The sequence below is a fragment of the Phocoena sinus genome, chromosome 3, assembly GCF_008692025.1.
Source record: "Phocoena sinus isolate mPhoSin1 chromosome 3, mPhoSin1.pri, whole genome shotgun sequence".
Lineage (NCBI taxonomy): Eukaryota > Metazoa > Chordata > Mammalia > Artiodactyla > Phocoenidae > Phocoena > Phocoena sinus.
In genome coordinates, this window is record NC_045765.1 from 142,003,478 (window position 1) to 142,125,373 (window position 121,896).

General features: G+C 40.2%; 1 protein-coding gene across 1 annotated transcript; it reads left to right on the forward strand.

Annotated features, from left to right (window-relative positions):
• The first annotated feature begins 25,466 nt into the window (after window positions 1-25,466).
• On the forward strand, window positions 25,467-117,139 carry LIFR (LIF receptor subunit alpha). Its single transcript, XM_032628478.1, has 20 exons — window positions 25,467-25,603; window positions 58,559-58,719; window positions 60,383-60,497; window positions 62,929-63,065; window positions 69,115-69,278; window positions 74,116-74,290; window positions 76,499-76,753; window positions 80,155-80,284; window positions 80,729-80,898; window positions 82,866-83,011; window positions 84,187-84,349; window positions 86,491-86,561; window positions 96,864-97,077; window positions 99,316-99,495; window positions 101,510-101,611; window positions 102,189-102,356; window positions 106,365-106,526; window positions 107,686-107,779; window positions 109,455-109,533; window positions 109,915-117,139. The coding sequence occupies exons 2-20, from the start codon at window positions 58,578-58,580 to the stop codon at window positions 110,533-110,535; spliced, it is 3,288 nt and encodes a 1,095-aa protein (XP_032484369.1). The 5' UTR covers window positions 25,467-25,603; window positions 58,559-58,577; the 3' UTR covers window positions 110,536-117,139.
• Window positions 117,140-121,896: the final 4,757 nt, after the last annotated feature.

A 121,896-nucleotide genomic window follows, 5' to 3' on the forward strand; every position in this document is an offset into this window, starting at 1 on the left:
ATTCGTGAGCTAAATTAGGTAAATGTAATTTGCACTTGGCTTCCTTTCTCTCAGAAGATCTGGTCAAATTAACATGTTGTACTGTTTTTCTAAGACACACATAGCTTAAATTCTCTTTCTGTAGTTTTTACGTCTCAGTAAAAATTTCATTTTTGTTTTTGGTGGCAAGGATAATAAAGAGACAGTGTATCTTCTAAATTTCTGTAGCCATACAGTGTCCTATGAAGAATATTTTTTAAAGACTTTTTTCTTAGGATACTAATAAATTCTCATAAGAATTGGTTCATTTCCAAAAAGTTTTCCACAGAGCTTATATATAAAAGTTAAAATTCATATTAATTAAATCAAAACATAAGAAACACTACATTCTTCATGAATCATGAAAATATTATCACACATTAAAACACCAGATCAAAAAAGTGTTTTCAATTGTACTGTATTACTTAGCACAAAATGTGTAAGCCATAATTTTTGCCTTCAGTTCAACAGCAACTCAGTGTAACAAACATTAATTGAGCGCCTTATGTATGTGCAAGGGCACTCTGCTCTGATTAAGAACTGGACACCACAATACCTGCTGTCAAAAGACTCACTCCCTTAAGAGGAAACAGATGCATAAACAAATAATTACAATGCGATGTGATAAAACACAATGATAAAAAGATATACAGGGACAGGGTTTAACCCTGTTGGTGGATGCTAAAGAGAGGACATTGGAGAGAGTTCAGAAGGAAGATGATGCCTGATACAAAGGCATCTTTCATCAATCAAGGCATTCTTGATTGCAGGAGAGTGTTCTGGGCAGAGGGAAACCAAGTAGGACTCTGTAGTAAAAGTGCAGGTGAGGAGAACCCAAACTAAGACAGTGCTGGAGGGGAGAGATGACGGGGGAAGATACTTGCAATACTTAGGAGGTTAAACTGAATATCTTAGCAATTTGATTTAGTATCTTCCCAGAAGGTTACCAAAGATGATACTTATTGATGGTTCATCAAGATGGTTTTTACTGGTATAGTCTTTTCAATAGATAACTGGATTTGAAACAAAGTTTTGACAAATACTATATAGGCATAATCTGTTTTCATTTGAATATTACATGTATATAAATTTCTAAGACTATATGCAGAAATAGTATCCTTCCAAGGCATTTTTTCTTGGTACATAGCAATGGACTAAGAGCAAAATAAGAAAATGACATAATATTTGGTGGGCATAGAGGAGAAAAAACACACTGGCTTCTCACTGGTCAAGTCTTGTTTCTGCGTGCATGAAGGAGTTCCTTAGTTACTTGGCCATTTACCACTGCATATTAGCAGAAAAGCTTAACCAAACTTGCCTATAAATGGCCAAGCAACAAACCGCCTCATTCATTCATTCCGTTGACATGTTCTGAGTCCTAGGAGGCTTAGAGGCAGGGATAGAGAAATCAAGAAGTTGTAGCCTTTGCCCATGAGAGAAAGGGGGATGTAAACCGATACTCTTAGTATAGTCTGACAAGCACTTTATTAAAAGTGGGAGTGGAGTCCTGAGAGGATGCTGGGAAGTGAACTAACTTCCTGGTGCAGGGACATGTGATGGCATTTCAAATATAGGGAACGACGGGAGACTATATTATTGTTTCTAATTATTTGTTTCATGTCTCTAGTATAGGGAAAGATATACAGGGACAGGAGACGTTTATACTTCCCCGCCCCATTAAGGTCACACTTGGCCAGGTGACTTACTTTGGCCAATAAAATTTGAGTAGAAGTGTGTTGTGCCACTTCTGAGCAAACCTTTAAAATCCATCATGACATTCCAAAGTCACTCTTTTCTCTTTGCCACACGATAAAACCATTTCCAGAAAGGGACTGCTCATTTAGCGTGGATCTCAGAGTAAAGAAGACTCCTGGAGTAGAGCTGAAGCTACCCTGCAGACAATATGTAATGTAAGTAAGAAATAAACCTGTGTCGTTGAAAAACCTCTGAGACCTGGGGATGGTTGTTATAGCATCATAACTTAGGAGAGCTGACTAACACAGAAGTAGAACATGCAAAGGTGCAGAATTATCCCTGGGTATGGAGTGTTTGAGGAATGGTGAGAAGTTTAGTGTAGACTCAGCGTTTAAAGCCTAGGTGGCCAGAAATAAACCCAAAATGGTAGTTAGGAAGAGATTTTTGAAGGGTCTTACAGGTCCTGCTAAGAAAGTTGAATGCTATTCTTTAAATGGTGGAAAGCCAGTAGAAGTTAAGGAGTGACATGATAAGATTTGCCTCTTAGGAAGATGAGTCTAATGAGAGTGGAAAAATACTGTTACCAGTGAAATTAGCTAAAAAGTTGTTATGATACTAGAAACTAACATTTATTGCGTATTTACTCTGTGCCAGGCATTTTGTATGTATTTACCAAAGCAATCTTCACAACAGCCCCACTTGGTAGGTACTGCAATGATCCTTCCCTGTAGAAGAGGAAATTGAAGCACGGAGAGGTTAAATAACTTGGCTTGGTCAGTCTACAAGAAGCAGTTAGAGTCAGAGTTCCATCCCAAGCTGTCCGGGTGCCAGAATCCATACTCTTCACCGTGACACCACACACTCAGAATCCAGGCAGATGGGGGCCAGCATCTGAACCAAGGAAGTACTTGGAGACAGAGAGGAGGTCTCAAGTCTCATACTTCTGAGATTGCACAGAATGTGGGCATGAGTTGGAGCTCTGGGTAGAAGAAATGGGGAGGCCAGAGATAACGTCCCATTTTATACTCAGGAGACTAAATAGGTAGTGAAACAATGAATGGAAACAGGGAATACAAGAACAAGTTTGGGAGGAAAATGAAAAGTTTTGTTTGGGATACATTCATTGTGAGGCCGATATGCAGCAACAGGTAGAGATGATTCGTCAGCACTTAGAATATGGTACCAAAGCAGAGGAGCAAGGTGGAGACAGATCCCGGTGGGGCAGAAGGCCAAGAGAGTGGGCTCATTCATCTTGGCAGGTGTAGAGTGAGTTGAGGGAAGGCCAAGGGAAGAATCAGAAGAACCCAATAATTTAAGGAGTAGATAGGAGGAAGAGCCAGGGGAAGACTGAGAGGCAGTGATACAGGAGAGAAAAGCATCAGAGAACAGAGGATGGGTTTTCATAAAGGTGTTCACCACCAGTGAACACCGTAAAAGTGTTAACACTGGAAAAATTGGGAGATGGCCACAACCACCTCTGCTTGTGACATATGCTCCAGCCACGCAATGACTAAGAAACAAGAACCTCCACTTACACAGCAGCAAAAACCTCATACATCACCAGCATCCCAGTGGAGGTGCAAGGATGCATTGGGTGGAGGTAGAGAAAAAGCAGGAAATGATCTCCCCCATCATGACACTCATAGAATTGAGTACTTTTATGCTTATTAATAACTGCAGAAATGCTTATGATCTTTTAAAATGACAGGTTCCCGCAAATGGAAAAAAAGTGCATTGCTTCAATTTACAGGAATTGCCTAATTCCAAACATGGTAATGAGAAAGATTTAAAAGTAAAATCTTTTCTGGAACACTCTCATCATACCTGGAAGAACCGGCTTATTAGATTCACTCCTTAAGTGCTCTCCAGTAACGCTACTAAATTTCAACAGCCTGTAACTAGTTGGAATAACATGAAGGATATTTGCATAGACTTAGTAAAATACTAAGGTTTTTTGATGACTTAGTAAAATACCAGAATTTTTTAAACGCACGAATAGCTTGAAGCTACACAGAAGTTATTACACAATATTTGGCTAGGAACATCCCACATGCATGCTTTGTAGTAGAGGACGAAGAAAATGTTATTTTTTCTACCACACAAATGACGTCTTTGTCCAGTGAACTTCAGATTGTTGAGGTGTGTTGAGATGGTGTTCAAAAAGGCATCCATGGAAACAAAGCTTGGAAACATGGGGTTAAATGATCTTAACTTTTTTTTTCCATTGCAGGACTTCTGAGCGTCTTTAGCAGCTCCAGGGAGGGCTAGAGTAAGCAGCAGTCCCCAGACTTACCTGACCATAGATCCCCCCATTAATTTTTTCAAGAACACATGAAATTCTTTATCAAATGTCCTATGTGGTGGATTATATTTCTGTTCAAAATGTTTGCTGTTCCTCCCTTTAGTATCCTCTTCTATAGGATTATCCTTCCCTACTCCACTGAACACAGGAATGGTGATGTGACCTGCTTTGGTCAATGGAATATGGCTGCAAGTAACGTGTGTCGCTTCCAAGCAGAGACTTTAAAAGCCAGCCTGCAGTCACCCTCTTCTCTTTACCTTCCGTTACAAGACCGACTCAACTATGTCCTAGAGAAAGGTTGTTCCAATAGCCCTGAGTTCTGGAATGTCCTGTGTTGGAAATGGAAATGCATAAGAAATAAACCCTACAAGTTGTAAGCCGTTAATATTTTAGGTTATTTGTTACCACAGTGATGTTAGCCTGAGCTGACTACATCTGGCCTCTAAGCATTTATAAATTACCTGAACCTTACTGTTTTTATAGGTGCGCCCATTCAGTTTCAGTCTTATCAATGATGAGATGTTCTTTGAATTATTCTTTAGGTTCAGACAGTAACACTTGAAGGTTTATTAAATATTATATATATATATATATATATATATGCAATAAAACTTAAAGCAAATGGTGCTCAAACTCTTGTATGCCTAGAAAATTACCTGGAATTTCATCCAAAATGAACATTCTGAGACCTAATTCCCAGAGATTGTGATTCAGTGGCCCTGGAATGTGTCCAGGGAATCTGAATTTTAAACCAGTCTCCCAAGATATTACCAGTGCAGGTGGTCTGTCAGCCACAGTTGAGTGTGTTGCTCTAAAGCCACTCATTTAATTACGAGTTGTATGATAACATGTATTTAAAGAAATGCCATTTCAATTTAAAGAGGCACCATAGAGACTCCTCTTTTGTATTACTAGATGCATGTATAATTAGTTTCATCACATTTTAGTTTATATGCATTATATTTCATTATATTTTACTGAAAAATATTTTTTGCACAAAATGCTACTCTGTGCTTGAATGCCTGTATTATTCAAAAAGCCTGACTCTAGGTAACCCTTGACTCTTCCAAAGACATCAATCTGCTCGAAAAAGTTAAGTTCTGTTACCTATGAAGATCAAGCACTTTCAAGTTGCAAGTGACACAAACCGAATTCAAACCGCCTGAAGCGAACCAAATTTATTGGTTACAGAACTAAAATGTTCATGGTTTTGAGGGAATGAAGTTTAGTTGCTGGTTGAGCATGGTGGACATGTTGGAACTGGAGACCAGACCTGCCTTTGGGAAGGTGTTGGGAGTGGGAGATGTTGCAGGTAAGAGGGCAAAATGAGGGTAGTGTGTAGGTCTTCATGGGAGGAAGACCCACCAGGCAGGGCACTACCTGGAGGGTCTGGGGACGGGGGCAGGGGGGAGTCTAGGCAGGTGATTTGCACCAGAGAAGTTTGGCAGGATGTGATCAGGTAGAAGTCCTGGAAGTTGGACAGGGAATGACCAGCAGGTAAGGAATAGGGAGGTAGACAGTGTAAAGAATGTCAGCCAGAATCAGGGTTTCACTTATAGTTCGATCTAGATGCTCAAAAGATAGCTTCAAGTACCTGGGGGTTTTTTTTGGGTTCTTCTTGTTTTTTTTCCATCTCTCAGCTCTGCTTTCCTCTGTGTTAGCTCCTCTCTCAGGCAGATTCTCTCATGAGGAACAGGATGGTGGCCACCAATTTAGTAATCCCCAAACTGGGTCTCATTGGTCTGGCTTGGGTCAAGGCCAATCTTTGACCCAGTCATTGTGGCCAGAAATGCCCTATTGGGCCATGTGTTCATCTCTGGAGACAGGAATGGGTTACAGCTATTGAATCACAAATGTTCCCCAAAAGAAAAAAGTTCCTGCTATTCCCAGCAGGAAGGGGATAATGAAAACCGGGCAGGGAAAATTCAACCTGTCTACCATAGACTTGATGATACTTCTCCTGCTCTGGATCAGCAGTCTGACAGGGAAGGGAACTCACACACTGGATTTTCCTTTCCCCCAAAGGGGATTATTTTTTTCTAAAATGAATAAAGCAAGCAATTTTATCCCAAAGTGTTTGAATTAAGCAACCTGTGCCTATTTCTTCTTGGGAAACTATCAGAAAGGAACCCGATGTTACAGACTGCAGTTAGGTCTAAGTGCAGTCATAGGAACCTGTGTTTTCTACTTCAAGGTTGCATGTTAATGAATTGTTTCCACTAGATATGTTGAGCCTACATACCTGATTAATTTTGCTTGAAATTCACAATTATTTAGTTTGATGGAGGCCAGATTTTCTATAGATGCATAAAGTTTAAGGGGAAAAAAATGCTGGCAACCTCTTGTCCCTTTAAGTCAATTACCAAAGGCTGAGATCAGAGCTGTTTGCTACAGAGTTCTCAAAATATCACAGAGAAAAGCAGTTCAGTCTTTATTATGACCTTTACTGACTCACTTATGAGTATTAACCAAGATGCTCTGCATCAAATCTCTTGACAAAAACAGGTTTTGGACTTTGCTGTGTCTTTCTATTTATAGCTTGTATTTTCACTTATTCGTTATCAGGGAACAACGCTAACGTAAGGAAGTTTATAAGTAAAGTCGTTTCTCCATTACCCAGGATCAACATGTTTTGCATTATGCCACCATTCACTGAAGCACTGTGGAGACATTTCTGAGGCAATTTGGAACTCTGCCAAGATCTAGATATTTGGGCACTTTACCAGAGACTTGGGAAATCCCAAACATGAGATTTTTAAAAAAAAATATCGCTTCCTTTTTTTAAGAAATCAAAACATAACACTTTTATTTGTTAATGCTCAAAACATAAAGGGAGCACAATTAATAAAATGAGATGTATTTAGGAAGACTATTAAACTCTATCTAGATGTTGACAACCTTAGCACTCAAGATTTCAACATCTGACTGCAGAGAAGTAGCTCCAATGTGTATAATCCATACATAACTTGTGTGATCACAGAGATTGAGCCGTTTCTGCCCTTTCTCACATCACATTTCCTCCTCTGCAGGCCTGATAAAGTAACAAGGGTATTTATCATTTTCAGATCAGTGTAGAAAACAGAGAACCAGCCAGAAAAGCAGACTCTTGTCCTGCCCCCACAGCCTCCTGGCCATTGCGAGGGGGATAGATGGCTGTCCTCCCGCATAGCACTCAAGCACTGAAAAGTTCAAGGGCGTGGAGGGCTTATGTCTGTCAGCTCCTTCCTTTGGTAGCTTGTAGGAAAACTGTTAGAAGTCATCATGGGAAGAGAGAGGAGGGAGGAGGGAGAGTGGGTTGGCGGGATCTCATGGCCAGATGTCCAGAAACCAAATCATAATCATCTTTTCAACTAGTGTCCTTGAATTCCTTGAGCTATTCATGATTCTTATAACCTCGAGTATCTGTTTATGTCATCAGTGTCAGTTCAAATCATGGATTCCATGGACAGTTTGATAAATGATCTTCAATTTTATCACAGGCAAACGCATTATGGTTCCAGCAATGGTTTTGTTTGTGTGAGCACTTAGGGAATGTGTCCACAGATCTATTTCTAGGTAAAAATTTAGTTTTAAGAGTGTTGCCTTGCCAAGTTTTACAGGTTTCTACTTTGGGTATATCTGGATTTTTGCCCCAAATGCCTCCCCCCAACAGGCATGCAAGTGAACCTGAGGTAGAAATATTATGTGTCTGGTTACTTGATTCTTGCTTACCACAGGCAACTAACTACTAACACCAATACCTAACTAGCACCCAGATCAAGAAACAGAACGTCATCGGTGTCATGAAAACCATCACCATTTCCTCCAATCTCCAATCATTACTCTTCCAAGAGTAGCCACCATCCTGACTTGTAATACTATAAATTAGTTTGCCAGTTTTTGAACATTTTATAAATAGAATCATATAATACGTACTTGACTTTTTTCCTTCAACATTATGTTTGTAAGATTCACCCATACTGTCACGTAAAGTTGAAGTCCCTGCTAACATTATTGTGATGTCTGCCAAGGAAACTGTCTATTGTCACGTTAACGCAACAAAGATGATGACCAACCTTGACTCCAAGCTCTCCTTCACTTGAGGCATCTTGACTCTTGGCATTTACAGTTGTTTGATTACTGAACGGTATCAGATTTCTATGGCTCTGAGTGCTGGCCCGCATTACAGTTAAGTGGAAGCAAGAAAACTCCGGCAGCCTTTCATGGAAAGAAAGGCCTGCCACAATTTCAGGTTTTGTGGTAAACAAACAGAGAAACGAGAGATGCCATCTCTTGAGTTTTCCAAGATTTTGACAGAAGGAAGTTGTGGAGTTGGGGACATCGGTAGGTCATGTCAGAACTGGGGATCAGACCCATCTCTACCTCTGGGAAGGTGGTGGGTGAGGGTGTTGCTGAGAGAAGAGGAGGGATGAGGACAGTGTGCAGGTTCAGGGCAGGGAAGGAGAGGCAACAGAGGGTCCCAACACCCAGAGAATCCAGGGACAGGAAGGTGGTGATCCAGACAGGTAGCCTGCACTAGGAAGGTGGATGTGAGGGATGAGGAGGTGAATATCCTGGCAGGTGGGCTAAGCATGACCAGAGGTGGTGGGAAGGAAGGAAGTAGTCACAATCAAGAGTGCTAGTCAACCAAAGTCATGGTGCCATCTGGAGTTAAGGGGTAGACCCTAATCTTGGGGGATGGGGGTTACAAGAAGAATAGTAAGATAGAAGAAGCACAGTGATTAAATCCTAAAGCATTCCGGATGTCATTTGAATGTCAGACACTGAACTGGGCTCTAGATTGTATTCATTTATTTATTTATTCATACACTTATTCAACAAGTTTTAATTGAGCATCTACTATGTGTCGGGCACTGTTCGAGGCATGGGATAGAGCAGTGAAGAAAACAAAATTCTTGCCCCTTTGGATCTTATATTTTCATAAGGGAGGCAGGCATCAAACAAAATAAATAAACTTTTTGCTAGGTTATCAGGCAATAAGTGCTCTGGAGAAAGACAAACCCAGGTGGAGAGACAGGGAGTATGGAGGATTCAAATTTTAAATAAAGACGCCAGGGCAAGCCTCACTGAGAAGGTGACCTTTGGGCATATCCTTGAAGGAGGTGAGGGGGTGAGCCCACAGATACCTGGAGGGGACCATTACAGGCAGAGGAAACAGCTGGTGCAGAAGTGAGTGAGAGCGTGTCTGGTGCATTCAGAGGACAGCAAGGAGGCCAGATGGCTGGATTTGTACAAGTGAGGGGCAGAAAGGAAGTTGAGAGAGAAAGCCGGTGAGGGATGTAGGTGAGGAAATCATCTAAGCCATTTTAAGCCGGTCGTTCTCAACTGGGGTCAGTTTGTTTCCCAGGGGCCATTTGGGAATGTCTGGAGACATTTTGGGTTGACACCACTGGGGGCTTTTTTTTTTTTTTTCCAAGTGAGACTTTAAACAATTCAAAGTGAGCTCTTTATATGCACAGGAAGCTCCCATCTGGGCAAATAGTGGCCAGCAGGTCGGACACTAGCATTAGATTTCAAAACAGTCTCTGTAAATTGAAGTAGTCAGAAACAAACAAATATGAAGTTGTTTCATAAAACCTGTTATTGAAGTCTATTATACATAAAGAACAGTGTACACATTATAAATGCACATACTGATGCATTTCCACAAGCAAAACACCAATACCTAACTAGCACCCAGATCAAGAAACAGAACGGCATTGGTGTCATGAAAACCTTCACCATTTCCTCCAATCTCCAATCATTACTCTTCCAAGAGTAGCCACCATCCTGATTTGTAATACTCTAAATTAGTTTGCCAGTTTTTGAACATTTTATAAATAGAATCATATAATACGTACTTGACTTTTTCCCCTCAACATTACGTTTGTAAGATTCACCCATACTGTCACGTAAAGTTGAAGATTGTTCATTCTCATTGTCATATAGTATGCCATTGTGTGAAGATAAAATAGTCTATTCTACTTGGATGGGCATTTGGATAGTTTCCAGTTTCAGGTTATTACGAGTAATGCTCTATGAAAATTCCAGTACATGCCTTTTAGTGAACACATGTACACACCTCTGGTGGGTATACATCTGGGAGTGGAATTGCAGGGTTGTAGGAGAGAAAAGATGTCTTAATAAGATGAAATGTGGCATATTATAGCTAGACCAGTAAACAAGTTGTATAAATATGATAGGGATTAGTTCAAGAATGAAAGAAAAAGCCCAGAGCCCAGGATAGAAAACACTGCGACAGCAAGGATGCAAAGTAGAGTGTAGTTGAAGCTACAGAGAACAATGTCTGTAGATAGGCATGTAACTTGCAGAAATCAAGTGGCAGCCATGTGGGGTAGTAAGGGGCTTGGGTAGGAGTCAGAAAGACTTGAGTGTGAACCTTGCTCTACCAAATATGACTGTGTGACTTGGGTGCCTCACTTGACAGCTCGAAGCTTTGACTTTTCCATTGCAGGAAATACAGGCTGTTGAGAAGATTAAATTCACTCATTCAATACCTATTGAGTGAATACTTACCTATGTGCAGGGTACTGGGGACTCAGCAATGAACAAAAAAGAAGGGTCCTTGTCCTCATCGATTTTACTGGGAATAATACACTGAACGATGATCAGTTAATTACAATTATGGTAAGTTCAATGAAGGGATCAAACCTAGTCTGGGGGTCAGGGAGGCTTCTCTGAGGCCAAGCAGACATGAGCCAGGACAAGGGTTGGGGTGAGAATTGCAGGCAGGTGAAACAGCACAAGGGAAATCTGAGGAGGGAAGAAGCTTGGCAGGTGTGAGGAAAAGAGCCAGTGAGTGTGCAGACAGAAGGCACACGGAGGAGCAGGGAGAGATGAGATGGGGGGCAGGCAGACTTTTTAAGTGATGAAATTTATAACAATTGATTTTTTTTTTTTTTTTTTTTTCGGTACGCGGGCCTCTCACTGCTGTGGCCTCTCCCGTTGCGGAGCACAGGCTCCGGACGCGCAGGCTCAGCGGCCATGGCTCACGGGCCCAGGCACGCCGCGGCACGTGGGATCTTCCCGGACGGAGGCACGAGCCCGTGTCGCCTGCATCGGCAGGCGGACTCTCAACCGCTGCGCCACCAGGGAAGCCCAAGAATTGATTTTTAAAGGTTTTAAACTGAAAGTAAGGAGAAGGCTGGGAAATTGACAAAATCGGATAAGTGCAAAGATACAGATTGATTTGTGCATTTCCATATTTATCCATGAATTCATTTACATTTATAGGATATGGGACTACAAAGTGAATCTCATAGTGTATGAAATTATTTGAGTATCCATAACTATTAAATGGATGAATACATAAATAGTAATTTATGAAGTTAACACAACTTGAAAAAAATCTGTTTAATATTGTTTAATTCTTTTTGCGCTGATATTAACTTAGTTTGAGTAGATCTCCACTCTAGTAAGAGTAGCTAATATTTATTGCGTTACTGTGTACCAACTTTCATTCTAAGCAGGACGTAACAAGTATATATTCTCATTTAATCCTCATCCAACAATCCAGGGAGGTATGTTTTATTACTATCCGCGTTTTACTGATGGGGAAGTAGACACTGAAAGGAACACTGACCCACTTGCCTGAAATCACCCAGTTAGTAAGCACAGAGGCAGGATTCACACTCAGGCAGTCTGATTCCAGCCCCAAAACTCTCAATGACTACTCTTTATAGCTTCCAGAAAGAGGTCACAAACATGCCAACACGAACATCTGGTCGGTTGGATTGCTCCACTTCTCATTGTAAATTAATAAATTAACATTGTGCAGTACACATTCATCTCTGGCGAGCTGATTAGCATGACTCGATTCCCTAGGGCTTCATCCCCTCATAGTGGACTGAGAAGGCTGAGCTTTCAGACTCGCCGATCCAGCTGTGGATCCATGACTGCACCTCAGGAGGGTGAGAGGTGTAGAGATTGGGGAGGGTCCAAATCCTGCTGGCCTTGGAGACCATGGAAGTGTTTCACATTGTTCTCTTAGTGCAGAAGGAAGCAATATGATTGGTTAGGAGGTGACTGAAATAGTCTGGGTGAGAGATGCTGGCCAGTGTGATGGCAGTCAAAATGGAGATGAAGTGAGGGATTCTAAGTAAAAGGACTCACAAAATGCTTGGCACGTAGTAGGCACAGTGTAAGGGGTGGATATTGTTAACAATGAAGGCAAGATCATTTCAATCTAGCAGGCCAAATTTCACGGATTGGAAATTGTTTTCTAAAGCCTGGCATTGAGAAAGATTTCGTACCTCTTTCAGATCTGCATGGAAAGAGTTCTTCGATGGATTGGAGATGTCTGCCATGAGAGCTGGATCAGCAGCTGGTAGCACATATGCAGAGGAGTGCTTTAATAACGATCTTCAAGTACAGATAAGATTCCTACACTGATGATTTTGAGTCATTTTTCTCTATAAAAATAATATTAAAATATAACATGAAATATTATATGATATGAAAGGTAGGCTTAAACTATAAAAGGATTTCTTTTTAATTAAAAAAAAAGCAGTACCTAATGGACGGTGGATTATAGAGGCTTACAGAATTGACCTTAGGTTCAGAAATATTCACGGACAATGCACTGCAAACAGAGGGTTCCAGAGGCAAATTAATTTGACTTAGGTCGAATACTTTATCCCCTCGTAGAGATCCATGATGCATATCAGCAAGTTAAAGGTTCAGGAAATGAAGCACACTGCAAGGAACCTCTTTAATGCTCTTGCACCAGAATTTTCCAAATTGATGTGACCGTGGAAATTTTTTTTCATCTAACACTTATTAACATATCAGAGAAACATGATAACATCTGCACTGATATTGTGTTATAATAACATAATGCTGTGCTACAAAAAATTTGGAATGCCATCTTTTTTGGTCCTGGATTTTGTGGAGCTCAATCAGTGGGAGAAAGAGAGAGAGGGAGGAAGAGACCAGTCTGTAGCATTTGCTTGTTTTTAGAGAACCATTCTCACTTAATAAGAATTGGTTGTATATATGGTCGTATGTTGATTGTATATTGGTTGTATATGTATGGCTTTGCGACTGACAATATTTAACCTATGCTGATAAAGGTCAATTCCTAGCCTGAACCCATGTTCTGAAGTCCCTTGAATTTGAATGACCCAGCAGACACACAGATTCCACAGATGTGGGCCAGTCTCAGAACACTAGGGCTGATTCATTTTAAAAGTTTCCAACTTTCAGTTCACTGCTTGGTACATAAAAGGCACTCCACAAATATCTTTTTTTTTTTTTTTTTTAATTTATTATTTATTTTTGGCTGCATTGCGTCCCCGTTGCTGCGCGCGGGCTTTCTCCAGCTGCGGCTCGTGGGCTGTAGGCACGCGGGCTTCAGTAGTTGTGGCGCACGGGCTCCGCTGCTCCGTGGCATGTGGGATCCTCCCGGACCAGGGCTCGAACCCGTGTCCCCCGCATTGGCAGGCGGACTCCCAACCACTGCGCCACCAGGGAAGCCCCACAAATATCTTTTGAGTAAATGAATGAATACGTAACTGAATAATAATGGACACTATTTGTTCTCACAAGAAAAGCTAAGTATGAAACTACTAGGTATTGTACCGAATCAAGGCGAAATTTTCAATTAAACAGTAAGTCTGAGAAATAAACAACGTTTCTTTTTTTGTTCTATGGAGAATTAGCAAGTTAGATCTACTTTTGTTTGAGTTATACATACTGAAGAAACTAGTGTCTTTGGGTAAAAACTGGTTAATGTTATTGAGTAACTTTGTCCTTTAATAACTGGGATATGTTTATATTATCAATTAGACAAGTCACATAATCTCCTTGTTTTCTTGTCTCCTGGACTAGGTGATCTCTAAAGATCTTTCCAGTTCAAAAGTGTCTGTGAATCTGTTCACTTAAAAATGTTATGCTTTGCGCTTGCGACATTGGAAAAGTGCATAATATTCATTATAAAACCAGGTCTGAGTCCAGATTGAAAGAGCCCCAGGAAAGCAGAGAATTCCAGGACATTTTGCAAGAATATCCTCACTCATTAAAGGAATGTTCATAAGAGGAAAACAAGAGCTCTGTTAACAGATTGCCCTGCAGAAGAGCTGTGTGAAGGCCCCTTCACTAAATATATCATGCTTAGAGAGGGCAACGGTCTCCTCTGTGGCTGTCTTGATGAGCACGGGTAAGTACAGGTCAACAGGGCACTGGTGTGACACGGACCCTATTATGAGCTAACACTTACAGGTGCTTATTAAGTAGCAGCCCCTGTTCTAAATGCTCTAGTTATACTAATTCGTTTAATCCTGACAACAGCCCTATGAAGTAGGCGTAATGATTATGAAAATGAGGATTTTACAGATGGGTAAACTGGGGCATAAAAGGTTAAATTTGCCCAGGATTATGGACCTAGTAAGTGATGGAGCCATCTTTGAACCCAGGTAGTAGAGATCTAGAAGTCCTGCTTGACCGCTCTGTTCTACTGCCATCTCAGGATATTGTCTAGCCTTTGATGAAAGCTGAAATAGTCCAAGTCACCCCACATTTATGGAGAGCCCACTCTGCTAAATGCTGCTGGGGACTGAGGGGGGTGAAATGATGAGGACTTCATTACTGTGCTTACCCAGCTAAGAAATAAGCAACTCTGTCCCGGCTGAATGGAATGAATTACTAGAATAGAAATTCTGGGGAAAGAAGAAGGTAGAATTTGAGCGAGCCCTGAAGGATGTAATTTTGATAGATAAAGCGGGAGGAGAACATTTCAGGTTCAAGCAACAGCATGGATTATACGGTGTGCCAAATAGGCTTGTCTGCATAGATTGTGAGACGGGCAGTAGGGAGATGATGGGTGGCTTTTAGAAGGTTCTGAACACTGTGCTAAGGAGACAATATAATTCTATAGGCAACAAGGAGCAATTTGGCTTTTCCTTGGAGTATAATTCTGGAGATAACATGGTGGGCTACAGCCTAAGCAGGAGGAATGAGAAATTAAATCAGGGCAGTTTCAGTAACAAATGTAAAAAGGGATGGTGTAGTGGATATTGTGATATAGTGCCCAGACCCCTCTTCAGGAACAAAGGTCTTACTCTCTAAGTCACCGGGAATGCTGCCATCAGAGAGCCCTCAGCTGTCAAGACCCTTTATCCAAGGTCATGCCCTCTTGCCGGGATGACCGGCATCCAGTGACTGATTGCTGCAGGGGTATAAAGGCCCCTACCCCTCACTCCAGCTGGGGACAGCTCTGAAGGATCATCCCAGCTTCAGAACTCCTTGCATTGCAGTTGAACTTTTTTCTCTGCCCAATCCTGCCTCCTTCCTTTTCTCTTCGAAAGGCTGTTATCCCAAGAGCACTCCCTAATCAACCTCCTCCTTCCTGCCTTAAGTCTTCATCCTGGGAAACTCAACCTGCTTCCAATGGCTGCATGGTGCTTTGCAGGAACAAAACCCACAGTTGGGCATCTCTGCGGGTATGAAGCAAGTGAAAGAGAAGGCAAGTCAAAGATGCCCAACCAAGGTAGCTAGAAGAATCACGGTCTAAGCTATCATGGTGTCTCTACTGGACAACTGTAAAAGGCCCATTAATGACCTCCCTGTTTCTCTTCTTGACCATCACAGGGATGATCCACTCTTCACACATATGCCAGAGGGATCACATACAGAAGAAAATAAAAAGTCCTTATCCTCCCTACAATGCACCCCCTAACCTGGCCCCCGATGCCTCTCCAACCTCTCCATGCTTCCCACGCTACCCACGTTCCAGTCACCCTGGCCTCTTTGCATTTCTGGAACATTCCGCCATGCACATATTGGTCCCCAGATATTCCCTAGGTTCCATCTCTCATTTAATTTATACCTCTTTGTTCAAAAACTCCTTCTCTGGGAAGCCTCCCCAGTTACCCCATTTAGAATAGCAACCTCTGTCATTTTCTATCCCTCAAATCCACTTTATTTTTTTTTGCAAAGTACTTATTTCAAGTTGACATTGACATTGTATTATTTACCTATTTGATGGTGTGTTTTTCCCTCTAGAATGAGAGCTCCATGAGGACAAGAATTGTGTCCTTCTCTGTTATATCTCTGGCCAGGAACATAATTTGTGTATAAGTTAATGAAAACCAGGGACATAGGAGGAGTGTACTTTCAGTAGAAAGAAAAATGAGTTTCATTTTGAATATGTTGAATCTGAACAGTCTTTAGAATAGTCACATCAGAAGTTTAGAAGACAGTTACCAATTCAGGTTTCTAGGTAAAGACAGAGAAGTGGAAGTTCCTCAGAGTGTCCAGTACCCCGTAAAGTGAATGGGGGAGAATAAGCTAGAACAACAGTTCCCAAGTTGCTCTGGGGAATATTAGTCTCATGAGAGGCTCTTTGAAAAAAAGAATAGCATGGCCATATTCTTTCAATGGAACAGAGCCCAATCCAAACAGATGTAATAAAAGAAAAATAAATAAATAAGCAAAGAAAGAGACAGAGACAGAGAGAGACAGAGAAAAGAAGGAAGGGGAAGGGGACTTAATGGCCCATGTAACTGCAGAGTCCAGAGGCTCAGGCTGGTCCAGATCCAGGGACTCAAAGAGCGATACCAGAACTTGGTCTCTCTTCACCTCTCAGCTCTGTCCTTCTCTTCTCTGAGTTACTGTACTCTCAGCCAGCCTCCTTTGAAATTGACCAAATGGCAAGTAGATCACCAGAATTGGTTCCAATTCCTTCAATCAGCAAACCCAGCTAAACACACTGCCTCTTCCACAACAGTTTCCCCCCACCAAAAAAAAAAATTCAGGGAATCAGACCTAAGGAGCTGGTCTGCCTTGAGTCATGCACCCAGAGGGATGTGTTCTGATTCTGAGTCTGGGATGTATCTGATATGGTGTGCTAGAGGCCCGTACAGCTCAACTCTGCACATCTCTTCCCAACTCCACATTCAGTAATTTCACTTGGTAGCTTGAAACTGGCCACGGTGATATTTACACCATGGAAATTGGCAAATGCTATAAATCAAGGGCTTTTTTTCTGTGGAGAATTGGTTGTTAAATACTTACCAGCACATCACTCATCTTATGACCATTTCTAAAGCAAGGCAATGGGAAATGGACCCCCAGAACTGAAGGACTAAGAATGGGGCAGGGGTGGCTCTCTAATGGGAAATCAGGATATTGTTACAGAAAGATGGGAGAATGAATATTGGGCGGTGTCCTCTACACCATATATTATGTTATATTGTATTATCACATTGCATCACATCACATTATATTATAATTGGAGATCTGTAATGAACTAATGGCTCTACAATGGCCTATAATCTAAAAAGCTGTTTGACTTATTTAACCCATTGTCACCCAAACTTCTCTGATTAGGGAGTCCCTTTTTTCATAAAACTCAGATTAACTTCTTAACATCTTTGGAAACTAGTGAGCCAGAGTATAGAGACAGCAGATAAGGGAACTAAGAATAAAAATAATATTAATATGTAGATCTATTGCTGTGTTAGTGGCTGGGAAAAAAAAACCAATTCTTTTGTTTCCCTCTCCCTTGAATAGCAATTAGAAAATACCTAAAGTAAAGAAAGAGTTGATTTAAAGCCAACTAAGGTGTATGCATATTTTATTTTGACTTTTAGCCAATAAAAAAGGTTTAAAATCAAAGGAACAACAAATTTCCTATGTATTTTAGGCTGGATAGTACATGTTAATTTCTAATACTTTTGTGAGCTGTAATTAACCTTGGGTCTTTGAGAAATCAGATGTTAAGGTTTTAAGCATTTAAGCATGAAACTTAATCTAGTGATATGATAGGAACAAAAAATGAAAAACAGAGAGCAATAGAAAACTATTTTTACTTAACTAATAGGAAATTGATTACCCTCTGACTATGTTCTGAAAGGGTCTTACAATGCAAACTTCATGAGGGTAAGGGCTCTGTTTGTTTTGCTCACTGTGTATCCTTAGCACTTGTATGTAGTAAGCGGCTCAATGAATAGGTATTGAATATTGAATTTAAAAACCTAAAATTGATGACAGGAATGTTTTTATCCCATCTTATGTTTCCTCATAAACCTGCCCATCACGCATCCCTTCATTTAGGATTGATCTTCCTTCCACAGACCCGATCACAAATCTCCACGGTCATCTAAAAGATTTTATGTTTTTTCATGCTCTCTCCCCAACCCTTTTTTTGCCCTGCATTGCAAACTTAGTAAGGGTTGCATTTCTACCATGTGCAGGAAAGGAATCGTCATTGATCAATCTTCACTCATGTTTATTATACTGAAAACTGTATTTGTGAATTATTGATATTCTTTGTTCTTTAACTGAAATTTCTTATTTCCTAAAGATGGACAACTGTATTGAAAATCCAGGGCTCAATAAATATAATTCTTGTGTAATTCTAAGAAGCTCCTAGGAAAACTGCTGTGTGTAAAGATGTTGTCGTACGGCAGAAGCAAAACCTACACTCTCTTTAAATCCGTTGGAAGCATCTGGGGATGCTCCTGGCTGTTGGGGTTTTGAATAGAGACACTTTCATTTGGAGGGAAGCAGTAACCCCACAGAGGTAAACGGTAGTGTGAAAATCTGATCGTGGGGTCTCAGTGCAGAGGGGAGAAGCTTGGGGACAGTGGGATGGGCCAGGCGCTGCAGACACAGTCCTGTACGAGATGGCAGAATGCAAATAATACCCAGAAGAAATAGCACATCATCTATCTCACTGAGTAATAAAATCCGAAACAGGGATGTAACGAGAGAAAGAGTTAGATTCATGCCGACAGAGGCAAAGGAGAGGAGCAAATTGCACTAAGGAGAGACTGGAGAACATTCAGACCATGCCTTCAGGTTGAGAAGGGCTCTGTATAGCACTCGGTCAAAGCTCAACTTTGTCAGAACCTCACCTACAGCAGCAACAAATTGTAGGTGAGATCCTAGTGAAGCTCCTGAAACTAGAAGCGGCAAAGGGTTAGCAGTCAGACTGGCACTGATAGTGGAACACAGCGTCCAGTAATCAGGAGTGCAGGTTTTGGAGGCAGACTGCGGGGGCTTGAATTACACCGTTGTCAACGTCCGTGTGGCCTCCTTTGTAAATGGGGGTGACAATCCTCCCTGCAACTCACAGGGTTGCAGAGAGGATGGAGTGAGTTGGTACACGGTACCTGGCACTCTGTAAGTGCTCAATAAATGTTCATTGCTGGTATCTAGCAAGTAAGTGTTCTGAACCTTACTTTTAGCCAGTGTCTTCTAAATCACTATAATGACTTTCGAATTAGACTGGAATTCAAATCTTTGTTATTTTACTTCTTTGAGCTTCGGTCTCTTCACCTGTAAGTGGCACTAATACCTAGAACACAAAGAAAGTGCCCAGAGCTGAGACTATTCATGTTAATCACCAATCAATACTCATCTCTCAACTTGAGGGTCACAGGTACACCTGTTTCTCTTTCCTAGCGTTAAGAAAAAAATCTAGCGAGCTTAGATTAATCGACGTAGTCCAGGTTAGGCCTATCTAGGTGGGTAGAATGAGATTCTATGAGCACTCGGGTTTGAATTGGATGGTATCTTAATTTAGGTAGTGTTAAGGTTTCTGGCAGCTCTTTCAGTGTAAGATTCTGTGATTAAACAACCAGAAAACCCAGATTTCTTGGGCAGGTCACAGAAAAGAATCTCAGAGCTGCAGACTTCTTTGAGAGTGGTATCCTCAGTTACCTTAAGTTCCAGCAGGGAAATCATAAATAGCAATGTCGCTGTTGGCCGGAGCAGCCACAGGGATGGCCACTTCTGTTTTCCAATATGAGACCCAGGCGGTATACCAGATTAGGTGCCCAAAGGAAACTCCAGGGACATTGCAGTTATTAAAATTAATTATTTAACTGACTTGTTATTTTTCAGCTACCCGATGTTAGAGACCTTCAGTTAATTCTGCTGGCAAATGTGTAACCATTGAAAAGTCTCCACAGTCAGAAACTGGAAGCAAAAACTCACTCTCTTTCGGTTTTAGATTTTTTGGTCTTGTACAGTACATTGAAGGCTGTGGATTAAGTGCACTAGTTAGAATAATACATTCAAGGATTTAAGGAATCTGGGTCTGATTTCGAACCACTCCACTACCTCTGGCTTGACCGCAGCTCAATTCCTTAATCTTTTGGCTTCTTTTTCCATCTGTGCAAGATGCCTCTGGCAACACACTGAGTGCAGTAGCTGTAGGAACAAATTAAATAATGGGCTTAATATCGCCACCGAGATTGGAGTAAATAGCTCTTTTGTGGGATCCATTAGCTCAACTGAGAATATGAGCACAGGATTCTGGGTCTATGATGGACTATAAGGAATAATGTAGCATCAATTTGAATGTCTTGTGTTGCCCCTCAGTGACTCTAGACAACACATAAAGAATATAGGGAAAGAAAGAGAAAAGCAAGGACAGAGGAGAGAGCTTGGTAAGTCAAAAGGAAGAGATAAAATTTGAAGCGATGGAGGACCGAAAGATAAGACGTGTGATGTGAGTGGACACATATGCAGAAAAGAGAAGATGGGAGAGGCAGGAAGAGAAACAGGAAAGTGACTGAGTGAGAGGACGGCAAGGATTTGAAATGAAGTTTCAATCAGACAGCAGTTCATTGGGACCTAAAGGGAGGGATGGAGAAGGGGGCAGAGCAGAGGGGACAGGCAGGGTTTATTCCAGAAAGAGAGGATTTGCTAGTGGTGTCCTCTCCTGCCTTCAGTGGCTCTCTCCACACTCTTGGTACTCCCTCCCCAACCCTAGGCTCTGGCTCTGGAAGTTAGCCTTAACAGCTTAAGACTTTTAACCTCTCAGAAGTATGAGAATTTTAACAGGATTCTTGAGGTGACAGGTCTTAGGACCCAGGGAGTTAACTAAATGTTAGTCTCTCTGGGGAAAGGACGCCCCCTTACTCAGTGCTTCTCAAATCAAACAATTTCTAATTCCTAAGCTTTACCCATTGAGGACAACAGGATTTATAACCACCTCCCTACTACATGTAGCCCCAAACAGGCTCATCTACCTGCTTTGGTAGATTTAGAAGTGGTAATAATGATACTATCTGTAGCTAATATTTACGGCTGACTTTTTGTCAGGCACATACACCATGCATTCTTCCAAGAGAGATTTGAGGTGGTATACCATGAAAGACATTATAAGAAGGGAGGAAAAACTATTATGTACACCCCTTGCCTGAGGAAAACTATAGAATATTCAACGCAGCACGGTAAGAGGTTTTATAGAAATTAACTCATTTGTCCTCTCTGCCACCCTCTGACAGGTACTTTTAATTAGTCCTTTTTATAAAGAAAGAAACTGGGAAAACCAAGATTTGATATTATGTCCTTGGCTTGCCTTCGTAGGGTAGAATAAAAAAAAAACTCTATAGGAGTCTCACTACTTACTTTCAACAGTAGCAATTTCAAAGTTATTCACCAGAAAAAATATATCAGTTCTGCCTGTCATCAAAAGATAGCCAAAACCAGTGATGCATTGTCCAGTGTCCCTGTTAACTTAGACGTTTGAATATCCATCATATAAGGACCCTCATGACAAATTCCTCTCCAAGCTTGAGCTAGAAAAGACTTTCTCCTAAATAAATTCTGCTTTATGATTCCTTGCACTTGACAATGAGAGTTACAAAAACCTTCATTTCACCTATTTCATTTGGCTATGGGGAAACCTGGAGCTAAGTTTTGTGCTAAGTTTTAAGGTTTGTTTGTTTTTGTTTTTTTGTTTAATATTTGTCTTTCATTGTAAACCACCTTAAGTCTCTTTGAAAGAAGGCACAGTATAAATAAGCAAAAGACAAAATGCAATCCTGTTGTGGCCATGATGGGGATATAATAATTTACCAAAATAGTTCACATAACACCCCTGAAGTCTTTCTATTTGAAAGAGAATATTTTAAACAGAATCCGGGGAAGATAATACCTTTCATGGTGTTTATTGCATTTTTCATGCCCCTCAAATAACATTCCAAACCACTTTGGGTAAAGAATATAACATCTAGAGAAAATTAGATGATTATTCTCATGTGTCTTCCTGTCATATATCTAATTAAAGTTTTGTATCTCGTCCAAAACTGCGCTCTAAAATAAACCAATTTAAATCTACATTTATTAGTCAGGCTTAAAATGAAGCACAGCTTCACTCATTTCAACTATTTGCTGGCTAATAACTATGCTTAATTTGTAGATTTTTATTTGTTTCCAAAATTTCTTCCAGGAACAAAGCCATATCTTGTCCCACTGATTGGTAAACAGTATGCATGTTAGATCACACATCCCAAGAAGCCTGCGTATGGGCCAAGATATGAGTAATTTAATAACAAAACCCATCATCTTACATTTGCTGCTTTTGTGAGTGATCCTTTCAAAGAATAAAGCCTTTCATTCCCAAAATTTTCATTAGAGGTGTGATTATGATTTTTCTTTCACTTAAAGATTGTTTTTTATATTTAAACATTTCAAATGAAATCTTATTTACAAAAAAAATTTTTTTAATGAATAAAACAGAAATGCAGGGAGAAAAGAAAAGCCAATAGCTAGAAAGAAGAGCACAAATCTTGGGCATAAAATAATTAACAAAGAAATCAGCTCTGCTTTTCCAGCAAGTAGTTTAAGTTCAACATTTTTGCTGCTTCGTTCCCATTCAATTTTAGCTTATTATATAATCTACCTTCTTACTTCTAATTATGTAATCATTTCCATTTCATTCTTCATTTGTTCAACAAACATTGAATGAGAACTGTCAGACTCTTCATATTATACAACATAAACTTCAAACGAAACAACTTTATGTTCTGATACTTAGTTTGCAACATCTTAGGTTTTTTTGTAAAAAAAAAAAGTAATTATTATATAAAATGGTATTTACAACATAGACTGGTCTATGACAAGGGAAATAAAAATGGTGTCAATCTGTGGCAGGCGAAATTGAGTTGAAATTCCTTTAAGAATCCACAGTGATTAATTCACCTTTTAAACAATAGTTAAGGAAATTTTACTACTATCAACTCAGATAGCAGGACCATATCAAGTACTGCACACTGAGTTTCTGGTCGTAATCCGAAAATTACTAACATTTTTAAAGCCCTGGTTTTGTTATGGAGATATAAAATCCATTATTTCTCATGAAAAGTGTGTCTAACACCGCTTTTCAAACCAGACCTCAGACCTCAGCATGGTGCGGGAACCGAGATGCTCCTTAGAAGCTGTGGCAAGTTCCTGAGTTTCCTAACCTATGAAATGAGGGTATACGTTGGAGGCAATTAGCTAATCAAAGCATAAGCTTTAAGGCATCTTTCCAGCCCCACATCCAAGACTCTGGCAGGAGACCTAGCAATACATTCAGGTGGTCATGTTTTTGTACAGCTGGCAAAAGTAAGATATTTTAACCACCGTCAGCTGAGATTGAGGTCTCTTTCTATTTGGATTTTCCCTTTGTCACTTTCCCTTGGGTTGGGTAGTGCTGGAGCAGCTTGGGTGTGCTATATTGTTTTGTTTTTCTTTTTCCTTTGGGAGGACCACCCAAATTGTGTACATTTCTCATAAAACCTGCATCAACCCCTAGGTGTGATAACAGTACCTATCTTACAGGTGTGTTGTGCAGATCAAATGAGGTGACAGATGGTGCCAGACACAGTATGTATCCAATAGATGATAGGCATTATTATTCCCTCAAACGTTTCTATGTCTCTCTCTCTTTTTTTCTTTGTATCTTTTTCTCTTTATATATATATATATAAAACAAAGTCACAGAAGTTAGCATTCTATGTAATATGCTTAAAATTAACTACAACTTTTTCCTATGAAAGGAATTTCTCAACTCCATGTAGGGGCTGCATCACGATTTTCTTAGACCCTAGGCACTTGTGCCTTTGTTGAACCCCTTCGTCCATTAAAAAATTTAAAAATAAGATAAATTTCCCAAACCACCAAGGACTCAAGAACCAGGGTAACGGAAAAAGCAATGTTGTACATCTTAAACAGGGGTTCCAGTACACATAGTAGAAGACTGTTTTGCAAACTAGGTCTTAGGGATAATAGGAAGCATTTAGTTTTGGCATTCAAAATATGAACACAGATGAAGCTGGCCCTTAGAAGACTAGTGGGGACCATGTCTTACTGTGAAACACATATTTTCATTTAGGGAGCCTACTTTTCAATCAATGTACTTGCTGGTGTTTTGCGCCCATTTTAGTTACATTATCAACAGGGAAATGTTATCTCAGAAAATAAGCTTCGTTTTGCTAATTTAGAAATTGCTCTGGAATTTCATCCAAAGGTCTCTAAAAAACACGTTGGCCTTGGTGCTGGTGCATCAAATAAATCACAAATGAAACAAACAAGCTGGCTTCCTATTGAAGGTGTGTCTGCAGAGCCCTGTGACTCTGCGTGCCAGGGGCTCCATCTGGCACATTTCTGAACGTTGCAAAATTAATTGTGTCGAAGAGAACATCATCAAACGCGTCCGGCATAGAGCGTAAACATCTTCAAACCACGATTCTGCGCCATCAAACGCTCTCCAGCTAATTACATTTGGTGCATTACTCTGGAAGAAAATCGAGGCCAAGTGAAACTGCGGAAATGGGAACAATGCAAGGAGGAAAAATCTCACCCCATTAAGGGATCCGTTTTTTCTCCGCACAAATAAGCCCACCACGCCTTGGAGGCAAGACTAGATGGCTCCAGGATACTCTCAGAATGCTCCCGCGGGCCCTCTCGAGCTGAGGGAGCCCTGCATCGGGGAGGAGGAAAGTGGCCTGAGTGGCAGCGCCCCAGCCATGGGGGCATTTTAGGTAACTCATAAAATCTAAGCAATCGCTCCCCCTACCCCCGCCCAGGCGTAGAGGCTGGTTTTCGTGTGCCCTTACAAAGGAAGCTAAAACACGGCCCCGCGTCGTCCTCTCCTCTATGCAATGTCTGCAAAGCGCACTGACAGCGTTTGGGGAGCTGCTCTCCGCACAGGGCCGCCGCGCGCTAGGCAGGCCTTCCCTAAGCATTTGCACTAGCTGGGCCGCTCCTCTCCCCGACTCTTCCATGACCTCCCGAGATTGGCCTCGCGACTGGACTCTCCGCGGAAGCACCTCCCTCGGTGCTCGGCCCCCGCGCACGGCCGCTCCCCTCCTGCTCCCAGGGGCGGCCCCGCGGCGAGCGCCGGACGCGCGCGGCCCCGCCGCGGGGGGCGGTGGCGGGGGCGCGCGGAAGGCTTCCGGCGGGGGCGCGCGGACGGCGGGGCGGGGCCGGGGCCGGGGGCGGGGCCGGGGCAGCAGCGCCCCCCGCCGAGCGGCGTGCAGGCACCGCCCCCGCGCTCCGCAGTCCCCGCTGGAGCGTCTCGCCACTGGCCGTGGCCGTTACTGTTGCCTCCGCGCGGCTCTGGCGGCGGCGGCGGCTCCCGGGGCTCGCGGAGGGCAGCGGGCCGACCCTCGCCCGTGGCCGCCTGGTGCAGCCCAGCGCTGGGACCGGGGAGGCAAGACGGCGGCGGCGGAGGCGGCGGGTTGTGCCCGGCCCCCCTCCTCTACGCCTCCAGACCCCGCGCGACTGCGGACTCCTGGCAGCCCCCGGGCGGCGGCCGAGGCGGCCAAGCTGACGGCCGGGGATGGCGAGATAGCGGCGCGGGAGCGGCTTGTGAGTACGGGGAGCGTGTGGGCGCGGCGCAAGGCGCGGGGAGTGGGAGCCGCGGAGCCTGGAGCCCAGTCCCGTGGGCGCGTTGCCGCGAGCGCCCGGCGGCCCGCGGGGGGCGGGGGGCAGCGCTCCGGCCGGCTTCGGCCCGGGTGTCGGGGAGCGTCCGAGAGGAGTGACCGGGAGCGGGGGGTGGGGCGCGCCAGGTCGCGCCGGTCTCCAAGCACCCTTGGGCCACCCTCGGCTCCCAGAGGACGCCGACTCCCCGGCTGCGAACTTCTACCCCACGTAGGGCAGCGAGTTCTGAGGCCACAGGCTACCTGGGGGATGGGAAGGAGCTTGAATTTTTATTTTTGTTAAGGGATGTAATCAACCAAGTGATTTCGTGACCCCGTGCCTCAACTTTTCATTAAACTAGTTCTCTGTCCCTTCCGTATTCATGGTGTATTTGATTCACCTGTATTTTATGTGCTTGTATCCGAAGGCGCTATACTGATGAAAACCAGTTAAAGAGTTGGCGATCAAAGTTAGGCTTCGTAAAGGATGACACTTTTAATGCGTCATTTCAAAAGACAGAGCTGGAATCCTGAGTTGTGTCTGACAGAAAACTCTGTGCTTCAAATGCTGTGAATTTACGCCTTGAATAGCATGATTCTGGCCTCCACCATCCGCGTCCCCACCTTTGGCTACCAGAAATATATGAGGTGTTTTATTTGCGGTTGGGTACCTGTGTGCTCCTTTTTGTATGGGTGTGTTATTGCAGTCAAATATTGATATAGCATATATACTGATACCGAATGGCGTTTGTATGGAAATGAATTTTTTGCCTTTTTTTAATGTGTTCTTTTAAGATACATTTTTCAACAGAAAGGTTTCAGTTTAAAGTTTGCCTTCTGATTTGTTCGTTTTCAGTTTCAGATTTGTCTTTAAAAAAAAATTTGCTTGGAGTAAAATTAAGTGACTTAGTAGTATCATTTAGTCAGGGGTCCCAAAATGATTCTTAAGTTTAATTTAAAGCAAATTCCCCTCCCCAGAAGAGAAAAATTAAAGCGTTCGTTTAGTGCAAATGATGCTTGCCCCTTCCCTTAAATGCTGATTTTGCCACAGATCTGAACTCACATTTCACTAGTATCGGAGGGTTCCTTGTCTAAGCCTGGCAGGGGAAAGGAAACCTAAGTATAGCATGTGTTTTTAAAAACACTGTGCTCTTACTTGTTTCTTACGTTGACTTTCTGTTGTAGAGCCAAGGGGAAACTGTTGATTTGGAGGCTTCATTAGGTAGGTACAAGCTCGATTTAGATTTCCCTTCCAAGGGTTGAACTGGGCTTATTTGCTTTGTAACAGGTGAGATCACAAGTGCTCCTCTCTAGTTAGTGGAGACTGGGATTCTTTTCTGGGAAATAAGGATCAGGAACTTCGCTGTTGAAGAGAACAAACTTTTGTGATTTTTGAAAGCTTTTGCTTATTGATGGTCCTCACTGAATAATATGTTGGCAATAGTATGAATTATTATGACATCAAGATTTATCATATTAATTTGTGGGACAGGCAACCTGTGCACACTGTAGAAGATTCAGTATGTATAGAAAGCTATAGAGTGGAAAGTATACCTCTCTCCCCGCCGCCAGGCCTCATTGCACCCTGTTCTCCCCAGGACCCAGGGTTACTAACTCCTGTGTGTATCTTTCCAGATAAAGCCTATGCTAGTATAAACATTTTGTATGTGTTCTTTTTATTTGTGTTTCCACAAATGAGGATGCATTGTATACTCTGTTCTGCACCAGCTCCCTGCCCTCCCCTCCCCTCCCTGCAGAGTACTAAATCTTGGCAGTCTCTACATCAGTACCTAAGAGCTGTCTCATTCTCTGACAGCTGCTGAGTACTCCATTAAGGATGAAACGTAATTTATTTAACCTCTTCTTCATTGCGGTAGGTTGTTTCTACTATTTTGCTGTAGAATTATTGTAAAACATTAGTTTTTGAGGTTTTTAAGTGGATTTCAGTTATTCCCAAAGGCCCAAAGGCAGTAGTAACTTACTTCTTTGCATCATGTCCAGGAAATATATGCCCCTTCTCTCCAATGTACACCCTTTCCTTTTATATAATTTCAAAGCAATCCATAAGGATCTTTGGTGTCTTTGTGGTGAAGCATGAGACATCGAGGCCAGCTACTAAGGTCATATTCCTTGATTAACACCTTAGCTCTTTGTTTCAACAAAAGAAATAAAAGAATAGATATAAGTTGTTAAGAATAATCTGTAAGAGGGCTTTCCTGGTGGCGCAGTGGTTGAGAGTCCACCTGCCGATGCAGGGGACACGGGTTCGTGCCCCGGTCCGGGAAGATCCCACGTGCTGCGGAGTGACTGGGCCCGTGCACCATGGCCGCTGAGCCTGTGCGTCCAGAGCCTATGCTCCGCAACAGGAGAGGCCACAACAGTGAGAGGCCCGCGTACCGCAAAAAAAAAAAAAGAATAATCTGTAAGAAAAATTCTTAAGAGTTTGAATATTTTGAACATGGAGAAAACGCTTATACCTTTGATTAAGTTGAAGTTAAAGGCAGTTTATCAGTTGTAAAACTTGTTTGCCATTAGGCACTAACATCCCTGCCTTCTGTAGATTATCACCAGTATCTCATATTTTAATGTTGCTATAGTATGGTTATAAATTGTACACTTTGGGAGAAGGTTTTTCATAACTTTTAAGAGGGAGTATGCTTTTAGAAAATATTTGGCCCTTTTAAATTAAAATTTGAGGTCTCTTAGAGTGCTTTTAAAGCAGAGTAAATTGTAGAAGTAAGACTAATGCTAGCTAGCACTTGAGCCAAATACAGTATATAATTTGAATATTAGCCAATGTTAAGCTTTATATTTCCATTATGCTTATTTCTGAGAATGATTTTAGGACTAATGTAAGAAACTGTAATAATCCTTTTTTTTTTAACTGACCAAACAAATCTTTTCACATTTAAGGTGTTTTCTTTTTCCTTTGTTATTCAGTACCTGTCGTTGTGCTACAGAACTGCTAATATTGCATCTGTTATATTCCAGGCAACTTTCTAGCAACTAAGAATATAGCAGTGCACAGGACAGACAGATCCCCTTCTAATGAGTTCACATCTTAGTGAGGGAGGTGGATAAAAAGCAGAGAAGCAATAAAGGCAATAATATTAGAGAGTGATAAGTGCTGGAAAAGTGATAAAATAGGTCTGCTGTGGCAAACAGGGGCAGGGTAGGGGGCTGCTGTTTTAGACTGAGTGGCCCTGGAAGCCTCTCTGAGGTGGAGAGATTTGAACTGAGAGTTGAGTGTGTTTTTGGAGAATGGTGACTCAGGCAGAGGGAACAGCACATGCAAAGGCCCTGCAGTGGGGCTGAGCCTTGCACGCCAGAGGAACAGAGGGCTGCCTGTGTGGCTGGAATTTATGATGAAAAAGTGGCTGGCAGGAGAGAGAAGGCACTGGGATTAGTGTCCTGGGTATTTGCATATGTCAAGGAACATTTATAGAAGTGGGAAGGAGACCTTGGGTGGTGGAGTTCCTCCACCTGCTGGAAGCTCCAGGAGGGCAGGCACTGATCTGCTTGTTCCTCATTGCTTCCCCCGTGCCAGGAACAGCCTTGGTCAGAATGGGCTGTGAATATTTATAGAATTAATGAATAATTAGAGAGTTTAAGAAATAATCTTGCCTGGTTTTGGTCAAAATACCTAGACTTGGGAGTCTTTTAGTTGAGTTTTCCATCTTGGCTCTGGCCCTTGACATTACCAAATCTGGTCTACTGTTAACATCCTCTCAAATTGTTGCTTTAAGTCAGTTGCATTTGATTTCTATTCCCTGAAATTAGAATATGAAGCCTTAAAAGCACGCCTAATTTTCCAGGACATTATAGTGATTTCTGAGTAATTTAGTTAGAAGTTCCATCTTTGATTTTAGTGGATTAGCCATTTGCCTAAGGGTAAAAATTTCAGAGATGCCTTTTTTGGTATAGTGAATGTTTGAATCCTTTTGGGCAGATGACAGACTAATGAGCACATAAAATGTATCTATTTTATGCAGGTACTTTTATTCTCACAGGAAGAATGTGTGTGTGTTCTATTTTAGGGAGTATCAGGAACTGTGGTATTTCCTCTTCCCAACTTCTAATCTGTTTGTCATTCTGAATATATGTTCCTTTATATTAACTGAAAGCTTGGGAAATGAGTTTTGTGCCAAGCAATTGTTGTAAGGTGCCTAATTAGAATCTGTTGTTTTTTTCTTAACTGTGACTTTCGAGGTCCTGTTCCATATCAGGAGTTGTGATCTTGCAGAATGAGGGGGGTTGATTTTTTATTTCCTATCCTAATTGGTTGATACCTGAACCCAATAAGTTGTTCCCATATAAGATAATTTTATCTTCCAGCATTCTCTCTTAAGCTCTGTGCACATGCTATGTAAAGGATGGATTCTGTGACTTTAAAATCTTAAATCAAGTTACCTTTGTTTTTCGTCACTCTCCTTGCAGTGAAAGGTCTTCAGGCACATTGCGGAAGCCCACAAGCATCTGTTTTATAGGTCACTGGTACATTGAGGCTTAGATGCTTGAGTTAAAGTACTTTTACTACTACCTTTACCTTTCCTTTGTGAACTACAGAGACGCAGCAGGTCCAGATTTGTCTTACACTGCCTGAAGCTTACGACGCATATGCATTCCTCACCAGTCCTTGCTGCTGCTGCTGCTCGTGTGAGCAAAGGTTGTGCTTATCAAATACTGTTTTATGCGTTTATGTTGGAAGTTGAAGAAAACCTTCTGCTGGGTGAATTTTTCACGTACTTTTGCAGAGAGGTGAGAAAATCTTGCCTCTACCCATTCTTCTGGTTTGTAGGGCAGGTACAGAGGAAGACTTGGAATCAGTACGTGCCCGTAGCTGAGAATCTGTATCTGTATTATTAAGTGGCAGTATCCTGGAAGACCACAAGAAGGCGCTAATACTCCCATAAAGTGTGTGGCTCTTCCCTAAGGGTGACTTGGGATACTGAGGCCCCTTGCCGCCTTCTCACTGCTTGCAGGAGCAGCCTTCTCCAAGGAAACCCTGGATGGGAGGACAGTTGAAACAGCGGTGGTGGCAGCATGCGGTGGAAAATAACAAGTGGTGGCGGAGGTGATGCTTCCCATTTCTCATACTGAAAATGCTGGTGGGGCAGTGAATTGTAGACATTCTGTAGACAGAATGTGCCTTTGAATTGGGGATGAGGGCAAGCTGGAGAGAGGTGAGACTCCACCATCACGACTTAGTGCTGCAGCTGCCGGCGTGCCACCTTAAAGCTGGCTGCCAGCCTTCCCAGTCCCAGGCTTGGAGACCTGCCGCCACACCAGTGGGTCCTGTTTCATGTTTCATGCTGTAGTATTTATAGTGCAGTTCAAAAGGCAAGGAGGCAAGAACATCTTAGGATCCTTTTCAAACACACAGTTAAAATTGGGAGCATAAGTCTTCATCTAACACGAACCTTATTCTGTATCATTCCTTGAAGTTACCTGGATCACCAGAGTTTTACTGTAGATGTAAAATTTGGGAGGAGGGGGCTGAGAGCTTCGTTCTGATTTCTAAGGAAGGACTATATATAGTCCTGTATATAACTTAAAATGCAAAACATTTACGAGTAATAGGAGCTTAAGCATTCTGACAAAACCGAAGAAGGTATAGAATTTAAGGGGCAGAAGGGGCCTCGGATCATCTGGTCAACTTTTTTAAGTTTACTGATAAACCAAGCCCCACAGGTGTTCTAATTTGCCTAAGAATCCAGTAGTTCCAGACTGGTGTTTGTAACCACGATTTGCTGATTCCTAACTGCAGGATTCTGAGCTCCCCTCTGGAACAGCAGGAAGTTTGTGGGGTTCACTGCTGTGTCTCCATAGAACAGTGCCCAGCCCAGATGTTTGTTGAATAAATGAATACATAAGAGAATTTTGAGAACTTAAGATTGCACATTAGCTGTGAGATAATACTTATAAAATTTGAAAGAATACATGATTTCATGAGTTTCTTTTCTTGTTAAACAATAGAGCATGTTGCTATTAAAGCCCAAACTATTAAGCCTAGTATTAGCCAGATGGGCAAATGAAGATGTGTTTTACTGACTAACTTGGCAATTTTCAGAGCCTGGTGTCACTAGATCTTGTAATATTCATTCTGTTCAGTCTGCTGGAATCCGGTGTCATTTAAGTTTTATATTTTGTATTTGAAAACATATGTACTTCAAAATTTAGCATTTGTTGTCTGAATTGTTTGCTATTTTTCTAGATATGTTTTATCAATAGTTTCACTATTTTTAAAACTTAGAGCCATATAGGGATTTGGTTGGTTACAAACAAATCTAGCTAACCATTAGGTTTTTGGGGATTGTCACTTTCAAATGCTGCTGGTGGGTGTTTCAATTGTTATAACTTTCCAGGAGGGCAATTTTGTTTATTACTCACTGAAAGCCTCAAAAATGTGCCATGTCCCTTAGTCAGGCATTTCCACCACTAGGAATTTAAACTAAGGAAAAAAAAATAAAGTGTGTGCACAGAGACCAGTCTATAGCAGTGGTTCTCGCCTACGCGGTGCCTGTGGGCACCGTATTCCTGTCAGTAGCTTTCTCCCCGCACAGTGATTCTTCACTTGGTGGGAAGTCCACGTAGTGGGGTGTCTCAGATTCCGAGGGGTGGGGTGCTCCCCCAAGCTTGGAAACTCGTCTCCAGATTCTGGTGACCTCCACAAAAAGTACACCAAAAACCCAACCTTTAGTTTGCAAAAACGATTTTTGTAGCTTTCTTTATGATAGTTATAAGCTAGAAACAACTTAAATGCTCAATAATAGGGAGATGGATTACATAAATTGTGGTATATATCAATACTTGTAATGAAAAACCCTTTCTTCATTGACAGTGAGGTAAGAAGTATTTATTGATTTGGAAAGATACTCAAAATTTGTAAAGTGAAAAAGCAGATTGCAAAACAGCACGTGTAAGTGGATCTAAGGTTTTTTTGTTTGTTTTTGGAGAAAGAGGTAGAGAGAGCGAGCGAGCGAGCAGGAGTGTGCAGTTTTCTACCTGTTGCGTAGGAAAATGCCGGGAAGACTATACACCAGATGTTAGGTGAGAATATCTCCTTGTGCTGAAATTACAGGTGACTACTAGTTTTATTTTCCTGAATTTCCTACATAAGGAGCATATTATGTAGTAAAGAGAATGAGAGCAGCTTCCTTTTTTCATTTACTGGTTAGGCAACCCACAGAACTTGGACAGGTTCTGTGTCTGATTTCTTACCTGTAAAAGGGAATAATTCCACCTCATCGTGCCTGCGAGTGGTATGTGTTAGATAAATGTTACCTTTCCCTCACTATTCTATTATGATTAAGGCCAATATTCCTACTAATACAGGATTTCTAAGCAGAATAACATATCAACTGTTGTAAGAAGCACTTTATGACATTCTGACAAAATATTTCATTGCTTCTGGTGACTGAGAAATATTTTGTTGAGTTATTATTTACTTTAAAACTGAAATGCTTTCCAGTGCCAAGAAATTTTATTTTGCATCAAAAGCTTTTTTTCTTCTTCTGTTTCCTTCTGTTATCGGTTTCCGTAGTTCTGTATGATAAGTTCTCAAAAGTCAGGGTCCGATCTCTTTTCCTTTTATAGAGTTGTTAAAATGAAATGTGATTCATTCATTCAGCAACTATTGAGGGCCTTTTTTTCCCCAGGCAGCAGGTAGGCATCAGATATGCAGCAGTGGGCAGGGCAGACACGCCCCCACTACTTGCATGACAAGGAACATGATCAGAGCACTTCAGGGCCAGGAGGCACACCCACTCAGTAAAAGGTGTGTTACAGCAGCTGACAATCAAGTGGGCCTCATTTCCTCTCCTGCGATTTTAAAAGAAACCGTGTTGTGATGTTACTTTTCAATGAACACAAACATTGCCTCTTGCTTGTTCTACCAAGTACAGGAGGAGCAGACTAGGTTATTTCACTTTGACATTTACTGATGATTTAGTGATGACTTGCATTATATATCTGTGAGACTATCCTGGGCTAATAGTATTAAAATTGCTACTCTATATCCTCTGTGAAGGATATGCCTTTTTGAGATTCTCTAGTGTAAAATTACTGCTGTGGGTTCCTACTAATAAATTTAGGGTGGATAGAATTTATCAATACCCCATTTGAGAAATTCCAGCACGTGGTCTCACTGAGGAGGAGGGCAGAAAGCCTGCAGTTTAAGGTTTCCATTTGACGGTATATAAGAATACATTAATTTCGTAATGTGTTCCTTGTGTAGGGACAGTTTTGGCAGCAGCTGTAAATGTTTTGATATAAAGTACACCCTCAGTGTTCATGAGAAGAGTCTCGGGACCTTTATGACAAATACTGACCTTGCATTTTATTTCCCTGATACAGCCTAATAAAAGAAGACAGTTTCATAAATCATTTTTTCTTGTTCCTGTGTAGAAAGAATGTAGAAGTCATGTCACAGGTTGGAGCCACTAGCAAAGCCAACATTTTTTTAATCTCACGTTTTTTCCATCTACACCATTGCTTTCCATGGCCTATTCCACTCCATTGGCCTCCGCTGGAGCCAGCAATTAGCTTTCTTTTTCTTAATGGTGGTGGGGGGATCTCTTTTCACAAAGAAATACCCTTTATCTCTCTTGAGATGTACTGAGTATGTTAATAGTAAAGGGAGAGCAACCAAACTGTGTTGACCTGCAGACCTCAGGCTGTTGTCTAGACGTAGAATTTAGCCAACTTACTCTTTCTCAAATGCAAGCTTCAATAAAAGTACAGGTGACTCTGTTTTGGAACTTTTCAGCTCACTTACAAATAGTCAAAGTTGTGATTGCTGTACTCACGCATTCTATGGGCTGTATTGCTGGGATCAAAAACTCAAAATGCTTACAGGGACAGAAGAGGTCACAGACATTGCTGAGTGGGTCTGATTTGCCTTTTGTCTTTATGCTTCTGATAAAAACATAAGGAATATTTTACTTCTTAATTCTACTACAAGGTAGACAACACTGATAGTCTAGATGAATGGCAACTGAAATTTGTCTCAGTTTTGGGGACCAATAAGGAAAGACACAGAGGAAGGTTGGATCTGGAACAGCCTTGAGCTGATGTGAGCTGAGTTTTGAAGGGCGAGTTGGTGTTTGTTAAATGGACAGGGAAGAGTGGGGTGGGAAGGACATTGTGGGTAGAGGATAAGGTGTGCAGTGACACAGAGGACAGCAGAGCCTGCCGTGTTTGTTGGGACTCGAGCACAGGGCCAGTGTGGGTCAGAGGGCAAAGGTAGGTGGGACTGAAGTTAGGCGGCTTGGAACAGCAGAGAGCCTCATGCCATGCTGACAGCTGGCACCTTCTCTGTAGGCCAGGGAGAACCATGGAAAATTTCAGGCATGTGAGACCAACGATTCAGAAGGGGGCCTCCAGCTTGTGTCACGGAGGCTTGGGAATCCAGAGACCAGGGAGCAACCTGGCAGGAGTGCAGACCAAGGGGAAGAAGCCCCAAGAAGGCCCTAGCCAGGCCCGGCCCTGGAAGTTTGTCTTTACTTTCCTAATAATGTTGAGGCATTATTTCCTAATAGTGACACGTGCAGCAGTAATGACTCTGCTCTTCCCATGCTCAATTCATCATGCCCTTTTCTTAAAGCTTTTGATCAAACTCAAATGGTGAGAAAGCATTCAATGTGTTTAAAGCTATCAAACACAGATCTACTGATGCCTTACCCTTACATTGCTAAAAGTTTGAGAGATCCTAAGTGTGGGTGGTTATAAAATAGTGAGTAGGTGAAGTGGGAATGATGATGTAGCCGCTTTAGCTAAAGATGTTGGTCAGAGGGCACAAACTTTGAGCTATAAGATGAATAAATTCTGGGGATCTATAGTTAATAATACGGTATTGTATACCTGAAATTTGTTATGAGAGTAAATCTTAAGCATTTTTACCACACATGGAAAAGAAAGCTGTGAGGTGACAGATGTCTTATTAACTCGGTTGTGGTGATCACTTCACAGCGTACATATATACACACGTCAAATCATCATGCTGTATACTTCAAATCCATACAATTTTATTTGTCAGTTGTACCTCAGTAAAGCTGGGGAAAAACAATAGGGAGCAGGTTGCACCTATGGAGAGAAGGGATAAGAGTACTTTGAGTAAGGTTTATATTGAAGCAAGAATTTATAATAATTTGGACAGTAATAAAGACAACAATAATAGATTATGTTTCATATTAATAATACTTTAACGTTAGATTACCTACTTACTCATTCTTTAGACTAAAAATGAATCCCTCAATTTTAATACCACCAGAGGACAGGATTTTAGATATTATCATAAAATGAGGAGACAAGAGAGTTGTCCCTCTTCTTGTTATTTTGGCAGTTACATTACATTATTGGTCCATTTCACTAACCGGTCTTTTGTGTTTTTCCCACATGCTGCTGTTAAGTCACATCTCCTCCAAACTGTATTTGTTTATTTTTCTGTGTGTTATTGTCATCATCATAACCATTTTATTTGAGACCCTGAAATTATCAATGTTAAATTTATCTTATTGGATTAGTTTGTTAGATTAATTTGTTAGCATCCTCATTATTATGTACAATATATTTGCTACTTTGCCCATTTTTTGGTCCACAAATTTGAGAAATGTGATTCCTGTATCTTCCTCCATTTCATTAATGAAAATGTTAAGAAAAACAGAACTCTGTCACATCTGTCCTTAATCTTCGTCCAGGTTGGCATCATCGATTAATTAGCACCCTTTGAGTATCATTGATCACGTGGTGAAAGAGCCCCCTTCACTCTTTTTTATACAACCTCCATCTTGCTCATAAACATCTCTCAGACGTCAGGAAAGGTCTTCTTCAAAGCCAGACACTTCATGTCTGATTCTGATGCTGGCTTTCCCAGTTCGTTGGCCTTGTCAAGTTGGGGGTGATGTGGGGCTGGGGTGTATTGGATTAGGGTCGCTTTCCTAATGTGTTCTGTAATCTTATCCAGGATCAACATCAGGCTCACATGTTTCTAGTCTGTAGAATCTGCTATCTTGATAAGATGCCCATTTCCAAGATAGTTTTGACAAATGACAGTTATTTCAGGTTCTGTTGTATTTTTCATTCTCTGTTCCATCTTATGTAGAAGACTCAAGTAAACGTTAGGTGAATGCTGTGCTTCCACATACTTAGAAGACCTTGTAACCCTGGTCAAATGCTAAAGATTTTATTTTAGTTTTTGGTTTTTTTGAGAAGCATTTGTATTCTAAAATGATGCTTAGGATTTTGAGAGCTGGGATTGAATAATATGACCAATCAAGAAAAGACCATTCACTGGGGCTTCCCTGGTGGCGCAGTGGTTAAGAATCTGCCTGCCAATGCAGGGGACACGGGTTCAAGCCCTGTCCCGGGAAGATCCCACAAGCCGCAGAGCAGCTAAGCCCGTGTGCCACAACTACTGAGCCTGCGCTCTAGAGCCCGCAAGCCACAACTATTGAGCCCGTGTGCCACAACTACTGAAGCCCGCGTGCCTAGAACCCGTGCTCCACAACAGGAAAAGCCACCGCAGTGAGAAGCCCGCACACCTCAACGAAGAGTAGCCCCCCTTGCTGCAACTAGAGAAAGCCCACACGCAGAAATAAAGACCCATTGTGGCCAAAAATAAATAAATAAATTTATTTAAAAAAAAAAGAAAGAAAAAGCCATTCGAATTCTTTTGGAGAACAGAACTTTCAGATTCCAGCCCTAAAGAATGTTAAAACATTCAGGCACATTTTGGTCAATATCTGTGCCCTGAAATATATGTCTTCAAACCGTTTATATTTTGAGATTATTTCAACAGCAAGACAAGAATTTTTTCACGCCCATACATTTTGAAACAGGTTGTTAACTGGCGCCCCAAGAATTCTATTGGGCCTGCAAATGTGTTTTGTTTGGCCCACATACTGTTTTTTTGAAAAATTGGAATTAGTTGCCAGCATTTAAAAATAAGGTGATTTCACATTAAAGAAGAAAAACCCCTGCATTTCTGGCTGTTTTTGAAAACCTTGAAAGTCTGTGATTACACTGGGCGCGTGTTCCTAACCGGTGGTAATACAAGAGTTAGGCGCTAGCTGGAGGCCGCCCACCACAGCCCTCCCGTCCTCCTCACTGTGTTTCCTGCGGCCAGCGTCATCCCCTTCATTGGCCTGGCCCTCGGGGGATGTCTGGGCTTACACATGCTGAGTCAAGAGCTAACCAATCGGAAGTGTACTTTGAGTTTGAAGGAGAACAGTAAGATGGTAGCTGTTGGCTCTTTTGTTTCCTGACATCGACTGCCTGACCTTTGTCCTACTGTAATGGTTGGAAGGGCTTGGTAAAGCAAGTGGTATTTCTGCCAGGAATGGCACTCAGCTGGGCAGGGTAGGGGGAGCAGCATTCCTGCTCACATTCTAGATATCCGAGTTCATAGATGTGACAAGCAAGGTGTCCTGAGAAGAAAACAGCTATAAATTTCTTACGACATTTGAAGTGGGGCAAGTAGGCCCTGGGTCATACCTGTGTGGTTTTAGAGATGTGAGGGATTTGCCCGAGGTCTCATGCCTGCCACCCAGTCAGTGGTGGAGTGGGGACTGGAGCCCTGGATTCCTGACTCCGCTTCAGTGAGTTTTCTGCTCCATGTTTTTCAGTTTAGTGTGATAGTCTAGAGATGAGATTTATAGCCAGATCTGGATTTAAATACAAGTTCGGCCCCTGTCTAGCTGCCGGACCTCAAGCAAGCATCATAAACCTCTCTGTGCCTCGTGTTCTGTGTTATAAAAAGGGGGACAATGATGATATGGACCGCCATAAGGTTGTTATAGGGATTAAAATCCAATATTGCATTTGAAGAACTTAAAACAGTGCCTTGCCTGTAATAAACAATACGTTAACAGTGCATGGTATCTCAAAAGTGGTATTTATGAATTCTGTATTATGGTAAACTTAGCTAAAACCAGCATTTCAATCACTCAAAACGATTACATAATTATCCATTTTTTTCCTCTTAGAGTTTAGAAAGGGCAGTAAGGATAGTTTTACTCCATCTATTTTGTGAAAAGCCTCCAGCAATTTGATCCAATATTGGTTTTTTGTTCATAAATTTATCTGTAGCAGACAGGTGCATTCAAAAGCATAGCATTCAACTTTCTCTTCAGAATGTAAAGAAATAACTGGGTGTTATCAAAATATTTTAAGTCCTTACCAAAGATGTCATTTGGATGGATTTGTTTAATTCACTAAATGAATCTGGAATATGTAGTGCATGTAAAGCCCTCTTAGATGTAGGAATGTTGGAAAGACAAATCTCTGCTGTTAGGGAACTTATAATTAATGGGAAATGAGAGTGGGAGGGAGGGAAAGGATAGTCTTTGTAATACTTGGTGTGCTATGATAAATGACCAAAGTGGAGATTCACCACAGTGCAGCAGAAACATGAAGAGACCACCAGTAGCTGGACGTGATGGTCTTTGAGAGCGCCAAGAGGCAGAGCTGCCCCAAGGACAGGAGTAGAGGGGCAGTTGGTGTGACAGCCTCCAGACATTTGGCCAGGAGTTTGGATGAATGATGAGACTTAGATGGAGATGCTGCTCAGAGCCAGGTGAGTCATGTGAGAGATGGACTGTGGGAGGCCCCTGCCAGAGGCCATGGGATGAATTAAGTACTGATGTGAATGACCTATGCCAGAGATGCTGATGAGGGCCTGCCAGAGCAGTGGGAATGGAAGTAGGGGTAGGTTCTAGGGCAGAGAGTCAAGGTGTGTTTTGGACGTAGAACTGGTGAGTAGGTGGGAAGGGTGAGAAGGAGGAGGAGTTGAGTGTGACCCAGGAGAGACTGGTGCCATGAATGGAGATGGGCTTGTCAAGGGGCAGGTTTGGAAGAGAAGGTGAGTTTATTTTGCACAAGTGGAGTTTTTTGAGAAATCTGTGAAATATCTCTGGATATGTAGCATCAAAATATTTTGTCAGAGCAGAAGCAAGAAGAACTACAGTCCTGCAGCCCTGTGAAACTAAAACCACATTCACAGAAAGATAGATGAGATGAAAAGGCAGAGGGCTATGTACCAGATGAAGGAACAAGATAAAACCCCAGAAAAACAACTAAATGAAGTAGAGATAGGCAACCTTCCAGAAAAAGAATTCAGAATAACGATAGTGAAGATGATCCAGGACCTCGGAAAAAGAATGGAGGCAAAGATCGAGAAGATGCAAGAAATGTTTAACAAAGACCTAGAAGAATTAAAGAACAAACAGATGAACAATACAATAACTGAAAGGAAAAATACACCAGAAGAAATCAATAGCAGAATAAATGAGGCAGAAGAACAGATAAGTGACCTGGAAGACAGAACGGTGGACTTCACTCCTGCAGAACAGAATAAAGGAACAAGAATGAAAAGAAATGAAGACAGCCTAAGAGACCTCTGCGACAACATTAAACACAACAACATTCGAATTATAGAGGTCCCAGAAGGAGAAGGGAGAGAGAAAAGACCGGAGAAAATATTGGAAGAGATTATAGTCGAAAACTTCCCTAACATAGGAAAGGAAACAGCCACACAAATCCAGGAAAGGCAGAGAGTCCCATGCAGGATAAACCCAAGGGGCAGTAGGCCGAGCCACATAGTAATCAAATTGGCAAAAATTAAAGACAAAGAAAAATTATTGAAAGCAGCAAGGGAAAAACAATAAATAACATACTAGGGAACTCCCATAAGGTTAACAGCTGATTTCTCAGCAGAAACTCTACAGGACAGAAGGAAGTGGCATGACATATTTAAAGTGATGAAAGGGAAGAACTTACAACCAAGGTTATTCTACCTGGAAAGTTTCTCATTCAGATTCGATGGAGAAATCAAAAGTGTTACAGACAAGCAAAAGCTAAGAGAATTCAGCACCACCAAACCAGCTCTACAGCAAATGCTAAAGGAACTTCTCTAAGTGGGAAACACAAGAGAAAAAAAGGACCTACAAAAACAAACCCAGGGCTTCCCTGGTGGTGCAGTGGTTGAGAGTCCGCCTGCTGATGCAGGGGACACGGCTTAGTGCCCTGGTCCGGGAAGATCCCACATGCTGCGGAGGGGCTGGGCCCATCAGCCATGGCCGCTGACCCTGCGCGTCCAGAGCCTGTGCTCCGCAACGGGAGAGGCCACAACAGTGAGAGGCCCGCATACCGGAAAAAAAAAAAAAAAAAAAAAGAAAATGGCAATAGGAACATACATATGGATAATTACCTTAAACGTGAATGGATTAAATGCTCCAACCAAAAGCCACAGTCTTGCTGAATGGATACAAAAACAGGACTCATATATATGCTGTCTACAAGGCACCCACGTCAGACTTGGGGACGCATACAGACAGAAAGTGAGGGGATGGAAAAAGATATTCCATGCAAATGGAAATCAGAAGAAAGCTGGAGTAGCAATACTCATATCAGATAAAATAAACTTTAAAATAAAGAATGTTGCAAGAGACAAGGAAGGATACTACATAATGATCAGGGGATCAACCCAAGAAAAAGATATAACAATTATAAATATATATGCACCCAACATATGAGGACCTCAATAAATAAGGCAACTGCTAATAGCAACAAAAGAGGAAATTGACAGTAACACAGTAATAGTGGGGGACTTCAACACCTCACTAACACCAATGGACAGATCATCCAAACAGAAAATTAATAAGGAAAGAGACGCTTTAAATGAAACGATAGACCAGTTAGATTTAATTGATATTTATAGAATATTCCATCCAAAAACAGCATATTACACTTTCTTCTCAAGTGCACATGGAACATTCTCCAGGATAGATCACATCTTTGGTCACAACTCAAGCCTCAGTAAATTTAAGAAAATTGAAATTATATCAAGCATCTTTTCTGAGCGCAATGCTATGAGATCCGAAATCAATTACAGGGAAAAAAACGTAAAAAACACAAAAACATGGAGGCTACACAATACATCACTGAATAACCAAGAGATCACTGAAGAAATCAAAGAGGAAATCAGAAAATACCTAGAGACAAATGACAATGAAAACACGATGATCCAAAACCTATCGGATGCAGCAAAAGCAGTTCTAAGAGGGAAGTTTATAGCAATATAATCCTACTTCAAGAAACAACAAACATCTCAGGTAAACAATCTAACCTTACACCTAAAGGAACTACAGAAAGAAGAACAAACAAAACCCAAAGTTAGCAGAAGGAAAGAGCTCATAAAGATCAGAGCAGAAATAAATGAAATAGAAACAAAGAAAACAGCAGCAAAGATCAATAAAACTAAAAGCTGGTTCTTTGAGAAGATAAACAAAATTGATAAACCATTAGCCAGATTCATCAACAAAAAGAGGGAGAGGACTCAAATCAATAAAATTAGAAATGAAAAAGGAGAAGTTACAACAGACACCACAGAAATACAAAGCATCCTAAGAGACTACTACAGGCAACTCTATGCCAATACAATGGACAACCTGGAAGAAATGGACAAATTCTTAGAAAGGTATAACCTTCCAAGACTGAAGCAGGAAGAAATAGAAAATATGAACAGACCAATCACAAGTAATGAAATTGAAACTGTGATTAAAAATCTTCCAACAAACAAAAGCCCAGGACCAGATGGCTTCACAGGTGAATTCTGTCAAACATTTAGAGAAGAGCTAACACCCATCCTTCTCAAACTCTTCCAAAAAACTGCAGAGGAAGGAACACTCCTAAACTCATTCTATGAGGCCACCATCACCCTGATAGCAAAACCAGAGAAAGATACTACAAAAAAAGAAAATTACAGACCAATATCACTGATGAATATAGATGCAAAAATCCTCAACAAAATACAAGCAAACAGAATCCAACAACATATTAAAAGGATCATATACCATGATCAAGTGGGATTTCTCCCAGGGATGCAAGGATTCTTCAGTATACACAAATCAATCAATGTGATACACCATATTAACAAATTGAAGAATAAAAACCGTACGATCATCTCAATAGATGCAGAAAAAGCTTTTGACAAACTTCAACACCCATTTATGATAAACACTTTCCAGAAAGTGGGCATAGAGGGAACCTACCTCAATATAATGAAGGCCATATACGATAAACCCACTGCAGACATCATTCTCAGTGGTGAAACACTGAATGTATTTCTTCTAGGATCAGGAACAAGACAAGGATGTCCACTCTCACCACTATTATTCAACATAGTTTTGGAAGTCCTAGCCATGGCAATCAGAGAAAAAAAGAAATAAAAGGAATACATATTGGAAAAGAAGAAGTAAAACTATCACTGTTTGCAGATGACATGATACTATACATCGAAAACCCTAAAGATGTCACCAGAACACTACTAGGGCTAATCAATGAATTTGGTAAACTTGCAGGATACAAAATTAATGCACAGAAATCTCTTGCATTCGTATACAATAATGATGAAAAATCTGAAAGAGAAATTAAGGAAACACTCCCATTTACCACTGCAACAGAAAGAATAAAATACCTAGAAAAAAACCTACCTAGGGAGACAAAAGACCTGTATGCAGAAAACTGTAAGACAATGATGAAAGAAATTAAAGATGATACCAACAGATGGAGAGATATACCATGTTCTTGGATTGGAAGAATCAATATTGTGAAAGTATTGACTATATTACCCAAAGCAATCTACAGATTCAGTGCAATCCCTATCAAATTACCAATGGCAGTTTTTACAGAACTAAAACGAAAAATCTTAAAATTTGTATGGAGACACAAAAGACACTGAATAGCTAAAGCAATCTGGAGGGAAAAAAACAGAGCTGGAGGAATCAGACTCCCTGACTTCAGACCATACTACAAAGCTACAGTAATCAAGACAGTATGGTACTGGCAGAAAAACAGAAACATAGCTCAATGGAACAGGATAGAAAGCCCAGAGATAAACCCACACATATGGTCAACTAATCTATGACAAAGGAGGCAAGGATATACAATGGAGAAAAGACAGTCTCTTCAATAAGTGGTGCTGGGAAAACTGGAGAGCTACATGTAAAAGAATGAAATTAGAACACTCACTAACACCATACACAAAAATAAACTCAAAATGGAATCAAGACCTAAATGTAAGACCAGACACTATAAAACTCTTAGAGGAAAACATAGGAAGAACACTGACATAAATCACAGCAAGATCTTTTTTTGATCCACCTTCTAGAGTAATGGAACTAAAATCAAAAGCAAACAAATGGGACCTAATGACACTTCAAAGCTTTTCCACAGCAAAGAAAAGCCTAAACAAGGCAAAAAGACAACCCTCGGAATGGGAGAAAATATTTGCAAACGAATCAATGGACAATGGATTAATCTCCAAAATATATAAACAGCTCATGCAGCTCAATAGTAGAAAAACAAACAACCCAATCCAAAAATGGTCAGAAGACCTAAATAGACATTTCTCCAAAGAGGACATACAGATGGCCAAGAAGCACATGGAAAGCTGCTCAACATCACTAATTATTAGAGAAATGCAAATCAAAACTACAATGAGGTTTCACCTCACACCAGTCAGAATGGGTATCATCAGAAATTCTACAAACAGCAAAAGCTGGAGAGGGCGTGGAGAACAGGGAACCCTCTTGTACTGTTGGTGGGAATGTAAATTGATACAGCCACTGTGGAGAAGAGTATGCAGGTTCCTTAAAAAACTAAAAATAGAATTACCATATGATCCAGCGTTCCCACTACTGGGCATGTACCCAGAGAAAACCATAATTCAAAAGGACACATGCACCCCAGTGTTCACTGCAGCACTATTTACAATAGCCAGGACATGGAAACAGCCTAAATGCCCATCGAAGGACGAATGGATAAAGAAGATGTGCTACATATATACAATGGAATATTACTCAGCCATAAAAAGGAACGAAATTGGGTCATTTGTAGAGACGTGGCTGGATGTAGAGACTGTCATACTGAGTGAAGTAAGTCAGAAAGAGGAAAATAAATATCGTATATTAACGCATATATGTGGAAGCTAGAAAAATGGCACAGATGAACCGGTTTGCAGGGCAGAAATTGAGACACAGATGCAGAGAACAAACATATGGACACCAAGGGGGAAAGCGGCAGGGGGTCTGGATGGTGGTGTGATTGATGAATTGGGGGATTGGGATTGACGTGTATACACTGATGTGTATCAAATGGATAACTAATGAGAACCTGCTGTATTATAAAAAAAAAACAAAAACCAAAAAAAAAAAAAACCCATTAATGAAACACTAAGGACACTATGAACCAGGAAAGTTTGGGATATAAATTAGAGGACAGATCAAGTGCTTAGGGATTCCAGTATCATATTTTAGTCTGCCTTGTGCATGCAGGAGAATAACACTGAAATTCAACCTTTGCTATGTTATAAGAATCTAGCTTATGTTTTTCTGAATGTCCTAGGAATTTTTTGTACATTGTCATCCAGATTTTTTGTTTCTTGGGATCCTGACATTCCTCTCTGTCAGTTTTGGTCATCATTCCGGCGAGGACTTTCCTGTTCATTCAAGAACCTTTTCGTTATCAACTTCAGCATGTCATAACAAATTGGAGCACATCACTCAGGTGCTTAAAACCCTTCGAAGGCCCCTGCTGCTCCAGCATCAAGTCCCTGCTCTGCCTGGTAGACCAGGCCCTTCCAGTGGCCACCAGCGGGCTACCTCCATGCACCCCACAGTACAGCTGAAGACCGGTGACTCCCCAAACTTCCTCACTCCCACAGGCCTCAGGCCTCTCTCCTCAAACCACAGCTCCAGGGAATGGCTCTTTCCACCCACCAACATTCTCCACTTGCCAACGCTTCCCATCTTTCAGAGGCCCCTGGAAGCCCCACCCCACCAAAGAGGGACATCTATCCACTCATGTCTCACCTCAGCTCTGCTATAATAGGAGTGACTTCAACAGCCTTCAAGAAATGTCAACAAGCGTCTATCAGACAAATGAACTTGTTTCTTCCTTCTATCACAAAGGTGAAATTGTAGTAAAGAAATGACCTGAAGAACATTCCTTCTTATTCAGAAACATGTCAAGAGATTTTAAACATGAAAAAAAGCATGATAAAAGCTCACCTTCAGAAAGAATGAGGAACAGCTCCATTCCCCAGTCCACACTTCCCCACACTCTCTACTATCAAGGGTTATCTTTTTTTTTAAAATTTTAATCTCTTCCAACTGCTAGCCATAAATCTCATTTCCTTGCTTATGTAATCAAAATACATTTTCATGTTTATTGGTGAGTTACAATGCCTTATTTGTACACTGCTTATTCTATCTTTTGTCTACCTTTTTAGTTAGGCATTAATCTGTTCCTTACTGCTCAATTAGAAAGAAATATCACAATGTGCATATTAACTGTGTTATATACATTGCAAATATATTTCCCAGTTTGTTCTCTTACTTTCTAGCGAGGTTTCTGTTTGACTTTCATTAAGTCATATTTCTCAATTTTGTCCTTGATGGTTTCTGACCATAAACCTCTTTCTCATGTGAATATTTTATAAATTGTCACCTATATTGTCTTCAAGTACAATTAAGCCTTTTAACATTTTAAGGTTTAATCCATATAAAATTAATTCTGGTGAGTCAGGGGCCCAGCTTTCCCCTCTTCCCACCAAATGCTACCACTTGTCCCAACACTTTTTATTAAATAACACAATCCTTCCTCCACTGACTTGAGATGCCATTAGGACCCCATTCCTTCTCAACGTCCTTGGTGGAACTCCTTTAACCCACTGCTTCTTCACCCCACATTCCTTCACTGAACAGCATCCTCTACTCTTGTGGCTTTAACCATCACTTATAACTGATGACTTCTAAATATGTATTTCCAGGTATCTTCCCAGTTACTGTTTAACCATCTACTGGACAATTGCTTGCTTATATGCACAAATCCACTCAAATGAGGTCCTTCAGGAATGACAATATATACATTTAAAAATTTTATTTATTTTATCCAGCAGGTTCTCATTAGTTACCCATTTTATACATATTCGTGTATACATGTCAATCCCAGTCTCCCAATTCATCACACCCCCAAACCCCCACCCCTGCCATTTCTCCCCCCGGTGTCCATATGTTTGTTCTCTACATCTGTGTCTCAACTTCTGCCCTGCAAACCGGTTCATCTGTGCCACTTTTCTAGGTTCCACATATATGCGTTAATATACGATATTTATTTTCCTCTTTCTGACTTACTTCACTCAGTATGACAGTCTCTACATCCAGCCACGTCTCTACAAATGACCCAATTTCGTTCCTTTTTATGGCTGAGTAATATTCCATTGTATATATGTAGCACATCTTCTTTATCCATTCGTCCTTCGATGGGCATTTAGGTTGCTTCCATGTCCTGGCTATTGTAAATAGTGCTGCAATGAACATTGGGTCCATGTGTCATTTTGAATTATGGTTTTCTCTGGGTATGTCCAGGAGTGGGATTGCTGGATCATATGGTAATTCTATTTTTAGTTTTTTAAGGAACCTCCATACCGTTCTCCATAGTATCTGTATCAATTTACATTCCCACCAAGTGCAAGAGGGTTCCCTCTTCTTCACTCCCTCTCCAGCATTTGTTGTTTGTAGACTTTCCGATGATGCCCATTCTTCCTGGTGTGAAGTGATATCTAATGTAATTTTGATTTGCATTTCTCTACTAATTAGTGATGTTGAGCAGCTTTCCATGTGCTTCTTGGCCATCTGTATGTCCTCTTTGGAGAAATGTCTATTTAGGTCTTCTGACCATTTTTGGATTGGGTTGTTTGTTTTTCTACTATTGAGCTTCATGAGCTGTTTATACATTTTGGAGATTAATCCTTTGTCCATTGATTCATTTGCAAATATTTTCTCCCATTCTGAGGGTTGTCTTTTCATCTTGTTTATGCTTTCCTTTGCTGTGGAAAAGCTTTGAAGTGTCATTAGGTCCCGTTTGTTTACTTTTGTTTTTATTTCCATTACTCTAGGAGGTGGATCAAAAAAGATCTCACTGTGATTTATGTCAAAGAGTGTTCTTCCTGTGTTTTCCTCTAAGAGTTTTATAGTGTCCGGTCTTACATTTAGGTCTGTAATCCATTTTGAGTATATTTTTATGTATGGTGTTAGGGAATGTTCTAATTTCGTTCTTTTACACGTAGCTCTCCAGTTTTCCCAGCACCACTTATTGAAGAGACTGTCTTTTCTCCATTGTATATCCTTGCCTCCTTTGTCATAGATTAGTTGACCATATGTGTGGGTTTATCTCTGGGCTCTCTATCCTGTTCCATTGATCTATGTTTCTGTTTTTCGGCCAGTACCATATTGTCTTGACTACTGTAGCTTTGTAGTATAGTCTGAAGTCAGGGAGTCTGATTCCTCCAGCTCTGTTTTTTTCCCTCCAGATTGCTTTAGCTATTCAGTGTCTTTTGTGTCTCCATACAAATTTTAAGATTTTTCGTTTTAGTTCTGTAGAAAATGTCATGGGTAATTTGATAGAGATTGCACTGAATCTGTAGATTGCTTTGGGTAATATAGTCATTTTCACAATATTGATTCTTCCAATCCAAGAACATGGTATATCTCTCCATCTGTTAGTATCATCTTTAATTTCTTTCATCATTGTCTTATAGTTTTCTGCATACAGGTCTTTTGTCTCCCTAGGTAGGTTTTTTCCTAGGTATTTTATTCTTTCTGTTGCAGTGGTAAATGGGAGTGTTTCCTTAGTATCTCTTTCATATTTCTTCAGCCCTAGTAGTGTTCTGGTGACATCTTTAGGGTTTTCGATGTATAGTATCATGTCATCTGCAAACAGTGATAGTTTTACTTCTTCTTTTCCAATATGTATTCCTTTTATTTCTTTTTTTCTCTGATTGCCGTGGCTAGGACTTCCAAAACTATGTTGAATAATAGTGGTGAGAGTGGACATCCTTGTCTTGTTCCTGATCCTAGAAGAAATGCATTCAGTGTTTCACCATTGAGAATGATATCTGCAGTGGGTTTATCGTATATGGCCTTCATTATATTGAGGTAGGTTCCCTCTATGCCCACTTTCTGGAGAGTGTTTATCATAAATGGGTGTTGAATTTTGTCAAAAGCTTTTTCTGCATCTATTGAGATGATCGTACGGTTTTTATTCTTCAATTTGTTAATATGGTGTATCACATTGATTGATTTGCTTATACTGGAAAATCCTTGCATCCCTGGGAGAAATCCCACTTGATCATGGTATATGATCCTTTTAATATGTTGTTGGATTCTGTTTGCTTGTATTTTGTTGAGGATTTTTGCATCTATATTCATCAGTGATATTGGTCTGTAATTTTCTTTTTTTGTAGTATCTTTCTCTGGTTTTGCTATCAGGGTGATGGTGGCCTCATAGAATGAGTTTGGGAGTGTTTCTTCCTCTGCAATTTTTTGGAAGAGTTTGAGAAGGATGGGTGTCAGCTCTTCTCTAAATGTTTGGTAGAATTCATCTGTGAAGCCATCTGGTCCTGGACTTATGTTTGTTGGAAGATTTTTAATCACAGTTTCAATTTCACTACTTGTGATTGATCTGTTCATATTTTCTATTTCTTCCTGCTTCAGTCTTGGAAGGTTATACCTTTCTAAGAATTTGTCCATTTCTTCCAGGTTGTCCATTGTATTGGCATAGAGTTGCCTGTAGTAGTCTCTTAGGATGTTTTGTATTTCTGTGGTGTCTGTTGTAACTTCTCCTTTTTCATTTCTAATTTTATTGATTTGAGTCCTCTCCCTCTTTTTGTTGATGAATCTGGCTAATGGTTTATCAGTTTTGTTTATCTTCTCAAAGAACCAGCTTTTAAGTTTTATTGATCTTTGCTACTGTTTTCTTTGTTTCTATTTCATTTATTTCTGCTCTGATCTTTATGAGTTCTTTCCTTCTGCTAACTTTGGGTTTTGTTTGTTCTTCTTTCTGTAGTTCCTTTAGGTGTAAGGTTAGATTGTTTATTTGAGATGTTTGTTGTGTCTTGAGGTAGGCTTGTATTGCTGTAAACTTCCCTCTTAGAACTGCTTTTGCTGCATCCGATAGGTTTTGGATCATCGTGTTTTCATTGTCATTTGTCTCTAGGTATTTTTTGATTTCCTCTCTGATTTCTTCAGTGATCTGTTGGTTATTTAGTAATGTATTGTTTAGCCTCCATGTGTTTCTGTTTTTTACGTCTTTTTCCCTGTAATTGATTTCTAATGTCATAGTGTTGTGGTCAGAAAAGATGCTTGATATGATTTCAGTTTTCTTAAATGTACTGAGGCTTGATATGTGACACATGATGTGATCTCTCTTGGAGAATGTTTTGTGTGCACTTGAGAAGAAACTGTAATCTGCCGTTTCTAGATGGAATGTCCTATAAGTATCAATTAAATCTGTGTGGGTTGTTGTGTCATTTAAAGCTTCTGTTTCCTTATTAATTTTCATTTGGGGTGATCTGTCCATTGTTGTAAGTGAGGTGTTAAAGTCCCCCACTATTATTGTGTTACTGTCAATTTCTGCTTTTATAGCTCTTATCAGTTGCTTTATGTATTGTGGTGCTCCTATGTTGGGAGCATATATATTTATAATTGTTATATCTTCTTCTTGGATTGATCCCTTGATCATTATGTAGTGTCCTTCCTTGTCTCTTGTAACATTTTTTATTTTAAAGTCTATTTTATCTGATATGAGTATTACTTCTCCAGCTTTCTTTTGATTTCCATTTTCATGGAATACCTTATTCCACCCTCTCACTTTCACTCTGTATGTTTCCCTAGGTCTGAAGTGGGTGTCTTGTAGACAGCATATATATGGGTTTTGTTTTTGTATCCATTCAGCAAGCCTGTGTCTTTTGGTTGGAGCATCTAATCCATTCATGTTTAAGGTTATTATCGATATATATGTTCCTATTACCCTTTTGTTAATTGTTTTGGGTTTGTTTTTGTAGGTCCTTTTCTTCTCTTGTTTTTCCCACTTAGAGAAGTTCCTTTAGCATTTGCTGTAGAGCTGGTTTTGTGGTGCTGCATTCTCTTAGCTTTTGTTTGTCTGTAACACTTTTGATTTCTCCATCGATTCTGAATTAGATCCTTGCTGGGTAGAGTAGTCTTGGTTTTAGGTTCTTCCCTTTCATCACTGTAAGTACATCATGCTACTCCCTTCTGGCTTGTAGAGTTTCTGCTGAGAAATCAGGTGCTAACCTTATGGGAGTTCCCTTGTTTGTTATTTGTCATTTTTCCCTTCCTGTTTTCAGTAATTTTTCTTTGTCTTTAATTTTTACCAATTTGATTGGAGTGTTTCTCTTTGGGTTTATCCTGTGTGGGACTCTCTGGCCTTCCTGGACTTGGGTGGCTATTTGCTTTCCCATGTTAGGGAAGTTTTCGACTATAATCTCTTCAAATATTTTCTCTGGTCCCTTCTCGCTTTCTTCTTCTGGGACCCCTATAATGTGAATGTTCTTGTGTTTAATGTTGTCCCAGAGGTCTCTTAGACTGTCTTCATTTCTTTTTCCTTTATTCTGTTCCGCATCAGTGAATTCCAGCACTCTGTCTTCCAGGTCACTTATCCATTCTTCTGCCTCAGTTATTCTGCTGTTGTTTCCTTTTAGTGTAATTTTCATTTCATTTATTGTATTGTTCATCTCTCTTTGCTTGTTCTTTAATTTTTCTAGGTCTTTGTTAAACATTTCTTGCATCTTCTCAATCTTTTCCTGCATTTTTTTCCGAGGTCCAGGATCATTTTCACTATCATTATTCTGAATTCTTTTTCTGGAAGGTTGCCTATCTCCACTTCATTTAGTTGTTTTTCTGGGGTTTCATCTTGTTCCTTAATCTGTTACATAGCCCTCTGCCTTCTCATCTCATCCGTCTTTCTGTGAATGTGGTTTTAGTTCCACAGGCTGCAGGATTGTAGTTCTTCTTGTTTCTGCTGTCTGCCTTCTCTCATTAATGTTCTTATAGTACCCCCAGGTCAAAAGAAGTAACCTAACAGTTCTTTTTATGAAGTAGTAGGTCCAGTCAAATTAATGAGTATTTATGACCTGACACTTTAGTAGCAGTGTCAGAGAATAATGCATATCAACGTAAAGGAAATAATATCTTTATTTTATTCTTAAAAAGCCACGTATATGTACCTGTTTGGGTACTGCACAGCTTCTCAAACCTTAGAAACAGATTGGGCACTGCCACTCTTGTTTCCACCTCTACGTTGATTTTTGGTTGGTACTTGTGTTTTATCACAGCATCCAACAAGCCTTCCCTCCCACTTCACAAAGATATGACGTCATTGAGAGGAATGTGGCATGACCTAGTGTTGAAACCAAACTACCTTTAGCTATAGGTTCGCATAGTGTTGGATAGATGTCACTGTGTTTCCTCTGAAATTTTAAAATATGCTGTGGTACCCCAGTTCATTTGCTTCTGTGCCTTGGGGCACCTTAGTGCATGGTTTGGGAACTACAGCCCGAACTTAGCTTCCCAGTGTTGGCAGTACTTGGGTTAGTGGTGAAGCCTGGCAATCAGAGCATAGTGTGCAGACATATACATACTCATTTACATCTTGGTGTTCACTCACCTGTCAGCCAGCTTGAGCTTCGAGTGCTGAGGACCAGGAGCTGTGCTTGGACACTGATGGGGTGGGGGGAAGGGGGAAGTGCCTTACAGTGAACAGGGAGACAGCATTTCCTCTCAAGGAGCTTATTGGAGGAATTACAGAATTGGGAAGAGATCAGCAAACTTTCTAGTAGGGGCCAGGTCGTCAGTATTTTAGGTTTGCTGACCTTGCAGTCTCTGGGGAATCTGTTCAGTCCCAACATGAGGATGTGAAAGCAGCCTTGGGCAGTATGTAAACAAATGGGTGTGGCTCTGTTCTAGTAAAACTTTATTTACAAAAGCAGAGGTGGGTCGAATCTGGCCCACAGGTCACAGTTTGTGCAACCTCTGTAATAGAGATGTAATTAAAGTGTCCTGGAAGCAGAAGAAGGAGCATCAGACCTTTGGGGAACAGGAAGGTATCACAAAGGTGATAATGAGCTCTTCCTGACTCCCACCAGCAGTCTCCCAGGTGAATTGAGGAGAGGGTGGCAGAAAGGAGTACAGAGGGAACTCCAGGCAGAAGGGAAAACGTGCAAATGTAAAGAGTCATGAAGGGGTCCGGCAGCTTGGAGAATGGAATCAATTTTAGTGTAACCTGGAATGAGATTGGAGGGGAGGCACAGGGCTTCTTTCCTGGGTTAAAAGAGTTTCATGGATCATTTTTCTCATTTTTGGTTTTCTGCCTCATTTTTTTGGTGAATCATGTCCTGTAGTAGTCTCCAGAGAATGGCTGCAAGGAAGAAATATCTTTTGAGATCTGGCATGTCTTTATAAAATGTATTTTATTCTTTCAATTAATAGTTTGAGTATAGAAGTCAAGTGTGAAAGTAATTTTCACTCGGCTTTTGGAAGACGTTCTCTTTAGCTTTCAGTGCTAAGAAGTCTGTGTTTTCCTCTCCTCCCTGCCTCCCCTCTCCTCCCCCAGAGTGTTTACTGACCACACACCCAGTGTCTCCTGTACACCCGTGGCCCGCTCTGGAGATAGCGCCGTCACCTTCCCCGTGTGACAGTAGAGGGTTCGTGGGGCTCACGGGGCAGTCGCAGAGTCCTGGCTCAGGGAGCTGCTCCCATGTTGCGCTCATTCCTGGGCCCTGGATGGGACCTCCCCCTCCCCCTCCCTGGAAGCTTTTCAGAGCTTCTTTTACGCAGTTATTATGGGTGCTGTACCGTGGAAGGAGTCTTTTTAAATTCATTGTGCTGGGTACTTGGTGGCATCTTTGAGGACTAGATTTTTTCAGTTGAATATGGATTCTGTGTATGTTCTTGTTATTGCAGTTTTCTCTTAATCGGTCTCCTTTAAACACCACTTCCTTCAAGCTTCCCTCTTCCTTCAAACCTTTACGTCTCCCTACACAGTCTGGTCTCCATCTGCCTTCCCAAACTGAGCTTTCCAGTCCGGCCAGGTTGGGGTTTTCCATAGGTACATCTCTCATTTTACTTAAATCCCCACACTTCACTTTAATAGTACAATAGAGTCTACCTACCTGCAAAGTTTCTGTTCCTGGAGAGCATTCCTCAGAGGGCAGTGCTTGAGGAACTTAAGCTCTTGTGAGTAGGCGGATAGGAGTGGGGAGTGGAATTAGGAGAGTGGTTGCTGGTTAGAGCTTTTTAATGATTTTTATGTTCCCTAACAGGAAACAGTGAGGAAAAAAAAAAAAAGGGACACTAAGGAGGATGGGACTTGGCAGTAGGACACTATCTGCTTTCCCACCTGGTTGCTCGGGGTGACCACCCAGGCACCTCCTCTCCGGTAGGCTCAGCGAACTACTTGCACATTTATTTTGCTGTGCTGTGATTAAGCAGCTTTTCTCCTTCCAGTGTTTCATTCCTTCGTGTGTTAATGACAAGGGAGTTATCTCACTGTGGCTACAAGAATAGAGGCTCGGAATAAAGACGCTTTGGGTCGTCTTTGCTCACCGATCTGTGCCTGAGCAGGTGTTTCTCAAGCCCCCTTCCAGGCCGGAGTAGATTCTCACCAGCAGAACGCGCTCACTCACTCTCTGTCATGTTCCTGCTCCCTCTCTGCCCACCTGTCTCCCCTCCACCCCACCCCCCCCCCCCCCGCCCCCGAAAAGAGAAAACAAGCGTAACAACTAAACAGAATACATCAGGACTGCAGCTTCTGGTGCTCCTCTGCCTTCAGCTTCACTTTTCTCCACTCTTTTTTCTAACTACTGTATCCTCAGCAGAAAAGTCCAGAACCTCACGTAGCCTAGAGGCAGAACTGTCAAAGCCGATGAGAAAGCAAACAGAGCACCTGTGTGCCCACGTTCAAGGGAGGGACCACGCTTATGTGGTTGGTGGCCGAGCCCCGGGCGCTCAGACGCCTAAGACAGAGGGCAGGATACACGCAAAGACACAAGAACTAACAAGCAGAAGACAGATTTTTTTCTTTGTGTTCAATTTTATACATTGATTCTGCATGATCAGTTTTCCTAAACTGAAGGATTTATTGACATTTTTGAATCCTTTAAAATAATTACATTGAGCAGGATACGAACCTGGTAGCCCTTGGGCAGGATGCAGCCTGAAGGTGTATTTTGTTTGGCCTTTAGAATGTATAAAAATATGAGTTAGTTGCTTATGTTTACAAATTTGAGTATTTCATGTAAAATCCCAGACTTCTACCTAGTCTTGAAAAAGGAAAATCTGGCAAAGCAAGACCCACTGCTGCCACCTTTAGAGCAGGGGGCTGTCCCCACGAAGGACACAGAGCTCTGCTTCGCACCTGCCTGAGTAGTTTCTTCCCTGTCTCACCCCTTTAGAAATTTACATTTGCATTCTTCTGACGTCAAAAGACAGCTACTCTAATTTTGAAAATTAGCTCCTGAAATTTGATAAAAATGTGCTTTCCTCTAAAGAATAAGCCATTGGTGGGAAAAAAGTAAGTTCTGGCAATGCATCTATCAGGAGGGAGCAGGGACAAGTTTTATGGGTCCCTGTTTTCCTGGAGGTGCACTGGAGGGCTCTGTTCATGTATTGTTCCGGCCTCAAATAAGTCCATTTGATAGAGGAGTCAGATCTATTACAAGCATAATATAATATGGCCTAATGACTTGCTCAAAGTTTTCTGTGTAAATGTTATAACAAGAAAGTCCTCTTTATCATCTTGCCTGTTTTCAGGTAAGCTGGCCTTGGCAACAGTGCCATTGATTGTTCTATTCCCAAGCACCTCACCCTGACCCTCGCAGACCTGCTCAGTCATGTCCCTCATGGGTGGGGCTGGCACTGTTGGCACAGTGCTGCTGGCACTGCTGACCTTGTGCTTGTGCCTGCCAACAGGAATGGAATATCCCAACTTGGGGAGGTCTCTCCTAGGTACTCTGGGCAGAGCTTGCCTCCGTGCCACTCCGGTTGAGGCTGAAGCCGGGGAGGTTGGCGGGGGGGTGGATTAAGTGATCTGCACTCAGTCACACCGCTAATTAGTAATGGAGCCAGGATGAGAGCCTTGGTCCACAGTACCCAGTCCCAAGCTCATCCTCAGCCGCCTCCATCCCCCGCCTGCCACTTCATGGGACACACTCCTCTTTTCTAGACAACTGTAAACTTATAGTGAGGGATTGTCTCATTTCAAGATAATGTTTAGACAGTCAGTGAATATGGTTTGTGATTACTTTGGTCATGGTTTGGTCTCCTTTATTAAGTTATTCCTGTACACGCCACGTAATTCTATAACTTTAGCAATTGGCATTTTAGACATTCCATGAATACATTTTCATTTTAATAAGTAAGCTCTGCGAAACTGCGATTGAGTAGGAAGTTATTCATCCAGAAAATAATTGTGAACACTTTTGAAATGTATGCTTGTGCCTCGTGTATGTTTGGTCACGATCATTTGTGCTATTGGGATTCGCTTCCCAGGTTTGTGACAGTGCTCAGCAGTAGCCAGGCAGCCATCTTGCTGTTTGCTTTCACTAAGAAGCATGTTTCTTGAATCCTCTTGTTGGGTTCCAGTTATTTAGATGTTCGATCACCTTTCCTTTTTCAAGTTCCTGTTTCTCATATCTCTTCTCACATTTTCTATTTCTGTCTTTTGTGTATTCTGAAAGATTACTCAATGTTTTATCTGTCATTAGAAATCTTTTACTATCAGTCAATGTATGTAATGTGTAAGAGTTATTTTTATTTCTGATTATTCCTTTTTCATTGCATCGTCTTCTTGTTTTTATGACTGTGCCATGCCTGCTCAGGGAGTACTATTTAGAGGTGATTTTCTTTTTGTTTTTTTTTTTGTTTTTTTACTTTTCCTATTTCTCACATTATCCCTATTTCCTCTGGGAGTAATCTTTATTTTCCTTTTGGTGATCCTGTTTATCCTGAATTTCTCTTCAGTGATTTAGGCTTTCTTATATGTTTTATGATCCTTAGTTGTCTATCCCAATATAAAAATGAGGCAATATTAGGTCTGACAAGGAGTTTTCAGCACATTCGGAGGGCTTGTTGTCTGGCAAGCTTCATTCAACAGCAGTGGATGCGAACATCATTACTCGGAGGAATCCCTCGGGTTCAGGTGTGGAAGGCTTTCCTCTTTGACACCCATGTCTTTGCTAGCTGCTCTGTGTCCTCAACAATTCTTTTATGTTCTGTAGGAGAACATTTCTGTTGGGAGTGGGGTGTAGGAGCATGTCAGAGTTGACTTCTATAAACAAATCTTGGAATCCTTGAGCTTCAGCCCCATGAATCACTGCATCCTCCTTCACGCACGCACAGAAGATTTAAGTGGCACCATATCCATCCAGTATTGTTTTTCCACCAAATCTAGTAGTCATGTTTGCCTTCTCTCTTCTCCCTATACCTCATATAATACACAAAGTACACTTATAGCACGTATACGTTGTTGGCACTATTCCAAGTGCTTTGCATGTATTTACTCATTTAATCTTGACAACAAACTTATGAGAAAAATACAGTTATCATCCCTGCTTTACAGATGGGGAAACCGAGGCACAGAGTGGTTAAGGTTACACAGTAGGTGCAAAAGCTGGGATTCAGAGCCTGTGTTTTTAACCACCACTCTTTCCTGCCTATAGTGGATTGATAAGACCCTCCATCTCTTGTACAGATCCTGAATCTGACCACCTGTCACCACCTCCACTCTTGAAAACCTTAGCAGAGGGTCCTCACCACTGATTATTTCATTTGGACTCGGGTTCTTCTGCCTCTCTTCTCCCCTAGAGTCCGTTCTCTATGTAGCAGCTAGAGAAATCTTCCCAAAGTACAGATCGGTTCATGGATCTCCCCTGATTAAAACACTCCAGTGGCTGCTGCTCGTCTTGACCTGTTAAAGCCCTTATCCTTTTGATGACCAAAGGCCCTCTGTGGCCTGGCCAGCCCACCTCCTGTCAGCCCCTCTTCCTGACCTTTGAACCTGGTAAGCTGTCCTTGTCTTAGGTCCTTGTATTTGCTCTTGCTACTCTTTCCCTGATCTTACCATGTCAGTCTTCTCGTCAGTCAGATCCCAGCTCAGATGCTAGACCTTCACTCACACACTGTCATGCACATTGACTTACTCGAGTTTTTAAAGATCGTATCAGGACCTTACTTGTTTATGTATGTGTCTCTAGAACTAGCATCTAAGCTCCTTGAGGGCAGGGACTTCGTCTAGCTCGGTGTTGCACCTTTGGTGCCTGGAGCAGGGCCTGGCACTCGCTAGGCTGATGGGTATGTTGGGCTGAACAATGCCTCCCTCTGCTGAAGCCCCTCCCTACCACCCGCCAGATGCAGTCACCGCTCGCCTGCGCGCTCTCAGTTTTCAACAGAAATGTGTTGAAATCTCTCGTCTACTGATAGTCCCTTCCCCGTTATATTTGTTGAAGTGTTTGTTACACTTTAGTCATTTGTATGTCATTGTCAATATTTTTGTCACATCTGCAATCCCCCATATGTGATTAATGACCCTAATTTTTTCTTTAAACTATTTAAATTTATGTAAAATAGAAAATATCACAGTGTACATGGAAAAGAAAACCAACATTACTTGTCATGAAGAAGTGACTATAAAAGTTAATATATACTAATTAAAATTAAAAATGCCATCTCACATATCACTTAAAATTGTCAAAACCTCAGTTTTATGCACTGCTTTTCTATACTCTAGCAGTACTGGAGTGTTGATAAATATGTGCTCAGTTATAATCTTGAATTTGAAGCCTATCCTGACCCTATAATGGATCCCGGAGCAACAGCTGTGTCCGATTGTCACATCTCCTAAAGCCAGGGTAGCTGAGTCTGGTGTCTCCGTGGCTTTAACGTGCAGCATGTTTTGGTATTTGTCAGTATCCATTTCCAGTGTTGATGTGCACAGGGTAAGGAGTGTCCTTGGACCAGTTTGAACACCATTTGAAATTCTTCTCCTCATGCAGAGCTGACTACATTGCACAGATGATGGACATTTCCTTATGTTTGAAACGACCATCCCGGATGGGGGACAGTAAAAGAATGAGGATGACTTCAAATTTCCAGTGGCTCTTATTAACAGTTCTTCTTCTATATCTAATGAATCAAGTAAACAGCCAGAAAAGAAGTAAGTGCATCAGAGTCAGAGAAAATGAACTGATTGCAATGTCATTACTGTTTTACTTAAGAAGCGATCTTGAGACTTTATTGAACGCTTCAGGTTGTGGTTAAAATCCATTTCTATGTCATTTTTTTTTTCATGTACTTCTAGTTTCTTTTAAAAAGGCCCATAAAGATAGATCTAAGTATTCTTTCCCCATTAAAAAATTAAGGTATAACTTATATACAGTAAAATTCACCCTTTTAGGATAAAGTTCTGTGAGTTTTGACAGATGCATACAGACATGTATCCACCTGCACAGTCAAGATACAGACCAGTCCGTCATTCCAGAAAATGCCCCTGCTCCTCTGCTGACAGCCCGCCATCCCCACCTCCAGCCAGCACTCGTCTATTTTCTGTCTGTAATTTTGCCTTTCAGAATGTCACATAAATTACATCCAGATATCTGCTTTAAGAAATATATGATTTGTTTTCATTTTATTTAAAAACGTTAAGAATGTTTGTAGGTGTTATCTAGCTTACTCTATAAAGAGCATTTTCATCCTTCTGCCTCTGAGTTTAGTTTTTATATTATTTCCATAATTAAAGAGGTCTTCTCTTTTCCCCCCAAATTACTACTAAATAACTTTATTATGATTACTAATGATTTCTAATGTGTTTCTAATGTTTTTGTTTTCTGTCTTACATAAAGAGCTTTATAATTCATTGCTGTAGTGAATATGATACCAATCACATGTAAAAATTAAAGAAAAAACCTTTTTAATAGAGAATTTGAGATAGAATACCTTTTTCACACTCCTAATTGCTTTTCCCCTCCCTCCCTCTTTTCCTTCCTTCCTTTTGTTCTCTCTCTTTCCCTCCCTCAAGTCCTCTCCTTTCTTTCTTTCCACTGTCTTTTTAGAATGACAGTTTTTCATTGTATAGTGCTTATGTATTCCATGATCTAATGTTATTTTATAGATGTGAGTAAATACTATTAGGACTGTAATCTTCTGAATTATTTGTTACTTTTCAGTTGTTTAGGCCTACACAAAATATATATTTTTCAGAGACTCATGTGAGTTTATTACTGTTTATGTGATGTGCTTCATAAGAATCTAAAGATTGGCTATGGGATTTCTGTGTAGGTGGCAGTCTGATAACAAGCTGTGAAGCACTAGTAGTTAGGAGTACTGAGGAGCTGTGTTTGTGGCATAGGAGGTACATAGTTTTTACTTAAAGTCTTAGAGTTTTGTTTTTTTTTTTTTAATTTTACTTTTTTGCAAATGGGGTCACTGGAGACTAAAATTCTCCCAGGCGCTCTCTTGGTCCCTTCATTGAATCCATATAGCCACTCCCTCTATTTATCTTAGTTGTCTGGAAGTGGAATTTTTGAGAGAGGCCTAACCCCTAAGTGGTCTAGTGGTTGACCCACTTTCATCAGTTTACTCACTAGCTTTTTTAAACCAAAGCTACAAAAAGAAATATAAAACCAGTCACCTCCTGTGACTGCAGGTTCATCTCTGCATAAAGAACATGGGCCTTCTGCGGACACATATGCTTGTACTTATGGCTGGGGACGGTTTCACTTGTTGACTTTTACAGTGCAGTTAAATTAATAAGCATTTTGTGTGCATGTGCGTGTGTGTGTGCGTGTGCGTATGTGTGTGTTTTGTTTCTCCTTCTCCAGGGACTCCTCGTGATTTGAAGTGTATAACTAACAATTTACAAGTGTGGGACTGCTCTTGGAGAGCACCCTCTGGAGCAGGCCATGGTGCTGCTTATGAAGTTTGCTTTGAAAACGGGTAATGGAAATACTTTGGTTAATTTATAGTTATAATCTGAAGGTTCTTTGTCTTTAAATTTAGAATATAAAGATTTTATTCTGGAAATTTTTAAAAGAAATTTTCAATCTTAGCTCTCTATTTTCTAAAAATCTGGATCTTTCTTCAGTCAGGATGGAAACAAACTCTTCTCCTGGCCACAGCTTTGATTCTTTTATCGTGTGAATGTTGAGTATGGGAAACACTTCTCATGGGCTGTGGATTCTGATCGTCTGTGGGGAAGTTTTACTGGTCTGTCCTAAACCAGTGCCTACCTGTATCAATGAAGTTCAAGTTTGACTCTACCTAACAGAAAATGTCAGTAATAGACAGGCACTTACTGTCATGTGAAAGGTCTGGAGTAGGCGGTTCAAGGCCAACGTGGGTGCACATGGCCATGAGAGGCCCAGGTTCCTCTTTTTCATGCTACTCAGCCATCTTGAGGGTGTGATCTCTTGGTTCAAGATGATGCTTCAGGAGTGGCTGTCATATCTGCCTTCCAGAAAGCAGGAAGGAAATGGTTTGCTTTAGGAAGACTTCTAAGAAGTCCTGTACAACACCTCTGCTTACATCTCATTGGCAGAACTTAGTGCAGTGGCTAAACTTATTTGCATAAGAGGCTAGGTGATGTGTTCTCATAGCTGATGGCAATGTACTCGGATAAACCTGGGGCAGTGTCACTAAGGAAAGGGGGGAAGTGGACATTAGGAAGCAAGTGGTAGGTTCCGTCACACTGCCTTACCCTCTTAGGTAATCTCGGAGTGGCTGCAAGTCCCGGAGCTTGGAGTGGAAGCCTTCGGGCTGTCTGGAAGTCAGAGCACTCTCCTTGCTCCTTCTAATCCCGGCAGGGCTCTGAGTTGTTTAGCAATGCCAGAGAAGTTCAGTGCAGAGCTCCAAGCACGAGTGTGCTGATAAGTGGTCCTAATGTAAATTGACATAAATCTGGATTTAAATACACTCAGATTTTTTTCCCAGTTGGTGTACATTTGTTGAACATTAGTCTAAGTGTGATGGTAATCTATCAGCCAGGACGAGCTTGGTTTTATTGCAGAAACAACCCTCGAATCTTATGTCCTTATTTTCTGCAGTGAAAATAAAGGATTACTCCTGCTTGTGTTTTGTGTCTATCTTGAGGTCAGCTGGCATCTCTGCCCCTTTTCCCTCCCTCAGGGCCACAGGCCAGGGGGCCCTCATCTCCCAGTGCACCAGGATGGGAGGGGAGCAGAGCCTGCCTGGCTTTTAGAGCCTGCCTGGCTTTTAGAAACTGTGACTTTCACTCACTTTCTCTACAACTAATATCACATGGCCGTGCCTTGTTTCAGAGGAGCAGGGAAGTGCAATCCTCCTGTGAATCCAGAAGGAGAGAATCCGAAAAATCTGGTAAATAGCACTACTGACCGCTGCAGAATCCACAGAGAAGAAGTTATCCTGGCCCCAGGAGTTCACGAGAAGCAGAGCATAATGAGGCTGTGGATTAAGCGCTGATGCTAATTGTCTGTGATGGTCTGAGGGAGCGTTGACTGAGGAGTGTGAGGTCCAGAGAGGCTGTCAGAAGCATGGTGGTGGAGTAGGAATACTCAGTTTTCTCAGCAGAAACTGGACAGAAAGCCATTCCAGTCTGAGAGAATATTGGGTACAATGGTATCAATGTATGAAAAAGCATGATTTAGAGAATTCGGGTGGTTTTGTATTGCTGGCACGTAAAGAAACCCACACACGTGAGGTTAGCTGACCCTTTCAAGTCCTCAGTCCTCAATTCACTTAGGAATGTGAAAAGGCCTGTGCGGGGCAGGGCGGTGATGCAGGAGACACCCAAAGTCCTTTTGCTTGAATTAAAATTTTATGGGAAATTAGAAATGTATGTGAATAACAAAACGTGTAAACATGCCCTATAAAGATACAGAGGGCCATGGAACCACAGAAGAAAAATTCACTTTTGTCTGAGAGGTAATGGGTGGGAACTAGAAGCACTTTGAAAGCGGAGCTGATGAGAACATGAGAACGTTTTGTACGAGTGAACCGTGAGGCAAAACAGGAGCAGACAAGCTGGTTGAAGTCTCAGTGATGGGGACCCTGTAGTGGTCGGTCCAGAAGGGGGGTGTGGGGGGCAGGGTGTGTGCAAAGGCAGGGTTGGGCGGGGTTTGAAGGCCATGCTAAAGCCCTAAGTTTCTTGATAGAATCGTCTCTGCTTACTCTTGACTTTCTGATACAGTCTGGTTATTTTTCCTACCACCACATTGATGGACTTACCATTTACCTCGCTTTTTTGCAGTCTTAAAATGCGATGTAACCTGTCATATTTTTGTATACAAAAGAACAAAGTATTTTCCACTGAATTTTGTGTTAATCAAGTTTTTATGAAAATTGCACTCCATTTTATCTGCTAATTAAAATTTGATTTCTTATATTGCAGGTCCCATTCTTGTTATCGATTGGAGAAAAATATTAAAATCCCAGCTCTTTTACCTGGTGATCATGAAATAACAATAAACCCTTTACATGATTTTGGAAGTTTTATAAGTAAATTCACACTAAATGAAAAAAACGTTTGTAAGTATTTGAAAAGAAGATTGATTTGAAAATAGCTCAGAATGGTGCCTTTGTTAGTATTGTGCTGCTTTATAATTGACAGGAATTTACCATTCTTTTATATATTTTGTTAAACTAATATTCTCATTTACCCTGCAACCATACTTCCAATTGTGGAGCATAGCCAAGATCAAGATGGAAGCAAACTCTTCCTCTGGTCAGTCAAATAGACGTCACACAAGTTAAGGTCCTTCCCACGGTTGGATTCTCTTCTCCTACCCCTCTACTTCGTTGATTCCTGCATGCCTTTCAGAATTCCTCAGCCATCCTTAGGAAATAGTCTTTGACCATCCCCTCCCAGAGGAGACCCCATTCCTTTCTTAACGTTCCTTTAGGCAGTCTGTATTTCTCTTTTGTGGTATTTCTCACAGTTGCATAAATAATTTATTATATAATTAGGTGCTTCCTGTGTATTTCCTCTACAAGAAAATGGGTTCCCTGAGGACAGAGACTTTGTCTTCTACACCTAGTGTCTAGTCCAGTGCCTTGCACATAGCAGGCATTTTTTATAGATGTGTTGACCGAATGCCTAGGACGTATGCTACAAGCTGGGTGGAAGCATGAAATAAATCAAGGCTCTTGGAGATGGAAATTTTGCCATGCAATGAGACCTTAAAAACTCCAGTGGTCTTGACTCTCTTAATGGTGGGGTAGGCAGGTTTGTTGCCTTCTGACAACTATTATGGGATGGCATCATAATGATATTACAGTGAGTCTTATAAGGATGACTTATTTTGAAGCAAGGGAAAGAAAATATAAGCAACTTGGTGATCTCTCCAATTTTACAGGCAAGGTGCATGTTTGGAGTGGTCTGTGTCTGACATAGCACAGATTTTGAAAGGATAATAGCAAAGCATGCTGTCCAGGAGCTTAGAACCGGTCTCATTTTCTAGCTGAAGTATTGTCTGGGTAAAGTGCTACTTAGGGCTGTTTTCAAGATAGAGAAGAGCCATGTTTGTTATTTTCTTTCTGTAGTTGTATGTGAGATACATGTGAGATGGTTTTGTGCAGATCAGCCATGATCCCAATACCCAAGAAGAAATATTGTTAATACTTACATGTGTTCTCTATGTGTGTGTGTGTGTGTGTGTGTGTGTGTGTATAAACTAAAGTTTATATTACTTTATTATAGGCTTATCAGAAGATATAGGTTTTCAAGTTATTATGTAAATAAATCTACATTATAGCTGCCTAGTATTCCATTGAATGGAGGTACCTAATTACTTTGTCATTGATTTTTTTTTTTAGCAAATTGTATTTTATTTTTAGCAAATTACATATTTTATTAAAAATTTTTTTTACTTATACTATTTTATTATAATCAATTACCACATCATTTTAAATAGAGGCCTTGTTAAAATTGAACTAGATTGATGTCTTTTTTTTTTCAGTTATACATATACATGTATCTGTTCTTTTAAAAATTCTTTTCCCATTTAGGTTGTTACGTAATATTGAGCAGAATTCCCTGTGCTATGCAGTAGGTCATCCTACTGTTGGTTATCCATTTAAAATACAGCAGTGTGCACATGTCAATTTCAAACCGGGGCGGGGCGGGGCGGGGGGGGCGGGAAGTGTGTGGGGGAGGGATAGCTAGGGAGTTTGGGATTGTCATTGATTATTAACATTGAGATTTTTATTTCTAGTCTTTCAGCATTATTACCAATGCTTTAATGAACATTTTTTGCACATACATGTTGCTGAATTTGTGTGATGATTTTCTTAGGCTAAATTACTAGAATTGGGAATGCTACATTAAAGACATCCGCTTTTTATGACTCTTGATGTCCGCTACCAGTTGTTCCCCCCACATTTTGAATCTTTTTGCATTCCCACAGACATCATATTAGAGCATGCCTGCTTGTCTGCATCCTTGCCAGGACTGGGTATTGTCTCTCTCTCTTAGTTTTGCGATTTCAATCTGATGGCCCCCAAATTATAGCGCTGTTGTTTTTATATTTCTGTGATTACTCTTTTAAATTATCATTTTTATTCTTTTCTGAACTATTTATATCCTTCGTAAATTTTCTCTCATGTTGAAATTCATCTTTTTCCTCATTAGTTCACAAGAGCTTTCTGTATAGTATGGTTATCACTTCTGTCCTATTTGCTACAAATACTTTTCCAAGTTTAAAATTTAAACTTTGTGGTGTTTTTTTATACCACCGATTTTCATTTTTATATAATAGAATCTCTTGATATTTTTCTTCATGAGTTTTTGGTTTTGTTATCATGCTTAAATCTTTCATCCATCTGGAATTATTTTGTACTAAGGTATGAGGGAATCTAACTTAATTTTATTCCAGATTTTTAAAAATTTCCCCAGGACTCTGTCAGAGAGCCAGTTTGTGCTGTCTGCTTTTTCAGTAGGGATTGCGAAGGTTCTGTCTGGGAAGCTACTTGAAGGTAAGTGTTAGAATTCGAAAGGCGAATCAGGACAGACTCTAGGTGACTTACTTGATGAATAGTTCACTGTTTTTGCATAGCATGTAATTTGTTGACAGCATTTTTAATAATAATGGGCCTCATTGTGATTTGAATATTAGATTAACAGTATCCTAACACTAAGATATTACTACTGCTACTCAAATAAGAAAAATACTGATAGGAAAATGAAAAGCAAATTAGATGAATATAAGAGAGGGAGGTGGGTCCATCAGCAAACCTTTGAACACCTGTCATATGCAAGAGACGCTGTGAAATGATAGTGGAGCTGTGCATTAGAAGATTTGGGTTCTTTGGCAGTTTGCTACTAAATAAAAGTATGAGAAATTAAGTTTTCTCCAAATCTTAAGATGCTTTCAAAAGTATACATATAAAGCAAAGAAGATGTTTAACACATATACATATATCTAATAAGCTTCTTTTTTTAAATTTTTGGCTGTGTTGGGTCTTTGTTGCTGCACGTGGGCTTTCTCTAGTTGTGGCAAGCGGGGGCTACTCTTTGTTGCGGTGCGCGGGCTTCTCTTGTTGTGGAGCACGGGCTCTAGGTGTGCAGGCTTCAGGAGTTGCAGCATGCGGGCTCAGTAGTTGTGGCACGCAGGCTTCCAGAGCACGTGGACTTAAGTAGTCGTGACACACGGTCTCAGTAGTTGTGGCTCACGGGCTCTAGAGTGCAGGCTCAGTAGTTGTGGTGCACGGGCTTAGTTGCTCCGCAGCATGTGGGATCTTCCCGGACCAGGGATTGAACCTATGTCCCCTGCATTGGCAGGCGGATTCTTAACCACTGTGCCACTGGGAAAGTCCCCTCTAATAAGCTTCTAATTGACAAGGGAAAGCACAAAAATAAGTCTTTGTAAGATTTTTAATCTCTAAGTTTCTTAAAATAACCTAAAAATTTGCATCTGTATGAGGCAGAATAAATAACGTGGATCCTATAAAAGAGCTGGGAAAGCTCCCATCTTCTGATGTTCTAAGGCAGAAGGGGCATGGAGGTTATGGGTAAAGATAAACCAGCTTTATTTAAAAAATAAACAAGACTGATGAAATTTTTTCTAGCTGCAGAGTTTGTAGTTTCTAGAAGGCAAGCTAACATTGTCCTCAAGTGTATTTTAGCTGGAGAAAAATGCAGATGACAGTTCGTGGGAGCTTAGGGGAACTTCCCTGGCATACAATGAAGAAGTATACTATGAAGTCGTGAAAAAACTATGTTTAATCTTTTCATTTGTAATTATGGCTGTTACTGTCTTTAGCTGGAAATACTAGATACGACTTGGGTTTTGAAGAATAGCCCACTGCTATTTAGATAAAATGTTAATTATGTGTACTTTTCAGGGAGGGAAGCATTTTAATAGATGAGTGTTGCCTTAATAAAGTACTCTCATGTTTAATAATTTCAAGTTACTACGTTGTGACATCTTGGAACATTTGAAGGATCCGTGTTCTTGGCAGCCTCTGCTCTGTGTGGTTGCCTTGCCACCTTGAACTTGTCCCTCCTGGCACTGAATCAGCTTGTTACTCCTCATTTGCTCCTTCTTTTGTAAAAGCAGTTTCCCGCTTAAACTTCTCGTGTAAAGCATCCTCCACTGTCCTTACGTAGCTGTGTAGCTGTTGACTGCTGCATATTTTAGGCTTTAATCCACATGTTCTGTTTCCTGTGCAACCCTAAACATTTTACGTAAATCCAGTGTAGAGCCCTGTGATCAGTACATTTTAAGTAAGTTTAGTAAAAACTTATTTTTAAGTTCCAAGACTAAGTTATATGACATATAATTTATATTAGTCTGCTTTGCCATTTTTGTTCTTCAGCACGTTCAGCCACCCTCTCTCTGTCAGTTCTCGCAGTTGTGCTGGAAGTGACTTGACTTAATGGTCCTTGAACTTCGTGGGGCAGCACTAGGATAGATATGGGGCCTGAGAGCCTGTGACTCTGGATTTCTTTCAACTTACCTTCACCTTACTGTCATTTGAGGAGAGCACAGGGAAGAAAGAGCCCTTCATACCAGAAAGCCTGAATTTCATAGAACAGAACAGGCTCATACCTTGTGTGTTTTCCACTGATCCCCACATTTTTCATTAATATACTCATTCCTTATAGGTAGGAAGACTTGAAGATGTTGAAGAATACCTTACTCTTTCGGCTACCTTTTTGTTTTGTTTTTTTTAAGTTTACCAGTTTCTCCCTGTGAGAGGCTCTATCCTTGAACGTGGTTTTTCTCTTAACCTTTTGTACTACAGCTTCAGAGCCTACTGCCCTGCCAGCCTTCTTTCTCAGGAATTGACGGTACCCTCACCAGCATCAAAAGACCACCAGTGGTCTTTTCTCAGCCTTCCTCTCTGAACTCTGTTTTCTTGGGCCTGGACGGCAACCCATTTCTTTTTATCTCAGTGATCCCAGATTTTCTCTGGTTTCCTTCTACTTCTACGTCATTCCCTCTCGGGATTCTTGCTGGGGTCTCTGGCTCCTTGAAGGTGTGACTGTGTCACTAGCTCTCAAACAAGCTTCGGCTGTTTTGCGTCAGTGTGTTATGTTCATTTCTGAGCTGCACTCAGCGAGTTCCTCTTGAGTCTGTGTGCACTCTCTGATTGGTCCCCATTCTCACTTACTGTCTGCACCTTCCCCCTCCGTTGATGGTCCTTTTTTCCCCAACACTTAGTCATCCATGGCCAGACCCCCACATCTCTTCACAATTGTCCCTGGTTCCTTTTGCCTTTCTTCCTGCTTTCTGGGCTAGTGACTTGAAGAAATCTTAGATGTTTTCATGTCTTGTGATTACTAATCCTTCATTTCTTTGATCCAGTCATTTCTTTGAAATGCCCATTAGATTTTGTCCTTTCTTTTCCATATATGGCGTCCTGAGCCACATCCTTATTACTATAGCCAGGCTTTCTCCAGCTGTCTCCTGCTGGATCACCTTATCTCTTTCTCAGTCACCTGCAGACCTGTTGCACACCACTGCAAACTAGCATTTCTGAAGGACTTCCCAGATCCTGCCAAGTACTTCTTAGAACCTTGTTGGCTTCCTCAACTCAATGCTTTGGTCACTACCACGGTCTTGCTGCTGTTTGCTGCTGCCTATGCCAGTAGTGGCTCATTGCATCCTCCAGTGGGTAACTTTCCCTAGCCTGCAGGCTGTGACTGGAGATGAGTGGGGAAGGGTGCAGAGAAAACAGATGGAAAGGTTTACCAAGGCCAGCTCTCCATAATCTATACAAAGGGAGCTTTTTTACTTCTCTCCAATGTTGTCTGCTTGGAGATTTCAGACCCAGTGACACTGGAGTGTTGTGGGAACTCACTTGCTGTTTGTATTAGAAGATGTATTATGGATTTGAAACAGCGGGCTGGTAAATAATTTTCTCAGATTTGGCTGATGAACAGCTGGGAGCTGCTTATACAAATACATACATATATTTATTCTCTTTTTTCAGTAGGAGGTGCAAGAATTTACTTTAATCCTTAATTGTTTTTTGATCAAGAAGCAGAGTTTAACGTTAGTTGATTAATGGGATTATAATATGAAAAATAGTTACTTACTTGACTAAGTTTTATCTTTTGTTTCCTTTTTTTAAGCCTTCATTCCAGATGTTCCAGAGATCTTGGATTTGTCTGCTGATTTCTCAACTGCTACATTACACCTAAAGTGGAATGACAAGGGTTCTGTTTTTCCACATCACTCAAATGTCATCTGGGAAATCAAAGTTCTACGTAAAAAGAATATGGAAATCGTAAAATTAGTAAGTTTGAGCAAAAATAGTTTTTTTCCTGTGACATTAAAGAAACTGAATACTTTTTTATAATTTTAAAGTGGCAACAGTGAACCTTTAGATTATTAAAGAAGTAAATCAGATATCCTTTGGGGGTTCATTAAAAACTGTATGCTATGCCTAAAAAACTCACTAAATTAATGAAATAATGTGTAACCATTATAGGAAGTTTAGGAAATTAAGGGAGGATTAATCCATGATTCTGCCACTTGAACATAGTAAACAATATCTTTGTGTATTCCTGTCAAACCTTTTTTATATGCATGTTTTTACATAAATGAAATTAAAAATATACATATAATTTAATTTATATATTACTATAAATTATCTAACACAGACATAAAAATAAATGTTTTGCAACATATTTAGCCATAGTAATTGTTGAGAAATCTATAAGTATAAATCTATAAGTTTGTATAAATCTGTAAGTTGGAATAAATCTATAAGTTTGAATTTATCTGAATCCAAAATAACATTCTTATATTTAATAGTACATGGTTTTTTTAATCTAATTTTAAAATCTTGTTTATGAATAGTTTCCTAATGATCCATCTTTAGTTTGTTATTAATCTAAGGAATAGTGAGATATAGCAGTGAGAAGTATTGACAGCTAGTACATGGGAATTCCCTCTTTCATCCTTTTACTCTTTTCCTCTTTAATGCACTTGAAATATGCCTAGTTATAGACTTAAGAATTAGAAGACCATGATTTTACAGTTTATTTGCCTAAGTACATAGATAAAATAGTAAAGATAATAAATAGGATTATTCTGTATTTCATAGTCACTGTATTATTTTTCCTTTTTGACAACCTATGTATTACATCCTGAAACAATAGCAGCCATAATTGTAGTTATCTTGTTTCCAATGCTTCTGGCATTCCCCTTCCCGGCACTATTGTGAAAGCTCTCTATATGTTAATAGTTTGCATCTTCACAACAGGCCCCTGGGGGAGGCTCTATTAGCATCACCCCCATTTTACAGATGAAGATACAGAGTCACAGGAAGACATTAAGTGGAGGAGCCAGGAATCAAACCCAGAGAGTTGATTCCAGAGTCTGTGCTCTTCCTTAACCAGTACCATCTGTATTGTATTACATAATCAGTATACTTATTTTCATCTAAGATGCCCTCCCTTTCCTTTTCACCTATACAAATTGAATACACATTTCAAGACCCAGGTCAAATCCTATCCCTTATTTTAAAGCCCATTCTAATTACCTCAATGTAAAAATGCCCTCTCTTTTCTTGAGTTTTAATGGCAATTCTTGTGTGTCAGTCTGATTTGCAGCTAACTGTGATATAGCTCTACCACTGTTGTCTCAAAACTATTACTTATTTAAAATTGTATTGTGTAGCTTTTTTTATGGCCTAACATTTTATATTCTGCGTTACTACTTACTGGCTTAGGATGACTTCTCAAAACCTCCTTTTTCTTATTTGTAAAATGGTGCTAATATTTGCTGTAGTAAATGATAGGATATTTATAAAGCTACTAAACAGCTATTAGTTGTTATTACTTCCTTTGGGAGCTAGATGGTTGGTTTGTTTTTTTAACTGAGGGATGCTGGAGTAAGAGGGATACTCTTTGACATGTAAGTGAAATCAAACATAAATGAATAGAAATATTGTTCTAAGGTCCTGTAACTCATTGCCCCAAGGTGTGTAACAAGACAGCAATGGCAAGATAGTAATTCCCTACTTTTTGGAATATGATCTTTGGAGAAATATCTTTCTATGTGGAAAAATAGCAAGAGGCAAGAAAAATAGAGCTAGAACAAATTAATTTTAAAAAGTTACTCCTGTCCATAGTAAAATATGACATTTTTATTCATAATTATATTATTAGTATTAGTATTTAAGGTAGAATTGCTTATAATCAGTCATTTTATGACAGGTTATAATGCTATTATTTTGTAATAGCTTAAAGATCATGAAACACTATAAATGTGAGTTTCATTTATAAGTTTAATTTATAGTGTTTCATTTATAACTTGACATTTTCTGCCCGCAGCCTCACAAACAGCTGTGGAAGCTTTGCACTGCGCAAGCCAGGATGTGAATGATGCCTGGGAGTAATGCAGCCCTCTCTCCTTCTCTCATTTTTCTCTCTTGTAAACAAGGAATTCTTTTAGCTGATTCTTTTATTATTTGTCTCCATTTTTCCAGATAGCCTGCTTATGTTGCTGTTATTATTATTTCAGGTTTTTGAGCAATGTTTTATTAACTTCCCACAATGGAAAATGAGAATTTAGTCCTGTCTCACTTCCCAGCCCAGGGACACACACTCGCACGTATGTGCACGCACACGCACGCGCTCTCTCTCTCTCTCTCTCTCTCTCCACTTATTTTTTTCCAATATCATTATGTTATAATTTTTGGTAGACCAGTATTCATTATTTGGATTACAGTAATGTAAACACTATTTATAACTGAACCAAATAGTGTTTACTATTCTTTTCCTTTTTCTTGTACATCTTCTCGTATTGTCTTGTACTTATAGTTTTTATTTGTCTGCTTCATTAATTCAATCCTAAATTCTTTCTGTGTTGTGTAAATCTGTCGAAATGTTCAAACAAACATCAGTTTTGTCTTTCTGAATACATCTCTCTGAGGGCCTTTTGACTTACTTCCTGACCCTTTTCATGTAAGAGCTCATGTGGATGCTGCCAAATATTTGTATAGCACAAAGTGTGGCAAATAGCTGAGTATTCTGAGGTTTCTCAGGAGCTCCAGCAGCCTCCACTCCCAGTAGCCAACCCTTGGTTTGAAGAGATTAATACCTGGGTATACCTATAACCCATTCAAGACAAACCTCTTTGTTTTTCAACACATTTGTTAGGAAGCTATGGTTCATCCTCATTCAGAGGATTCCTTTTATAGTTGTCTTATGATGGATCCTCTTTTTCCTGAATTCCTTGTTTCCTCATTTTGGTGGAAGCATAAATTCTAGTAGTTATTTGCTATTTTTTGTAGATACTCTCTGCTAACTGCAGTGGTAGCTTACAGATATATTTTATTTAAAAAAATTTAAATTAGTTGCCAGGAAAATTTAAAAGACTGTCAATTCCAAATATTGAGAAGATGCAGAAGGATTGGAACTTTCATACCCTTCTGGTGGGAATGTAAAATGCTACTTGATGAATACATTGAGATACTACATTTCTGAAGATGTCTATTCTGCATTCACTCATGATTGCTAGTTTAGCTGGGTAAAAGATCCTAGGCTGGAAAATTTTCTCAAGATTTTGAAGGCATTGTTCCATTTGCTTCTCATTGTAGATCTATCTTCATCTCTTGTGCTGGACACTCTTTAGGCCCCTTTCAGTCTGAAAACACATGCCTGTCAGCTTGGGAAATTCTTATTTTATGTCTTTGATTTCCTCATCTCTTTTTTCTCCTTTTTTTCTTAGAACTTCTGTTCTTTAGAAATTGTACCTTTCTGACCTTTCCTCTAATTATCTTATCATTCTTACATTCCATCAGTATTTTGCTCTATTTTTCTGAGCAATTTTTCGTAAAGTTTATCTTGCACTTTTGAATTTCTATTAATATACTTTTTAATATACAAGCGATCCCTTTTCTTAGTCCTTTTTTTAAAAAAATTTATCGTGTTCTTGTTTCATGGATGCAATATCTCTTCTTATCTTTGAGGATATCAGTGATTTAAAATTTTTTTTCTTTCTGTGCATTCTGTTTTTTCACATTGCTTTTTTGTTGTTGTTGTTTTGATCTTTGACTTTCACATTAGAACTTTTTCTCCACTTTCTGGTCATCCTGGTTGCTGCTCATATTTAAGTGAGTGGTTCTTGAAAAAATAAAACAAGTCTAATTGGAACTCTTGTTTGCCTGGGTGGGACTTGTTGGCTGGGGCATCACTGTATGTGATTAGGATGGGCTGTCAAGCTGGAAAAATCTTAATATTATTTTAGGTTTTTATCTTGACCTGTTCATATGCTCCTTAGAAAAGTTTGCTTAGACTCTTACCTGGTGAGTATGTACCTGGCCATCAGTATCCTGGGGGCTGAGTAGGGAAGAAGGCAGGAGTGCCCCAGCCTTTAGAATGCGTAGTTAGTTACCATTGCCCATCTGCTTTCCAGTGTCCAGAATCTTACCAGTATTGTTTCTTCAATTTTTTGCCCTTGTGCATCTGTGCCTTTAAAAAAAAAAAAAAATCTTGTACTTTTGTTCTAGAGGAATTTCATGAAGTAAAGAGAAAGGAAGTACATTTATTTAATCTGTTGTCTTTAACCAGAAGTCCCAAGGTCTCTTTAGTATATCCTCATATATTTGGTTGAAATCTTGCCCATTTTCCACAATTGAAAATTAAGCTTCTATGTTATTATAAGTTGCATATTTAAAAATAAAATTTGAAATATATGACACTTATATAAAAAAAAAATCCAGTCTAAAATAATAGCTTATTTTGTCGAAATGCTCTCCTCTCTTTGACTTTAACCCTTGGAGATAAAGAAAGCATTAACTGTTTTTTCTCCGTGGAAAATGGGACCATTTTAGGCAATGGTGTATTTTCTCATGAACTGTATTGAATGTTTTGGAATATTAACAACTTGTGTAATAATGAAGTAGGCCCTAAAGTTGAAGAAGTAAACATAAATGAATCATAATTATCGTTACTACAACTCTCCTTTTATGCCTTATAGAAAACAGATAGTTTTACAAAAGAACAAAGCTTTGATTTACTTAGCTGGTAATTGTATACAGTCTGTTGTGTTTTTTTTAACCCTAAGAGAAAGCAGGACATAGTACTTGGAAATAGAATTTTGTGTTTGTGTTCATTTTGTAGGTGACCCACAATACAACTCTGAATGGCAGAGATACAGTTCATCACTGGAGCTGGACCTCAGACATGCCCTTGGAGTGCGCCACTCACTATGTGGGAATTAGATGCTACATTGATGAGCCTCAGTTCTCTGGTCGCAAAGAGTGGAGCGACTGGAGCCCACTGAAGAACATCTCTTGTAAGTGCATATTTAAAGGATTTTCATTTCAGATGAATTAGATTAGTCTTGCTTAAGGGTAGGGTTTAGCTCACGGTTTTAGTTCTCTGAACCCCATTTGGATGCATGAGGGTCACCTGGGGATCTTCCAAGTCTTCTGCCCCAGAACATTTTGATTCAAAAACTCTGAGATAGGCTTCAGAAATCTGTATTTTTAAAGAACATACTGAGTGATTAGATAAGCATCCAGGTTTAAAAAATCACTTCGAATAGACATTGGGAGAACATTTAAAAATTTTATGTAGGCGGTAATGAGATCAAGTCCATATTTTTAAAATAGAGCTCCCAATTTCTTGCCCATAGAGCAGACTGCTGTGAGCTGCAGTTACTGCAGAGAACATGGGAATCCGCAAGTATAGGACTTGCTTGGCAGTCCAGTGGTTAAGACTCCGAGCTTGCAATGAAGGGGGCGCGAGTTTGACCCCTGGTCGGGGAGCTAAGATCCCGCATGCCAAAAAAATAAAATAAAATTAACAGTGTGAATCTGCAGGTATATCAAAAATCATCTGTACGTTGACTAAAACTCATGCAGGTATAATGTTGGCAGTGTGAGAGAGGGCCTAGAAAATTGTTGACAATAAAATAAAGTGCTTTAAAAGGCTGGTAATCATTGTAGATTATTTACTCTAGTGACAATACGGAGAAATGGATCAGAGGGAGGAAGGACTGGAAGCAGGCAGATTAATAAGGAAATCTTGTAGTTCAGCAAAAGACAGTGAAGGTATAAAATAGGACACCTGGGTTTAGAAATGAAAGGAGGGAAGAAGTATGAAAACACTGAAGAGACCGAATTAGAATTAGTGACTGGTAGGGGAGAAATAGAGCCGAAGATGACTATTAGTTTGGGCAGCTGGGTAGCTGGTGATGCTGTCCAATGAGACAGAAACTATATGAACAAACTAGGTGGGAAAGATAAATTTCAATTTTAATGTGTTGAGCTTGAGGTAGCTGTGAAGCGCGTGGGAGCAATTTCTCATTGTCAGTTGGGAATACAAATTCGGCATCCAGGTGATTAGTTCGAACTGGAGATACACAGTTGACCCTTGAACAACTGGGTAACCCCCAGGGGCTCCGACCCTCCATGTAGTGGAAAATCCACACATAATTTATAGTTAGCCCTCCATACCCGTGGAACCTCCGTATGTGTGCTTCCACATCCGAGGATTCAACCAACCGCAAATCCTGTAGTACTGTAGTATTTACTATTGAAAAAAATCCACACGTAAGTGAACCCATGCAGTTCAAACCCGTGTTGTTCAAGGGTCAACTGTGTATTTGAGAATCGTTAACATACGTGATGTGAAAATTTTTAAATCTTGGAGGTTAACATAACTCAAGGAAAGGGGCATGAAGACCAAGGACACATCTCTTAGAAGCTTGTATGAGGAGGGGAGGATGGAAGAAAATGAGGCCAGCAAAACAAACAGCAGCCAGAGGGTTAAGAGTAGCAGAAGTAAGTAGTCTACACCCCAAGAGAGAAGGGAGTTTTGAGAAGGAAGACTTTAGGCAACATACCAGATGCTGTGGAAGTTGAAGGAAAGATTACTAAGACGTGGCCACTGGATTGAGCAGTTAGGCCGTGGAGCATTTAGTAAAGTGGCCAGAGTAGAAGCCAGATTGCGGTAGATTAAAGAGTGAGTAGGTAGAAAGGAGACTAGAGATAATATTTTTAAATTGGCTATTTAGGAAAATAAAAACAAAAGGGTGACTTTAACCTACAGAGTTGGGATTTTTTTTAGAAAGTGCTTTTTAGGATGTGGAGTATTTAACCATGCATGTAAGCTGATGGAAATGAGGACATCTGATCTAAATACATAGAATAATTTCAAAGGAATGGAATTATTTAATGTGTACCTTTTTCTTGGTGTGGATTTTTCACATGTGGATAAACCCACTTACTTTGAACGTTTAGACTTCTTAGATATTAACCTGTGACCTTACACGGCGACCTGCAGTCCCCTCTACTCCCCGCCCCCATCACCCATCATAAGTAATAAAACCACACACATTTTATTTCTTGTGTATGTCTTGCTCCTTTGAAACCTGGGGGGCATACCTTATCTTTGGGCCACCATAATTACAAAGTACCTAACAGTGTGTTTTATGTGCACTGGGCTAATTTATGTAAAAGACTTCTAAAGTATTTATAATTCCTTTTGCTCTTTCTAGGGTCTCCTGATTCTCAGACTAAGGTTTTTCCTCAAGACAGAGTGCTACTTGTAGGCTCAGATATAACAGTATGTTGTGTGACTCAGAAGAAGTGTTTATCAGCACAGATTGGCAGTACCTATTGTCCCCTTATCCATCTTGATGGGAGAAATGTTGCAATCAAGATCCGTAATATTTCTGCTTCCGAAAGTAGTGGAACAAATGTGGTTTTCTCTGTAGAAGATAACATGTTTGGAACAGTTATTTTTGCAGGATGTAAGTATATAATTTTTTTTTTTTTTTAAGAAAAGAGTTCCTATTAATCTGTTTTGGTCCTCTTTGAAAGCCTTAATGCTTTTTCCGGGGGGTGATTTTGTTTCTTTCTTATTTTTTTATTCTTTGATACAAATGACATATGAGGGTACCAGCATTTTGCTTGTTTTAAGGTGAGTTCTAAGCTTGTTTTCTACATACCTGTATCTATATAATTTGTAGCTTTTGTAATAAAGATTTGAAACATTCATCTGCTAATTTTTAGTTTAAATTCTTAGTTAACAGCTTTGTTGAGTCAAGGGCAGGTAGTATATAATATTTCTTACTCCTACATCATTTAGGAATTTCTTCATATAAATTAATTTCCCACCTAATTAAAGCATACCTTTTATTAAAGTACCTGAATTAAAGAAATTGTAATGATTTTACACAAAATCTTTCAAAAGCATAAAGTACACTTCTCTGATGAGAGGAGGGTGGCTGCAGGACATGGGGGGAGGAAGAGTCCCCCTCTCACTGTGTTCTGTGTCTGATGTACTCTCCGTAACGCAGGGGCATCTTTTAACCTGGTCACTTCTACATTCCGTGACGTTTCCAAAAGTTGTTGTGGGTGGACTGCCCTACCTATATGGCTTGTGTTGTGCATCCACAGATACTTTTTTTTTTTTTTTTTTTTTGTGTGGTACGCGGGCCTCTCACTGTTGTGGCCTCTCCCGTTGCGGAGCACAGGCTCCGGACGTGCAGGTTCAGTGGCCATGGCTCACGGGCCCAGCCGCTCCGCGGCATGTGGGAATCTTCCCGGACCGGGGCACGAACCCATGTCCCCTGCATTGGCAGGCGGACTCTCAACCACTGCGCCACCAGGGAAGCCCCACAGATACTTTGGTATTTAGAGTTTTTCTGTCCCCTCCCCTGTGGTAACTGTAATGTTATAATGCACTGATGGCTTTGCCTCCAGCAGTGCTTCCCTTCCTGCTCACATTCGGAACTTAAAGTTTCTAGTGGTCCAAGGGTCTCATGAATAAAGTGTGTGAAATGTAGTGAATGGATTTTGTCATTTTCTTTTGCTCACTCAGTGATTTTTCTTTCCTTTTCCTTTTCCTTTTCCTATGCTTTTTTTTTCCTTATGATTGTCGGTTATGCTGTGGATCAGCCGCTTTCAGTCACTTTTTTACTTCCATAGAAATTTATGATAAATTACATTCAGTTGCTGATAGATTCCCAAGGGAAGGGGATTAGGTGCCCTTCTCAGCTTGATGGCTGTAACCTTACTCTCTTTTTGCCTTCCAGTAAGGCATTTTGGAATTCAAGTGAGAGTGAGGATATATTCAAATTTAAATTTTAGAAATTTAAATAATTAAATTTTCTTTCCTAAATGGAATTTTAGGAAGTGATGTGCAGCATTCCTCACAAATGATCATGGAGTCTAAGTAAAGAACCAGTGTAGTGAAACTGCTTGATAAGTGATACCAAAAAGTGAGATACTCACTTAAAAGAATGAAATAAAAAATTAAAACTTAAAAGATGAGAATATTCACTGTTTTTATTGTTTCTAACAATGTTCTAATCTTTTATCATAGTGCTATTTAGTTCATAATTTAGCTTTCATTTATAACATTTGGAGGTTGAAATATTGATCAATATTTGTCATTTCAGGAACAACAGTAACATTTCACTTCAGAGGGAGCTCTTTAGAAACTTGCAGCAAGGACAGACTGTGGTGTGAGTTAGGGATCAAGATTTTCTTTCCTTTCCCTTATGGGTAGCCTGTTATCCCATCCTTTACTGAAAAGGCTGAAAAGAATGTTAGAATCAGCTTGTCAGTTTTCCCCTACATACACACATACACATTCAAACATGCCAGGATTTTGATTGATATTACATTAAATCTATCAATTTAGGAGGATTTTTATTCTTACAATATTGAGTCTTCCAAACCATGAACATGGTATAGCCTTCCATTTATTTAGATTTTCTTTGATTTATTTTAGTGATATGAGGTCTTTTATATCTTTTGGTAAATTTATTCCTAGTTTGATGTTTTCTGGTGCTATTAAAAATTGATGTTTTTAAATTGCATTTTCTATAGACTGCTATATAGAAAGACAACTGATTTATACTGAGCTTTTACTTGGCTTCACTTGATTCTTTTGTAAGTGAATTTCTTTGAAAAGAAAATCAGTATATTTCAAGTACTGCCCTCTCATATTTATTTCTCCTTCAATTTTTCCTTCTACTTCTGTCTAGTTTGCTCCTGTTATTTGGATTTTAAGTATTTCAACTTAATATATCTGCCAGATCCTAAAATAATCAGCATTTTAAATATCCTCAAAATTTGGGGTATGTGAATTTAATAAAACGACCAAAAGTTTGTCCTTAAGTTTAAAACAGTTTTCAAAATAAATATGTCAGTGTTAGTTTTATTATCCAGTTGGTAAACTTTCATATAAATACTCATTACTTCTCTTAATGTTACCTAAGATACTTGAAGGATGTAATGCTTATCTCTGGGGAAAGTATGTGAAATTTTCTAGGTCTTGTTTGATAAACTAAGGACTATTTTAAAAATTCAGGTTTTTAAAAATAAAGTTATCTTTTAGACTTTTTCAATGAGTAGATAGTCGTTTAACAAAACTTACCTCCATGGAAGATAGTTTGGATAAATATGACAGTAGGAAATATCAGTTTCTGTATATGCTTGGTTAAGTAAGATTACAGAAATATCACTTTCTATAATCAGTGTCAGACTGTAGAATTTTTATTTATCACTCTGTCTCACAAAACAAAAACAAAACAACTTTTTTTCTTTTTCTAGTCTTGCCCCTACAAAAACAGAACAGTCTCATTAAAGAAGAAAAACAACAAAAGATCAGTAGTCCCTTGGAATATAGGGATATGTAGAATTTTACCAAGAGTGACTTTGTAAATAATAGTCCTTATAACTTATTTAAGAACTCTGAAACTTGTACCATGGCTTATGCTGACTTATGATTTGGTACTTCTTTTCAAATCACAGTAAAAAAGGATAGGTAATAATACTATTAACCCGTAGATTTTTCTGATTTAACTAGTTGGACAAAGGTTCCTTTGAGAGATTTGATGGACTCTGAAATGGGATTTAAGGGGAAAACATGATAGTTGATCTCTTCAGGTTGCTATTGGGGAGTTTCCAAATGAGCTAATGGTCACTCTTAAGTATATGTTAATCCATCACTCCTAATGTAATATGAACTCTGAAACAACATGCTATACAAAGAATGGTAATTCCGGCACCATTCAAAATGTAAGCAAATGATTTTTTAAGGAAATTGTCCAAAATGTAATTAACATTTATGAAACATAACGTTTTCAGAGAAAATATACATAATCAAAGTAACTACTTTTTTTTCTTTTTTTTTTATTAGATCCACCTGATATTCCTCAAAAACTGAACTGTGAGACATATGACTTAAAAGAGATTATATGCACTTGGAATCCAGGAAGACCGACGTTCTTGGTGGGCCCACGCAATACAAGTTACACTTTATTTGAAAGGTAAAGGTCTCTGGGAAAGGTTGTCAGAACAGTGAGGAGTACCTTGGAAGGATATTAAATGATATAAGAAGATGCTCTGTTTCATTTATGAGAACAAATATAAAACAAAATATGCTGTAGAAAATTGGGTATACTATAAATACTGCATTTTAAACACATGCAGACTCGATATCTTGTTGTCTTTTTTAAAAAGCCTCTAGAAGGAAGAATCCTCATATATGAACAGAGACTGTCTCTGGGTAGTGGGCTTAATGGCTGATTTTTTTCTTCTGTTTTCTGCCTTGTATATATTTTCTTCCCTGAGTATGTAGTATATCTATAATTAGAAATACAGACTTTTAAAAAAAAACATTTATTAGAAATTTACCCGTTCATCTTTTCCTGCAATAAATCTCTTGCCATTTTGAAATTATTTTAATATTCTTTAATGTTCTCTTAATTCAGTTTTTCAGGAAAATATGTTAGATTTAAAAGAGTTGAGTTGCCCACAAATGAAAGCTATCAGTTATTCTTTCAAATGCTTCCAAATCAAGAAATGTACAATTTTACGTTGAATGCTCGAAATCCTCTGGGTCAATCAGAATCAACACTTTTAGTTAACATAACTGAAAAAGGTAAGCTGCTGCATAAACCAGTGTCTTAAAAATAACTTTAGAAGTGGTAAAATGTCTCGAGATTAATGAAAAGTGCTTCTAGGGATTTCTTTTTACTGATTATTTCCTTTATATTTACTTAATACTAATTTTGTAAATTTCATTTAAAAATCTTTATAATTTCAAGTTTCACTGTTTTATTAAATTCAAATAAAAATTTGAATTAATCGTTTCATAGAAATTGTAAGTGGCTTTATCTGATAGTTTTTGATTTCTGAAAATAGTTTTTTGCCCAATTTTTTTTTTCTTTTTTTTTTTTTGCGGTACGCGGGCCTCTCACTGTTGTGGCCTCTCCTGCGGCGGAGTGCAGGCTCAGCGGCCATGGCTCACGGGCCCAGCTGCTCCGCGCCATGTGGGATCTTCCCGGACCGGGGCACGAACCTGTGTCCCCTGTGTTGGCAGGTGGACTCTCAACCACTACGCCACCAGGGAAGCCCTGCCCAATTTTTAAAACCTTTTTATTTTGAAATAGTTGTAGACTGACAGGTGGTTGTAAAAATAATTCCAGTCCTTCATCTGACTTTCTCAGTGGTAGCGTGTTATGTAACTGTAGTACCATGTCCAAATTAGGCAGTTGACCCTGGTTCAACACTGAACCAGACTACTGACCTTGCTCAGTTTTCACCAGTTTTTATATGCATTTAATTGTGTGTGTGTGTGTGTGTGTGTGTGTGTGTGTGTGTGTGTGTGTGTAGTTCTGTGCAGTCGGATCCACTTACAGATTCATGCAACCCACCAATACAGTTCAGATACAGAATTCTTCTGTCGCCCACAGGAACCGCCTCCCGCTGTCACTGTAGCAACACCACCCACACCCCCATCAACACACACGGGCACGTGCTAGAATCTTTGTTCCTGGAAAACAGCTAGTCTCTTCCTCATCGCTATTGTTTTGTTATTTTGGGAATGGTGTGTAAATGGAGTTGTACACTATTTAACCTTTAGAGATTGGCATTTTTTACTAAGGATGATGTCCTTGAGATCCATCCAAGTGTGTATCAGTAAATAGTTTGTTCCTTTTTACTGCTGATGATTTCTGGATTTTTACCAACCCTATTAAGGTACAGCTCAAAATAGAAATAAAAGAGGCCTGTCTTTTTGGCACTCATTCCTGTGTTCATTCCACGTGTATCAACCCTGTGCCAGGCTCTGCAACACACAGAGCAGTGGCGTAGAGGCCTTCTCTTAGAGACAGTCAGGGGCGTAAGGTTGCCTTACTTGTGAATATGTCACTTTTATCAATTATTCCTTCTCATCTTTTTTGTTATGTCTTGATTTTTTCCATAAGGTCACAAAAGCTACATCTTATACTTGCATGGCAGTTTTATATTTTTTTTTTCTGCCCTCTGCCATTTCAGCCATATCTTCCACATGCTTCTTTCCTATCACTCAATTTGGTATATGCACTATCACCAGTGTAATGTGCGGTTTGCTTCACTGTACCTTTGTTCTTGCCAAGACCCCAGCCTGAAATGATTTTCTGCAACTGTTTTGCCAGTTTCATTCTGATTCATCCTTCAAAGCTCATCTTAAGTCCTATCTTCACTGTACATCTGCACTTACATCTAAATTCCTGTAGCAGTGAATATCTGTACCACGCATTTAGGACTTAATGTATATACTCTTGTTGATTTTCCTTCTTTCTGTTTGTCAGTCCCCAAGTAAATGAGGGGTTCCTTAAAGGTGGAGACTGACTTACTACCTTTTAGTATTTCTGATGCCAACTGAGGAACCTTGAGCGTGAATGGTTCTTAAACAATGCTGGCCTGGTGTCAGCAGTAAAGGTGAGATTTGTATTCCACACAACAGTGGGTGGAACATTGTTGATCAGCACTGAGGACATCTCTTCTGTTTTTTGTTTTCTTTGACTCTCACTTGTCATATTAGAAAAGAGCTTTCAAAGTAATCTTTGAAAATTGTATTTACAGTTCATCCCCATATTCCTACTTCAATCAAAGTGAAGGATATCAGTTCAACAGCTGTTACACTTTCCTGGCATTTACCGGGCAGCTTTGCAAAGATTAAACTGTTATGTCAAATTGAAATTAATAAAACTAACTCAGTACATGAATTGGTGAGTAAGATTCTTCTATAAACTTCCTTTGAGATTATTTTGGATAACATACTTAGTTTTCAAAAAGAATTAAGTAAATTGGTATGCACAAGCGCTCAGATTACTTATTATAGAGATTTACTAAGTGTGAAGACATTATATATCAATATCATAACAGCATTATATTTAGCACTTAAAAACAGTTATAATTCCAGATATTATAGAACGTAAGTTTGACTTCTACTACTCAGAATATTTCCAGGTCTAGTATAGTACCTGGCATGTAACTGGTGCTCAATAAATTTGTGAATGAATTAGTAGTTTTTGCTGTAACTGTTGGTGTTAGTTAATGGACTAATCGGCACCAAAGAAAAGATGTGATTTTTAAAGTTGCTAAGTGCAGCAATAGGAGCAAGTTATAATTGGGCGTTATAAGTCAAAACACGGCTTTTTAGTACATTTTACATCCGTAGGTTGACTTTTATGCTGCACCATCTTGTAATTTGGGGTAGGTCCAAAATAAATGATGTACTTAAATAGTCACTTGGAAGCTTATTGATAATTTCTAGAAAATCAGTCAAACTGCAAAACGTAACCCAGAAAGCCTCTTTGCAATAAGTAATTGGGAACTCAGAGACTTTCCTGAGACATGCAAATCCTCAAATTTGTTTAGAATTGCTTCATCTTAATTTATTTAGTTTAAATATTGAATAGTCTACATGTTTAGCACCACACTAGAGGTTCTAAGTGCCATATAAAAAAAGATGCATAAGATGATGCCTGCCTCCAGTCAGTTTCCAGATATCATCTGAATAATGTATTTAATCCTCAAGGTCATCTTAGATTACTAAGTTATATTAAGGTATATTGCATTACCATTAACCATTGACTGAATATCATCTTCTCTGCATAATTAATTGACCATTATTACTTAGATCCAACATTTGGACTAAAAAGATACTTCAATTTTATTTATTGCTGTTGCAGAACATAATTTCACTGATTTAGCATTTATATAAGAATTAAAATATAGTGGATGAACTGTCTTTGGTTTTATAGAGGTAAACTCTTATGACATTCAGTCAATTTATGTTACAAATTTGGGAGGCTTTCTTGTAAAAAAAGTATATGAGTGTATGTATGTATTTATATACATGTGATATTGTATATGTAATATATATATTTGTTTCTAATAGCGGAATGTCACAATGAAAGGAATAGAAAATTCAAGTTATCTTGCTGCTGTGGATAAATTAAATCCATATACTATATATACTTTTCGGATTCGTTGTTGTACCGACCCCTTCTGGAAATGGAGCAAGTGGAGCAATGAAAAACAATATTTAACCACAGAAGCCAGTAAGTTAACTGAATGACTTACGGCTAATTATTACTATGGATCCTGAAATTTTGTTTTTAAAAGAAAATGTCACCAAAGTGACTAAAAGCAGGAGAATGTTTAGATAAATTGTGTAACTATATAATGCCTGCTAGTAAAATATCATACAGACATTTTAAATGATGGTTTTTCAAGTTTTGTGATAATATGGAAAAATGCTTGGCATGTGTTATGTGAAAAGACTAGGCTACCCTATCCACAATATGATTGCAACTGTATTAAAATGATACATAGGAAACCAAACTTGAAACCATAGTAAGATTATGGAGTGATTTTTCTCACACTCTTTCCTCCTATTCCTGGAGTTTTCATAACCTATTTAGAGTATCCCTTTATTGAAAACAATTTTTAATAAAGCTAATTTGGTGGAATTTTTATTTGTGACCTAGGCCTGAGAAATGGATGGGACTACAAGTTCTTGAACTTTAGTTTCTGTGGTACGCCCAGGTCAATATATCTGTTATAATCAGGTAACTGGTTATCTAAGTATGATAATTTCTAAAGACAGAATGAGATACTATTCTTGATTAAGCAGATGTCAGCTTTAAAACAAAGCAAAAAATTTAGAAATAGGTACAATTTTCAGAAATCATTCAACAAAAGGTAGCAAAAGCTTTATTTGAACTATATAATATAGGGAATATAAAACTTCTTCCAAAAAATTTAACAAACAGTAAGACAGAAAAGGACAGGTATTAACCCAGATTTTGTCTCTTTACATGAAGACTAGAAAGATGAGAGAGGATCCTTACAGTACATGTAAGAATTGTTTGGATCATGCTTGAGTCCAGGGAGAGAGTGTATTAGTTATCTATTGCTATGACAAATTACCTCAGAACTCAGTGGCTTAGAACAGCAAACGTTTGTTATCTCACAGTGTCTGTGGATCAGAAATTTAGACAGCTTAGCTGAGGCTACAGTCAGGATGTGGGTAGGGGCTGCAGGCTTGATTGGGGCTAGAGGATTGCCTTTCAGGATGGTTCAGTCACATGCCTGTTGGCAGGAGGCCTCGGTTCCTCACCACGTGGGCCTCTGCATAGGGCTGCTGGAGTGTCCTCAACATGGCAACCAGCAAGTCCCAGACTTACTGATCAAAGAGAGAACAAGGCAGCCTCCACAATGTCTTTTATGTCCTAGCCTCAGAAGGGACATACATCACATCTGCCGTACCCTACTTGTCACACAGGCCAACGCTGATACAGTGTGAGAGGGACCACACAAGGGCATGAATGTCAGGAAGCGAGACCAATATCATTGGTCATTTTGGAGACTGGCTGCTTTTGCTTTCAGTTGATGAGCTGTTGTTGCCAAGAGGAAACATTTTATTTATGCCTCATTAAGATGAAGGCATTAATTCATTTAACAAATACTTGTTGAGTATCCACCATGTGTCAGGAATTGTTCTAGTTACTAGGAATATAGCAGGGAATAAAACAGCAATCTCTGTCCATGGAGTTTATAGGATAAAGGATTAGAAATGAGTTTTAAAAATATGTATACAGTAGCATATTGGGAGGCAGTGAGTGCCACAGAAAAAAATAAAACCTAGAGAGAGGGCTAGGGAATGAAGGCCAGGTGGTTGAGGAGGGAGGTTGCAATTTTAAATAGAGTAGCGGGAAGAGACTTCACTAATAGGTAACACTTGATCTGAGATGCAAAGGAGGTGGTGAAGGAAGCTACGTGGTTAATTCAGAGAAGAAAAGTTCTAGGCAGAGGAAGAGAGGGCATAGGAAGTGCAGAAAGCCTGGGGCAGGTGTCCTTGGCATGTTTGAGGAGCAGCCAGGAAACCAGTGTGTAGCCAGAGCCAGCTTGAGTAAGGGGGGAGAGACGGATGTGAGATGGAGAGGCAGCCTTGGACCCATTTCTGAGGGACTTGAGGGTGATTTTAACCCATTGTAAGGGGCCTTGTGTTTTGTAGACATTTGGAGCTCAGCTTTTCCATTGCTCCATTTTCTAAGTGGAAGCCACTGACTTCTTCACATTTTTATTGAGAATTTCAAAAACCTAGACAAAAATTTCAAATACCATCATCCCACTTATTGATCTTATCAACGTACATAGTATGCATCTTCAAATACCAACTTTTAAATCTCTTTTCTAGTTCCTTCAAAGGGACCAGATACTTGGAGAGAGTGGAGTTCTGACGGAAAAAATTTAATAATATATTGGAAGGTAAATATCTAATTCTTCCTTGAATATTTAAATAACTTTATTATGCTGAACTACTTAACTTACATATGGTACCTGGGTTATCAGGCAGCCAGGATTTCCCAGACTGGCTTAGCATACAGTATTGCTGAGAATGTGACCTGGCTTCTAAAAGCCCCAGATTCCACATCACTGCAGATGCACCAGTCACTGTAGTGAGGATGTCTGTGTCAAGAGCTGAGCATTCTTTAGTTTGATTTTATGAGGCCTGTAAAGATTTCATGAATTCCATCTCTCTCACTTTAGTCAGAAATGCAGCCAGAAACCACAAGTTAGAATCTCAAGTGTTTATGTTACATTTTCAATTCAATGACTAGGAAACCAACTTTATATATATATCATGTGTAATTTGTTGTCCCCTAAGTAAATTGCATTATCATATGACAATTATAAAGTTTTACATAGTTTTCTAAAATTCTAGATAAAACATGAATTGCATTGTGTTTTACTAGCTTTTCCTTACCAGAGCAGATGTTTTTGTTGCTATATTTTTTTATCTGATTTATGAACATCAAAACCATGAACAATTGTCTTCTACACCAGATTTCATAGGAACAGTTATAACCCGATTCTTTTAAGCAGTGAATTTTGTTATTTAAATTTAAACTATTATTTTTATAAAAATTTGATATCTTTACAGCTTTAAGTAAAGTAAATCTTTGAAGTCTGTGAGCAAGTTGTTTACAAATTCCATTGCTTCGAGGTTGTCTGTATATGACTGTGCATCCCCTCTTACTCTTGATTAGCAAATCCCCTGGCTACTCTCAGTTGTCTGTCAGATTTCACAATAATATAGTAACAATTATATAAATTACTTCAATGTGAGAAAGTTTAGAATATTGTTCAAACGAGATAAATGTTTAACCAAGGATTAAAAATACTGAAGCAATTTGGATTCTAACTTCAGTGACTAGTTGATGGTTCTGCCATATTTGGTTGGAAAATTAAGTTGTTTTGGACATGTTAAGTTTTTTAAACATGTGCCACAAGGAGATCTGAGTACAGTTCAGTAGGAGGTAGTTTGATGTAAGGCTCTGGAGCTCGGGAGAGGTCTGAGCTAAAGACATAGCTGTGAGTAAGCAAATAACTGGGATCACTCAGGGAGAGCATGCACGGTAGAAAGAGGCCAAGAGTGGAACTGTAGGTGATGGCAGGATATAAAGGACCAGCAAAGGAGGAGGATCCAGCAGGGGAGATTGGGAAGGCCAGAGAGGCAGGAAGACCAGAAGAAAATAGCTTTTGCAGAAACCAGGGGAGGGGGTGTGTGTGAAGGAATGAATAGTATCAAATGAAACCCACAAGTCTTAGGATGGTAACATGTCCACTTTACCAGGCCATTGGAGAGCCATCGGGGAACTCTGCTGGAGCAGTGTCTTCAGCAGAGTATTAATGTCAGTGTCAGTCTGGATCAGAGGGTCCCATGCACTGTTATATGAATTGGAGCACTTATTTTAAAAAGCAGTTTAGCTATATAAATAAAGAAGTTTGAATGTGAGGGAGACCTTCAAGATGGTGGAGGAGTAAGACATGGAGATCACCTTCCTCCCCACAAATACATCAGAAATACATCTACACATGGAACAACTCCTACAGGACACCTACTGAACACTGGCAGAAGACCTCAGACTTCCCAAAAGGCAAGAAACTCCCCACATACCTGGGAAGGGCAAAAGAAAAAAAGAAAAAACAGAAACAAAAGAATAGGGACGGGACCTGCACCTCTAGGAGGGAGCTGTGAGGGAGGAAAAGTTTCCACACACTAGGAAGCCCCTTCACTGGCGGAGACAGGGGGTGGCGGGGGGGAAGCTTCGGAGCCACAGAGGAGAGCGCGGCAACGGGGGTGCAGAGGACAAAGAGGTGAGATTCCCACACAGAGGATCGGTGCCGAACAGCCTGAGAGGCTTGTCTGCTCACCCGCCGGGGTGGGCAGGGCTGGGAACTGAGGCTCGGGCTTCGGAGGTCAGACCCCAGGGATAGGACTGGGGTTGGCTGCGTGAACACAGCCTGAAGGGGGCTAGTATACCACAGCTAGCCAGGAGGAAGTATGGGATAAAGTCTGGAAATGCCTAAGAGACAAGAGACCATTGTTTTGGGGTGGACAAGGAGAGGGGATTCAGAGCACCGCCTAAACGAGCTCCAGAGACGGGCATGAGCCGCGGCTGTCAACGTGGACAACAGAGACGGGCATGAGACGCTAAGGCTGCTGCTGCTGCCACCAAGAAGCATGTGAGTGGTGAGCACAGGTCACTCTCCACACCTCCCTTCCGGGGAGCCTGTGCAGCCCGCCACTGCCAGGGTCCCATGATCCAGGGACAACTTCCCCGGGAGAATACACAGTGCGCCTCAGACTGGTGCAACATCAGGCAGGCCTCTGCCGCTGCAGGCTCGCCCCGCATTCCGTACCCCTCCCTCCCTTAAGCCTGAGTGAGCCAGAGCCCCGTAATCAGCTGCTACTTTAACCTCGACCTGTCTGAGCTAAGAACAGATGCCCTCAGGTGACCTACACGCAGAGGCGGGGCCAAGTCTAAAGCTGAACCCCAGGAGCTGTGTGAAAAAAGAAGACGAAGGGAAATCTCTCCCAGTAGTCTCAGGAGCAGCGGAGTAAATCTCCACAATCAACTTGATGTACCATGCGTCTGTGGGATACCTGAATAGTCAACGAATCATCGCAAAGTTGAGGCAGTGGCCTTCGGGAGAAATTGTAGACTTGGGGTTGGCTTTCTGCATCTAATTTGTTTCTGGTTTTATGTTTATCTTAGTTTAGTATTTAGAGTTTATTATCATTGGTAGATTTGTTTATTGATTTGGTTGCTCTCTTCCTTTTGTTTTTATATAGATACATATATTTTTTCCCTTTTTTCTTTTTGTGAGTGTGTATGTGTATGCTTCTTTGTGTGAATTTGCCTGTATAGCTTTGCTTTTACCATTTGTCCTAGGGGTGTGTCTGTCCGTTTTTTTTGTTTTCTTTGTTTTTGTATAGTTTCTAGCACTTATTATCATTGATGGATTTGTTTTTGGGTTTGGTTGCTCCCTTCTTCCTTTCTTTTTTTTTCTTTATTACTTTTAATTATTTGATTAATTAATTTATTTATTTATACATTTATTTATTTATTTTTGGCTGCACTGGGTCTTTCTTTCTGTGCGTGGGCTTATCCCTAGTTGTGGCGAGGGGGGGCTACTCTTTGTTGCTGTGCGCAGGCTTCTCATTGCAGTGGCTTCTCTTCTTGTGGAGCACGGGCTCTAGGCATGCAGGCTTCAGTAGCTGTGGCTCTCAGGCTCTGGAGTGCAGGTTCAGAAGTTGTGGCGCACGGGCTTAGGTGCTCCACGGCACGTGGGATCTTCCTGGACCAGGGCTCGACCCTGTGTCCCCTGCATTGGCATGTGGATTATCAACCACTGCGCTACCAGGGAAGCCCAATTTTGGTTATTTTTAATAATTTTTTTTATTTTGTATTTTAATAACTTTATTTTATTTTTTTCTGTCTTTTTCTTCTCCCTTTTCTTCTGAGCTATGTGGCTGACAGGGTCTTGGTGCTCAGGCCGGATGTCAGGCCTGAGCCTCTGAGGTGGGAGAGCCGAGTTCAGGACATTGGTCCACCAAGACCTCCCAGCTCCACGTAATACCAAACGGTGAAAGCTCTCCCAGAGATCTCCATCTCAACACTAAGACCCAGCTCCACTCAACGACCAGCAAGCTACAGTGCTGGACACCCTGTGCCAAACAACTAGCAAGACAGGAACACAACCCCACCCATTAGAAGAGAGGCTGCCTAAAATCATAATAAGGTCACAGACACCCCAGAACACACCACTGGACGTGGTCCTGCACACCAGAAAGACAAGATCCAGCCTCATCCCCCAGAACACTGGCACTAGTCCCCTCCACCAGGAAGCCTACACAACCTACTGAACCAACCTTATCCAATGGAGGCAGACACCAAAAACAACGGGAACTGCGAACCTGCAGCCTGCGAAAAGGAGACCCCAAACACAGTAAGTTAAGCAAAATGAGAAGACAGAGAAATACACAGCAGATGAAGGAGCAAGGTAAATACCCACCAGACCAAACAAATGAAGGGAAATAGGCAGTCTACCTGAAAAAGATTTCAGAGTAATGATAGTAAAGGTGATCCAAAATCGTGGAAATAGAATGGAGAAAACACAAGAAACGTTTCACAAGGACCTAGAAGAAGTAAAGAGCACACAAACAATGATGAACAACACAATAAGCAAAGTTAAAAGTTCTCTAGAAGGAATCAATAGCAGAATAACTGAGGCAGAACAAGGGATAAGTGACTGGAAGATAAAATAGTGGAAATAACTACCACAGAGCAGAATAAAGAAAAAAGAACGAAAAGAATTGAGGACGGTCTCTGAGACCTCTGGGACAACATTAAATGCACCAACATTCGAACTGTAGGGGTCCCAGAAGAAGAAGAGAAAAAGGGACTGAGGAAATATTTGAAGAGATTATAGCTGAAAACTTCCCTAATATGGGAAGGGAAATAGTCATCAAGTCCAGGAAGTGCAGAGAGTCCCATACAGGATAAATCCAAGGAGAAACATGCCAAGACACATATTAATCAAACTATCAAAAGTTAAATACAAAGAAAAAATATTAAAAGCATCAAGGGAAAAGCAACAAATAACATACAAGGGAATCCGCATAAGGTTAACAGCTGATCTTTCAGCAGAAACTCTCCAAACCAGAAGGCATTGGCAGGACATATTTAAAGTGATAAAAGGGAAAAACCTACAACCAAGATTACTCTACCCAGCAAGGATCTCATTCAGATTTGACGGAGAAATTAAGAGCTTTAGAGATAAGCAAAAGCTAAGAGAATTCAGCACCACCAAACCAGCTTTAAAACAAATGCTAAAAGAAATTCTCAAGTCAGGAAACACAAGAGAAGGAAATAACTTAAAATTACAAACCTAAAACAATTAACAGAATGGTAATAGGAACATACATATCGATAACTACCTTAAATGTAAATGGATTAAATGCTGCAACCAAAAGACATAGCCTGGCTGAATGGATACAAAAACAAGACCCGTATATGTGCTGTCCACAAGAGACCCACTTCAGACCTAGGGACACGTACAGACTGAAAGTGAGGAGATGGAAAAAGATATTCCATGCAAACGGAAATCAAAAGAAAGCTGGAGTAGCAATTCTCATATCAGACAAAATAGACTTTAAAATAAAGACTATTAGAAGAGACAAAGAAGGACATTACATAATGATCAAGGGATCCATCCAAGAAAAAGATATAACATAATTGTAAATATTTATGCACCCATCCTAGGAGCACCTCAATACAAAAGGCAAATCCTAACAGCCATAAAAGGGGAAATGGACAGTAACAAAATCATAGTAGGGGACTTTAACACCCCACTTTCACCAATGGACAGATCATCCAAAATGAAAATAAAAAAGGAAACACAAGCTTTAAGTGATACATTAAAAAAGATGGGCTTAATTGACATTTATAGGACATTCCATCCAAAAACAACAGAATACACTTTCTTCTCAAGTGCTTATGGAACATTCTCCAGGATAGATCATATCTTGGGTCACAAATGAAGCCTTGGTAAACTTCAGAAAATTGAAATCTTATCAAGTATCTTTTCCAGCCACAACGGTATAAGACTACATGTCAATTACAGGAAAGAATCTGTAAAAAATACAAATACATGGAGGCTAAACAATACACTACTAAATAACCAAGGATCACTGAAGAAACCAGAGGAACTCAAAAAATACCTAGAAACAAATGACAATGAAAACATGACAACCCAAGACCTATGGGGTGCAGCAAAAGCAGTTCTGAGAGGGAAGTTTATAGCAATACAATCCTGCCTCAAGAAACAAGAAACATCTCAAATAAACAACCTAACCTTACACCTAAAGCAATTCGAGACAGAAGAACAAAGAAACCTCAAAGTTAGCAGAAGGAAAGAAATCATAAAGATCATATCAGAAATAAATGAAAAAGAAATGAAGAAAACAGTAGCAAAGATCAATAAAATTAAAAGCTGGCTCTTTGAGAAGATAAACAAAATTGATAAACTATTAGCCAGACTCATCAAGCAAAAAAGGGAGAAGACTCAAATCAACAAAATTAGAAATGAAAAAGAAGTAACAACTGACACTGCAGAAATACAAAGGATCATGAGAGATTACTACAAGCAACTCTATGCCAGTAAAATGGACAACCTGGAAGAAATGGACAAATTCTTTGGAAAGCACAACCTTCTGAGACTAAACCAGGAAGAAATAGAAAATATGGGGGCTTCCCTGGTGGCGCAGTGGTTGAGAATCTGCCTGCCAACGCAGGGGACACAGGTTCAAGCCCTGGTCTGGGAAGATCCCACATGCTGCAGAGCAACTAGGCCTGTGAGCCACAACTACTGAGCCTGTGCATCTGGAGCCTGTGCCCTGCAACAAGAGAGGCCGCAAAAAAAAAAAAAAAAAAGGGGCTGCAACAGTGAAAGGCCTGCGCACCACCACTGCCGCTGCTAGCCACAACTAGAGAAAGCCCTTGCACAGAAACGAAGACCCAACACAGCCAAAAATAAATAAATAAATAAAAGCAGTTTCTTTAAAAAAAGAAAATATGAACACAACAAACACAAGCACTGAAATTGAAAATGTGATCAAAAATCTTCCAGCAGACAAAAGCCCAGGACCAGATGGCTTCAGGGGCGAATTCTATCACACATTTAGAGAAGAGCTAACACCTGTCCTTCTCAAACTCTTCCAAAATATTGCAGAGGGAGGAACACTCCCAAACTCATTCTACAAGGCCACCATCACCCTGATACCAAAACCAGACAAAGATGTCACAAAGAAAGAAAATGACAGGCCAATATCACTGATGAACTTCGATGCAAAAATCCTCAACAAAATACTAGCAAACAGAATCCAACAGCACATTAAAAGGATCATACACCATGATCAAGTGGGTTTCATCCCAGGAGTGCAAGGATTCTTCAATAACGCAAATCAATCAATGTGATAAACCATATTAACAAATTGAAGGAGAAAAACCATATGATCATCTCAATAGATGCAGAGAAAGCTTTTGACAAAATTCAACACCCATTTATGATAAAAAACCCTCCAGAAAGTAGGCATAGAGGGAACTTTCCTCAACATAATAAAGGCCAAATATGACAGACCCACAGCCAACATCGTTCTCAATGGTGAAAAACTGAAACCGTTTCCTCTAAGATCAGGAAAAAGACAAGGTTGTCCACTCTCACCACTATTATTCAACATAGTTTTGGAAGTTTTAGCCACAGAAATCAGAGAAGAAAGAGAAATAAAAGGAATACAAATCAGAAAAGAAGTAAAGCTGTCACTGTTTGCAGATGACATGATACTATACATAGAGAATCCTAAAGATGCTACCAGAAAACTACTAGAGCTAATCAATGAATTTGGTAAAGTAGCAGGATACAAAATTAATGGACAGAAATTTCTTGCATACCTATACACTAATGATGAAAAATCTGAAAGATAAATTAAGGAAACACTCCCATTTACCATTGCAACAAAAAGAATAAAATACCTAGGAATAAACTTGCCTAAGGAGACAAAATACCTGTATGCAGAAAACTATAAGACACTGATGAAAGAAGTTAAAGATGATACAAACAGATGGAGAGATATACCATGTTCTTGGATTGGAAGAATCAACATTGTGAAAATGACTCTACTACCCAAAGCAGTCTACAGATTCATTGCAATCCCTATCAAACTACCTAGGGCATTTTCCACAGAACCAGAACAAAAAACTTCACAATTTGTGTGGAAACACAAATGACCCCGAATAGCCAAAGCAATGTTGAGAAAGAAAAAACGGAGCTGGAGGAATCAGGCTCCCTGACTTCAGGCTATACTACAAAGGTACAGTAGTCAAGAGAGTGTGGCATTGGCACAAAAACAGAAATATAGATCAATGGAACAGGATAGAAAGCCCAGAGATAAACCCAAACACATATGGTCACTTTATTTTTGATAAAGGAGGCAAGAACATACAATGGAGAAAAGACAGCCTCTTCAATAAGTGGTGCTGGGAAAACTTGACCAGCTACATGTAAAAGAATGAAATTAGAACACTCCCTAACGCCATACACAAAAATAAACTCAAAATGGATTAAAGACCTAAATGTAAGTCCAGAGACTATAAAACTCTTAGAAGAAAACATAGGCAGAACACTCTATGACATAATCACAGCAAGATCCTTTTTGACCCACCTCCTAGAGACATGGAAATTAAAACAAAAATGAACAAATGGGACCTAATGAAACTTAAAAGCTTTTGCACAGCAAAGGAAACCATAAACAAGATGTAAAGACAACCCTCAGAATGGGAGAAAATATTTGCAAATGAAGCAACTGACAAAAGATTAATCTCCAAAATTTACAGGCAGCTCATGCAGCTCAATATCAAAAAAACAAACAACCCAATCCAAAACTGGGCAGAAGACCTAAATAGACATTTCTCCAAAGAAGATATACAGATTGCCAACAAACACATGAAAGGATGCTCCACATCAATAATTATTAGAGAAATGCAAATCAAAACTACAATGAGGTGTTACCTCACACCAGTCAGAATGGCCATCATCAGAAAATCTACAAACAATAAATGCTGGAGAGGGTGTGGCGAAAAGGGAACCCTCTTGCACTGTTGGTAGGAATGTAAATTGATACAGCCACTATGGAGAACAGTATGGAGGTTCCTTAAAAAACTAAAAATAGAGCTACCATATTACCCAGCAATCCCATTGCTGGGCATGTACCCTGAGAAAACCATAATTGAAAGAGTCATGTACCACAATGTTCATTGTAGCTCTATTTACCATAGCCAGGACATGGAAGCAACCTAAGTGTCCATTGACAGATGAATAGATAAAGAAGATGTGGCACATATATACAACGGAGTATTACTAAGCCATAAAAAGAAATGAAATTGAGTTATTTGTAGTGAGGTGGATGGACCTAGAGTCTGTTATCCAGAGTGAAGTAAGTCAGAAAGAGAAGAACAAATACCATATGCAAACACATCTGTATGGAATCTTAGAAAAAAAATAATGTTTCTGAACAACCTAGGGGCAGAAGAGGAATAAAGACACAGACGTTGAGAATGGACTTGAGGACATGGGGAAGGGTAAGCTGGGACGAAGTGAGAGTGGCATGGACATATATACACTACCAAACGTAAAATAGATAGCTAGTGGGAAGCAGCTGCATAGCACAGGGAGACCAGCTCGGTGCTTTGTGACCACCTGGAGGGGTGGGATTGGGAGGGTGGGAGGGAGAAGCAAGAGGGAGGAGATATGGGGATATATGTATATGTATAGGTGATTCATTTTGTTATAAAGCAGAAACTAACAGCATTGTAAAGTAATTATACTCCAATAAAGATGTTAAACATTCAAATTTCTTTTTTTTTTTTTCCTTTTATCGAGTAAGTCCAATTTTGGGAACTCACATTAAAATATTAATCCTAGTCATGAAAAAAATATGTTGCACCAAAAGATTCATCTTAGTATTGTGAAAAATTGGGAACAACTTAAATTTCACTTATTTAAGGAATATTCAAGTAAAGTGATAAAAATGATACATGAAATATAAAGCTATTAAAATGTATATAACTGTATTATGGACAAATTTTTATTATAGAAGAGCAAAAAATGTAAATTGTATAGTATGATTGAAACAATTTTAATAAAAATCTCCATCTAGGAAAACAACTTGAAGGAAATATCACAAGGTAAGTGTATTTAAGAGATGGGAATATGGGAGATTTTTCTTGCTTTCTTCCAACTTTTTAGTATTTTCCACGTTTTCTGTAATGAGCAAGTACTCCTTTAAAATGAGAAAGCAAAAACTGTTTAAAAAAACATGGTGCCATACTTTTTAATATTTTATTTTTTAAGTAGAGGAATGTTGCTCATCACTCCTTTTGGTTTAGTTCTGAAAAATATGAGGCTAAATATTTTGTTACTTAATTTTTATATTTCTGTGTGCTCTTCCTGCTTACAGCAAGTGTAGTGTTTCTTCAGAATCACTTTCCTGATTTATCTCAGTGGATTTTAAATCTGTGTTGTGCACTGTTAACGACTTCATCTTTTCTAACATTACTTTGTTAAGATTAGCAGAGTGTCCAGTTTGGACTCGATGGCCTCGCCTTGTCACATAATCACTCCTCGCAGGTTTTTATAACAGAATTTATTTTTCTGTTTCTGTAGCCTTTACCCATTAATGAAGCTAATGGAAAAATACTCTCCTATAATGTATCATGTTCGTCCGACGAGGAAACACAATCCCTTTCTGAAATTCCTGATCCTCAACATAAGGCAGAAATACAACTTGATAAAAGTGACTACATCATCAGTGTGGTGGCAAAAAATTCTGTGGGCTCATCGCCACCTTCTAAAATAGCTAGTATGGAAATTCCAAATGGTGAGTACTTAAGATAAAAGTAATATATAAGAACAAGAAATTAAGGTGCAACGTTTGGAAGGTGTTGCTTGCTCTCATAAATGTCAGCTTTCTTCTGATATACCCTGCTGCTGCTGACGTGTAAGGAGGAACAGGCAGATTAATGTCACGTATTGACATTGAGAGGCAGCAGTCATTAATATTGACTTGAAGCGTCTACACGGATGGATAAAGTATTACTAAACCCAGTTACTTTAACACGTAATGTTGTAGAGTTATGGTAGTGGACATTACTCTTAGAAATATCTTAACAGTTTATTCAGACACCATTTTCACATATCTCCCCAAGACCATGACAGTTGATACTTAGCCAGCTGGGCTATTTTCAAACTGTGAGGCAGGAACAAATACTCATTTTAAATGGCAGCTCTGTTGATAAGGCATTCTTTATTAATAGGAATCCTTTACTGATAAGAAATTCTTCTTAAAGTCTAAATTAGATCTTCAGTGTAAGCTTTAAGAAAACAACTGCAGTGTGATTTTAAAATTCCTTAGTGCCCCCCTGTAAATTTGATGGATTACCAATGACTAGTCCATTCCTCCTTAGCTGCCTTGACAGCTTTTTGAGTCACAAGTTTTCAGCGGCCACTCCTGCCTCTTCTAGTTAACTCCTCTTCTGAGTCATTCCCTGGTCCCCCTTGCTATCCCACACTAATATGGGAGCACCTTTCTATGACTACCCACTCGGAGAGGCAGAAAAATTGGTCCAGTTTGGGTCCTAAGTACCTTTCCAGTTCTTGCTTGAGGCAGTGTCTTACTGCTTGTTATGTAACTGGTTCTTCATTTCAGTCAGTTGTGGGCACATCAGAAGGAAGGAATTGGGGACACACCGTACATTCTGAGACACACAATATCGTCCAGAGCCCAGATAGCAGTGCATACCATAGAAGAGAGGTCTGCAGGTAGTGGTATGGAGTCAAAAGAAAGAAAAGGGAGAGAGATGTGAACGCCCATAGCAAGATAACCTGCTGATTTAAATTAGGTATTTAATGGCTCTCACTGTGTTATCTTTTAATTCAAGAGCTATATTCCTACCTTTTCTGTGTGTCCATCAGGACACAGTAATTTACAGAACTAACAATGGTCTGGCTATCAGCTTCCAGACAGTTACTGCAGCTTGGAACAAATCATTGTGCCTTGAGGATTTCCCGACTCAGAGGCCTTGCAGCCTCAGCGCAGGTTACCTTGTGGATTTTTAGTCACATTGAGTCAAGAAGCTGTCATATCCGAAGTCTTCTGTATTCCCAGCCAAGTTGTGGTCTTGTGTCTAGTAGTAGTTGCTTATGAATGCAAATTTTGTTCAAAAAACCTTTCCATGGCTTTTTACTGAACCCTTAAATATACATCAGTTAGAGAAATTACTTCTTTCCCCTATTTCTTGGAAAATTTCCCTCTCCCGTTGGCCACGCTGTCCTAACCCATGCTAATTCCTCACCCCCAACCTTGGGCCTCCCTTATTGCCTAGGCTGAGATCTGGCAGGATGAGGAAACCAAACCTCAGCATGGCCCCCTTCTGCCAGCCTCTGCACCTCACCCATCCGTGCTCGCGGATGCTTTCCCCTCTCTGCCCACACCGACCATCCCATCCCACCTCACCCCACAGCATTTCATCACTGTCGTGTCTCCACAATGCCTTCAGCCCACCCATGGGGTAGCAGTCTCCCTTGAAAGGAAGAGAGGGGCTGGCCCACCCACTCATTCACTGCATGGCATCGTGCTCCTGCTTTGCATGGCCTGTGCTCAGGGCTGGAGTTGCAGGCACAAGCCCCCGTCTGCTCTCGTGGAGCTCACACCCACAGTGGATGAGGAGACGGGGGATTCTGACACCCACACGTGTTCTTCACCAGCCTCCCGCCTGCTTCTACCCCCGCCCCCGAGCTGCCATGCTGTATTCCCTCTGCCCCATCCTTCATGGCTCTTGATCCTCGTGTCCCGGCCCAGTTATGTCACTGCCTGATCCTAAGTGCTTTTTCATTGTTTTTTTTCCAGCTGCTGAGTTAATATATATGCACAGGTAATTGCCCTAGTTAAAACGAAAACAACAGAGCAGCACTTCTAAACTTTGCTAAAGGTTTATCTAGTTTAGCACTATTTTGCAATGTCTGCATGGTAAAGTGATTTTTATAACTCTTGCCCATTTTCATGAGATTTACCTTAAAACATTATTTTTAACACGTAAAATATCCTTCTTTCTTGAAGATGATCTCAAAATAGAGCAGGCTGTTGGAACGGGAAATGGGATTCTGCTCACTTGGAATTATGACCCCAACGTGACTTGTGACTATGTAATTAAATGGTGTAACTCATCTCGGTCTGAACCCTGCCTCATGGACTGGAAAAAAGTCCCTTCAAACAGCACTGAAACTGTAATAGAATCTGGTGAGTGTCTCGCAATTAAAGTTCTTTAAAGATATTTTTAAAATTTACTTTTTATTGGAGTAACGTTGGTTTATAACATTTTGTAAGTTTTATGTGTACACCATTATGTTTTTACTTCCGTATACACTACAGCGTGCTCCCTACCAAAAAGAAAATTTTTAAAAAGAGCAACATATGGAGTGACTGGTTGCAATGCAGTGACTGTTCCCCTCACCACTGGGCTGGGTGTGGATTGGTTTAACTTTTCTGGAAGGCAGTCTGTGGCAGTATGTGTGTGAAACGACTCATAGGCTTTGATCTAGTCATTACTTGTCTAGGAGTTTATTCTAAGAAATAATCTGAGAGCAGCACAGATTTACAACTGAGTGTTCAACACAGCATTATTTATAATTGTAATGATGTCACTCACCATCCTTTTGCCCTTGTTTGCCCAGGGCCCAGGTTACTGAGCAAAAAGGACTTGAGAATAATCAGAATGGACTGGGGCAGGGTGGAGTGATGTGAAGAGGTGTCTCTTTAGATGGAATATCTGGGATGTGAGTTTAAGCTGAGACCTGTAGGATGAAAAGGAAGACTTTTGATGCTGAGGCAGGTGAACAAAGGCCCTGTAGTGGCTCAGAAGACAAAGGCTCCAAGAAGTTGGGTAACTTGCCCAAGGTCACAAAACTAGTATGTGATCACACCAGGATTTAACTTTAAAGCAATTCAGAGCTTTAAGTGGCTGCTAGGACAGGGTGTGGACAAAACCTGGACGTTTCCTGTTCCTTTCTTATTCAGCCACCCACTCTTTCAACTGTCCTCTCTCTTATGATCTCAAAACACATTCCTGATGCTCTAACCCCTCAGGCTCTTTTTCTTTTTCAGGCGGAAGAACCCTATAGAATTTTGGTATGCATAATCATAATATAAAACTAGGTGCAGGTTTACTAACATACATGTGGTGTAAAATCAGAACCTCAAGTATACTTGTCCCCCCCAGCAGAAGTTGCAGAGTGATTTTAGAGGTAACCATCTCCCTTTCGAGCCTGAAGACCACTGGTGTTCTGAATCCAGGACCAAGGGCTTTAGCCACACTAGAATAATTGTATTCCACAAATTAAATGCAGTCCCATAGGCTGCCATCCCCCCGGCAGTGTCTTTCTCCTTGATCACTGCAGGTGAGCTACTAAGTACCCTTCAAGGCTCTGTTCAAACATCACTTCCTGGTGGCTTTTTCTGATCTTCTTAGGCTCACTTGGTCCCTCATTGGAGGGGCCACAGGCTCTGTGATAGATCCCTCTAGTCTAACACAGAGTCTTACGGTTACCCCTCCTCATCTGTCCTGCCACCTCTCTGCCAACTGCTCCAGGCCAGGGGCCTTGTTATACATCCACCTCTGTGGTCCTAACACTTTACACGTTGCATTGTGTCGAGGAGGCATTTAAAAGTGATTAACTTGGATCGAAGTTAAGGTGCTTCTCTTCTATGTCTTGTGGAGTTAAGTCAAGGGCACTAAATGCTGATGCTGTAAAGAGGAATAGACTCTATGGCCCATTTCCTTGAACACTGAAGTGTCCAACTAGAGTGGACATTTTAGTATCTGCTTCTTGGAACAAGGGAAGAGCAGTGGGTTCTTTCCAACCCACAGATAACACTAGTTAGGGAAGGGCTTTTTCAGAGGCATGACATGGGCCTGAGATTGGTTAGAAAACTGACCCTAGACCAAATCTGGGAAGAAGTTGTCATTGCTTAATTTGAAGGAACAAAACGAAAACCTTGATTACCATTTTTGCCCTTCAAGGTGATGTCATGTTATAATACTAAACTTTTCATTACAACAGAAGTGAGTTTAATTTTTATTGAGTCAGTTTTCACTCTGAATATTTACCAATTTTGAAAATGTGGATTTTCTGTAACCTTTTTAAAATTAGTTTTGGAAATTTCAAAGTGAGTTATTATAAATTTGATATTTCTAAAATAGGTATTCATAGTAATATGTACTTAGGAACATTTACTGGTTGTGTTCATCTTATAGATCAGTTTCGACCAGGTGTAAGATACAATTTTTTCGTGTACGGGTGCAGAAATCAAGGATATCAATTACTACGTTCTATAATTGGATATGTAGAAGAATTGGGTAAGTTAAATGGGTAAGTTTTCTTAGAGTTCAAGGTAATATGAGAAATTATAAAACAGCATCAGTTTTCAGATTGAATTCTAAAAATAGGTTGAATTGAGATGTTTATTAGTACAAGGAAGAAAAATAATTTGTATGATAACTGTAAAATTATAATTACTTATTTTTCATTTGTTTAATGTTTATGTTTCATAATTTTACTGTTGTCATTAAGAAAATTAAATCTTAATTTGGACGTCAAAAATATTTAATTTACACTTACACAAAGTTTTAAGACTATTAACTTATTCAAGACTATCAGTAAGGAGGGGAAGTGTGAGTAAAGCCTATTCTAGTAGCCATTTAAGATTTTGCATAGGTTACCTCCCTAGATATGTTTTATGTGTGAAAGTTGTAAGTTCTGCCTTTGTATCTTCACAGCAAAAGTGCTTGTGATAATATCTGTGAAAGTTTATGATTAAATAAAGTTCTGATTACAAGTTTAGCTATTTTTGAGGCTAGAAATCTCATTAAACCTTAATGTCTTGCTCTGTATTAGTAAACCCTCCTTTAGCTATTGACTTTTTTCCTTTTACAGCTCCAGTTGTTGCACCAAATTTTACTGTTGAGGATACGTCTGCAGATTCGATATTAGTGAAATGGGAAGAAATTCCTGTGGAAGAGCTTAGAGGCTTTTTAAGAGGGTACTTATTTTACTTTGAAAAAGGAGAGAGAGACACATCTAAGATGAGGGTTTTGGAATCGGGTAAGTAAATTACTAGAATAAGTATACTGTTTCTTAGAAGTTCTTTATTAAATAAAAAAAAAAAAAAAGAGGAGGAAAGAAAAAAAAGAAGTAAAGAAGCTACTGAGTAGTTTATTCAGACTTCCAGAATGTTCTGAAAAATAAGGAAGGGAAAATGCAGTCATTTGATGAATATGAGATTTTTAAGATTTTATTATGTGATCAGTGGCATGTAGTCTTTCAGAAATCATTTAAATCATTTATTCTGAGGCCTTTGATTGTGAGCCCCACAGGACAGAGAGCATCTCTCTAATCTTGCATGATCTATAACATAGCATCTTATGAAGGTTACTTTAAAAAAAAAAAAAAAAAGAGGTCTGGACTTCCCTGGTGGCGCAGTGGTTGAGAGTCCACCTGCCGATGCAGGGGACACGGGTTCATACCCCGGTCCGAGAAGATCCCACATGTCGCGGAGTGGCTGGGCCCATGAGCCATGGCCGCTGAGCCTGCGCGTCCAGAACCTGTGCTCCGCAACGGGAGAGGCCACAACAGTGAGAAGCCTGCGTACCGCAAAAAAAAAAAAAAAAAAAAAAAAAAGGTCTTCCTGTACTTACACTAATGGGGGAGAAAACTCAGGAACCTAAAGAATGGCTTCAGAGTCTCCTTTTATCTGACAAAGAGCCATCCACACAGTTAGCCACGACCTTAATGAGCTACGAAACTTAATTGATTTGATTGGGGATGTGTGTATCTATTAAATCTTAAAAAGTACAGTTAGTCCTTGACAAGTGGTAAGTGTATGCCCACAGACCTTTGAGAATCCTCAAATTTACAAATACAGAAATGTTTGTGCAGACTTTGGGCTTTAAACCCTAAATTACATTTCTGTTGGAAGCCAGATGATTTTTATTCATGGCTGAACAACACAAGTGTATCATCTCTTCAATTTGAAAGCTTTTATTTTCCTTAATGACCTTTCCTTGGAAAGAAACCATTTTAATTATAATATTTAATGCCTGACAAGTAGAGAACAACGCCACAGGGAGATGCTGACCAACTGGGCATTAGCTTAGTCACGTCCCGAGAGCAGCTGCGTAAACATGAGCCTCCCACAGACCACTAAGTTCTGCGTTCCCTGAACCTTCAAAGTTGAGGGAAACCCTAAATATCAGATTCTGCAAACATCCAGACTCTAGTGTCATTTCCCTCAGGTGCTCAGAAATTTTACACTTGAACCAGTTCAAATTCTAACATGTAGACTTCTAGTTAGGGTGGATTGGTCACTAAAAATTAGAGCAAAATAGAGAAAAAAGGACAACAATGCATAAAGCCACAGAGAACTGGAGAGGCACAAAAGAGGATTTGGAAACGCCGGGTGTGGAAGTGGGCCGAGTGACCTAGAGGAGTGGAGGGCAGGGCAGTCTAGGTGGACCATTGGGCATCAGTGAGAAGTAATTTGGTTCATTCTGCAGCACCAGAAGTGGAGGCCAATGGTTAGGATGAATCTGGGCTGAACAGCGGGAGTTGATTGTAAGTCTGTAAGGAGCAGTTAGAACCCCCAAGTCCTACACCAGCTTCATGTAGCTCATGTGAGTGCTCTCTCCCCTGCATGAGAACAAGAGGTATTCTGGACCAGAGAGCTTCCAGACAAGGGACACTGTAGCAAACCCTGTGACTCTCCCTCTTCCTCCTTCCCACCTGCTTCATAGGACATCTTCAGCTAGGCCTGTTTTCTGGGCAGGAGATGAGAGGATTAGAGTTAGTGGTTCCTGAGGAAAGACATAAAAGGTGCTGATATTTGGGGGATTATCCCAGTGAAAAGCCAGGAACCCACCTGGTCATTCCTCATCCATGATATAAGTGAAGCCCACCCCCCAGTAAGCCCCACCTATGTACACCAGGCTTCCAGTGAGCCTTTTAGTGGCTCACTCTCGAACATGACGAACAACCAGGGATAACCAGATGATTGACAAAGCTTCTAACCTGAAAGACAGACACCAGGAGAAACCAGAGGAAATGGATGCAATGTGGGAAAACAGAGAAATTTAAAACAAAACTATCCTTGGATAGTTGACGTATACTGTATTTATTGAAAAGACATGATGTTATAAAAAGGAACAAACAGAAGACAGTTAAGAATTCCTCAGAATTAAAAATGTGATCAAAGAAATTTTTAAGGAATTAAATGCAAGTGGAGAAATTAAATGAAAAATGGGGAAATTCTTCTGAAAATGAGACAAAGGCAAAGGAGAAGACTTGGAGGTAAAAGATTAGAAAGTTGGAGTTTGAGTCAAAGACCTGCACTGTCCTCCTTTATAAGAGTTCTGTTAAGAGAGAAGAGTGGAATGGAGAGAGGGAAATTATCAAAGTAATAGCACAAGAAAAAAATGTCCCAAAACGGAAAGACCTCAGTATATACAGTAAAAGGTGCCATTAAACACACAGTAAAATAAATAGAGAAAAAGATCTATTCTGAAGTATGTCACCATGAATTTTCAGAGCACCTGATATATAGAGAAAAAATCCTAGAAACAATCAGAAAAGCATCTCTTGTGCAAGGATCAAGAATAAGAATGGTAGCAGGCCTCTCAACAGTGTACCAGATACTAGAAGATATCACAGCTACATCTTCAAAGTACTGAGTGAAAATTATTTTCAACCTTAAATTCTGTACTCAGCCAATCTATCTACAGATACAGTAGTATCCGTACTACTATCTATGAGTGTAGAATGAAGACATCTTTAGACATGGAAGGCTGCACATATTACTTCCCCCGTGTATCCCTTCTCCAGAAGCTCCTAGAAGAGTGTGTGTCAATACGAGGAAATAGTGGGGCAGGGAGTTCTAGGATGAGAGCACCTAGAAGACTTCCAGTACAGAGCAGACGCCCCAGGAAGCAGCCTGGGGGGAGTGGGCAGCAGCTGGGGGAAGCAGCGGCCCTGGGATGTTGTTGTTTTGGACCACGTGGAAACTTGTATGGAATATTCATTGGAGGGTGTTGGACGAATCAGTAATTGGTACATTAAGCAAATAAGGAAGAAAAGCAGTTATAACAACAGAAACATAAGAAAGGAAACATGATCGTACCAAGCAGTTTGTCTTAGTAGTAATTTGTATTTATATGACCATTACAATGTGAACACTGAAGTTATCAAATTTTTTGATGTTTCTCTATGAATGATGTGGGCTCGAGGGGAGAAGGGGTAGTGGTTGTGTGTTAGAGCTAATGTCTAATATTTAAAAATCAAGCACTGCCAATTTAAGTTTATTTCAAAATATGGAGGTCAGTACCCAAAGAGACCGGTAACTTGATTTTGAAGTGATTGTTCGTGGTGGGGAAAGATGCTGGCAGGAAACTGCTGCTTTTTGTTTTTAGCCATATAGTACGATTTAGTTTTAAACTATTAAACTGCATTTTTTTGGTTAAAATTTAAAAAATAATTTAACAATTTAAACAATTCTCCACATTTCCTTTCAAAATGGTTCAAGGGCGTCCTCTCTAATCTCTCATTTGAGAACTCAGATGCACTGCCTCGTTTCCTGCGTGGTTTGAAGCGATCTCTGTTGATTTATGATCTTGCTTCCTTGAGTTTCTCGCTTGACTCACAGGCATGATCAGCCCGAGTGACAGTGTCCCTGCCCCAGTGAGTTTTGGTTGTGGTGGGTTTTCATGCTCTTAGTAAAAGAAAGAGAAGAGACTTTTATTGATTGCCTGCTATAGGCCAGGTATTATTCTAGAGAATGTGCACGAAAACTTCACAGAGCCCTGAGAGCTAAGTCATGATATTCTATTTCATAGTTAGAGAAACTCAGGTTCAGAGGCGTTTAAATAATAGGTACAGATAACATAGCTACTACCTGGCAGAGGTAGAACTTGAACATGGCTCTGGCTGGCTCCACGGGCCTTGGCCCTGGAGGCGACGAGCATTCAGACTCATTTAAAAAGGATGTGAATGTGACAGCTTTGAGTAACCATGTGATTAAGATGGTATAGAGATCAGTAATAATCTTCTTCACTTTAAAAATAGGTCGTTCTGACATAAAGGTTAAGAATATTACCGACATATCCCAGAAGACACTGAGAATTGCTGATCTTCAAGGTAAAACAAGTTACCATCTGGTCTTGCGAGCCTATACAGATGGAGGAATGGGGCCAGAGAAGAGCATGTTTGTGGTGACAAAGGAAAATTGTGAGTTAAATGTTGTCATCGAGTTGCTTTCCGAACTTAAGTGCATTGTGTTTCCAGTGATTTTTGTTTATATAGGAATGCCCCTTTTTAAAATTTCATATTTTGTTACACTTTTATAGTGGGTGGAGGGCAGTACTGAAAGGCCATGAGATATTCACATGTATTCTTACCAGTTACTGCCTAATGCGTAGTTAAGAAATTAATGAATTAATGGTACCTCTGAAGTCTAGAGTTCTAAATTCATGTTGAACTTATATAACGGTCAACTGGTTTAAAATTTTTTTTACCCGAAATATTCTGTGACTTTTGGCATATCCAGGGAAGAGTGTAAGAAATAGCCTTAAAAAAAAGCATAGGGCTTCCCTGGTGGCGCAGTGGTTGAGAGTCCGCCTGCCGATGCAGGGGACACGGGTTCGTGCTCCGGTGCGGGAAGATCCCACATGCCGCGGAGCAGCTGGGCCCGTGAGCCATGGCCGCTGGGCTTGCGCGTCCGGAGCCTGCGCTCCACAACAGGAGAGGTCACAACAGTGAGAGGCCCGCGTACCGTCAAAAGAAAAAACCAAACCAAAACAAAACAAAACAAAAAAAAGCATAAAGCACAACACTCATAAATTTGAGATGGAAAGTAGAGAAGAGTGATGGACTTGACTAGCTTGTCAACAGCAAAGAACTTTCATTTGATCACGGGCTTATTCTCTAGCCCTGGGCTGGAGTTCATACATGCCCTTAAATAAAGGACCATGTAGAGATGGTTCTCAGCTGGGGGTGATTTTGCCTCCTAGGGGACAGTTGGCAGTGTCTGGTGACAGTTTTGGTTGGTGCTACTGGTATCTGGTCATTAGAAGCCCAAGGATGCTGTTCAACTTCCTACAATGCATGTGACAGCCTCCTCCCTGCAAAGCACACAAGAAAGAAGTATCTGCCCTAAGATGTCAGTAGTGCCAAGGTAGAGAAACACTGCTCTGAAGAATTTAAGTGTTAGTATAAAAATTATTACAATACTTTTTAAGGTTATATTTTAATAGTTTTTCAGTTTCCCTGGAGCAGTTTGGATTTTTTCTTCAAATAATCTGCTGACTTAAATATCTTATAATGCGAATTTATTCTCTGGTTCATACTAAAAATGTTGATTTTAATATCTACAACATTCTCTTTTCAGCTGTGGCATTGATTATTGCCATTCTCATCCCAGTGGCAGTGGCTGTCATTGTCGGAGTGGTAACGAGTATCCTTTGCTATCGGAAACGAGAATGGTAATGATTTACCCTTGCTGTTTTGTTCTTAAGGGCATGATTATTTAGTTTATGTGTTAAAAAATAAGTACAACTTTTTGGTGGAAACAAGGTAGTAAAAAATATTTGTATTGGTCAGAATTAACATTGGAATTAACATTAGGCAAGAACATGGCACATTATTTAAAGGTTTTAAAATTTACAAAGTAAAAGTATAAATTTTTCCCTACCATATTTACTAATTAAAGTAATAGCAGTTGTGCTAAAAAAATATTTATAGGGATAAATAGGTCAATAGCTATATGCAAGATTAAATGTAGTCTAATGATTGAGGTATCACTTGTCCTGGTGACCTATTTAGAAAATCTGGTCATTTATTCAACAAATAAGAATGACCCCTCCCATGTGAAGGGGGACATAGTGGTGAACTAAAATAAGAATGGTCATTAGAATTATAGGATAGTGGGGAGGATGGACGTGAAACCCATAAGCATTTAATAAATATATGGGTACAGATTGTGAGTGGGTGCTAGGAAGGACACGGGCGGCATGAGGAGAATAGCGGGGAATCACGTCACAGGAGGTGGTCAGGCTTCCCTGTGGACGTTCCACTGCAGCAGGGTCCCAAAGGGGAAGGAGAGGGAGAGAATGTACCAGGCAGAGAGAATTAGAATAGATTCTAGTTAGAATAGAATTAGAATAGATTTCTGTGAGGGCCCAGAAACTGGAAAGAGCTTGATCTTCTGGAGAAAGTGAGAAGTGTGTGTCCGGGAGCAGCGGAGGGAGTGGTGTGAGCTGAGTGAAGTGAGGTAGGGTAAGCGCGGGGCTCGGGAGAGAGTGCCTCGTGGTCAGCCAGCAGGAGGTGTCCTGGGCTGGGCTTGTGGCACCTGGCCATGTTCATGCACAGACTGTCCTCACTGGCCTTGAAAAGGCCGTCATTCATGATAAAGAAGAGAATGTACTCTAGCAATCCTGGCTTATAAATCAAAATAGTAACAGTTTAGAACCGTAGAATACCCTGTTTGGTAACCATATTCTCATTACCCAAAATCACCTTTTAAAAATGATTTCAATACAAAAAAAAAGATAAAGTTAGGAGGTAGTTTAGAAGTTAGAGCATTTCGGACTTACATTAACAACATTTCTTTTTCCTGCAGGAATTTCAAATAATAAAGGTTTTTTAAGAGCTATAAATATGGTAGGGCACTAAGCAGATTTCCTTTTTGTTTGTGTTTAGTTTTTGCTCAAGATTAATAGCCTTCCTTTTTCTGATAATCCAGAGCCTGTTTTGAGCAGTAGAGAACTACATAATGCAAACATGTTCCCAAGTAGTTGACTGTGCTGAATCCAGTCTGCAGTATGAATATTTTGGCCATGAGTAATGCCCGTATTTGACTTTTGACTTGATAGCACAATCACCATTTTAATTCTTTGCTTTCCATTTCCATAAGATACATAAGACACTGTAGTTCTAGGAATAGAAGTACCATTTCTGCTTTTCAGATAGAAACCTCTCAGTGCATTATATTGAAAGTTCTAGTGACTGATCACGCTGAAAATGATCTTCCATTTTTATCTCAGATGTTCATTAGAGTATTCATATGAAACGTCAAAATAAGCCTGATAACTTATTAACTTATTTATTGTCTAATTGATAATCTTATTATTAAATGTACTTAATCATCTTTATTTAAAGGATTAAAGAAACCTTCTACCCTGATATTCCAAATCCAGAAAATTGTAAAGCTTTACAGTTTCAAAAGAGTGTCTGTGAGGTAATCCTTTATTTTCTTACGTTTACCTTTGAAGTACTGACTTCCCTTTTTTAGTTTTTTTGTGAAGAGTTTTTAACATGTCAGTGTCATCCAGAGTAAAATGTATTGAGAAAATAGCAGTGCTTGAACTGCTGAACTTCTAAAATTATTAGTTTTAAATTGTTTGTACATGGTCTTTTTTTTCACTACTCTTAAGACCAAGGAAAATACTGATATGTAGAAAAGAAAGTAGCTTTGCTCTAGTATGCACTACAGAATAGTAGAGACACATTTTTATGAGCACCTGTGAAAAACAATATAAAATAATGCTGCTTTTTGTAGGAGAGGCATTGCAGCAGCGTTTCGTGGCATCCTAATCCCTGTTTTAAAACTTATTTCTAGGGAAACAGCGCTCTTAAAACACTGGAAATGAATCCTTGTACCCCAAATAATGTCGAGGTTCTGGAAACTCGATCAACAGTTCCTAAAATAGAAGATACAGAAATAATTTCTCCAGTAGCTGAGCGTCCAGAAGATAACACTGATGTGCAACCGGAAAACCATGCGGTTGTATCTTACTGTCCACCGGTCATTGAGGAAGAGATGGTGAACCCAGGAGCGGATGAAGCCGGAGGGGCCTCACAAGTCATTTACATTGACATTCAGTCCATGTACCAGCCTCAGGCAAAACCAGAGGAGGAACCCAGAAACGACCCTGGAGGGGGGACAGGCTATAAGCCACAAATGCACCTCCCCGTTACTTCTACTGTAGAAGATCTGGCTGCAGACGATTTAGACAAAACTGCAGGTTACAGACCTCAGGCAAATGTAAAGACTTGGAACTTAGTATCTCCAGACTCACCTAGGTCCACAGACAGCAACAGTGAAATTGTCTCTTTTGGAAGTCCATGCTCCATTAACTCCCGACAATTTTTGATTCCTCCTAAAGATGAAGATTCTCCTAAATCTAATGGAGGAGGCTGGTCCTTCACAAACTTTTTTCAGAACAAACCAAACGATTAACAGTGTCTCCCTGTCACTTCAGTCTACCATCTCAATGAGCTCCTGTTGCCGGGTCAGCACTGGGCGCCTTGGAGGGATCCTGTGAAGTGTTGCTAAGCGAGGTGGACTTCACTCATGCAAGTTACACTGAAAGTGTTAGCGTGCTTCCGATGTGGTCTCAAAGCCAAAACACGGTAACTCAGAAATTCAGTCCACGCAACTCACAGTTTGGAGCTATTTGTGATTCGAGCCAAAGAATTCTCACATTGCTTTACCTTTAGGAAGCATTTCAATAACGGATACTGCCTGGTCCATACGTGCAAAACAAACCCCACAGCAACTGTATTCTGTTCTGTTGTTCGTCAGGTTTTCTCATGCATGTACCTTAAGGAATTGTAAGCAGATTTGCAGGCAAGGGAGAAAAATGTCAGAGTAACAGATGAAGTTTATTTGCCTGACATTTGCTCCATTCTAGATGAAAAACAAGCACAGATTTTAAAACTTTTAACATTATTCTCTATCCACAGCATTGAAGAAAACTCATATAATTTTTAATGTATCAACAGCAACACCTGTTTAGTGTTTTGTTTGATAAAGTATGTTGATTTCTGTGCCTACTGTATAGTGGTTACCAAACAGTTTTCTCAGGGGTACAAACTTGGAAAACAAGCGTGACACTGACCAGCTCAAATCAGAATCACGTTTTCTTGCTCTAGAAGATTTTTCACACCGTTCCATTATTTTTTAGCTTTTATGCTAGCTTCCTTTATTAGGTTGCCCTAATATTTAAAACTAAGTTTCTAGGACTGTAGATCTTAAGATTTTTTAAAAATTCATTGTTTTGTTTTTTGGTGACAGTGTCAGCTTTATAAATACATGAGCAAATTCAGTACTCCTCCTAAGCATGTAATTCCAGTGACTTACTATTTGAGACGACTACTAAGCAATACCTGGCGGCATTAGCCGTCTGTATAGTTCGGATTGGCCTCAGTCCCTCCTGAGAAGACCACGCTTTGAGCCCCGGTTGCCCAGGCAGTGACGACCTCTGACACCTTCTAGCAGGTGTTCCTCCTCACTGTGCATCTTAGCAGTTCCTCCCTCTTAAAGGGTCATCAGTCCAGACTATCTGATTCAGTCCTCAGATTTTTACGTGTAAAACTAAAAAGATAATGCTTCTTATAGGGACAGTTACTCAAGGGCTATTTTATGTGGAATGTCATAAGATGGCTTTGAATTCGTGGGCATACCCGTATTAAAGGTGCAGCAGTTACTCTGGGAGTCGTCCAGAGTTGTGTCCTCACAGCATCCTCTGTTTTCATATGTCTAGAATGAACGTGGTTCTTGGAAAAGCAAACTGAAAATCTAAAAAGTGTATATTTTCCCTGCCTTCAGGCTGTCTATGTATTTTGAGTTAAGGCCAAAGTACTTGAGAATTTGGAAGATGTAAAGAAGTCAAGATATGCCTTTCTTTTTTTTTTTTTTATCATCTGAGGCTCTGTAATGTGTTTGCACATAGTGGATCAGTTATTTTTTTTCTAGCCCATAATGTATCGTTGTAAAAACCATGTTGTGGAAAAAAGCCACAATAAGGGTGACAAGGGAGAAAGTCTGTTTAGGTACTCTGTTTATGAATCCTGATTTTAATTGCTAGGATTCAATTAAATTCCTGAGCTTCTTGATATATGAACATGTGGAGTGAAATACAATTAATTATGTATACAAATAGTGTAGTAAAACTACATAATAGCTCACAGAAATTTTCAACAATGAAAATTATATCAAACCAGAGCCACCTCCTGTAAACAGTTCGCTCTGTCTTCTCGTTTCTCCTGTTGGGCTCCTTCCCTTTGCTTCCACACTCAGACCTGGGCCTGCCTTCTCTTCCTGCAGAAGTTTGTCATTACCACACCCCTCTTGCCCCCAGCTCATGCCTTTTTCCCCATCAAAACTCACCAATCGTGTACCTCCTCTCTTTAGGATAAGTGTTGGCCAAGGTAGAAGTTTACTGATCTAAACTCCACTAACCTGAGGTAACGGGAAAAGGCCAGAAGAGACTGTTTGATCTCTGCCATTAATGCATATGCGTTTCAACTGTGACCATCTGTATCCAGAGCCCTATCTAACCTACATTATGACTCATTTGTTTGGCTAATGGTGAATATCACCGGGGCTCTTGAGTCCTATCACTCCATCCAAGACTTCACAGCTTTTTCTGCAGGAAAAAGATTCAGAGTGCAGCTTACCTCTCCCCTGCCTCTGGAGATCCATACGCCAGATCACTGGGTTAATGAGAAGCAGAGTATCACTCTGTTAGTCTGGGCAGGCTCCTTATAACCTGTGATATGCTTAGAAGAGTGTGGTTTAGGTCTGAGGTCAAAACAGTTTTCCTTATCTTTTCCTGGTGAATTGAGAATTGCTAGACCTGCTCTACAGATGGGAAGGGATTACTTCCCAACCCCTGCCCCACCTGGGCACATGGGGACAGGGTGAGAGGAGGGAACTGGGGAGAGAGAAAACACCCTCTGTCACGTATCTCTGGTTGCTTGTGGCACTGGAGACCCTGGCAAACGTGTACTGTTTGTCAGTGCCAGGACCATGCACACGGGTGACAGGTGGTCTAATAGGGCCATTCTCTGTCCAGTCACATTAGCTCCTCTCTTTGGGGGAGGGCTAACTAAAGGCTGCTTAGAAGGGGAGGCTAGATGTGTTCCCTCCAGCACTTCCTGACTGGGAGAATAATTGGGAAACCCCTCTTTCCTGCTAAAGTTTCCAAGTAGAGCCCAGTCATTGGTTAGAAAATTCTAAATGTCTGAAGCAGAAGTATATCCCATTATGTCTTGATCAGTGCTGTGTAAAGGATACATTTTCACATCTCCTACAAGCCAGTTAACTTATCAGCCAGTTTCAGATCAAGTTTCCCTTGTGAGGAATGGAGATTCTGGTGGTCATTTTGACTGCCTTTCTCTTGTGAGTGGCCATCTTAAATAAACACTATTTAACATAAAAGTATTCTTGGAGGACTTAGCTAGGCTTTTGACATTAGAGAGACCTTGTAAGTTATGTATTGCATGGATTAGCATCCGTATACGATTGAAGTCTTCAGTGTGCTGAACCTGAAGAAGCCTGGATTTGACATTATGGCCCGAGGATCTGGATAGTGGAATTGGGTGTTTATGTGCTTAGGTGATAGAGGTGCTTTGTTCCTGCAGCTTAGACATAGAGGCAGCCATTCACGGAAAAGTTTCAGCCTCATTTTCCATACCAGCATTGCTTTCATGGTTCATGGATCTGAAGGATCGCATTTAGAACATCTACTCCTCTTGCCCTCTCGGAAACTGTGGCAAAAGTCACATTCTTAAACCTTCATGCAACTTGTATTCTTGTTGGAAATTAGTCCTGTAATTTCTTAATTGTCTTCATACCGTCCATATTTAAAGAACATTACAGGCTTTTCTGTATTTGAATAATTAGATGTAGTTTAGTGAAGGAGACTAGGGAACATTTTCTTCCAAAAGGAATTTGGAATCAATTTTAGGATAGCTTGAAATGAAAGTACTCCCTAACCTGGTCAATACGCAGAAATGTCATCTCAAAGTTTTCTACTGCTCAGGCATATAACCAGATAAAACTTTTTTTTTCTATTTAATTTTTACTGTTTTCTGTTTTGAACCATGTTAAAATTTGTATATCTTTTATAAAATGCCTTTTTATCCTTATTTTGAAAGTATAAAATTGGGCATCTCAGAAGTCAAATGTAGGATCATTAGCTAATCAATGGAAGTTCAGTCCGTTTCTTTATTGACTGAGTTCCATCCCAGAATGTGCAGATTCAACAGAGTTTTCCTGAAAGGTGGTATGTGTCAAGATCTAGCTTGTGTAGATCTGAGACCACTGGCTTGAAGATTCAAATCTACTCTAGAAGTGACTCCACAGTTTGAGTGAAAACTTGAGAAAGACTCATGCAAAAGCATCACTAGATATCTTTCTTATTCCAGCCTAATTCTAAGTGTTCACAGTATCTTTTTATTTGATGGGTATACAACGTGGGACATGTTTGTACCAACCAGGTGTTTCTAGTAAATCAACAACACATGGATGTGTGAGCTTAACTGACTAGGATAAGCACTCATTCTCCTGATAAACGCTTTCTTCAAAGCATTGTTTTAAACTGGTATTTCCTGCTGAAACAACGTTTCATGGTACCATGCCCATCGTTATTTTTTATATCCAGAAGAAAATCTTTCACAAAAGAAAATGAGTTGTGACTAAACCTACTGGAAATGCAGCTTTTAGACATGACCTTAGAATATCATTGTTAATGGCTTGTTTTGAATTTGGTCTATTTATACCTCTGTGGATTATGTACCAGGGCTATTAATATTTAAACCTCTTATTTCAATAGGGTGGTGAGATTTTTATTCCTTTTCAGTTAGTACTTTTGTCTTAACTATTACATGATCATATTCGTGTTAATTATAATACAAAGGAACTGTTTTTAATGCTGATAATGGATTAAAGAACATTCTGTTCATTGAAATGTCAGGCTTTATTGTATATGGTAAGATTTCAGGGGATGTGATTTGAATATATCCAAACCCTTATAATTATGATACTGAGTTATGACAGGATTCTATTAATTTTAACCATGGGTAGCATTTGTTTCTTCCTCTATTAAGAATGTTAATATTTTGGATTATACATGTCCATGTTATCAAGAGAATTTACCCGTGCAAGACAAATTCTAACTGTGCAACATTTTTATGAAGATGAAAAGTGATGTTTTTAAGAGGGAAACTCTCTGAATTTTTTTTCCTATGTGCAAGTGCCTAGTTGAAGAAACGTAGAAACAATAAATTCAAAAGCTCTTAAATACTAACCAAATACAAAACAGTAATAACTTATATTACTTTTTGGTTGCTATAACTGAATACCCTAAAAACTGAGAGATGTGAATGGGGGGAAAAATGACTGTTTAATTGATAAGGAATTGGTTTTTATTACATTTACATATATCTTCTAAGATTGCCTTTGCAGCAGCCAATCAGAACTTTAAAACAAACAAAAACACTAACAATATAGACCTTATGCTGCACTTAAGCCAAAAATACTTTGTATACCTGACTGAATGGCTCACTTAAATGTACTGAATTTCCTTATACATTTAAAATGTACTTCCCTTAAGAATTACTCCATTTTAAATGGGTAACTTTCAATTTCTGAACTTACTATTTTTCCTCAGCATTCCGGTGGTATATTATAAAAGATCGGAAGATTTCTAGGTGGTAATGCAATTTTCATTAAAAAAACATGGACAAGTTAACTGTTAGGTTTAACCTTAACATTAATTAGTATTTTTGTAGTTGATCATAGAAAACAGTACTGAATAATGATTTTCATAATTTTTTTTCAAATACTCTGTCCCCAGTTTGATTTTCAATACTTTTTCCCATTATTTGTGACATATCCTTCAATTTAATTTTTTCCTTCCAACATAATGTTTCAGAAAAATGTGAATACGTTATGAATACAACACACAAAAACAAACCCTATTCCATTCACTGTTGTGGAAGGGTAGGTATTACATGATGCCCTGGGATTGGGATTTGTTTTATCCAATTATTTTCTCCAAAAGGAGCAAGGCATTTTCTTACATTTCAATTCAGAATTGCTTGAAAAAGATAGGCTTGGATAGAGAGACATCCTAAATTTGAGATGGTGCCACCTTAAGGTATGTCCAAAGGTAAAGTCATTTTAGAACACTCAGTTTTCCTAATAGGAGTATGTTACCTTTCTTTCTCTTTCATTAGCTGGCCACAAGTCAGAGGTCCTTATAATGCTAGGAAGTTACCATTTTTTACTTTCAAAATTGCATTATAGTGAATTACTGTTTACAAAATACACATACTGTGAACAGATATAAGTTTTTGTCTTTTATAAGGTCGTTTGTAGAATGAGTGTTTTTTTTAAAGGGGATGTTATATGTTAAATATTTTCAGTTTTTTATAAATACTAGTAACTGTTTACTAATTTTTGTTTGGTCAGGTGTGTGCAAATGTAGCTGAAAGATAGGGAGAAACTGCAAATCCAGAACTGTTTCATTTTTCATTTCTTGAAGTGTTACCACTACAGACTTTTCTTTTTTTATCTGAATGATCAGTTGTGATGTTCTGTACCTAAAATCGTGCTTAATCATATCAGGAGACATTTACATATGCACATGCAGGAAGCAGACTACAGACTGCAGTATATTTGTGTGATATTCAGTCTGATTCACGAAAGTCCCAGTTTAATATGGAATAAAACAACTCCGCTTACAGAGACGACAACTGAAGTGTTTTCTACCTTATGCAAATTTGGAGATTATGTTGCTGTTAGAAGGGAAAATTTGGACATTTTATATTGTAGAATTTCAGAATTTAGTTTCCATATCTTTTGGGAGACATGGTTAATAGCAAGAACATAGAATATAAGTAACCTATTACTAAGACACCTTAAATGTTAAACTAGTATGCTTGGCTGTTAACTCTAGAGATGTTACCTATGTTTGTTTTTAAAACATGCATGTATTTAACAATTTTATCATAGTATTGTCATGGAAAAAATAAATATATTTTCTTACAACTTACACTGACAGATTTGGGCATTATTTTGGGTTTTTTTTTTTTTCCTCCTGTTTTAGGCACTTAGGAGAAGTGGCTCCTGCTTTGTTGTTGTTAATACTTTTGGTTCTATCTCATAAGAATTATAGTGGTTATGAAGCAATCACATAGGGCTCTGACTAAATTTTTAATATTTTAATATATTGCTATGCCATTGATATAATCTCCCATAAGTTTTCTTAAATCTATATTCTATTTACCAGACAGGTTACCATAAAATAATCAGATAGCGGGGAGCCAACATTACAAAACACATACTAAATAAATACTGGCCCTTAAAGTATACGGTTTTCAATTGTTCTTCTCTGAGGATAACCTAAACATTTCTTGAAATTCTAGAAATATATCAAAATTTTATTATCAAGTTTTTGAATTTGGAAATATAGTCATCGATTCAGCAAAACCTCAGTAATTTTGAAGGATGAAGTGATCTTAAATAGAATTTCATAAGGGGAGAAATTAAGTCTTCAGTCTTACGTAGCCTACGCTCACCCAGAGTAACAACTGATGTATTATGAAGAAACTGTAGACCAATTTTAAATTAACTGTGAAACACATGTTACTATTTAAGTACCATTTAAGAGCTCATACATGTGGTCTGCCCTTTATGGAGACCTCAGTGCGTATCTAGTTTCCCAGATGGTGAGTTCTTGAGCCAAAATGTATAGCACCATCAACCCCAGGAAGTTTGAAAGGATCGAAAGGAGAGGAATGAAGTAGTTATTAGGGGAAAGCAAAATAGAGGTGTGTGAGTAATGTTTTTCACGTATGGTATTCAACATCACACTAAAATGTTAGCGTACAAACAAGTTCATTACAAAAGGCCTGTGTAAGAACTGGTTTTCAGTGGCCTATACATTTGATCCATTACCCTTCCCCCGGCGTGACTAATAATAGAATTGAATTAAAAGTACTTATTCAGTCTGCAAGAACCAATGAAGTTGAAGTAACAGATGTCTTAAACTGATTTGGGATTAAACCTGAGATGATTTTTATCCCAGAGTAATTACTTTCAGATTAAAGAAACAAGAAAAGCTTTTAAGGATGATTTTGATAGAAACTGTTAAGTGGGAATCATGTTAAAATGAGTACAACTGCCGTGCATGGAGCTCGTAATTATCCATCCCCACAAGTTTGCAAGATGAGAAAGAATTTCAAGTCTCTGCTGACATTGAAACCTTTTCCCCCTGCTGTCCCCAGCCAACTTGATCTCGGCCGCAGAGCTGGCTCTTCACTCTGGACTCAGCCTTCAGAAGCAGGGCGGGTCTGGTTCTCTTCCTGGCACTAGAGGCCTTGCACACACACCCCACCCACATTTTCCTCGAGTTGATGGAGACGCGGGAAGCCCTGAGGAAGCAGAGCATTAACACGTGGCCCTTCCTGGTCCCAAATTGCCCAAGGACCAGTGCAGACGACGCACCGTCTTCAGAGATGTACCTGGAGTCTGACTTTCTCAGTCACCTTTTGTGGCTCCTTTCCTTTTCTGTGGCTTCTGCAGGTGTCACGCCCCGGGCAGCGGCTGCCTCGTGTGAGTGGCGCAGCCCTGGCTCCCGGCCAGTTTCACCACCACTGACTACCTGGGCAACCCCAGAGAAATTCCTCCACCTCTCACCTCATTGACCTCAGCTCCGAGCTGTGGGTCTTGATCACCTACCTTTGCGCAGTTGCGGAGATGCCAGGTAGCGGACACAACGCTCCCGACAGAACAGATGTCGGGTTGTTACACGCTCCTGTATCCCTTGAGAAACCTCAGGAGCACCTCGGACTTTCTGACCAGCACCTTAAAGATGTAAATGCCTTAAAACTGGCTCAGATGCGCCTTAGGTTAGTGACATCTCTCAGGTACCCAGAGGGGAGTTAGCCAGCAGGAGGCCTGCTAATTAAAGCACGGGATCTCTTCCCATGGGACCGGATGCTGTAGGCTTCACCTTTCTTCACTTGGGTAACTTCCGGTCTCCGTCTAAGCGGCGCTGCCAGAGTACGTCTTTCCAGGCTCCTGGGAGCCCCGTCGTCTGCCTTCCCAGCGCGCCCACCCCCCCGCGGTCTGAGCACACTCCTAAGGCTTCGGTTGATAGCAGGAGTCGAACGGCTGCATCCACAGAGCTTAGCGTAGTGTCCGCTGCATCACAAGTGCTTGATGAATATTCTTTAAACAATTGCGCCTTGAAAGAAAAAGCAGTTTAATATGTTTCCCTAGATATTAGAAATGTTATCTTACAGAGCGGTGACACGCCTGTGGAAGAGTCTCCAAGGATGGAAAGACAGGGCAGTCCTCGTGGAGCTGGCATGCCTCGGAAGAGGAAGGAGTCTTCCCAGGTCATCTGGGAGAAGATCCTGCTGTTCATGGTAGATGCTCCAGTATTTGTTGCATGCAGCTACCCTTTGTTCTCCTCAAAGGAGGTTCGCCCTCATCCTGTTATCTCTTTGACAGGAGCAGATAGGGGATAAATGGGCTTTATTGGAAGTGACCACAGGTTAGGGCCCTTCTCCCACCCACTGCCCATTCCCCACCTCTTCCCGCTTTAAAATGTATTTCACCCTCTCTGTCGGGTTCTCTCCATCCTTCCTGCAAAGTGACAATTAGCATCATCAAGCGATTCGTTCCTGCCCCCCATCTCTCTCTCCCCAATCGCATATCTGCTTCTCTAGGAGACAATCCTTGCCCCATCTCCCAGGCATTTACTTGATGGGCAGGTGCCCTGGTACTTGCTGCAGGCTGCACTGGGCTATAGTCTCATACTCCACCCAGAACTGACACATAGCTCTCCTCTACACCGAAACTCTCAGGCCAGACGTCCCCAAAGAGCTGGACCCATGGTTCCAGGCTCCTCCAAGCCTACAGCCTTACATTCAGAGAGAAGAAGGTGCCCTTCCTCCCGGCTCCCAGGGAGGACTCTGGTTGGCCTGGCCTGTGTCACGTGTCCATCGCTGGTGCAGTCGTGTGGCTCAACAGAAGTTCTATTCAAGGGCCACTTCCACAAGTACCACATCGTTAGAGTTGGAAGAGGACCAGGCCCCCAAACGAAGGAAGGTGATATTCTGAGTGGACAGAACAATAAATTGGCACTATAGACTCCCTGAAGAAAAGCTAGAGAATAGATAAAAGGAAAAAGAAAAAAAATCCCTCAACCTTCTCATGCAGCATTAGCTATTTTTAACGTTTTACTTTTTGTCCTTTCAGACATTTTTCTATGTGAATGTGTATGTATATATATATTTACACATATTTTCATATGTTTGTACCTGTATGCATACATATATAATTATATTGTATATTCTATTTTGGAACTTGATTCTTCTTTTTCTTTCTTTCTTTTTTTTTTTTTTTTTTTTTGCGGTACGCGGGCCTCCCACTGCTGTGGCTTCTCCCGTTGCAGAGCACAGGCTCCGGACGCGCAGGCTCAGTGGCCATAGCTCATGGTCCCAGCCGCTCCGCGGCATGTGGGATCTTCCCGGACCGGGGCACGAACCCACATCCCCTGCACCGGCAGGCGGACGCTCAACCACTGCGCCACCGGGGAAGCCCAAACTTGATTCTTATATATAACATTTTGAAAATCTTTGAATATCGATAGGATATTTTATGACATTATTCTTTCATGGATATATAAGATTCCAAAGTACAGGTGAATTCTTTAAATTCAGCATTCTGGACGTTTGTACTGTTCACACTTTTCATTAAATAATGGATGACTTTAAAACTCAGGTGAAGCTGTTTGGCACTGATTTTTTTCAGCATTAAGAAGCCACACTTGAATTCACACTAGGTGCCACTGGCCCGTGATGCTCAAGAACTCCCAAACCAGCTTTCCTATGCTGTCATATGTGGTTTTCACCACTGAGCGACTAGTGAAGATTTTGACCTAATGCAGAGTTCTACTGCTTACGTGCCGTTTCCTCTAGGATGATGGGGCGGCCAGCAGGAGCTTGGAACAGGGGCTCCTCAGGGCTCATCCACTGAATTCCAAGCTGGGCCCCTAGTCATTGGTGACGGTTCCAGGACCCAGGGGAAACAAGATACTGCAATATTTATTGATATAAGGAGAAATTGTAAAAGACTGCCATGCTCTCTGGGAATAGAAGTTCTCTTATCCTGGGAGTCTTGGTTTGACTCATGGTTTGGGGAAGTAGCAGACTGTGGCACGTTCTTCTGATGGGATAGCACAGGACATAAAGCGCACTTGAAGGAGACAAAGCAGGTCTCTGGGGAAGTGCGGTCTGGAGGTGGGAGGGACTGGGGTCAGAGGTGAAGAGGGTTGGCGGAGGCAGGTTCTAAGATGGTCCCTGGGGCTCCTGGGCCCGGCTCTACACACCTGGTACAATCCCACCCCGTGGAGTGTGGCCCGGCCTGTGCCTATGACGGGAAGGCACTCCCACAATCAGGTTACTCATCAGTGGACCCTGTGTTAATGAAAAGGGAGGCCGCACAGGGCGGGCCTAACCTAATCAGGAGAGCTCTTACGAGAGACCAGGCCTCTCAGAAAGACGGTCTCCTGCTGCCTTGGAAGAAGCAGGTGCCCGGTGGGCTTGGAAGAGGGCCCGAGTCTCCAAGGACCCCACAGGCCTGGCCGATGCTGGTTTGAGGAACAGAGACTTCACTGGCCTTTATGTCTCCCCGGTGCCTCGTCCAGGCTGGTTCGCATACAGTGAGTTTCCACGGAGGGGCCGCTCCAGCAGTGCTTGTGAGGATCCAGGAAAGCATTTTGCATCCCCACCTCATCCT

Bases quoted from the DNA above. Each gene is read 5' to 3' on its own strand.
- LIFR (XM_032628478.1), top strand. From the start codon at position 58,578: ATGATGGACATTTCCTTATGTTTGAAACGACCATCCCGGATGGGGGAC. The intron at 69,279-74,115 runs GTAAGTTTGAGC...TTCATTTTGTAG, and splicing joins ATATGGAAATCGTAAAATTA to GTGACCCACAATACAACTCT. The intron at 106,527-107,685 runs GTGAGTTAAATG...TTCTCTTTTCAG, and splicing joins TGTGGTGACAAAGGAAAATT to CTGTGGCATTGATTATTGCC.